This window comes from Tamandua tetradactyla, chromosome 1 (genome assembly GCF_023851605.1).
Source record: "Tamandua tetradactyla isolate mTamTet1 chromosome 1, mTamTet1.pri, whole genome shotgun sequence".
Taxonomy (NCBI): domain Eukaryota; kingdom Metazoa; phylum Chordata; class Mammalia; order Pilosa; family Myrmecophagidae; genus Tamandua; species Tamandua tetradactyla.
This window is the reverse complement of record NC_135327.1, coordinates 155,598,716-155,742,894: the sequence shown is the minus strand read 5'-3', so window position 1 is coordinate 155,742,894 and position 144,179 is coordinate 155,598,716. Positions and strand designations below refer to the sequence as shown.

The window sequence follows — 144,179 nt, the reverse complement described above, 5'->3', positions numbered from 1 at the left end:
AACGAAAGAAAACAAAAGGTTTGTAACAAGGGGTACTGCTTTAACAAGCAATATAAAGTCTTGGATTGTCTCCTGGTTATTCTCCTATCTGTACTTTGTCCACATGCCTAAGGAAAGTGGTGCAATTTTGTAATCCAGCTAGCAGTCAAGTTAAAATAAGTAAATTAAATGTATTAACAAATAAATCAATTGAAAAATAGGCATTGAACTATAATACAATGCTTCAATAATGGGTTCTTTCATGTCACATGACTTTCTTAAAAAATATCCTTTTTCCCAACCACTTGCACTTTTTCATTTCTAACCTCCTGGTCTTCTCTTAAACCCAGAACACTCCTTTTCCTTTTTCTCATTTCTTTCTTCCCACATTTTCCTCTTTAACCATAAAAATTAATGAATAATTTAGATCATTGAATTATACTGATTCTGGGTTATCAGTGAACAATCCATAGGTAATATTTTAATTAATTAAGACCTAAATATTACCTATGGATTTTTCACTGATAATCCAGAATCAGTATGATTCAATGATCTAAATTACTTTGATTCCCAAATTGCATTTACAGTGTTATAGTACCTAGATTTTAAGTTATAGGCTTTATGGGTACTTTTTGCTCAGTGGCATAATCCCTTGGTATATCACTTTCATTTTAGATCAGAGCAATGTTTTTCTATCCCAATAAATATTTCTAAAGATTTAGAATGAAGTATCAAAAAGAAAAGAGAGGAATTTTACAATTTATTCTGCTCTTTTAAAATTTATTGAAGTAAAAATACACATATAAAAGTAATAAAAACCCTCCCAAGAAATAAAAATCCAGGGACCAAATGACTTCACAGGTGAATTATACCAAACATTCTAAGAAGAATTAATATCAATCCTGCTCAAACTCTTCCAAAAAATAGTAAAAGAAGTAATACCTCCTAATTCATTCTATGAGGTCAGTATCCCCTAATACCAAAGCCAGATGAAGATACCACAAGAAAAGAAAATTACAGACTAACATCCCTTATGAATATAGATGCAAAAATTCTCAATAAAATACCTGCAAACTGAATCCAATAGCACGTTAAAAGCATTATGCAGCACAGTCAAATGGAATTTATCCCAGGTATGCAAGGGTGGTCAATGTAAGAAATTAATATATTTCTTACACTAATTAACAAAACATACTACATTGACAGAAAGAAGGGGGAAACCACCCACATGATTATCTCAATTGATACAGAAAAGGCATTTTACTAAACCCAGCACCCTTTCTTGATAAAAACTTTTAGAAATCTAGGAGTAGAAGGTCACCTCCTCAACATGCGAAATAGCATATAGGCAAATTCCACAACTAACATCATACTCAATAATAAAAGATCTGGAACAAGATAAGGGTGCGCTGTGACCACTGTTATTCAACAATTTAATGGAGGTTCTAGTCAGAACAATTAAACAAGAAAAAGAAATAAATGGTATCCAAATAGGAAAAGCAGAAGTAAAACTTCCTATTTACAGATGACAGGATCCTATATTGAGAAAATTCAGAAAAACTCACAACATAGCTACTAGAGTTAATACATAAATTAAGCAAAGTGGAAGAGAATAACATCAACATACAACACTCAGTAGTTTTGTTCTAATACTAAAGAAGAAGTTAATTTAAAAATCCATTTATAATAGCAACTAAAAAAATCAGATATGTAGGAATAAATTTAATCAAGGATGTAAAGGACTTATACATGGAAACTACAAAACATTGTTTAAAGAGCCAAAGAAGAAATAAATAAATTAAAGGACTTTCTGTATTCTTGGATTGGAAGACTAAATATTGTTAAGATATAAATTCTATGTAAAGCAATTTACATATTCCACACAATTTCCCCCAAATTCCAACAACTGACTGTGTAGAAATGGAAAAACAGATCATCAGATTTTTATAAGGAAGGTGTGCTGGTTTGAAAGGATGTATGTTCCCTAGAAAAGCTATGTTTTAATCTAAATCCCATTTCATGAAGACAGAATAATCCCTATTCAATACTGTATGTTTGAAACTGTAATGAGATCATCTTTCTGGAGATGTGATTTAATCAAGAGTGGTTGTTAAACTGGATTAGGTGATGACATGTCTCCACCCATTTGGGTTGGTCTTAATTGGTTTACTGGAGTCCTATAAAAGAGGAAACATGTCAGGGGGTCAAGATGACAGCTTAGTAAGGTGCGCACGTCTTAGTTCCTCCTCCAGAACAAGTACTAAATAACCAGAAACAGTACAGAACAGCTCCAAGAGCCACAACAGAGGCCGGACACACAGCGTACCCCAGTCTGGACTGGCTGGACAGACTGTGAGACTCCGCTGTGGTGAGATCCCCCCGAGTGGGGTGCGCTTCCCCGGGCCGCAGCAGCTGGCGACCGGCACGCCTCCCTCCCTCCTTCCCGGGCTGGCTGAGAGTCTCGGAGAGGCAAGTTCCCCAAGCCGCAGCGGCCGGCACCCCTCCCTCACGGGTGGCTTTCTGGACCAGCTACGACTCTCGGATCAGCGAGATCCCCAAGCCATGGCGGCCGGTGGCCGGTGCCCCTCCCCCACAGGCAGCTACCCAGAGGGAAAGGAAAGAGTCTCCAACAGTAGCAGGGACTGAGTCCAACCAAACACCAATAGTGGCATTAGTAAACAAATTCTGACTACTAAAAATAGGCCCCCAGCTCAGGTGAAACTGATCAAGGGGGAAGTCGCCTATTGGGCTAACTGAAAAAGAGGAAAGGGGGTGAAACAGAGCCTTCTGCGGCTGTTTCTATGGAGACTTGGTGCCTCTGGGCTCAGCACCGGGATTACACAGGTTGCAACTGCCCCAAACGCAGAAACAGACTGCTTTCAGGGCTCTCTACCACCTGAACCTTCCCCACGGGAGGGGTGAAACGCATCTCAGGTGGAATCCCTCTCTCAAGGAATTCAGATCCCAGGACTTCGCAATTTTAAGCCATTAAAACCAGCCTACAACCTTTCCTCTGTCTCCACCATGCACACAGCAGGGAGAACCTTCCAAATTTAAAGGAGCCACAACATCTTTTGCTGCTGGGACCTGCACACAGACAACCACCATATACTGGGCAGGATAAGAAAAACAGAGCCCAGAGACTTCACAGGAAAGTCTTTCAATCTGTTGGGTCTCACACTCAGGGAAATCTGATTAAATGTTCAGATGCCAGCAAAAAATAACAAATCACACCAGGAAAATTGAAGATATGGCCCAGTCAAAGGAACAAACCAATAGTTCAAATGAGATACAGGAGCTGAGACAACTAATTCTGAATATACAAACAGAAATGGAAAACCTCTTCAAACACCAAATCAGTAAATTGAGGGAGGACATGAAGAAGGCAAGGGATGAACAAAAGGAAGAAATGGAAAGTCTGAGAAAACAAATCACAGAACTTATGGGAATGAAAGATACAGTAGAAGAGATGAAAAAAACAATGGAAACCTACAATGGTAGATTTCAAGAGACAGAGGTTACAATTAGTGAACTGGAGGATGGACCATCTGAAATCCAAAATGAAACAGAAACTATAGGGAAAAAATGGAAAAATTTGAGCAGGGGCTCAGGGAATTGAATGATAATATGAAGCACACAAATATACATGTTGTGGGTGTCCCAGAAGGAGAAGAGAAGGGAAAAGGAGGAGAAAAACTAATGGAAGAAATTATCACTGAAAATTTACCAACTCTTATGAAAGACCTAAAATTACAGATCCAAGAAGTGCAGCTCACCCCAAAGAGAATAGATCCAAATAGGCATTCTCCAAGACACTTACTAGTTAGAATGTCAGAGGTCAAAGAGAAAGAGACGATCTTGAAAGCAGCAAGAGAAAAACAATCCATCACATACAAGGGAAACCCAATAAGACTATGAGTAGATTTCTCAGCAGAAACCATGGAGGCGAGAAGACAGTGGGATGATATATTTAAATTGCTAAAAGAGAAAAACTGCCAACCAAGAATTCAATATCCAGCAAAATTGTCCTTCAAAAATGAGGGAGAAATTAAAATATTTTCAGACAAAAAGCCACTGAGAGAATTTGTGACCAAGAGACCAGCTCTGCAAGAAATACTAAAGGGAGCACTAGAGTCAGATACGAAAAGACAAAAGACAGAGGTGTGGAGAAGAGTGTAGAAAGAAGGAAAATTAGATCTGATATATACAATACAAAAGGCAAAATGGTAGTGAAAGTACTACCCAAACAGTAATAACACTAAATGTTAATGGACTGAACCCCCAATCAAAAGACATAGACTGGCAGAATGGATTAAAAAACAGGATCCTTCTATATGTTTATCTCAGACCCAAAGATAAACATAGGTTGAAAGTGAAAGGTTGGGAAAAGATATTTATTTCATGCAAATAACAACCAGAGAACAGCAGGAGTAGCTATACTAATATCCAACAAATTAGACTTCAAATGTAAAACAGTTAAAAGAGACACTATATACTAATAAAAGGAACAATTAAACAAGAAGACCTAACAATCATAAATATTTACGCACCAAATCAGAATGCCCCAAAATACATAAGGAATACACTGCAAATACTGAAAAGGGAAATAGATACATCTGCCATAATAGTTGGAGACTTCAATTCCCCACTCTCATCAATGGACAGAACATCTAGACAGAGGATCAATAAAGAAACAGAGAATTTGAATATTACAATAAATGAGCTAGACTTAACAGACATTTATAGGACATTACACCCCACAACAGCAGGATACACCTTTTTCTCAAGTGCTCATGGATCATTCTGAAACATAGACCATATGCTGGGTCACAAAGCAAGTCCCAACAAATTTAAAAACATTGAAATCATACACAACACTTTCTCGGATCATAAAGAAATGAAGTTGGAAATCAATAATAGGCAGAGTGCCAGAAAATTCACAAATACGTGGAGGCTCAACAACACACTCTTAAACAACGAGTGGGTCAAGGAAGAAATTACAAGAGAAATTAGTAAATATCTCGAGGCAAATGAAAATGAAAACACAACATATCAAAACCTATGGGATGCAGCAAAGGCAGTGCTAAGAGGGAAATTTATTGCCCTAAATGTCTATATCAAAAAAGAAGAAAGGGCAAGATTCGGGAATTAACTGTCCACTTGGAAGAACTGGTGAAAGAACAGCAAACTAACCCCAAAGCAAGCAAAAGGAAAGAAATAACAAAGATTAGAGCAGAAATAAACAAAATTGAGAACATGAAAACAACAGAGAAAATCAATAAGACCAGAAGTTGGTTCTATGAGAAAATCAACAAGATTGATGGGCCCTTAGCAAGACTGACAAAAAGAAGAGAGAGGATGCAAATAAATAAGATCAGAAATGGAAGAGGAGACATAACCACTGACCTCACAGAAATAAAGGAGGTAATAACAGGATACTATGAACAACTTTATGCTAATAAATACAACAATGTAGATGAAATGGACAAGTTCCTAGAAAGGCATGAACAACCAACTTTGACTCAAGAAGAAATAGATGACCTCAACAAACCAATCACAAGTAAAGAAATTGAATCAGTCATTCAAAAGCTTCCGAAAAAGAAAAGTCCAGGACCAGACGGCTTCACATGTGAATTCTACCAAACATTCCAGAAAGAATTAGTACCAATCCTGCTCAAACTCTTCAAAAAAATTGAAGTGGAGGGAAAGCTACCTAATTCATTCTATGAAGCCAACATCACCCTCATACCAAAACCAGGCAAAGATATTACAAAAAAAGAAAACTACAGACCAATGTCTCTAATGAATATAGATGCAAAAATCCTCAACAAAATTCTAGCAAATTGAATCCAGCAACACATTAAAAGAATTATACATCATGACCAAGAGGGGTTCATCCCAGGTATGCAAGGATGGTTCAACATAAGAAAATCAATTAATGCAATGCACCACATCAACAAATCAAAGCAGAAAAATCACATGATCATCTCAATTGATGCAGAGAAGGCATTTGACAAAATTCAACATCCTTTCCTGTTGAAAACACTTCAAAGGATAGGAATACAAGGGAATCTCCTTAAAATGATAGAGGGAATATATGAAAAACCCACAGCTAATATCATCCTCAATGGGGAAAAATGGAAAACTTTCCCCCTAAGATCAGGAACAAGACAAGGATGTCCATTATCACCACTGTTATTCAACATCATGTTGGAGGTTCTAGCCAGAGCAATTAAACAAGAAAAAGAAATACAAGGCATCAAAATTGGAAAGGAAGAAGTAAAACTATCACTGTTTGCAGATGATATGATACTATACATCAAAAACCCTGAAAAATCCACAGCAAAACTACTAGAGCTAATAAATGAGTACAGCAAAGTACCAGGTTACAAAATCAACATTCAAAAATCTGTAGTGTTTTTATACACTAGCAATGAACAAGCTGAAGGGGAAATCAAGAAACGAATTCCATTTACAATTGCAACTAAAAGAATAAAATACCTAGGAATAAATTTAACTAAAGAGACAAAAGACCTATACAAAGAAAACTACAAAAAACTGTTGAAAGAAATCACAGAAGACCTAAATAGATGGAAGGGCATACCGTGTTCATGGATTGGAAGACTAAATATAGTTAAGATGTCAATTCTACGTAAATTGATTTACAGATTCAATGCAATACCAATCAAAATCCCAACAACTTATTTTTCAGAAATAGAAAAACCAATAAGCAAATTTATCTGGAAGGGCAGGGTGTCCCGAATTGCTAAAAATATCTTGAGGGAAAAAAACGAAGCTGGAGGTTTCACGCTGCCAGACTTTAAGGCATATTATGAATCCACAGTGGTCAAAACAGCATGGTATTGCCATAAAGATAGATATATCGACCAATGGAATCGAATAGAGTGCTCAGATATAGACCCTCTCATCTATGGACATTTGATCTTTGATAAGGCAGTCAAGCCAACTCACCTGGGACAGAACAGTCTCTTCAATAAATGGTGCCTAGAGAACTGGATATCCATATGCAAAAGAATGAAAGAGGACCCGTATCTCACACCCTATACAAAAGTTAACTCAAAATGGATCAAAGATCTAAACATTAGGTCTAAGACCATAAAACAGTTAGAGGAAAATGTTGGGAGATATCTTATGAAACTTACAATTGGAGGCAGTTTTATGGACCTTAAACCTAAAGCAAGAGCACTGAAGAAAGAAAGAAAGAAATGGGAGCTCCTCAAAATCAGACACTTTTGTGCATCAAAGAACTTCATCAAGAAAGTAGAAAGACAGCCTACACAATGGGAGACAATATTTGGAAACGACATATCAGATAAAGGTCTAGTATCCAGAATTTATTAATAGATTGTTCAACTCAACAACAAAAAGACAGCCAATCCAATTACAAAATGGGAAAAAGACTTGAACAGACACTTCTCAGAAGAGGAAATACAAATGGCCAAAAGGCACATGAAGAGATGTTCAACGTCCCTGGCCATTAGAGAAATGCAAATCAAAACCACAATGAGATATCATCTCACACCCACCAGAATGGCCATTATCAACAAAACAGAAAATGACAAGTGGTGGAGAGGATGTGGAGAAAGAGGCACACTTATCCACTGTTGGTGGGAATGTCAAATGGTGCAACCACTGCAGAAGGCAGTTTGGTGGTTCCTCAAAAAGCTGAATATATAATTGCCATATGACCCAGCAATACCATTGCTAGGTAGAGGTAATGGTATGCAGAGGACTTAAGGGCAAAGACACAAATGGACATTTGCACACCAATGTTTATAGCAGCGTATTTACAATTGCAAAGAGATGGAAACAGCCAAAATGTCTATCAACAGAAAAGTGGCTAAACAAACTGTGGTATATACATACAATGGAATATTATGCATCTTTAAGACAGAATAAACTTATGAAGCATGTAATAACATGGATGGACCTAGAGAACATCATGCTGAGTGAGACTAGCCAAAAACTAAAGGACAAATACTGTATGGTCCCACTGATGTGAACTGACATTAGAGAATAATCTTGGAATATGTCATTGGTAACAGAGACCATCAGGAGATAGAAATAGGGTAAGATAATGGGTAATTGGAGCTGAAGGTATACAGACTGTGCAACAGGACTGGATACAAAAACTCAGAAATGGACAGCACAATACTACCTAATTTTAATGTAATTATGTTAAAACACTGAATGAAGCTGCATCTGAGGTATAGTTTTTATTTTATTTTATTTTATTTTTTTATTTTTTATTTATTTTTATTTTTTATTTTTTTCTCTCTATTATCATTTTATTTCTTTTTCTGTTATCTTTCTATTTTTTTCTGAATCAATGCAAATGTACTCAGAAATGATGAATATGCATCTATGTGATGATATTAAGAATTATTGATTGTATATGTAGAATGGAATGATTTCTAAATGTTGTGTTAGTTAATTTTTTTAATTAATAAAAAAAAAAAGAGGAAACATTTTGGAGAATAAGAGATTCCGAGAGAGCAGAGAATGGGGCAGCACCATGAAGCAGAGAGTCCATGAGCCAGAGACCTTTGGAGATGAAGAAGGAAAATGCCTCCCGGGGAGCTTCATGAAACCGGAAGCCAGGAGAGAAGAAGCTAGCAGTTGACATCGTGTTCCCCATGTGTCCTTCCAGATGAGAGAGGAACACTGACTATGTTCACCATGTGCCTTTCCAGATGAGAGAGAAACTCTGACAGTGCCGCCATGTGCGCTTCCACTTAAGAGAGAAACAGTTGAACTTCATTCGCCTTCTTGAACCAAGGTATCTTTCCCTGGATGCCTTTGATTGGACATTTCTATAGACTTGTTTTAATTGGGACATTTTCTCAGCATTAGAACTGTAAACTAGCAACTTATTAAATTCCCCTTTTTAAAAGCCATTCTGTTTCTGGTATATTGCATTCCAGCAGCTAGCAAACTAGAACTGAAGGGTAAAGGGCCTTGAATAGCCAAAACCATCTTGAAAAAGAAGAATGAAGTTGGAAGATTCACACTTCCCATTTTAAAACTTATTACAAAGCTACAACAATCAAAATAGCATGCTAGTAGCACAAGGACAGAAATAGAGACCATGGAATCAAATTGAGAGCTCAGAAATCAATCCTTTTATCTATGTCCAACTGATTTTTGACAAGAGTGCCAAGTCCACTTAAAGAAGAAAGAGAGGTCTTCAACAAATGTTGCTGGGTAAACTGAATATACATATGCAAAAAGATGATGGTAGACCTCTACTTCACACCATATACAAAAATTAACTCAAAATAGGTGAAAGACCTAAATATAAGAATCAATGCTATAAAAATCTCAGAAGAAAACATAGGGAAACATCTTCTGGACCTTATATTAGGCACGGATTTCTTAGACTTAATGCCAAAAGCACAGGAAACAAAAAAACAAATAGATGGGACATCATCAAAATTAAAAATTTGATGCAAAAGACTTAATCATGAAAATAAGAGACAACCTACTAAATGGGAGAAGATATTTGGAAACCACACATTCAATAATTGCTTAAAATGCAGAATATATAAAGAAATTCTACAACTCAACAACAAAAGACAAAGAACCCAATTAAAAATGGGGCAAAATAATTGAATAAACATTATCCAGAGAAAATACATAAATGGTCAAGAGCACATGAAAAGATGTTGAACATCATTAGCCATTTCACACCAACTAGAATGACTATTTTTAAAAAATGGAAACTGAGTGTAGGAGAGAATGTGGAGAAGTAGAAACACTCATTAATTGTTGGTGGATGTGCCAGTTTGAAACTGTTGTGTACCCTATAAAAGCCATGCTCTTTAATCCTGATTTAATATTATAGGTGGGGTCTTTTTTATTAAGTTGTTTCCATGGAGATGTGACCTACCCAATTGGGATGGGACCTTTTGATTATGTGGTTTCCATGGAAATGTGTCTCTACCCATTCAAGGTGGGTCTAAATCTGCTTACTGGAGACCTTTAAGAGGGAGCCATTTAGGAAAAAGCTCTGAGCTGACAGAGACAGAGATGTTTGGAGATGCAGAAAGAAAATGCCTCTGGGGAAGCTGCTTGAAACCAGAAGCCAAAGGACCAGCAGTACCCGCCATGTGTCTTCCCAGCTGACAGAAGTATTCTGGATGCCATTGGCCTTTCTTGTGTCAAGGTATCTTTCTCTGGATGCCTTAGTTTGCACATTTTTATGGGCTTAGAAATGTAAACTTGTAACTTAATAAATTCCCTTTATAAAAGCCAATCCATTTCTTGTATATTGCATTCTGGCAGCTTTGTCAAACTAAAACAGTAGGAATATAAAATTGTGCAGTTGCTATGGAAAACACATTGGCGGTTCTTCAGAAAGTTAGGTATAGAATGACTATATGACCTAGAAATCCCATTTTTAGGTATATGCCTGAAAGAATTGAAAGCAGGCACTTGAACAGATATTTTCACACTGAAGCTTATAATGGCATTATTCACAATTGTGAAATTTGAAGCAACCCAAGTGTCTATCAGCTGATGAAACAAAATATGGTAGAAGCATATAATGGGATATTATTCAGCTATAAAAAGGAACAAAGTTCTGATGACATGTCAATACAGATGAATCTTGAAGATATCATGTTGAGTGAAATAAGCCAGACGCGGAGGACAAATGTTGTATGATCTCACTGATATAAAATAATTAGAATAAACAAATTCATAGAACAAAAACTAGAATATGGATTGCTGGGGGCCAGGGTAGGCATGAAAATTGGAACTTAATGCTTAATTGGTACAGAGCTTCTGTTTGGGGTGATGGAAATGTTTTGGTAATGGATGGTGGTGATGGTAATATGACATTGTGACTTTAATTAACAGGGCTGAATTATATATTTTTTAATGTGGCTAAAGGTCCTTTATAAGAGGAGAGTCTCGGAGAGGCAAGTTTCCCAAGCCGAGGCGGCCGGTGCCCCTCTTTTGCGGGCAGCTTCGAGTCTCGGCTTCGAGTCCGCGGCTACGAGTCTCGGATCAGAGGGCTATCCAAGCCACGGTGGCAGTGCCCCCCCCCCCCGTGGGAGGCTTCCTGGTCCGGTGGGGAAATCCCCAGGCCCGCTGCGGCCAGCGACCAGCCACAGGGTCCCCTCAAGCCGCGGCAGCTGACGCCCCCACCACGCGCGGCCCCTGAACCAACGGAGAGAATTGGATCGGAAATCCCCAGGCCGCGGAGATCGGTGACCGGGGGGGACCTATTCCAAACACTTGAGACAAACGTGTGCCACGTGCGCCACCTACTGGGCAAGATAAGAAAAACAGATCCCAGAGATTTCACAGAAAAATCTTACAACCTTGCTGGGTCCGACAACCAGAGAAATCTGAATAAATGCCCAGACGCCAGCAGCAGAAGATAACTGTCCACACTCAGAAGATTGAGAATATGGCCCAGTCAAAGGAACAAACCAATAGTTCAAATGAGATACAAGAGCTGAGACAACTAATGCTGAATATACGAACGGAAATGGAAAACCTCTTCAAAAATGAAATCGATAAATTGAGGGAGGACATGAAGAGGACATGGGCTGAACATAAAGAAGAAATAGAAAAACTGAAAAAACAAATCACAGAACTTATGGAAGTGAAGGATAAAGTAGCAAAGATGGAAAAAATAATGGATACCTACAATGATAGATTTAAAGAGACAGAAGACAGAATTAGTGATTTGGAGGATGGAACATCTGAATCCCAAAAAGAAACAGAAACTATCGGGAAAAGAATGGAAAAATTTGAACAGGGTATCAGGGAACTCAAGGACAATATGAACCACACAAATATACATGTTGTGGGTGTCCCAGAAGGAGAAGAGAAGGGAAAAGGAGGAGAAAAACTAATGGAAGAAATTATCACTGAAAATTTCCCAACTCTTATGAAAGACCTAAAATTACAGATCCAAGAAGTGCAGTGCACCCCAAAGAGATTAGACCCAAATAGGTGTTCTCCAAGACACTTACTAGTTAGAATGTCAGAGGTCAAAGAGAAAGAGACGATCTTGAAAGCAGCAAGAGAAAAACAATCCATCACATACAAGGGAAACCCAATAAGACTATGTGTAGATTTCTCAGCAGAAACCATGGAAGCTAGAAGACAGTGGGATGATATATTTAAATTACTAAAAGAGAAAAACTGCCAACCAAGACTCCTATATCCAGCAAAATTATCCTTCAAAAATGAGGGAGAAATTAAAACATTCTCAGACAAAAAGTCACTGAGAGAATTTGTGACCAAGAGACCAGCTCTGCAAGAAATACTAAAGGGAGCACTAGAGTCAGATACAAAAAGACAGAAGAGAGAGGTATGGAGAAGAGTGTAGAAAGAAGGAAAATCAGATATGATATATATAATACAAAAGGCAAAATGTTAGAGGAAAATATTATCCAAACAGTAATAACACTAAATGTCAATGGACTGAATTCCCCAATCAAAAGACATAGATTGGCAGAATGGATTAAAAAACAGGATCCTTCTATATGCTGTCTACAGGAAACACATCTTAGACCCAAAGATAAACATAGGTTGAAAGTGAAAGGTTGGGAAAAGATATTTCATGCAAATAACAACCAGAAAAGAGCAGGAGTGGCTATACTAATATCCAACAAATTAGACTTCAAATGTAAAGCAGTTAAAAGAGACAAAGAAGGACACTATATACTAATAAAAGGAACAATTCAACAAGAAGACATAACAATCATAAATATTTACGCACCGAACCAGAATGCCCCAAAATACGTGAGGAATACATTGCAAACACTGAAAAGGGAAATAGACTCATATACCATAATAGTTGGAGACTTCAATTCACCACTCTCATCAATGGACAGAACATCTAGACAGAAGATCAATAAAGAAACAGAGAATTTGAATATTACAATAAATGAGTTAGACTTAACAGACATTTATAGGACATTACATCCCACAACAGCAGGATACACCTTTTTCTCAAGTGCTCATGGATCATTCTCAAAGATAGACCATATGCTGGGTCACAAAGCAAGTCTTAACAAATTTAAAAAGATTGAAATCATACACAACACTTTCTCGGATCATAAAGGAATGAAGTTGGAAATCAATAATAGGCAGAGTGCCAGAAAATTCACAAATACGTGGAGGCTCAACAACACACTCCTAAACAACGACTGGGTCAAAGAAGAAATTGCTAGAGAAATTAGCAAATACCTCGAGGCGAATGAAAATGAAAACACAACATATCAAAACTTATGGGACGCAGCAAAGGCAGTGCTAAGAGGGAAATTTATTGCTCTAAAGGTCCTTTATAAGAGAATGAAATTCAGAGAGAGAGAAAGCCCAGGAAGCAAGAAGCTAAAATGGAAGCCAGAAGAGAAGGTAGAAACCAGGAGATGCTGCCGTATGCCTTGCCATGTGAGTGAGCAAATAAATTCCCATTAAGACAAACCATTTTATGGTATTTGCTTAAACAGTCCAGGAAACTAAAACTGGGATTATTGGGAGCTTTGTGTTTTCTGCATGATTTTTCTGTAAACCTGCAATCTCTGTAGTAAAAAATAGTAAAAATAAAAATAAATTGACACTAACAAAGTTGAATGAAGTAAAATGTACATATAGAAATGTGTGCATAAGTGTGCAGCTCAGTGAATTTTCACAAACTGACCACCTCTGTGTATTCAGCCCCTTGGATAAAGAAATAGAACCCCATCTAGTCAATAACCCCCATCTAGAAGTAACACTGCTGTCTGGCCTACTAATACCATGGGTCAGTGCAAACTTGATATGAATGGATCATGCAGTATGTATTTTTTTGTGTCAGACTTCTTCCACACAACATTATATTGCCTTACATCATTTGTTATGCTGTTAGGTTGTTCACTTTTATTACTATAGAATTCCATTTGCAAATATAAAATCAGACTTGGTGTCACTGTGGGTTACCTGCTGTATAATCATGGAGATTATGGAGATGGGTTTCCATAATCTAGAGGCCAGACATACTTAATATTTGTAAAATGCTCTGGGTGGTGAACCTCCAAATCTTTAGTATTAGTACTTGGTCACTTATTTTCTAATAATAAATCAAACCACAATATTTAGAGATAAAATGGCTCCTGCTGAAGTCAGCATTAAGTACCATGTTCCCAAGGGCTCAGCCTCCCTCTGGCCCCTCACTGTGGAAACTTCTGCCCTGGCTGCAGGTGACTTCAGGAGAATCATGGCCAAAATAACAAAAAGCTGTAGGGAAGAATAAGCAATATTATGGTTTGATCTATACTGCCTGCTTAAACCCCATTTTCTGGCATGAAACTTTAATAGAACTGCAGTGGATTTTGGTGTACTGTTGACCTTATAGTAAATATAAAAATGAGTGTGGAATTGATAAGGACATGTTTGACCTTGAGCCAGTGTGGCCAAAATTTAGCATCATTCTGAGAGCTTCTCTGCAAGTTGGAAGTCTTATAAATCAAACCAGTTTCTCTTTCCTCTAATTCTCTATGTCCAAACAGCTCAAGAATAAAGCAAATTCAGAAATATGTTTACTTTTGACCTTATCTCAAAGATCCTCTTAAAGTCTAACTGAAAAGCAGGGATGGAAATAGAAGTTGTACTTTCTGAGAATCTTGCCTATAGTAATTTGTTATGCAATCTCTGCTTTCAAACCATGTACCTATGGACTTCTATCCTTATTTCTTTCAATGTTTTTGTATTTAAGAGTGTAGTAGTTAGGATTCTCTAGAGAAACAGAATCAACAGGAAATATTCATAAATATAAAATTTATAAAATTGTCTCATGTAACTGTGGGAACGTAGAGTCCACAATCTGTAGGCAAGCTGTGAAACTGAAGATTCCAATGGAGGGTCTGGGTGAACACTGAAGGAGAGGCTCGCCAGCTGAAGCAGGAAGAGGGCCTGTCTCTTTTGAATTTCCTTACAAGGCTTACAGTGATTAGATTAAGCATTACTCATTCAATAAGACACTCCCCTTGGATGATTACAAATGGAATCAGCTGTGGATGTAGCCAACATGATCACGATTTAATTGTATGAAATGTCCTCATAGCAACAGACAGGTCAGCACTTGCCCAACCAGACAAATAGGTACTACAATTTGGCCAGGTTGACACATGAACCTTACCATGAAGTATACCCCTTGTCAGCTTGGCAGCTATACTCATCATCTTAAACCATACCTAATTTCTAAATAGAAAACAGTAAAAGACACATTTTTTTTCACCTAACAATACTCAACTATTCTGCATATAATCAGAAACACATTAAATCTCTCCAGAATAGGGTGCAAGTCCTTGGGTAATATTAATTCTTAAACTCGATCTCTTACAACTTAAATAGTATAACATGAACAAAACAGCATTACAGTTCTCATTTCTGTAACTGATCATGTGATCATAGTTCATATTTATCACTACTTTCTTACACTACCCATTCCAAGTTCCCTTTACCCTTAGCAAGCACTTCAGCTGGCCATGGTTCTTTGCCTGGTGGGGTGACCCAAACCTTCATTCCTGAAGTTTCAGAGCCATTGGTAGCCCTGGCTGGATTGTGTTGTTGCAGTCTTCCATTGATTTTTATCACAGGGCACGGTAGTACTAAAAGAAGCCCTAGGGGATCTCCTATATTCTAGGAAAAATCTTCTGTATCTCCATTGTGTAGTTGCAGTCTTATTTCCCCCGATAGTCAGGGTCAATCACACCAGCCAGTAATGTAGTCCCCTTCTTGGCTTGTTGATTCAGGGGCATGAGTAGCCCAAAGTGACCAGGTGGCAGTCCTAGATTCCAGTTCGATGGAATCATTTTTGTTTCTCCTGGTGGAAGCACTCCCCCTTTTGGGACTAAAACTTGTAGACCAGCAGAGCTCAGGGTCACAGGCACAGGAAGCAAAAAATTTCCTAGTGGATCACTAGGGATAATAGTCAGTGATGCCACTCCCATTTCTACCCATTGGTTCCTGGACCCATAGATCCTGGCTATGGGAGAAACAGCACCATACAGTGGATGCTGATTCAGAGCATATACAGCTTCCTGGAGAACATTACCTCAGGCCTTCAAGGTATTGCCACCTAGTTGGCACCATAGTTGAGTTTTCAAAAGGCCATTCCACCATTCAATCAATCCAGCTGCTTCTGGATGATGGGGAACATGGTAAGACCAGAGAATTCCATGAGCATGTGCCCATTCCCGCACTTCATTTGCTGTGAAGTACGTTCCTTGATCAGAAGCAATGCTATGTGGAATACCATGACAATGGATAAGGTATTCTGTAAGCCCACAGATGGTAGTTTTGGCAGAAGTATTGCATGCAGAGAAAGCAAACCCATATCCAGAGTATGTGTCTATTCCAGTTAGAACAAATCACTGCCCCTTCCATGAAAGGAGTGGTCCAATGTAATCAACCTGCCACCATGTATCCAGATGGTCACATTGGGCAATAGTGCCATATCAGGGATTGAGTGTGGGTCTCTGCTGCTGGCAGATTGAGCACCCAACAGTGGCTGTAGCTAGGTCAGCCTTGGTGAGTGAAAGTCCATGTTGCTGAGTCCATGCATAACTTCCATCCGTATCACTATGACCACTTTGTTCATGAGCCCATTGGGCAATGATGGGAGCTGCTGGGGAAAGAGACTGACTGGTATCCACAGAACAGGTCATCTTATCCACTTGATTATTAAATTCTTCTTCTGCTGAAGTCACCCTTTGGTGCACATCCACATGGGACACAAATATCTTCATGTTTTCAGTCCACTCAGAAAGGTCTATCCACATACCTCATCCCCAGACCTCTTTGTCACCAATTTTCTAATTGTGTTCTTTCTAAGTCTCTGACCATCCAGCCAAACCATTAGCAACATGCCTTAGCAACAGCCAATGAGTCAGTAAACAAATGCCCTCTGGCAAGTTGGCAAGTTCTCCTTCCAAGCAAAATGAATAATCAGGTACACTGCTTGAAGTTCTGCCCACTGAGAGGATTTTCCCTCACCACTGTCCTTCAAGGACACCTCAGGAAGGGGTTTGAGTGCTGCAGCTGTCCACTTTTGGGTGGTACCTGCATATTGTGCTGAACCATCTGTAAACCAGGCTCGAGTTTTCTCTTCCTCAGTCAATTCACTGTAAGGAACTCCCCAAGGTGCCATAGCTCAGGTCTGTGAAAGAGAAGGTACATGGCAGGAGTGGAGAACATGGGTATTTGGGTCACTTCCTCATGTAACTTACTTGTGCCTTCAGGATCTGCTCTGGCTCTATCTCGTATATACCATTTCCATTTTACAATAGAGTGCTGCTGTGTATGACCAACTTTATGGCTTGGTGGGTCAGACAACACCCAACTCATGATAGGCAACTCAGTTCTCATGGTAACTTGGTGGCCCATGGTTAAGCATTCAGTCTCTACTAAGGCCCAGTAGCAGGCAAAAGCTGTTTCTCAACAAGAGACTAGTTATCTACAGCAGATGGTAAGGCTTTACTCCAAAATCCTAAGGGTCTGCATTGTGATTCTCCTATAGGGGCCTGCCAAAGGCTCCAAACAGCATCTCTATTGGATCTGCTGGATCATATGGTTCAAGTGGCAGAGCAGTTTGTACAGCAGCCTGGACCCATTGCGGAGACTTCTCTTGTTCAGGACCCCACTCAAAATTAGCAGTTTTTCTGGTCACTCAGTAAATGGGCCGGAATAGCACACCAAATGAGGAATATTTTGTCATCAAAATCCAAAGAGACCAACTAGGTGTTGTGGCTTTTTTTTTGGTTGTAGGATGGGCCAGATGCAGCAATTTATCCTTCACCTTAGAAGGGCTATCTCAACATGCTCCACACCACTGGGCACCTAGAAGTTTCTCTGAGGTGGCAGACCCCTGTATTTTTGTTGGATTTATCTCCCATCCTCTGACACACAAATGCGTTACCAATAAGTCTTGAGTAGTTGCTACTTCTTGCTCACTAGGTCCAATCAACATGATATCATCAACATAATGGACCAGTGTGATGTCTTATGGGAGGGAGAAACAATCAAGGTCCCTACGGACAAGATTATGACATAGGCCTGGAGAATTCATATACCCCTGAGGGTATTTGAGGACAGTGAAAGTATATTGCTGATCTTGCCTTGCCAGCTGAAAGTAAACTCTTTCTGGTGGTCCTTACTAACAGCTATTGAGAAAAAAGTGTTTGCCAGATCAATAGCTGCATACCAGGTACCAGGGAATGTATTGATTTGCTCAAGCAATGATACCGCATCTGGAACAGCAGCTGCAATTGGAGTTACTACCTGGTTGAACTTAAGATAATCCACTGCCATACTCCAAGACCGATTTGTTTTCTGCAAAGGCCAAATAGGAAAGTTGAGTGGGGATGTGGTGGGAATCATCACCCCTGCTTCCTTCAAATCCTTAAGAGTGGCAATAATCTCTGAAATCCCTCCAGGAATCTGGTATTGCTTCTGATTTACCATTTTGCTATGTAAGGGTGGTTCTAGTGGCTTCTACTTGGCCTTTCCCACCATAATAGCCCTCACTGCATGAGTCAGAGAGCCAATGTGGGGATTCTGCCAGTTGCTCAGTATTTCCATTCCAATTATGCATTCTGGAACTGGGGAAATAACTACAGAATGGGCCCCTGGACCCACTGTGAGACAGATCTGAGCTAAAACTCCATCAATCACCTGACCTCCATAAGTCACCACTCTGACTGGTGGACAAGTGACATTTTGGGTCCCCTGGAATTAATGTCACTTCTGAATCAGTGTCTAATAATCTCCCAAATACCTGATCATTTCCTTTTCCTCAATGCACAGTTACCCTGGTAAAAGGCTGTCAGTCTCCTTGGGGAAGGCTTGGAGGAAGATTAACAGTATAAATTTGTGGTAGTGTAACAGGGTTCTTCCCCAAAGGGACCTGGCCTCCCCTTCATTCAAGGAGTTCTGGGTCTGTAAACTGTTTCAAGTCTGAAGACTGATTAAGGGGCTGTGACTCCATGATTTTGTAATTCAAGTTAGACTTCTGTTCACTTGACCTAGAACTCTTTTGTTTATACAGCTCAAACAAGAATTTATATTCTAAACTAATAGAATAACTAATAGACCTTGATTGTTTCTCCCTCCCACAAGACTTCACACTGGCCCATTATATTGATGATATCATGTTGATTGTATCTAGTGAGCAAGAAGTAGAACTACTCTAGACTTATTGGTAAGGCATTTGTGTGTCAGAGGATGGGAGATAAATCCAACTAAAATACAGGGGTCTTCCACCTCAGTGAAATTTCTGCCAATCTATTGTATTTCTAGGTACTCCATGATTTACTAGCCAGCACCACAAATCTCTGTGAGTCAAATAATTTGACTCCTGCTTTGAGATTGCTGTCTATTATAATAGCCACGTCCACCCTGTTGTTGGTGATTAAGTGCTGCCACCTGGCTTGTGCCAATTATGGATCCAGTTATCCCCATTGTGTTTAAGGATTCCAACTCAGTGACAGGAGTTCCCATAGTAATATCTGACCTACAGAGAAGTACAACTACAGAGCTCTTCATGGATGATGGTGCTGGTCTCACAAATTTATTTCTCATTATTCTTGTAAAAGGTGCATCCTCTGGACATTCCTGGTGTGTAAGAGGAGGCTTTCCATGATAAATCCACTCTAACATTCCAGTCTGTCTAAGCGTCTGGAGCCCCTCATCTATATAATACCAAGGCAGTTCTGACATTTCAACCTCATGTAATGTCGGCCACCTTTTGATCCATGTTTCAGCCAAGCATCCAAACAAACTGTTAACGCCTTTTCTAATCTCTTGAGCTATAACATTGAATGCAGAATCTCAGCTTAGTGGACCCATATCAATAAATTCATCCTGATCCAGTCTTATATTCCTCCCACCATTATCCCACACCCTTAAAATCCATTACCACACATATTCCTCAGATTTCTATCTATATAAACTGGAAAACTCACTCAGTTCTTTTGGAATATTACATACCTCCTCATGTGTGATACTTTGTACCTCACCTTTAGGGACCTTTAGTCTAGTTATAGGTCTGGAAGAAATGAGGAGTGGTGGGCATGGGTCATGAAAAGAATTGGAAGTATCTTCCAAGCCATTTGCTTCAGGACATTCACTTGCAGTTTCATCTGGTGAAACAGGATTAATCACTCTAGGTCTAATCCTTTCAGGAGGAGGTTGGGTGGCCAACTCCTCAAGGCAGGCTGGAGGTGGGGTGGCTATGTTCTCAGGGAAGACTACTGCAGGGTTATCTAGAGAAGACTCAGCATGACCTAGGGTTTCAACCTCACCACTGACATCATTATCAATCCATATGTCGCCATCCCATTTTTCAGGATCCCACTCCTTTCCAATCAATGCTCCCACTTTAATGGCAGACACCATGCAAGATTGAGATTTCAGTTTACATTGTAAAGTTGCTGTTCTAACAGTAAGATTTCGAGTCTGACTTTTGGAGATCTCAAGTCTACGGCTACAGGAAATAAGATTTTCCTTCAGGACACTCATAGAAGCATTTACATCTGTCAGACGGCACGTAAGCTTCTCATTTGAAGACTTAAGCTCATCACTTTCACTCACTAATGTATACAGTGTATCTAACAACAACCAGCCAACATCTCTATACCTCCTATTTCCACAAAACTCCTTAAAGGTGTCAAAAATATTATCCCCGAGAGCCTGGCTTTGTACAAGTGAAGAATTAGAAGAATCGAATGGTGATATTTTGACCATCTCTTTTGCCAACTCACCCCATGGATTGGCAATATCATTCTGATTATAGGAATCAGAGCCCTTAGTTCCTCTGAGTCCAGTCAGAGTAGAAAACGAATAGTAAAAACCCATTTTTAAGATTCTGTTTCTTAAGAACTACTCCTGGTACCAAGTTGTATTGGTTAGAGCGCTCTAGAGAAACAGAATCAATAGGAAATATTCATAAATATAAAATTTATAAAATTGCCTCACACAACTGTGGGAATGTAGAGTCCACAATCTGTAGGTGGGCTGTGAAACTGACAATTCTGATGGAGGGTTTGGACAAACTCTACAGGAGAAGCTCACTGGCTGAAGCAGGAAGGGAGCCTGTCTCTTCTGAGTCCTCCTTAAAAGATGTCCAGTGATTAGATTAAGCATCACTCATTAAAGAAGACACTCTTCTTGGCTGATTACAAATGGAATCAGCTGTGGATATAGCTGACACGATCATGATTTAATTCTATGAAATGTTCTCATAGCAACAGACAGGTTAGCACTTTCTCACCAGAGAAACAGGTACCACCACCTGGCCAGGTTGGCACATGAGACCTGACCATGACAAAGAGGAATTCCCAAAAGTTCTTATTTTGTCTAGCTCATACATCTTGTTTATACTATTGTTCATATCCAATTTTGTTCTTATAAAAGGTATACATTTTTTCATAAAAATGATTTCACTATATCCAATACTGATTAAATCTTAGAAACTTTTTTGGCATCTGTAATTTTTTCCCCAGTGAAATGTAGTCCATATTGCTGGATAATGGTCATACTGCATTGGCGCTATTTGAATTTACACCTTATCTGACACATTTTTAGCTAGAGGAAAACAAATCCTATCTTTTGCATGATTTGTGGGATTCTATTTGGAGTTTGATTTTCAATTCAATATATATTTATTAAGGATATACTCTTGCATAACCCTGAATCCTTTTCCATTATTATCTGAAACATTCTTCTTGTTTATAAATATCTTCTGGGGGTCACATCTTATTTATCTGCTGACCCTGGCTTTATGGCTGTCTCCATTCATGGCACCAGCTGTGCTATATCCTCTGCTTCACCTTGCTAACAGTTGTCCTATCAAGGATAGTCTATCTTGAATAGCAATGATCCCATGATCAGGGTGGGAGTATCCCATCATATTCACATATTTCTACTCCATGCAAGTGTTTGGATAAAGACATGTATTAGGAATTGAATTAGAGTTAAAATTCAATCAGAGCGGCTGACTGAGCAAAAAGCTGCTGGAAAAAAAAGACACTGAATAATACACAGTATTGTTGCAAGAGCTTAAGAACCAGACTTGAGAGCTGTACTTGCTAGAAACAATGCTTTGAAACATACCAAAGGAGAAGTTGGCAAGGAAAATACAGTTGCAGCTGTCCTTTGGGCTCTAGAGAAACCTGGTGGTGAAGCCATGGATGCAGCTGTTGCATCATTAACCTCAGCTTGCAGTCAATATAAAGGCCTCTCTCCTGACATCTCCTGTGGCAAAATGGATCTACACAAACTTTCTGTGAAGTCAGTTGTTATACAGTACATTACGGGAAAACAGATTTAGGCATAAGCAAAACTCCCAGAAAATAACTGCTTTATTACTTACACAGCATGAAGGGTCCAAGAAAGCAAGGGAAAAGTTCCCATTAGGGTAGGCTTCCAAGGAAACCAACTGCTCAGGTTAAGGACAGTGGATGGCAGCTCCACATCCTTGCTTCACATTAGAGATGAAGGACCAATTGTATCTGGGCCCCTGGGAGGCAAACTACTTGACCACTGTGCATGTTCACGTCACATCAGAGATGAGGGACTCCTGCACTACCCTAGAGATGGGCTTTGATACACTCCAGGGGTGGGGGTAGAGTGGGGAGGGGAAAGGCTTTGACAAAAGACAACATTTGTGCCCTGACAAGCAGCTGGGGCTGGTTAAGATTAAATGTTTCCCCCAGCTGCCCGTTGGTCTCTTGAAAAATAGAATCATACCAAACAACTGCATGCAAACAAGTACAAAAGGGAACATACCCAACACCTCCACATGAACTAAAAAGAATGTAAACATGACAAACACCTGCATGCAAACAAGCAAGATGGGAAAAGGAGGGGATAGACAATAGCTAGGAGATAGCCACTAAGTGTATCCATGACTTTCCCAGCAGGCATCTCTCAACGTGTTCATTTCTGAACAGAAGTGTCGTGTGGTGAGTCTGATTGGTGGAGGATGTTTGCTGAGTTCTAACCTGGGTGGATAGGGCACAGACAAGAAATTCCTCTAACATAGTAAAAGTGTTCAGGAAGTACTTGCTATAAGAAGTCACTAATTATTGGAACTTAAGTATAGGTCTCCTTTGACAATAGAACTATTCCTTTTTTTGTTTTGCTTTTTTAAATATATGTTATTTTTCACAATAAAAAAATTAAGTAAATTGCAAAAAGAAAGACAAATTACTAATATCAAGAAAGAGAAGGGATCTATCACTACAGATTATATAGTCAATATAGCATAATAAGGAGTATCAAGAATAGCTATTTGCTGACAAATACAATTTAGATGAAATGGACAAATTCTTAGGAAGACATAAAGTGGGTACAAGAAGAAATAGATTTTCACAATCACACAGTCACATTGCGAAAGCTATATTATCATACAATCATGTTCAAGAAACATGGCTACTGGAACACAGCTCTACAGTTTCAGGTATTTCCCTCCAGCCTCTCTAATACACCACATACTATAAAGGGGATAGCTATATAATGCATCTGAATAACCTCCAGGATAACCTCTAGACTCTGTCTGGAATCTCTCAGGCACTGACACTCTATTTTGTCTCATTTCACTCTTCCCCCTTTTGGTCAAGAAGGCTTCCTCAATCCCTTGATGCTGTGTCCCAGCTATCCCAGAATTTCTGTCCCACGTTGCCAGGAGGTTTACACCCCTGGGAGTCATGTCCCACGTAGAGAGGGGGAGGGTGGTGAGTTCACCTGCCATGTTGGCTGAGAGAGAGAGAGGCCACATCTGAGCAACAAAAGAGATTCTCTGGGGGGTGACTCTTAGGCTTAATTTTAAGTAGGCTTAGCCTGTCCTTTGCAGAGATAAGTTGCATAGGGGCGAACCCCAAGACTGAGGGCTCGGCCTATTGATTTGGTTGTCCCCACTGCTTGTGAGCATATCAGGGATTCTGAAACATGGATATTTTTGATAAGCTCTTGAAACTTCCCTCAAAGTATCATTTTTACCAGAAGACTTTCTTGATTTCCCAGTTGAATTTAGGTGCCTGCAGTCTTTGCTCTTGTAACAGAGTTTATCATCATAACATTTATCTGCTATATTCCAATTATTGATTCTTCTATTAGTCTCTCTCATTTCACCCTAAGTTACCAGGTTGTTATGGATTGAATCTACCAAGACATGTTTAAATCCTAACCCATGATTCTTTGGATGTGAACGTCTTTGTAAATAGGATCATCAAAGATCCTGTAAGATGAGGCCAAACTGAATAAGTTTGGGCCTTATTCTGTTAGGACTGGAGTCCTTATCAGTAGAGGAAATGTGGACACAGTAACAGTAGGAGACAGAAAGAGACAGATGGCCAGGTGACGGAGGTACTGACTGATTTATGGATTGAGGATAAGCCCCCACCATGACACTACAGAATTCAGAGTAAATGTGGTCTTACTGACAGCTTGACTTTGGACATCTAGTATCCAAACCTGTGAGACTATAAATTTCTGTGGTAATTTATTACAAAAGTTCTGCCAACTAAGACATATGTCATATGGAACTAGGTTTCCCCAGTACCTGGCCCATAGTAGGTACTTTAAAAATGTTGGAAGAATTCTCACCTACCATGCAGGAAAACCTGGAGAACTATTACATTTTGAAGGGAACATTAATATTGTAATAGGTTTGGATTTTTTTTTATTAATTAAAAAAAATTAACTAACACAACATTTAGAAATAATTCCATTCTACATATGCAATCAGTAATTCTTAATATCATCACATAGATGTATGATCATCATTTCTTAGTACATATGCATCAATTTAGAAAAAGAAATAGCAAGACAACAGAAAAAGAAATAAAATGATAATATAGAGAAAAAATAAAAATAAAAATAAAAAATACAAAAATATATAAGAAAAAAAACTATAGCTCAGATGCAGCTTCATTCAGTGTTTTAACATAATTACATTACAATTAGGTAGTATTGTGCTGTCCATTTTTTTTTTTTTTTTAGAAATCATACCATTCTACATATGCAATCTGTAATTCTTAACATCATCACATAGATGCATGATCATCGTTTCTTAGTACATTTGCATCGGTTTAGAAGAACTAGCAATATAACCAAAAAAGATATAGAATGTTGATATAGAGAAAAAAAATAAAAGTAATAATAGTAAGAACAAAACAAAACAAAACAAAAACCTATAGCTCGGATGCAGCTTCATTCAGTGTTTTAACATGATTACTTTACAATTAGGTATTATTGTGCTGTCCATTTTTGAGTTTTTGTATCTAGTCCTATTGCACAGTCTGTATCCCATCAGCTCCAATTACCCATTATCTTACCCTGTTTCTAACTCCTGCTGACCTCTGTTACCAATGACATATTCCAAGTTTATTCTGGAGTGTCGATTCACATCAGTGGGACCATACAGTATTTGTCCTTTAGTTTTTGGCTAGACTCACTCAGCATAATGTTCTCTAGGTCCATCCATGTTATTACATGCTTCATAAGTTTATCCTGCCTTAAAGCTGCATGATATTCCATCATATGTATATACCACAGTTTGTTTAGCCACTTTTCTGTTGATGGACATTTTGGCTGTTTCCATCTCTTTGCAATTGTAAATAACGCTGCTATAAACATTGGTGTGCAAATGTCTGTTTGAGTTTTTGCCCTTAATTCCTTTGAGTAGATTCCCAGCAATGGTATTGCTGGATCGTATGGCAATTCTATATTCAGCTTTTTGAGGAACCGCCAAACTGCCTTCCACAGTGGTTGCACCATTTGACATTCCCACCAACAGTGGATAAGTGTGCCTCTTTCACCACATCCTCTCCACCACTTGTCATTTTCTGTTTTGTTGATAATGGCCATTCTGGTGGGTGTGAGATGATATCTCATTGTGGTTTTGATTTGCATTTCTCTAATGGCCAGGGACATTGAGCATCTCTTCATGTGCCTTTTGGCCATTTGTATTTCCTCTTCTGAGAGGTGTCTGTACAAGTCTTTTTCCCATTTTGTAATTGGGTTGGCTTTTTGTTGTTGAGTTGAACAATCTATTAATAAATTCTGGATACTAGACCTTTATCTGATATGTCGTTTCCAAATATTGTCTCCCATTGTGTAGGCTGTCTTTCTACTTTCTTGATGAAGTTCTTTGATGCACAAAAGTGTCTGATTTTGAGGAGCTCCCATTTATTTATTTCCTTCTTCAGTGCTCTTGCTTTAGGTTTAAGGTCCATAAAACCGTCTCCAATTGTAAGTTTCATAAGATATCTCCCAACATTTTCCTCTAACTGTTTTATGCTCTTAGACCTAATGTTTAGATCTTTGATCCATTTTGAGTTAACTTTTGTATAGGGTGTGAGATACGGGTCCTCTTTCATTCTTTTGCATATGGATATCCAGTTCTCTAGGCACCATTTATTGAAGAGACTGTTCTGTCCCAGGTGAGTTGGCTTGACTGCCTTATCAAAGATCAAATGTCCATAGATGAGAGGGTCTATATCTGAGCACTCTATTCGATTCCATTGGTCGATATATCTATCTTTATGGCAATACCATGCTGTTTTGACCACTGTGGATTCATAATATGCCTTAAAGTCCGGCAGCGTGAGACCTCCAGCTTCGTTTATTTCCTCGAGATACTTTTAGCAATTCGGGACACACTGCCCTTCCAGATAAATTTGCTTATTGGTTTTTCTATTTCTGAAAAATAAGTTGTTGGGATTTTGATTGGTATTGCATTGAATCTGTAAATCAATTTAGGTAAGATTGACATCTTAACTATATTTAGTCTTCCAATCCATGAACACGGTATGCCCTTCCATCTATTTAGGTCTTCTGTGATTTCTTTTAACAGTTCTTTGCAGTTTTCTTTATATAGGTTTTTTGTCTCTTTAGTTAAATTTATTCCTAGGTATTTTATTCTTTTAGTTGCAATTGTAAATGGGATTCGTTTCTTGATTTCCGCCTCAACTTATTCATTACTAGTGTATAGAAATGCTACAGATTTTTGAATGCTGATCTTGTAACCTGCTACTTTGCTGTACTCATTTATTAGCTCTAGTAGTTTTGTTGTGGATTTTTCAGGGTTTTTGACGCATAGTATCATATCATCTGCAAACAGTGATAGTTTTACTTCTTCCTTTCCAATTTTGATGCCTTGTATTTCTTTTTCTTGTTTAATTGCTCTGGCTAGAACCTCCAACATGATGTTGAATAACAGTGGTGATAATGGACATCCTTGTCTTGTTCCTGATCTTAGGGGGAAAGTTTTCCATTTTTCCCCATTGAGGATGATATTAGCTGTGGGTTTTTCATATATTCCCTTTATCATTTTAAGGAAATTCCCTTGTATTCCTATCTTTTGAAGTGTTTTCAACAGGAAAGGATGTTGAATCTTGTCAAATGCCTTCTCTACATCAATTGAGATGATCATGTGATTTTTCTGCTTTGATTTGTTGATATGGTGTATTACATTAATTGATTTTCTTATGTTGAACCATCCTTGCATACCTGGGATGAATCCTACTTGGTCATGATGTATAATTCTTTTCATGTGTTACTGGATTCGGTTTGCTAGAATTTTGTTGAGGATTTTTGCATCTATATTCATTAGAGAGATTGGTCTGTAGTTTTCTTTTTTTTGTAATATCTTTGCCTGATTTTGGTATGAGGGTGATGTTGGCTTCATAGAATGAATTAGGTAGTTTTCCCTCCACTTCAATTTTTTTGAAGAGTTTGAGGAGAGTTGGTACTAATTCTTTCTGGAATGTTTGATAGAATTCACATGTGAAGCCGTCTGGTCCTGGATTTTTCTTTTTAGGAAGCTTTTGAATGACTAATTCAATTTCTTTACTTGTGATTTGTTTGTTGAGGTCATCTATTTCTTCTTGAGTCAAAGTTGGTTGTTCATGTCTTTCCAGGAACCTGTCCATTTCATCTACAGTGTTGTATTTATTAGCATAAAGTTGTTCATAGTATCCTGTTATTACCTCCTTTATTTCTGTGAGGTCAGTGGTTATGTCTCCTCTTCCATTTCTGATCTTATTTATTTGCATCCTCTCTCTTCTTTTTGTCAATCTTGCCAAGGGCCCATCAATCTTATTGATTTTCTCATAGAACCAACTTCTGGTCTTATTGATTTTCTCTGATGTTTTCATGTTATCAATTTCACTTATTTCTGCTCTAATCTTTGTTATTTCTTTCCTTTTGCTTGCTTTGGGATTAGTTTGCTGTTCTTTCTCCAGTTCTTCCAAGTGGACAGTTAACTCCAGAATTTTTGCCCTTTCTTCTTTTTTGATATAGACATTTAGGGCAATAAATTTCCATCTTAGCACTGCCTTTGCTGCGTCCCATAAGTTTTGATATGTTGTGTTTTCATTTTCATTCGCCTCGAGGTATTTACTAATTTCTCTTGCAATTTCTTCTTTGACCCACTCGTTGTTTAAGAGTGTGTTGTTGAGCCTCCACGTATTTGTGGGTTTTCTGGCACTCTGCCTATTATTGATTTCCAACTTCATTCCTTTATGATCCGAGAAAGTGTTGTGTATGATTTCAATCTTTTTAAATCTGTTGAGACTTGCTTTGTGACCCAGCATATGATCTATCTTTGAGAATGATCCATGAGCACTTGAGAAAAAGGTATATCCTGCTGTTGTGGGATGTAATGTCCTATAAATGTCTGTTAAGTCTAGCTCATTTATAGTAATATTCAGATTCTCTATTTCTTTGTTGATCCTCTGTCTAGATGTTCTGTCCATTGATGAGAGTGGTGAATTGAAGTCTCCAACTATTATGGTATATGAGTCCATTTCCCTTTTCAGTGTTTGCAGTGTATTCCTCACGTATTTTGCGGCATTCTGGTTCGGTGCGTAAATATTTATGATTGTTATGTCTTCTTGTTTAATTGTTCCTTTTATTAGTATATAGTGTCCTTTGTCTCTTTTAACTGCTTTACATTTGAAGTCTAATTTGTTGGATATTAGTGTAGCCACTCCTGCTCTTTTCTGGTTGTTATTTGCATGAAATATCTTTTCCCAACCTTTCACTTTCAACCTATGTTTATCTTTGGGTCTAAGATGTGTTTCCTGTAGACAGCATATAGAAGGATCCTGTTTTTTAATCCATTCTGCCAATCTATGTCTTTTGATTGGGGAATTCAGTCCATTGACATTTAGTGTTATTACTGTTTGGATAATATTTTCCTCTAACATTTTGCCTTTTGTATTATATGTATCATATCTGATTTTCCTTCTTTCTACACTCTTCTCCATACCTCTCTCTTCTGTCTTTTTGTATCTGACTCTAGTGCTCCCTTTAGTATTTCTTGCAGAGCTGGTCTCTTGGTCACAAATTCTCTCAGTGACTTTTTGTCTGAGAATGTTTTAATTTCTCCCTCATTTTTGAAGGACAATTTTGCTGGATATAGGAGTCTTGGTTGGCAGTTTTTCTCTTTTAGTAATTTAAATATATCATATCACTGTCTTCTAGCTTCCATGGTTTCTGCTGAGAAATCTACACATAGTCTTATTGGGTTTCCCTTGTATGTGATGGATTGTTTTTCTCTTGCTGCTTTCAAGATCCTCTCTTTCTCTTTGACCTCTGACATTCTAACTAGTAAGTGTCTTGGAGAACGCCTATTTGGGTCTAATCTCTTTGGGGTGCACTGCACTTCTTGGATCTGTAAATTTAGGTCTTTCATAAGAGTTGGGAAATTTTCAGTGATAATTTCTTCCATTAGTTTTTCTCCTCCTTTTCCCTTCTCTTCTCCTTCTGGGACACCCACAACACATATATTTGTGCGGTTCATATTGTCCTTGAGTTCCCTGATACCCTGTTCAAATTTTTCCATTCTTTTCCTGATAGTTTCTGTTCTTTTTGGGATTCATATGTTCCATCCTCCAAATCACTAATTCTATGTTCTGTCTCTTTAAATCTATCATTGTAGTTATCCATTGTTTTTTCCATCTTTGCTACTTTATCCTTCACTTCCATAAGTTCTGTGATTTGTTTTTTCAGTTTTACTATTTCTTCTTTATGTTCAGCCCATGTCCTCTTCATGTCCTCCCTCAATTTATCGATTTCATTTTTGAAGAGGTTTTCCATTTCCGTTCGTATATTCAGCATTAGTTGTCTCAGCTCTTGTATCTCATTTGAACTATTGGTTTGTTCCTTTGACTGGGCCATATTCTCAATCTTCTGAGTGTGGACAGTTATCTTCTGCTGCTGGCGTCTGGGCATTTAGTCAGATTTCCCTGGGTGTCGGACCCAACAAGGTTGTAAGATTTTTCTGTGAAATCTCTGGGATCTGTTTTTCTTATCCTTCCCAGTAGGTGGCACTCGTGGCACACGTTTTTCTGCGGGTCCCACCAGGAAAAGGTTCTGTCGGTCCGTTAACTTTGGAAAACTCTCACCATCCGGGAGGTTCACTAGCTGAAGCGGCTTGGAAGAGTGCCAGCCGGCCCGGGGTCCGAACGTGGGGAGGGTCGCTGGCTGCCGCAGCCCGGGAAAGCGCCCGTCCAAATTTCCTAGTCGGCCTGGTGGCGGGAGGGTGCCAGTCGCAGCGGCCCACCCGGGAGAGTGCACATTCCCGGGGAGTCACGGGTTTGGAAGGGCCCCCCCCCCGTCACCGTTCTCCGCGGCTGGGGATTTCCGATCCAATTCTCTCAGTTGGTCCGGGGGGCTGTGCGTGGTGTGGGCGCCAGCCGCTGCAGTTTGAGGGGACCACCTGTCCAATTCTCCCAGCCGGCCCGGGAAGGGGGAAGGGAGTAACTCCGGCCACTTGCTGCCCCGCCCGGTGAAGCCCGTACCCCAGGAGATCTCACCAGAGCAGGTTTTCTCAGCCAGCCAGCCATTCCAGGATGGGGTACGCTGTCTTTTTTATCTCTGTCGTGGCTTTGGGAGCTGTTCTGTATCGTTTCTACTCCCCTAGTAGCTGTCCTGGAGGAGAAACTAAGATCCGCGTGTCTTACTAAGCCGCCATCTTCTCCGGAAGTCTCCAGGTTGTCTGGATTTGTTTTGGATGACCAATCCCTATTGGCAAGAGTTTGGAAAATATTTTCATATTTGATCAATATCCTCCTTCTCTTCACTAGCCTTCTTCTAGATCTTTTTCTCACCCCTTATATTTGCTTCTGTGTCTTTTTTTACAGCTTGCAGTCATTAACATTTCCATGAGAGCCTTGCTAGCTCAGAGGCAGGTCCTTTCTTCTTGCTTTCCTTGCTTATTCTTTCCTGAATTCTTCTGCTATTGCTATCCTTATCTCATATGGTGGCTCTTCCAGATTTTTCATATCAAGGCACACTGAAGTAAACTAGAGGTAATTTGGAGACATCTGCACAGGGTTTAAGAAAAACTCATTATGTATTCTTTGCTTACACAGTTATGATAAAAACACAAAGTATGAGAGATGAAATGGAATTTGTGTAAGCGTAATCTTATAAGGAAGAATTCTTTGCAGATGTGACTAAGTTAAGGATCTTGAGATGAAGAGATCCTGGATTATCTGGTGGACATGAAATCCAATGTTAAGAAGGACAGACAGAAAAACAGAGGGTGATTGGGACCATGCAGACAGAGATTGGAATGATGAGGCCACAGGTCAAGGAATGCTGACTAGTAAAGACAAAGAATGAATTTCCCCCTAGAGCCTCTGGAGGGAGTATAGTCTAGCTGACACTTTGTTTTTGGACTTCCGACATCCAGAACCGTGGTAGTTAGGTTCAGGTGTCAACTTGGCCAGGTGAATGTGCCTGGTTCTGTTACTGTGGACATGAGCCAATGGTACATGAATCTCATCTGTTGCTCATTACATCTGCAGTTGGCTAGGCTAAGAGGTGTGCCTGCTGTAATGAATGATGTTTGCTTTAATTGGCTGGTGCTTAAATGAGAGAGCTCAACGTAGCACAGCCCAAGCAGCTCAGCATATCTCATCTCAGCACTTGCAGCTCAGCCCAGGCCTTGGGAGGTACAAAAAGGAATCACCCTGGGGAAAGATGTTGGAACCCAGAGGTCTGGAGAGAAGGCCAACAGAGATCGCCCTGTGCCATACCATCTAAGAAAGAACCTCAGTTAAAAGTAAGTGCCTTTCCTCCGAAGAACTATACGTCAACTAAATAAATCCCTTTTAATTGAAAGCCAATCTGTTTCTGATGTGTTGCATTCCAGCAGCTAGCAAACTAGAACAAGAAATGTGAGAGAATAAATTTCCATCATTTAAAATCACCAACTTTTGATAATTTGTTACAATGGTTCTAGGAAACTAACACAGGCCCCATTTCCAGAATGGACAGAGGGCCGTGGAGGGCTGGCTGCTGAAGTAGGCATGCAGGCATGTTCACTGGCTGCACACATCCCATCTGAGCATGGACTCAGGGGTGCCTGTTACTGGGATCCCTGAGTATATCGACCACAGCGTGACTCAGGTTGCCTTCTGAGGAGCCCCAGGTCAGCTCTGTACCCTGGCCCTGAGCTGCCTAGCGCTGATGGGACAGGATATCACTGGACACCCTTTTACTTCACCCTGGCACACTGCCCTGAGGGCAGTCAGATAGGGGAGGTATTAACATTAAGCTAATCCTTTAGTCCTGATATAATGTCTTCTCTCGAGGGCTCCTGTTCTATGTTGGTAAAGGCAAATTATTTCCTTAAAAAAATTCCCAGAGTTTTGGTAAGAAAAATTCAGGCTTATGGTGACTAGGAAAATCACTCCATCAGAAAATACAGCCAACTTCTATTTCGATTTTTATTCAAGTTATTTCTTAAGCATAATAAGAAAGCACCTTAAGAGGTTGTAGAAGGTGGTAAAAATGCTTTGCTGTCTTCTATATTTGGGTTGAGAATTATTCTAAGTTCATGGGTTAGTCTATTTGAGCTCTTCATTTTTATTAAATTCCTGAATGTTACTTTTTGAGAAGAAACAAAAGTTTTGAATAATTTTCTTAACCCCACTTCAGGTCACAGTTTGCTCTTCACAGTTTTTTTTCTTTCTTTCCTTTGAAGTACTTCTGTTCAGTTAAGGCTTTTGGGCTTCTTCTAAGAGCCCATGTGCCAGCTTTCCTGAACATTATCTCCTAGTTACTCTTTTCTATAAGCATACTGAAGAAAAAAAAAACAACTACAACAACTGGACATGTAAAAGAGAAATAATGTATTTGGTTCAGAGAGATCACGTTGACCACCCAAGTGGTGATTTCCATGAACATACAGTTGTCTGGGTTATTAGGGTATGGGCTTAAATTATTATTAATTTTCTTATAACAGCTGCTTCTTAAGTTTCCTCTGTTTTGTCATGACTGTTTGGAGATGGTCCAGGCTGCACAACAATATCCCCTCAAAGCATCTTGTCAGTCTGCTATGCATTGAACTGTATATTGCATAAGGCAAAATTATCCTGCCCAGTGAAGTTTAAATTGAGCCCTGTGGTGAGGTTTTACTATTTGCAAGCTATGCCATACTTGTCACTGCCGTGGCTATTCCTAACCTCAGATTATAATGCCAAGGAAGTGGAATAAGAAGATTTTCCCTGAATGGCCTCTGCTCATATTTCTTGAAGAATTTTACAAAGAAAATACCAAAATAGGCCACTTGATCATATAAAATTAGTGATTGGTAGCTTTGGGAATTCTTGAGTCATGGTGGTGACTTACAGACACCAGAGTTCTTGGGCAGAGATGGAGAGAGGAGAGATGATCCCCTTCTCCTCCGCCAGAGCATGTAACGTCAAACAGAACATTGACTTACAGAAAATTTCAGACTTACAGAAAAATGGGCAAAGCCAGAACAGTAGCCACACTCACTGTTGCTTCCTGGGGTGATGCCAAAGGGACATGATCACATGAGCAATACAGAGGGCATTGTTTCTTGAGCTGCCAACATATGAACAGAGCTGTGGAGCCCTCTCATCCCACGAAGTACTGTCTGAATTGTAGTCGAGAATGACTAGGATGTAAGTAAGAACAATTTTAGCTTCTTGCTATACCAGGAATGGGTCCCTGGAGGAAAATGGAACCTCTCTTAATCTAAATACATGGGATTACTTTGGCAGACTGAGGTGGTATATACTGAGCCACCTCTGTATAAAGCTCTGAATACTATCATTACTCCATTTTATGGATGGGAAAACAAGGCAGAGAAAGATTGAAGACCTTGCCCCAAGGTCCCAGATGATAAGTGGCACAGTCAGAATGCAAACCTAGGCAGACTTTCTAGACATTGTGTTTGATATGACGATTTGTATCTAAATCCAGTATGGAAAATGGAAAGATTGCTTTGCTTTTATTCAAATAATAAATATGCATGAGGCATTTACATGTTAGGGTGAGTTGGTGCCACAGGTTAACAGGAGGGCATTGTTGGCATTTTAGTACAGGCAGGAGTCATACAAGAAATATCTTTACTTCATCATTGGAAAAGTTGAAAGTCTTATGTAAACAAGTTTGAAATAATATTTATTTCAGCAAAATATTTTGAGTTTGTCCATTTTTAAATGCCCCAAGGTTTGGAAAATCTGACATTTGATTAGACAAGCTAGTGGAGTCTATTTTAGCATGAGTGTTCTCCATTTTATAATGAAATTAGAGCTTTAGGTTAAAAGGAGTATTAAAACAAGTATTACTTTCACTGTAATATGTTTTTTGGTATGCTTTTTTTAAGGCAGTTTTATTAACATATTATATAATCCATCCAAGATGTATAAAAATGATTTATAAAGTTTAGAAGAAAAATTCAGATATATTAAATAATTGACTCTCAATGAATTTTATGGATCAATGGCCATTACCTAATTTCCTAAACTTTATGATCTACATGGCTTGCTTTCCAGTAGTCTCCTTGGATACTGGCTTGATTAAGTTAAAAAACATTATAGTGTACAAATCATTGATCATGAAGTTTAGGGAATTTAGAAATTTGTGACTGGTATATTGAGGAATCTTAAACCTTCAACTAATATTCTAGCATTTTCAATTAGTTTTTGAGAAAATATACAAGATTCTCTTCGTTACCATTTGTCTAGGAAGCCAAGTAGTGAGCACTGATCTATACTATTCATTGAGGCTCAATTATTTAATTTAATATATGAATTTTTCTTCTAACCATAATTACAAGTCATTTGTGTCAGTATCCCTTGTAGGAGACTCTACTTATAAAAATGAAGTTAACATTTCAGATATTATACTTAGAAATTAAAGATTAAATCCAAGCTTAAATTGTTGAGTTAGCTGTGGCTCAACCTAAAGTATTTTAATAAAGAGAGAAAATGTCAGTTAATTCCATAAACCAGAAGTTGAGAATACCTAACATAAAAATGTCTCCAATCTCAGACTCCAGTGCTTCCTCTTTCCAGAATTTCAGTCCTACATATTCAATGTCTTACAGACATGTCCTTCAGGATATGCCATTGTAATTTTAAAGAAATGTGCCTGAAACAGAACTTACTTTCTTCCTCCATCAAACCTGCTCCTCCCCAGCCTGTCCTCCATTTCTCCACCTGTCACTGAAGCCTGAAGCTGCAGAATCATTGTTGACTTGTGTTCTGCACCTGTTGGAGTCGCTTCTGAAGATAAATTCCTGCAAGTGGAATTGCTAAGTTATTCTTTAACTTTTTAGTTTTAAACAATTTCAAACCTACAGAAAAGTTATGAAAAAGTGCTAAGATTTTCTGTATACATTTCATCCAGGTTCAGCACAAACATTTGCTCACATTTGCTTTATCCTGCATTCTTTTTCTCTCTTTGTGTGTGTGTGCGGGTGAGTGTATATGTGTGTGTGTGTGTGTGTGTTTATAAGTAAATTTTTTTCTGGACCAATTGTACGTTACACACCTCATGCTCCTTTCTCCTAAATATTTCAGTGTTGTTTTATAAGAGTAGTAACATTCTCTTACATAATTACAGTATGAAAGTTTTCAGAATCATAAAAATTAACAGTATAATACCATTATTTAATCAATAAGATTTATTAAAATTATTCCAGTTGTCTTTTTAATGTCCATCATAGCATCTTTTTTTGGTGGTGGTGGTGCAGGATGCAATTAAGAATCATACTGTGCACTTAGTTTTCATATCTCTTTAGTCTTCCATTATCTGGAGTGGTTTTCAGCCTTTCTTTGTCTCTTATAACACTGATATTTTTGATGAGTACAGGCCATTGATTTTGTAGAATGTATGCCAATTTGGCTTTGTCTGATGTTTTTTCAGGATTAGTTTCAGGTTTTGCATTGTTGTCAGGAATGTAACATAGGTAAAGTTATATCCTTCTCAGTGTAACCTATCTGAAGGCAAATCATGTCAGTTTGTCCCATTATTGATGATATTACCTTCAATCACTTGGTGTATTAGTTAGGGTTCTCTGGAGAAACAGAATCAACAGGTAACACTCGCAAATATAAAATTTATAAAAGTGTCTCACGTGACCGCAGGAACGCAGGGTCCAAAATCCGCAGGGCAGGCTGTGAAGTGACGATTCTGATGGAGGGTCTGGACGAACTCCACAGGAGAGGCTCACCAGCCGAGACAGAAAGAAGCTGTCTCTTTTGAATCCTCCTTAAAATTCATTAAGCATCACTCATTGCAGAAGACACTCCCCTTGGCTGATTACAAATGGAATCAGCTGTGGATGCAGCTGACGTGATCATGATCTTATTCTATCATGTCTGGTCCTCATCGCAACAGACAGGCCAGCACTTGCCCAACCAGACAACTAGGTACCACCACTTTGCCAAGTTGACACATGAACCTGACCATGACACTTGGTTAAGTCATTGATTACATTTTCCTTTTTCACTCTCCTCCCCATATCCAATTAGTCCGTTAGTACTGCCAACTCTCCTGAAAATCTCCCAATTCAGTTTTCTTCTCCATTCCTATGTCCTTTGCCTAAAGTCTTGCGTTAGCTTCCTGACTCATCTCCCAATATTGCCTATGTCACTTCCAACCCCTCTTCCACAGTCTTGTCAAAGCTGTACTTATGAAATGCAAATTTGGCCATCAATCTTATTGACCTTAAAACAATTAAGATCTTCAGTCTTACTCAATTGCTTATAGCAGCATTTCTAACTATTTTTTACAGAACACTTGTTCTGCAAAACATCCTGTACAGTAAGTGTTCTTTGGTTAAATCTGTGTGGGATATTTTATCTACCTTGTAAAGTCATCATGTATATTAGCATATCGAAGACTGCCTTCTGCAGAAAAGCAAGCCAGCATTTCCCAAACTTACTTGAACATAAGAATCTTTTGTTCTCCACACTTCACCATAAATAGTGCAAGAACACGTTATCTACTGAATTAATATTTCATAGGACACCTTTGGGAAAATGCTACCACATGGTCTACACTCCTTAGCACCCTACAAGGTTATTCTCACCCTGCCTCTCTTCTTCCCCAGTCCACAATCTATCACTCTCCCTCCCAATATTACCCCTTTTTTCACCAAGCAAATCTGTTGCTAGTCCCTGATCGTACCGAATACTCAACATGCCTTATTGTCACTGCACAAACTGTGCCTTTTATCAGGAATGCCTGTTACTCCACCTGCTCCTGCCCTTTCTCCTCCTGGGTCACTAACCCTCCTGTTAAGGATGCAGTTCCAATGTGGTCCCAGAAGCCTGCTCTGCTCTCCTCTCTACTCCCTTTGCACCTCCCTCTGTTGCAGGCTTACCACGCTGTTTGATGAGTACTTGTTTTTACATCTGCCTCTCCCCTCACATGTGAACTTCATGAGCTCATAGGTGTCTTGTACACCTGGCAATGTCACAGAGTTTGATACATAGTAAACCCTGAGGGATTGATGAATAAATGAATGAACACAGGCTCAATGCTTTCTCCATGGTGTTGAGACTATCATTTGGTGAATTTTCTATGCGACCATATCATATCACCGGTACTGAAGGGACTTGTGTTCAAAGTCGAAATGATGAATGCCTAAAAATATATTATTTGTGATTCCTTCCCCTTCTCTCACATCACTCACCCATATTTGGAAATATGTATTACAAGTTATATGGGCTGAATAATTTGACCTTTTTCTTTGAATATTAGCTAAAAACAACAGGCATCAGACATTTTATTCTCAATTACTTCAAAGGTTTGTGAATTAAGAAAGTATGATTATTTTCTTGCCTGGTAACTAGAGAAAACTTTGTGGTACATGTGCATTCTATATTCCTGAAACATAATTAATGTTCTATAATTTGGGGCAATATGTAAGTTTTATACATTTAATTTTTAGGGCAAATTATAAACCTATATCCAAAATTTCCAGGTTCTCTCTGAATTCACAAAGTTCTCACCAGCCTGTTTTTATTTCAGGTACTTGAGTGTTCCGTGAAATTGAAGGAGAAGGAAAAGAAAGATTCGGTTAGTGCAGTGTATCTATTATCTTGAAATGAAATTTAGTACTTGACAGCTAAGCATAGTTTGTTTCATTGGATAGGTGCATATTACTGATAAGTAAACCCATTTTCTTCAATTTACTGTAAATAGGTGAAGATACATAGTGGGAAACATCATTCTGACATCAATTCTAGTGTGTCTATAAATATGTCTTATCTTGTAACATTCTTAAGCCTTCCTGTTGTGATCTGTGAGATGTTTACGTTTGTTCAATTGATGAAAGCCTTTGTGTATGGCTAGTGAGTATTCACAACTGCACATCTTTTCACTTCAGTTTACAAAAGGTCAGACTGCTTTTATTACCTGAAAAAGGAAAGCTGGGTCATCTAAAATGGTAGAGATATTGACCCTTCCCTAATCAGACACCTCAGAGGATGACTGTGTGAAGCTTTGTTCCTGTCCAGTTGGAGATAATTTTATAGGGGTGTACTTTCCCACAGTAGGAGAAACACGGTGACATTTATCCATATTGCACTCCAATTCTCTTGAGAATGTTCTGGAAGTCAGATGTTGGACTCAATAAACTCTAGGTTTCTGCCTTCTATTTCGAATGCATGCCCTACAGATTATGGCACAAGTGTAGGGTAAATCACTCAGCCTCCCTACAAACTGTGATTCATAAGGAAAGCCCTTTTATTAGCTACCAACAAATCAAGAGCTTGGGATACCAGGGAATGAGGGAGATGGATTCAGAGTCAACCTGGGCATGCTAGAACACAGCATGAATAACAGGTTGGCAAAAGTGTACAATACACAATTTCAAAGCAAAGTGGGCCCCTGATGCTAAATAACAAGTCAAGAGGGCAGCAGGTCAAAAAGCACATGGTCCTCTCTCTCCATCTCTCTAATGTGTTTTCGAAGTTAAGAAGGCGACGGTAAATTTTCCAAATTCTCTTATTCATTGTTAACATGCAAGATACTAGCATTACACTTAAATAGCTCTGCAGCTACATAGAACTGATCCATCCCTCAAATCAAAGCTAAACTTGTAATGATGAAGTATGTGCTGGTTTGAATCGACATTACCATACAAGGAAACTTTGAATTCCTCACAGTAACCTTTTATTGCCATTTTTAAGTTTCCAGACACTGCCAAACATCTTGAACTTTGTGGAATGGTTGTAAACTTTATGAACATAAACCTTTGATTCCACTCTAAAATTCTGTTAAGAAATGCCAAAATTATATTAACAAAGCATATATTTTAAAATCAAAGACCTGAAATACCATTTTGATTATTTCAACCCTAGAAAGGATGTGTTGGCATCACTGGGAAATTGATAAATTGGGCATTGCAACAGCTGCACTGGTTTTCAGAAAGATTATACAGCCCCCAAACAATGTTTGAGCTGCAAAGCTGGCTTGCACTTCTGGGTTGTTTGCAGATGCCTTAGATATTTAGAAAGCTGTCGCTTTAAAACCTCCCAAACATTTGTTAGAAACACTTCATAACGTAAGTATGTTTTCCTTGGCACCTCAGCCGGGCAGTTCTTGTTTTCAGCTCAGAATATTAGGGGTTTCTTTGAGAAACAGAAAGGGTTTTGTCCTTAGCAGCCTGACATGCTGCTGCTGGCTGCATGACCCTGAGTCCATCCCACTTGGAGCGGCTCCTTTAAGAGATGGGAACTTTCTCTTGAGGCGTTAAAGCTTCGTGGGAGATGAAAAGGTACATAGAATAAATCTCTGTGGAAGATCAAATAAGCAAAAGAAAACTTTTTATATATGGACCTGACATAATGACCTAACATCTTTTATATAAAAGGAGAGAAGATGTATACTCAGCATGGCAGTAGGTGGTGGCAAATAAGAATTCAGGCTTTGGGGCCAGATTGCCAGGGTGCAAATGCCGGTTCTTCTGCTTCCTAGTTTTGTGATTTTGGCCAAATTACATAATCCCCTCTCTTTTGTTTCCTTATCTATAAAATGATTTAATAAAATTACCTCCCTTGGAGGTCTGTTGTGAAGATTAATTGAGCATTCTTGTACAAAGCATTTAGAACAGTGACTGGCACTACAGAACAAAAGAGCATATATCAGAAAAAAAAAGGGTCATTTTAAAGTTATTAACTCTTCCTTTGCTAAATTCTAATCAAGTACTCTGAAAAAGGCTCATTGTCCTGCAAAGATATTTAGGATGGAAACAAGTGATGAGAATTCCTATGTTCCCTTTATACGTAAAGGCCTATGTTCATTTTACAGGTAATAGGTAAAGCCAAAATCATTTGTAGCAGCACCACTATGGAAAATCCCAGCGTGGGGGGGAGGTGCTTCTGACTCCTTCCTCTGGGGTGCAACTCCCTGGAGACAGAGGATTCGCCTGCTGTCTTGCTCTGGTTTATGATGTCCATAGGAGAGGGCTGAGGGGAATGCTTGGCAAACATTAAGTGCTGATGTTGATGTCACCATCATTCCTTGCAATTATCAAACAGAATTTGCAAAGTGGTGCCCGATATTTCCTAATATTGGAAAATCCTGGTGCAGTGTCACTCAGTGGAAAATCAATTCAGAATTAAAGTGCCATATGTCACCATGATCCTATGTTGTCCTCCAGCTCCTTTTCCCAACCTCACCCCCATTTCACACCCATTAGCTTCTAGAATTTTGTTTGAAACAAGGAAAGAGAGAGAACATGTGGATGAAGAGAAAAGGATGTGCTCTATTCCTTTGTTAAACAAAGTTGCTAGTGCTTTTACATATTCACTCATAATATGCTTAAATACTTTAAAGGTTATGATATCTAGGTTAAGAAGTTTATTAATTAAAGTGAAGCAATTCATTTTTAAATTTGAGAGAAAATTTTAAGAAATCAGGTACATCACTGATTATGAATAGTACCACATGGCATTATTCTTTGGAAAACAGCAAGTATTGACAAACTTTAGGGCTAATCTAGATTTTGCCTCTATTTTTCCATTTTTCACAATGGATTGCAGTAGTTTAAATATCTGTCTCTTGATGAGAGTGTAAACTTCTTGAGGGCAAAGTCCATGTTGCTTACAGCTTTACACCCACAGTAACTAGGAGCTTGTGGGTAATTAACAAATCCCACCCCCATCCCACCCTGAACTGCCCTAAACAAATGATGATGGCTGTGTAGGTTTTGGAGAATAAACAAAGCTCTATATTCTAAGTTCTTTCCCACTGATTCTTTAGCAACTATGAGGATGCTTCTCTCCTTGGCAGCTGCAGTGCTGTGGATTTTATTTTCCAGGGTAGGAAGTCAAGTGCTCCAGGACCAGGGTCCCAAGCCCAGAATGCATTGTCCTGAAAACAGTGCTCAGCAGGTTTTCTGCATCTAGATTATTACAAATATTCCAGAAGTCTATAAACTCCATAAATAGTTTGCCAATCTGTTTTTTAAGATTACACATCTATAGAAATCCTAAAGCAAAGGGAGAAGAAAGGCGGATGAGAGGGTTAATGTAATAAATCATACATTTGTATAAACAACGTTTTGTAGCTTACAGAGTATGTTTACATGTTTTGCAGAAATTCTCATTTGTGTATCCAAGGATTCAGTTCCATAGGTGTTACAAATACCATGGACACATAACAAATTACCCCAAAACTTACTGACGTAAAACAAGCACTCATTATGCTCCTGGATTCTGTGGTTTAGGCATTTGGGCACAGGGCACCATGAACTCAGCCTGTCTCTGCTCCGCAGTGTCTGGGGCTTCAGCTGGAAGACTTGCAGGCTGAGGACTGGACTTGTTCGAAGCAGTGTCCACTGTGTCCTGCAGCGGATGCTGACATTGGGCTGGGAGCTTCAATTTGTCCCCACGTGGATTTCTGAAAGGGTTACTTCGGGCCTCCTCACAGCATTAGGAATGGGTCCCAGTGGCAAGATCCCTTGAGAGATCCTGAGAGGACATACCATCTTTCATGATCTAGCCACAGAAGTCATGCCTTCCACAGTTTACTCATCAAAGAAGTCACAAAATCCCACTCAGGTTCAAGGAGAAAGGAAGCAGACTGCAGATGGCGAGTGGCGAGGTTCTGAAAGTGTGGGACTGGAAATATCCTGATGGCCACTTTTAAAAATGCAACCTGCCAAATAGGGTTCAATCTTCCCACCTTTATAAGTGAGGACTAGACACAGAGAGGTTAAGTGGTTGGCCATGGTCTCACAGCTGGTGAATAGTGGAGTCTCTTCGAGTGAAGAGAGTTTGCTCCCATACCGCAAGCACGCAGAGCCTTCCGCTCATGTAAACACTCCATTTATATTAAAAATATGACTTTCAGCTACATATTTTTTTCTTTCTTCAAATATAATTGACATTTAAAAGATAACTGTGGGACCTTTTGCCAAATGCTGAACTATGAGCTGGGCATTTTGTAACTTTTTATTATAAATTGAGTTCAGCCTTACAGAAAACTTGCAAAAAAATATTATAAAGAATTTCTGTTTACTCCTCCCCCAGATTCCTTAACTGTTAACATTTTACCATATTTGCCTTATCATTCTTTCTCTCTATATAGTATTTTTTCTAAAATATTTGTATTCAAGTTGCAGGAATGGTATCATTTATCCCAAATGCTTCCGAGTATATTTCCTAAAAACAAAGATGTTCTCTTGCAAAACTAAGGCAGGAAATTAACACAGATACAAAACTATGATCTAATAGTGGACTTTATTATGAGCTGGAATTTAAATAGACACTAGAATGGAATAAAACCGTCTTCAGAAAAAGCAGCAATTAATATATTTCTTTTTATCTTCTTACAAAATGGAAAATGCTGGTGTTCAAAAGATTAACTGCCATGCTGGAGATGTTCAGGCTACCTTAAGATAGAAAGATACAGGTTTAAAAAATGAACAATATTGATTTACTTAGGAATTTTTACCCCCTATATGTATATTTTCACTAATGGTCCTTTTCTGTATCAACAAGATGGAATATAAAACTTGTACTTCATCAGGCAGAGTACAGAGGTCTTTGTGGATGTAACTTCATTGTGTGCCTGTGTTATATTGTGTTCCTGAATCCTAAAGTAGTTTGAGTAAAGGTAATTATCTTCTGAAGGTCATCTGAACATACTTCCATTTGAGGGAAGTAAGTAAGGAGAAAAGACTCATGCTCTGTCACTGTCTCACAGTGCAAATAAAGGAACCCCAAGCCCTTTTTAGGGGTCCAAGTGAAAGCTGCTGGTGGGAATAACTAACAACGAGAATCCCTCTAATTGAAAGTTGTTAGGCAGATTCAATTTTTTTTATACCATTGTAAATGCTTAAGTGCCCTTTAATGAATTTGGTTAATAAATGAACGAAGCTATAAATAAAAAATTGGGCCATATTTCAGATAGTTCATACAGAGATGGGAGAGAGTAGATCAGGGATGAAGGTTGGGGAAAAATATAAACTATATAAGAGAGAAGAACTTAGAAGAAAAATTCAGGAAGTAAAAAGAATGGAGAAAAAGGAATGGAATAAAGAAGAGAGGAATGAGGGAAATGCTGTGGTCTATCCCACGGCTTGGTTATGTGTAGCTGTAGTTGATGGCTGCAGCAATTTGAGTCCATTTTGAAGGCAAGGGTGTGAAAGAGACACAGAAATGTTTCTTCTTCATGACCCATCATGAACAAACACCAGATAAAAGCCTGGAACCTGGAACCTGAGATCTCAGAGGCTTACTTATTGCCATAGGTGAAAGGGGAAAGTAACATTCAGGTATAATAAATGTTATGGGTTGAATTGTATGCCCCAAAAGTCTCGCTCAAGTCCGAAGACCTGGTCCTGTGAAGGGGACCCTATTTGAAAATAAGGTCTTTGAAAATGTGATTAGTTAAGATGAAGTGAAACTGGAATAGGGTGAGCCCTATTCCAATGTCACTAATGTTCTTACAAGAAGAGAAATTAGGGGCATACAGAGACACAGACATGAGAGAAGAGGGAAGCAGAGACTGAAGTTATGCTGCCATAATCCAAGGAATGCCTGGGACAACCAGAAGCCAGAAGAGATGCATGGAACAGATTCCTTCCTAGAGACAGCAGAAGGAACATAGCTTTCCTGACCTTGACTTTGGGCTTCTAGACTCCAGAACTGTGAGAAGACATTTTTTGTTGTTTTAAGCCACCTAATTTGTGACACTTTGTTATGGTAGGTCTGGGAAACTGAGACACTAACCATCCATATTCTCTCTTTCTCTTTCTCTTCTCTCTTCTCCCCTTTCTCTCTTTATGCACACACACACACAACGTATGATATATGCATTAAATTGGCCCAAACATTTAATAGCACGGCCTGTAGCGAGTTGCCAGATAGATTGATACTTGGCACCCTTTGCAGTGCAGTGTGCTCAGATGGCATGAATGAAATGAGTATTGTAGGCAAATTTGGTCTAGAAGTCCTTAGGGATCTCAGGCCTTTCCTGTGGAAGTACTAAAATGGCTGATTTGGCTTCTCTTCCTTCAGTAAAGAGAAAATACACTAAATTTGTCTTCATTAAGAACTAGAGAAAATTAGAGTAAAATGAAAATCATTTCAAAAGTATCTTTGACATAGAGTCAAATTTCTTAAGGGGATTAGAAATCTTTTTGTAAGCTAATATTAGATGCTAATGTATCATCTTTGACTTTTTCATCTGCAAGTCCAGTTAGGTTTTTCTTGATCATTAGATTTCAGTTTCCAAACTGCCTGCTGTTTTTCTTTGCGTGTATGATCTAACTATGCTTCAGTTCAACATATTCCAAAGCAAATTCAATCTTTTTGTCTCAACCTAGCTCCTCCACAAATGAATTTCTCCATTGCTGTCGAAGCAACCACCAGTTGGCAGAGCTGGGATTTCAGAATTGTCCTTGACTGCTCTCTGTTCTTCAGTTGCTCTGTGACCTGGTCTTGAAAACACTGGAAATAGCCTGTTATTAGAGAAGATAATCAGTATCACAAATGTTCACATCAGGGTCATTTCCATTGTCTATTTCAGAGACAGGTCTTAATTAACTTTCTGTTTACCTGTCTGCCTCTTCCACAAGACTATGAAGTATTGAAAGCAGAGGCCTTGCCTTACCCACCTTTGGGTCTCTGGACCTTTAGCATCCCAATATAACACATGACCTAGTCAAGAGATGTTTATAGAATGGATAAATAGTCTGTTTTACTTTATTTATCTGTACTAGTGAGGGAAGGCTAACCTTGACAAGAAACTAATCTCAGTGGCTGAATCCAGTAAATGCCTATTTCTTCTTCATATATGCTCCAATATGTTACAGTGTAAAGGAAGTGGTCTTTCTCTCTTGGCTCTACCATCTTCTAGGGGCTCTTGAGTTGTAATGGCCAGGCCTTGAAGGGAGCTACCTTACTTCTACTTGTATTCTATTGGCCAGAATTTAATTTCAAAACCCCACACAACTACAATGGATGCTGGGAATATAGTCACTGGAAACAAGTTTGACTTGTGATTATCTAATGTCTGGCATAGTAGCCTTCTAATTATCTCCTTATTTGTAATTACAATGGTCACATTGCAAAGTATCTTTCTGCTCACAGTAACCCCTTATCCTTCTGACACCACTATTCTTACCTCTACTCTCCCCCTAACTGATTTGTCCACATGTTTGAACCAATAGGGGCCAATCAAATTTTCTTTGTAGGAAATTTGGAATCAGAAACCAGAGGCTATCCATCAATCCCTCAATGTGACATGTGAACTTATAAACTTTAGGGCATTCATCTCCCACTGAGGATGTGGACTGAATCTGTCCACAGAGAAAGAAAAATGGATCAGATATGCAGGGAGAAACTTGGATGAGAGCAAGGTGGTGAAAGAGATCTGATGGCTGTCCTACCCCAGTTTTCTGTTCTTTCCTTAGGCTGACTACATCCTATATGTATTCTTTCAGTAAACTTTCCTTTTTATTATTCGGGAGAAAAAAATCCTAAAATGATGCCCTACCTAAGTTCACAAGAATTTAAAGTAGGCTGAAATGAGAACTGACAATAAAGTTGTCAGGAAAAATAAGAGATTTTCAAATTAAACTTGCTGTTTGAGTGGAGGGTTAGATTTTGCTCAGAGTTACTAGAAATCAAAGTGAAAAAAAAAAAGATCTAGCTATTTATGCTACTCTCAATTTCAGAGAGGAAATGCACTTCTTCCTTAGAAGATGAAACTCTGTTAGCACTAAGATCTAATAATAATTTCTTAGGCAGTGAAGTATAACTGATCCATGTAGGGGAGTTCACAGCCTTTCCTCAAACCAGACTATCAAAGAGGATCCCAATTCTCACTTGTAAAGATGAAAGCTGTATTAGCCGGCATTCTCTAGGGAAACAGAACTGACAGGAGATATCTGTAAATATTATGAGATTTTTATAAAAATTGTCTCATGCAACTGTGGAGATGCACAAGTCCAAATTCCATACGGCAGGCCACCAGCTGGGAACTCTGGTGAAGGTTTTTGATGATTTCCTGAGGAGAAGCTGGCTGACTGAAGTAGAGATGAAAATTCTCTCTTCTGACTGCTGCAAACATCATTTCTCCTTTTAAACCTTTAACTGATCTCTTATTGTGGAAGGCAATCTCTGCAGTTGATTGTAGATGTAATTAACCATAGACACAATTGACTTACTGATGATTTGAGGCCAAAGAATGTCCTCACAGTAACAATCAGGGCAGTGCTTGCTTAATCAAACAACTACACACCATAGTGTGGCAAACTTGGCTAGGCAGAGGCTAATGCCAGGAATCTTAAAATACATTTGAATCTCCATCATGGCTACAATGAAGATCCTTACGAGCTGATATTTTTAATGACCTTGACCTTCCGCTGTTATTTATATATTCTGTACTCTTGAGTCTTTCCGCTCCTCTTTGACCATCATTTCATTTTCTTTGGAGACGAAGAAGGAATACATCCCAAGGGAGCTTCATAAAACAAGAAGCCTGGAGAGAAAGCTAGCAGATGCCTTGTTTGCCATGTGCATTTCCAATTGAGAGAGAAACTCTGAACTTCCTCGGTCTTTCTTGAATTAAGGTAAACTCTTTTTGGTGCCTTAATTTGGACACTTTTAAAGACTTGCTTTAATTGGGACATTTTCAAGGCCTTAGAACTGTAAACTAGCAACTTATTAAATTCCCCTTTTTAAAAGCCATTCCGTTTCTGATATACTGTATTCCGAAAGTTAGCAAACTAGAACAGATCCCAACATCAGACTGCTTCTCCTCCTTTGGAGAATGCCTACACTAATCTTCCTCCCAGCATATACTTTCATTATGCATTGAAGTTTTGAGCTGTTCACACTTACTAGTCCTTGAGCTCTTTCCTGAGGCTGAGTGAAGAACTCTTATGGCATCAGCCTCAAGTCGGGGTCTAGACTTCTCCAAGAATTTCTGCAGTTCTCTGGCATCCAGCAGAGAATTCCAGGCTTCTACAGTGTTAAGCTTATTAAATTATTTGACTGTATACATTGACTAGTCCTTGAATTCTTTCCTGTGATTGAGCCAAGAACCCTCATGGTGACAGCCTTTGGTTGAGGTCTCTATTACTCCAAAAATTTCCAGGGCTGTCTGGCTTCAAGTTTCTTAGAGGTAACTATGCTTGCAAAATCATGGAAGTGTGAAAGAAGCTACTGGCTTCAGAAAACCACAAATTTGGGGGTATGACTAGATGACAATATGGTGTATGGGATGATCAGGAAATGGGGTTGAATCGTAGTTAGGCTTTTAGGTTGGAGAGTGCACATTCCATCTTTGTATTGCACTCCAGCAGAAGAATAGAGAGTGGATCAGAAAAATGTATCCCTAAGTGTGGACGCACATCATCAGCATCAGCATCACTTGGGGTTTTTGTTTCCTTGACTGCTCAAGCAAATATAACACAATATGGGTTGATTTAAACAATGGGAATTTATTAGCTCACAGTTTAGGGAAAAAGTCATCAAGGCAAGAAGGTGCTTTCTTCTCAAAGACTAGCATTCTGGGGCTGGCTGCTGGTGACCCTTGGTCCTGGGCTCATCATTCACAGGGAAATGCACACGGTGACCTCTCTTGGCCTCTCCCTTCTCTTCTGGGTTCTGTTGATGTTCGATTTCTGGCTGCTCACTCTGTGGCTTTCTCTTTCTCATTCTGTATGTCATTTCGCTTATAAAGGACTCCAGTACTAGGGTTAAGACCCATCCTGATTGAGGGGATGACACTTGAACTGAAGTAACCTCATCAAAATGCCCTACTTATAATGGGTTCAAACTCACAGGAATGGATTAAATTTAAGAATATGTTTTTCTAGGCTATATACCACCACACCCAGGAATTTATTAGAAATGCAAATTCTCAGGCCCTACTTCAGACTACCGAATCAGAAAGACTGGGGGGTGGGAGTAGGTAGTAATATGGTTTAACAAGATCTCCAGGTGATTTTGAGAAGTAGTAATGTTTGGGAACCATTGATTTAGAAGGAAGGTGAAACTACCAAAAGGAAGAATTGATAGGAACTTAAAATAAATCAGTGAGAAACTATGTGGCTATCAACTAAAGTGATGGTCATGATAATGAAGACACAGTTATTGTTGGAGACTAACTCCTGTTCTCCACAAAAGACAAGCGCAAGTCCTAATGCCCATTCCTGTGAGAATGATCCCATTTGTAAATAGTATCTTTGAATCTGTCAAGGTGGGTCATGGTGTGGATGTGGACCTATTTGTGAATAGGTAAAGAATAAGAAGGCAAAGAATGAGTCAGATCACCATGAAATGGAGGCAGAGATGCAAGCCAAAGAATCCCAAGGATTATTGACAAGTTACCATCAGAATGTGGTGGGATGAAACATGGCCTGCCCATACTTTGATGTTGGCCTGCCCAAAATGTGAGCAATAAAGGCCTGTGGTGTAAGTCAACCAATGTGTGCTATTTGTCATAGTATCCCTGGGAACCCAAGACAGACATATTCAATATTTCAGATAGCAGGTGAATCAGCATGGCAGGGGTACCAAGGAATAAGTTATCAGTTCCTCAAGAGACAGATGGATAGGGAAGGCTTGATAGAGGAAGCATGACAGATATAGATTATGATTGGAAAAGTCAACCGTGCAGCTCTTTTTCCCTTTACCTCTGGTGGGGAAGAGCATGTGACTTTTGCCTCTAATGGGGATGATGCATGTGACCTAATTCTAACCAATGAAACAGAATCTGACGAATGAAACAGAAAGGTAGGTAAGCCTTCTGGAGACTCCTGGAGAGGATTTTTCTTCTTGATAAAAGAGTAAAAGAACACTTTGCCCCTTTTCTATGATTATTTTGGATGCTACCATGTCAGGGAATGATACTTGAATGAAGGGACAAACATGAGAATGGAAGGCAACATATCAAGATGGCAGAGCAGAGAGATTGAAAAAAGCCTTGGCTAACCAAACTTGAGTTAGCCTACCTCATGTCTGTTAGGTTGTAGTCATTCTTGGCTGTGTTTTAGTTATCTATGGCCCAAAGCACCCCTAAATTGATTACCCACCTTTCTCTAGGAATCTTCTAGGACTAACCTCAGTATGCCTCTCAGCCTGGCTTGTTTCAGGACTCCAGATTTTTCAGCCTTACTTTGAAACCTGATCTCCATTATGCTCTTTAAATCCCAATCGGACCCTATATCACACTCACCCCTTTCTGTATTTCTTTACCTCAGCACTGTACCCTAGCAACCCAACTTTGTGAACTGCAAACTCCCTCTAGTATCGACCTCTTGTCTTCTACCTTCTTACTCCAACTATCACCTGGATATCCCCCGCCTATTTCCTCTGTAGCACACTCAAGTAGAACTGATCAATTTTTTCTCCTGCATGGTATCCCACAATGCCTCATGCCCTATTGTGTTATTCTCCACTTATTCCTTTTTGTTCCCTAAAATCACAACTGTTTGAAGTATAGTGCTTGGCCTCAGACTTTCCCACCTATTTCTACTGCTGTCTTCTTTCTGTTTCTCTCTTCTATCAAATTCCAGGATACTCCCCAACCTTCTTTGATAACTTTAGTCCCTGGCTTACTGTTCTCTCCACCATTTCTCCTGTTGATATTCAGCATATTCAAAGATATCCATCTAACACTTGGGCCTATTTCCTAGACTCCTCAAATCCAACAATCTTGCCTCTACTGCCACCTCACATGTTTAGGGAGGGAGAATCGATAGGATTTGGCCAAAAGGCCTCCAGACTCCTAGCCTCAGCAATCCTTTAAACTATATCATGTTGCCTTCACAGTCAATCAATATTTATGGGGAAATCAACATTAATGTCTCTGCATTTGAATAATGGCTTACTATGGTAAAGACAACTGTGTACAAGTTTTCATTATTGTCTGAAGGTCAAGTTATCCTGGGAGAAGTATCTCTGAAGAAAAATCAATAGCAGCCTTCATGAATATCAACATAAAATGTCATTCAAAACAAGTGTAAAAGGTTAATGACATCTTGTTTTGAGTGTTTCAAAATACATTACCAGATTAAATAGAAACTGCATTGACATGTTATTCCTCATGAAAGGACAAAATAATTAGCACAAGCTATTTAAACAGCTAGTACATGTATGAAAAAGAGAGTCTAGTAATCAAGCAACAAGGTGTCTCAGGTTGTGTGTACGAAACACACTGCATAACCCACCCAGCACAAGGGGTCCTTTTTGTAAATGTGAGAATTCAGTATAATCATTAAAGTTGCCATTGAGCATTTAAATCAGAGTAGGAAGGGGCAGAGATTATCTGGTAAGAAATTGGGGCAACATGCTTTTTTGTGCAGACAATGATGTAGTCATAAGTTTTCCCAGGAATTAAATGAATGCCCAGAAGACAAGTTCAGATATGCAAGGGCATCTTTAGACAAAGGCTTAATACTGATGTTGGGTGGTGGTTTCTCTTTGGTAACCATGGTGAAGTTGGATGAGCTTAAACACTACATGTTGAAAATTCCTGAAGAATGAGTCAACAAATCTCCTGCCTTTGTTGAAACTAGACTAAAATATCTCAAAGTCAGATTTGGAAATCTATGCTTGAAGATTTCAGAGTCACAGAAGTTTCAGCTAGAGTTGATTAGAGAAGAAACAATACTCAGCCCCTCATTAAAAAAAATAATTATGAAGGCTAATGACATGCTCAGATGCAAGAGATTTCTTAATGGGATTGCATAACTTAAATCCACTGATTTCTCAAAATTATAACTGGTGATGAGCAAAATTCTTCTGCTTAGAAATGAAGAGGATTGAAAAGCCTTAGAAATTGAATCTATTCCATCATTCATTACCCAAGATACGATTTGCCTTTACATCGTTTCTTAGAAGAATAAACTAGGAGATACAGAACCACTAGGTTTGACTCTTAACCCTGACTTATGTGCAAATTCCATGAACGAGTTCATAATTAATCATTTTAATATGCCCTGATTCTTCCAATAAGGAGGTAACGGTTGTATTACCTAAGTAACCTTTGGCAAGGAATGATGTGTTTTGAACTTCCTGGGTTTCAGGAAAGAAATAGCTCCCTCCTTTTTCCTTGTTGAACCCATCTGGTCTTAATTACCCTTTGCTGATAGGAGATGGGAAAAGCAGATGTCATCATTATCCCTTTTAATATCCAAGATGGTGACTTACACAGAAAGGAAGAGGACATTTCTTTCCTTACTGTCCGTGGTGTCTTTATCAGTGGCTTTATTTTCAATAAATGGAAACCTCTTCAATCAAAATCCCATTTAAATTCTGTTTTTCAGAGATGTGGCTTATACTCTGTATCCAGCACATTCCTTTGAACATAGCAGGCATTTAGTAACTGTATCTAGGCAGTTAGAAAAGAACCTCTTCTCACTCTGGAAGGAGTTAACTTCATTGACCCATAGGAAAAATGGCTGAATCTTGATAAAGATCTTTATTTCATCTGTACCTTTTCCCTATAACAAGGTAAGAATTTAACTTTGGTCTATGTAACAAATAAAAAATTATTTAGAATCAGGATGATGTAGAATAAAAATGATGGAGGTAAGGAGATGAGCATTCCCTAAATGCTATAGGAAAAATAAATCTTATAGAATCTAATAACTATCTTACTCTTTTGTAAATATTTAGAGGGCAAAATATTTGAAGAGCAATTTTCAATCTATAATTAACAATAAAAATGGCAGGGAACCTTGAGGAACCTCTCAAATAGTTTATCTTCTTGTAATCAGAACTTAGTGGTTCTGAGTCTGAGATAGGGCAGTGTAATTAGGAAATGGTCTAATATAAATTACTATCTTAGGGCATGAGTGATAGGTCTGGTCGTATTTCTTGGGCCACTACAACCCTGAAACTAGTTTAATTTTACCTGAGTCCCAGAAGAATGGGGTTTAGAGGGACAACTGAAGAGTGGATGTTAGTATCGGTGGCGGGGGTGGGGGTAGATGATGGGAGACAGTTTCAGTTTATCTCCACTTGGAACTGATTTCAGAGAGCTAGAGTTTGATCACATCATCTTTTTTTTGGTTCAGAGGCTCAAGGGTGGGAGATGGGTTGAGAAGGTGGGTAATAAGGCAGACAATATTCTTTAAGATGAGAAACAGTTTGGAAAGGTAAGTTATTCAACTTTGCAGACAAATGTGTAAAGTAAATTCACTGCTAGTTTGATATAAAGGTAAAAAGATGGGCAAGCAAAAAATTTCAAGATGATACTCAAGTTATCAGCATTTAAAATTGTATGCAGAATAAAATTACCTTTAAAAAATGCCACTGTGGTAGTGAGGTTCAGGTGTCAGCTTGGCCAGGTGACGATGCCTGGGTGTTCTGTTTCTGTGGATTTAAATCATATGTGAAATTCATCTACGGCTGATTACATTAGTGGTTGGCCAAGTGGAGTGCCATCCATAATGAGTGAGGTTTAATTTCATTAACTGGAGGCTTAAAAGAGAGAGATCAGAAGAGAGGTCAGCAGCTTAGCTGGGACATTTGGAGATGCAAAAAGGAATTGCTCCAGTGAAAGCCATTTGAACCCAGAAGTTGGGAGAAGGCCAGTAGACGTCATCTGTGCCTTCCCGTGTAACCTAGGGCCTTAGATGAAAGCTAGTTGCCTTTCCTCTGAAGAGCTATAATTTTTTAATTAAATAAATCCCCTTATTAAAAGACAATCCAGAACACACCATGGTGGCTCGGCAGGCAGAATTCTCTCCTGCCATTCCGGAGACCTGGGTTCGATTCCCAGTGCCTGCCCATGTAAAAAGAAAAAAGAAGAAAAGGAAGCCGATTCATCCCTGATGTGTTGCATTCTGGCAGAGATAGCAAACTAAAACAGCAACACTTGTCAAGTTCCATAAGACACTTTGCCATGGCTGGGGAACACATGGTGCAGGGGTATAAGTGTGAATATCTGTATGTTTAGTGAGTGTGAAGGGTGCAATTGAAGAGGAAGCTGAACAAACATGAGCTGGAAAAAAAAATCAAATTATTCTGGGCATGTGTCAGAAGAGACTGAAACTTATGCCATAATAGAAATACTTCAGGCAGAGAAAAAAAACAGCAGCAAAGGGTGCCATGAAAAAATTCTTAGAAAACAAAACAGACTTGCAATTCAAGTGTAAGTGTGATACTTGTTAGATTCACCTGAAGAGAAACTAGAATTTTTCCAAACTTCAATTAAAATAGTATCCCCTCCCCTTTAGAAAGAAAACAAACTCCTGCATGACCTGAAAACTAACAACTGAAATATATACTGATTTATTTTAAAGCTTCATAAAACTTATCCCTTCCCCATCAGGAAAAGCCTAATTCTGTCCTGTCCAGTCTTTCTTTTTGTTACAGTAGTTTTTAGCCTTGGAGACATTGCCCTCTGCTGTAATATATGCTTAACTGCAGAATGATTTTTTGCTCTCAGATGAAAAGGACATGAAAAAAAAAAGATAGAATTATTAAAGTGAAAAAAAACTTTATTTTGAATAATAATATACATAGCATTCATACCATTTAATCATCATAGTGCATAGCTATGTATGGAAGTATAAGAGAAAAATAAACATTATAAATGCCTAACGATGGAAGTATACAGATGTAGAGGACATTAGATAAACCCAATCAACAGGCTTAGAAGCATCATAGGACAGTATCCATCAGGAGAGAATAAAGTCATGCAAAAACCACTATTCAAACCATGGCAGGCACATGCAATCAGTTACAGGGTATAGTTTTCTGTGTACAAAAAGTATACATGTTCTTTGGATTGAAAACACAATGTAAGTGAGTGGTGTGACTTATGTCCAAACCAAAATCATCTACAGAAGTAAAAAGTGTGGACACTGTTATGTCACATGTTAATAAAATATTCAAGGCCACAGATGGAGGTTACTAGCTTAGAAGGAGAATACTGAGAGGTAGGGCAAATTACAAAATAAAATAGAGAAATGGCATTTAAAAGATGCCACTTTTGCCTAAATTAGGAAATAGTGATGTATAGGCACTAAAATGGTAACAGCTATACATACACCACCACAGTTTTCTGTGGTGTTTCAAAAGAATCCCCTGTTGATTCTTACAAAATTCAGTGAAAAGATGAGGCAATCAATGTAGCATCTTGGCACAAGGGCAAACTTAATTTCCTTCTCATTTTAAACATGAGGGGAAAAAAGCATAGAAGTAGAAATGCTCAGCTTTCTATTCATTATAATAACTTTTAAGTGCTTTTATATACTGTGTTTGGCACAAGGTGGGTAGGATATGAAGATTATGTAAAACCAAGCTTCCAACTCAAAGGTTGTACATCTGGAGAGCAAAAGAAAGATAACATTCTTAACGTTTCTTTTCAATCAAATGCTTAAAGCAGGTTTTTAAAGTTGAGATGAAAAAAATAAGGAAAAACAGCAAAGGCAGATGCTGAACAAAATCTCCTGGTTTCCCTTAGTTTTTTTTTTTTTTTCCTTTATTATTATTATCTTTTCAAATTGCATTTTACAATAATAAAAAGCAGACCACTTAAGATAGCAATGACTCAATATTGCTTGGAGCTCTTCCCTACAACATCATCTTCTTACATTCCACTGAACAGAAAACCATCCCTTCCACTGGCATAAACTTCTGCCCAATGAGACACTTGCTGCAGCAGGAGCACAGAAAGCACTCTGTGGACGCGTGCCAGCTGAAACTGTTGTAAGTCACCCGCTGCACTTCTGGATCAATGGCATTGTGGCATCCTTGACACATCTGTTAAGTAATAATACAAATGAGAAAAGAGGATGGAGGAGCACATAGGACAGTAACATTTTCATATGAGAACAAACGTAATGTTTCCTCATATGATAAAACTGAGAATGACAACCTCAAAAATATCTATCAGAGAATGCTCTTCTAGTTAACAATTTTGGCCAACGACTGTTTATGAAGTTGATATATTGAGCACTGGGAGAAATGATAGCTGAAGGCTCCTTACGTCTTTCTGAGTTGACGCTTATTAGATATCCCTATGGTGTTCAATGTGGAAAGTCTTGACAGTGAGTTCCAAATTATGCATTTGAGTCTAACATATTAGATTGGATATTAGTAATTATAAAGAAGTTTATAAAATTATTTTTCCTCACTTCTTAAAGCTTTGAAGTGGTAACTTTATCAGTCTTATCTCTGACATACGAAATTATTAACACCACTAATTTCTAGACAGCGATAAATGAAAATCATGTTCAAAGTAGTTAAGGATTCAATTAAAAATACTGACTGAGAATAATTAGTTTCAACTAAAAATATAACTTGTAGCTAACTGGCTTCTGTTCTGAAACAATCAGATCAGTCACAATTTATGTATAATCTAACATTTATATAACATTGATACTTAAAATTTCCTATTCTATTCCCTGTTTATCTGTTAATATGTTATACATAAATGTATACATACATATATACACAAACACACACATATATACGCATTCTTCTTAGCTGAATATATATATTCACATATATATATATATATGAAGAAATTAAATGAATATTCCTTTATATTATAGCAGAAAACAAACCAATTTGAGACCTTCAAAACACTGGAAAGTGCATATGTCTTCTGGCTTGTACATGTTCTGAATGAATGTGACTATCTAAAGTTTTCATTCTTAACCTTCTTTGCATAAGTGAAGAAACCAACCAGATATTAGATGATAGTACATACCCTTCAGCACTGCTCCCCACCCCATCTCTTATTGTATGAATTCCAGGAATTAATGAGATGAGGGATGGGAGTGGCCGCTGAGGAGCTCATTTAGCCTGAGCCTTCTCATTTGGAAAGACCTTAAAAAAAAACTGCTATTCAGACTAAACTGGTTTAAGCAGTAAAGTGAGGCCCTGTTACAAATATCTATTTTAGGCCTGCAATATGCCCTCCAAATTTTCAAAGAGCATATTCTCCTAAGCACAGAGCTTCTAGTGGCATAATCCACAAGTCTCCCCTGGGAAGAGAGGAAGATATTTTCTTTACATGATCACATACACTACTCCTGAATTCAGCAAAAATGAGTGTACTTTTAAAAAACACAAATTTCATTTATAATTTTAAAGAAGAAATTACCGCCCAATGATACATCAAATTAAATAAATTATTTCATTAAAGATAACTATTAAACACACTGAATGGAATAGAGAACTTAGGTTTTATGGTTTCACAGAATTGCTTTATTAACAACATGGTTACCATTCATCCCAAAGCCCAACAGCCGATCCTAGGTGAGAGCTACACATCCTTAATTGTTCCTAAATCTTAGACTTTATGGCCTGGGGGCTGCAGAACTCAGCAGGAAGAGGAGGTGCTTCACTGCTTTCTGTCTGGCATTTGAACTGCCTCCGTTCTTAACCCGCTATTATTTCAAAGAGTTCTTATCTCCATCAACTTCTCTTATTTTATTTGTATACAAAGTATGAAATAGCTAGTAACACTTGCTGTGAAGAGCTCTTTGGCACAAGTGTCCTGTGGAATCTCACAGATGTGCATTCAGGAGGTGGCCATTTGAAACTGGAATTCCAGAGACCATGCAGAGAAAAACTTGGTGCATTTTCCATTATCCTCCTTCCAAGTTAACTTTTTCTCAGAAATGTTCTATTTTGAAATTGAGTTCTTTACTTCAGACCTAAAAATTAACTTGTATTCTCTCTCTTTTCTTTCTTTTAAGAGATTTAAAAAGATCATGCTATGAACAAGATAATATTCAAAAATTTTAATTATTTAAATGCTGCTTGGTAGCTCACTTTGCCATAGCCTGTTTGTGCAGGCAATGGACAGATATACTTGTTTTAATACCAGGCCAAGGCAATAGCATATCCTACTGAGAAAGTAATCCTTCTGAAAGAGATCATACTACATTAAAAAGCTAAATAGTTTGGCTATTCTCTTATTCTCTTAATCATATATGTGGCTATTCCCCTCCACTGATTAGATACAATGCAATGGAGAGGAGCTTATAACAGTTAAATCCAGTAATTTCAACTGTGGTAACCTTTATTCTGTAAATATTTACTGAGTATGTTTTAGTTTGGGGAATTTAGCAGAAAACAAAGCAGACAAAAATCCCAAGCCTCATGGAGTTTGCATTTTAGTCTTTAAGAGGAAAGCCCATACCCTATTATAAAATATCCATTATGATAACCCTGTTCTGTAGAGAAACTGTTCCAAGGATATTCATAGAAGGAATTTTTATCCAAGTAATATATCAGGCCACATGATTATTCAACATCTTGTCCCCAGGTACAAGGAGAGTCCATGTTGACCCCAAAGGAAATGAGAACTATAAGGAGTACAAATGAGCCACTCAAACATTTTCTAGTGCAGGCACTGAGGATATGAAAATAAAAAGGCACGTTCTATCCTCCAGCTGGTTACTGTATAGTGGAAAAGACAGATGAATGATGTTAACAATTACACACACACGGTGCTATGGGAACAGAGAGGCACAGGGTCTAGTCAGAGAGAAGGGGTAGAGTTCTGGGCTAGGATAGCAGAAAAGACATTCTGCAAAAAATTAAGCCTAAATTGAGTCTACAGGAATGTGTAGGCATAGTCAGGTAAATCAGAAAATGTGAGGGCATAGTGGACAAAGGAATTACTGTTAGCAAAGGACAAAGAACAGGGTGTAACTAGAAAATTCAGGTAATTTTTATTGTGGAAATATATGATTTAGGTTGGATAACTGGTACAAACAGCTAGAGGCAAGAAGGGGGCAGATTACAAGTCTTGCATCCTAGGTAGGGAATCTGGACTGTATTTTGAAGATAATGGACTGCAATATATTAAGCATAGGCTTAACGATCCAATTTGTGTCTTAGAAAAATCATTTTCCATCACTATGGAAGATAGCTTTTGAGCAAGATAAAGGATGGAAGTGAGGAAGCCAAATGTGAGTCTATCGCAATAATACAAATGACAAAGAATAAAGTTCTGAAGTAGAGAGGTTGTATCTATCTGTGAAGATCTGATACACATGATGAGGCAGAGTTGAGAGAAAATTACTGATTATATCTAGGGGCAAGGTTGAAAATTGGCAACCAACATCAAAACATGCTACTTTAGTGCCATTATATTTGACTCTCATATTTGTATAAAGACATAAGTTTATTCCTTTGTCAGAAGTCCCCTCAAATTGATAGCTCAGGAGGACCTTGTTTTGTTGCATAAAATGAAACCAAAGTCTATCATTTTAATACCGCTGGCTTATAAGCCTTACCATACATGGTCAACTTTTCTTTTACCTTCCCTTTATCTAAATTGCCTATCTCTTGGCCGGCATGCAAGAGCAGCTCTGTGTAAGCAGGGCAGAACCAAGGAAAAAATCTTCTCTTGTGTTAAGGACTTGAATGTTTGGCCCACTCAAATAAATTTAAATAAGCAGGTCAAATTTTGTTACAATAAATCAATCCAATAAAGGTTAAAGAAATAGGCACTGCACTATCTCCAGGTAGCAAAAGAACAAAGTCCCAGTGAGTAGTCCAGCAGCATGAACAGAAACCATGAAGGCTTAGATAGAGCTAAAGATACGAAGAGCCCCTAGATGCCTTTATTTAAAGGGAATAGAGAATTCTCGCCTGCCATGCCGGAGACACGGATTTGATTCCCAGTGCCTGCCCATGCAAAGTAGAAAAAAAAAAAAATATATATATATATATATATACATATAAAGGGACTATAACCTGTACTCAAGAGAACGAATCAATTAATCTTATTCCCACTACATACATTTTTAAAATTGGGGTTTCATTATCAAAGTCACTTATCTATAGTGTGAACTGCACAGGTAGAAGTCTTGCGGTAGTGCCTAATCATTGCATGTATTGTTTCTGAATTGCCTGGACTTTTAACAACCTATGGCTGGTATCACATGCTTCCTATAAGATAGTGCTGTTTCCCTTCTACAAGATGCCTTAGTAGAGGTATAAACTGAAGTCATGAGATCGAGACAACCGAATCACTGGACAGCTTCTCACCACAGCATGGTTCTTCACATAGCAGGGCTTGCACACGGGCTTGTCAGTGACCATCACGTATATTTCCCCAGCTAGGATGTTGTCACAGTCAAAGCAGCAGAAGTGTTTCAGATGCCAATTTTGGTTTTCGGCCTGGGTGTATTCATTGCTGAATATCAGCTAGGGAGAGGGCAAAAATAAGATGAACCACATTTTTCTTGTAGCTATAATGACAAAACTAGGTGCCACAGGTAATAAAGGGATTTTTATCCATAAATATATCTAATTAATTTTCTTGCATTTTCAAGTTTAAAAATGATAACCTAAGGCTCCAACTTAGGTAATCACTGAATGCAATATAAATCAACCTTTTGTATTCCTGGGCAATTTTTCATTAGTCAACACAATTAACACAGGCACTCAAAATGAATGAAAAGTTACTTTCATTAAATGTCTTTGGACATATATAAGCAACTGATGTTTGGTCAATCATACTTCCTTCTTTCTAAGGGTGGCCTGGTTATGGAGGTAAGGGGACCATATAGGGATAAAGAAGCTTGCACGTGGGTGGCCCCAGAGAACACACCTCATCACAGCCAGCACATCGGGGTTTCTCACTGTCACAGTAATGTCTGCCACAGTATAGCTTCTCATTCTTCCAGAAATAAATCATGTCAACCAGAAGTTCAGAGCAGGTGCTGCAGATGAAACAAGCTGGGTGCCACAGTTTATCGTAGCTGGCCCTCTCGGCATAGACGGCTGGGTCACCTTCCTTCATGCTCAGTTTACAGCCGTAGCAGGACTGAAAGAGGAGTCATCCCAAATATGTCATCACATAACTGGCATTTCTAATCATCAGCTTTAGTAGGAATGCAGGCAAAATATTTTCAAGAGAAATAATTTCTACCAAAATTAGCAATTTGTCTATGAAGACAATACAGTGTTAATATTCCTGCAGAACTGAATCTCGGGACTGTTCAAACCTCATTCACGCACCTGATGTAGAATAAAGAATTGCTTCCTGAATTAATGTCACTTATGGAAAAGGCTAACAGTAATTTTCACCTCATTTTAAAGTATGCCCTCAAAAATGATTACCTATTTTTACAGGACTAGGGCTTATTGGTTGAAATGTTAGTACTACTGGATATATCAGTACTATGTTATAATAAGGTTAGTAGTTATATTTTTTTCATCTTTCACACTTGTCTTATACCTTCAAACCATAGAAAAAAAATTCAACTATATTTCCCTTTCTAGTAGAGACCTTTTTTTAAAAAATGATTGACTACCCATACACATTTATTTGAATTTTAAGCACTTTCTCACAAGCAAAACTGAATTAATGTAATTTATGAGAAGAAATAAACAATTGACAAAATTGTCCTTAACAAATGGAGTCTAGATTAGTGTGCTATATTCCAACATGATGCCAATGCCAACTACTGTGTATACATAAAACTCACAGTCTTGGCAAAAAAATGAGAAAACTTGGCTTAAGAGAAAAATTTCAAATGTGATGATTCCCTAAAACAAGCCTAAGCTGAATTTTTTTTTTTTTTTTTTTTTTTTTTTTAAGAGGGAGGAAGGGAAGGAAAGACAGAGAGAAGGAAGGAAGGAAGGGAGGAAGAAAGGGAAACATCTTTAAACATTTTCTTGTTTTATTGTATTTTGTTTGTTTGTTTGTTTGTTTTTTACATGGGCTGGGGCCGGGAATCGAACCGAGGTCCTCCGGCATGGCAGGCAAGCACTTTGCCCGCTGAGCCACCGCGGCCCGCCCCCTAAGCTGAATTTTAATTAAATTTATCTTCCTCACCCATTCCCTACAGGAAATAGAGTAATGACCCAAAAAAAGGTCCAAAGAAAGGAAAGGAATCTATAAAATACACAGATTAGGCCAAGAATGCAACCCTCTACTTACATACTGAGATTTTTTTGGCTCAGCAGATTTGTCTTCCACGGCCCCCACTGCTGCTGTGGTGCTTCTATCCCCACCAGGGATACAGATTCTGCTGGGGGCTGGAGTATCCATCTCAGAGGGAAGTTTGACATCTCCTACTCCCAAAGCCTCATTCTTGTACTTCTTCACGAACTGCTCCATCTCCTTCACCTCTCTGGGGGACAATTCATGGCACTTCGAAGGGTCCTGATCATGCTCCGGGAGCTGCTTTGCCAGCTGCTTCTTCCGGTACTGAGCACCCTCTGAGCCTGCCACTGGCTGCTTCTCCTTGGGCAGCATCTGCATATACTGCCTGGCCTAGACCACCAGGAGACCAGTGTTAAATCCGGAGATGGCTTGGCCTTCAGACAGTGCAATGTTTTGTAACACACATCAGAACCAAGTTATATAACAAAGAAGTCTGTTTTACCCATTAGTAACAATTAATTTTCGTAATGTATCTTAAGATGTTAAAATTGACACAATAAATGGATCTGATTCAGTAACAATGAATACATTCTTCTTGAAATTAAAGCTTCTTTTCAGTTTTTAAAAAGATTTACTGTTTACTTGTTCTAAATATGCAAATGTACAACTGCAAGAGAACACAAATTTTTAGGTATGCAAGTTTAGAATGACCTTGCAAATGAGCAGCATTTTCAGCATTATAAAAAGCAATGCTAAAAAAAAATACTAAAACATTTGTGATCACAAGATTCAATTTAATAACTTAAAGACCTTGTTAAAAGACTCCCAAATGTCCCATGTAGCTGTTATAACAGTGAGGAGTCCGACACAAAATTGCACTTTTTGCCTGATATTGTAAAAGAAATACGATGCCGAACATTATTATACTTGTAAACAATGGCAGAAATTGTATTCTTTAGACATTCTCCACTTCTTCTCAAGAGAAATTTTCTCTAAAGTAAGCTAGAAGAGTCATCAGATTTATAAAAAACACCTGCTTTTCATCTAATTATCATCAGACCACACCCTCAAAGTGCTTGACTCATCTAGGTAGTTAGAAAAATTCTATGAGCTCCTTACTCTTACTTTCACAGGCTGCAATAGGAGTTGGAAATCAGAGTAATAAGAACCCCAGAAAAAAAATCACAGATCTGGGGTATATGTGAGGGTGGTTAGCTCACTAAAGCAGATGCCCTAAATAGTCTAGGAACTTTAATAAAGGGCCTCCCCTCCCCCTTATTACTTACCAATGCCTGATTCTGCACAGGAGGAGCCCATTCATAGGTAACAGTGTTGATGGAGATATTCTTCTTGGCAGGAACTGGATTGGTCAGTATCATAACATTGCGTTTATACATGGGAATTCCATCTGATTTCAGCTTTGCAATCAGGGTGGTATATTTGGTATCTTCAAAAAGCTTCCCCACTTTACGATCCTCTTCACTGCTCAGGAGGACATCATGCTCTTCTTGGCCACACTTGCAGTTACGACATATTTTTCTATAATTTTGAAGATAAGCAAATGATTTGGAGATGGGTAATGATTAATGCTACCTAAGTAATAATTAAGACTGTTCTTTTTCTTTTAGTTAATAAAATACTTTTATGCATGTTCAACATCACAAACGGTATTAAAGGTTAGTCTTTTGGGGTATACTAAGTAGCTATTCATAAATTTAACCAAAAAAACATAAAAATGTACAGTTTATAAAATTTTGAAAAAGGTAGAGTGTGATTAAAAAGTGCATGATCAAGGAAAATGTCTGAGGGTAATTCAACCTGACCCTCCCTATTCTCCCACCAGAAACCCACAGACAGCAACAAAAACGAAGTATCATAGGGAAGCTTCCATATTTAGTGAAAACTTTTCATAGCTATTACCTGATATTTGTTTTTATAAGTGAGGGATAGGGAGAGGGGTATAAGCTTTTCCCATTAAGGGATATAATCCCAGATTTAGGTTTATAGCCTTTCTCATTTCTTTTTCTGTCCTTTCCTTTTCCCATTTCCCCCTCATTCTCCTTTCCTCTATTCTTTTCTTTCCTCCCTTCCTTTTCTTCTTTCCTTCCTTTCGTTCCCCCTCCCTTACCCTCCTCCTTATATAACAAGGAGGAAGGCTCAATATTATAAACATGCTAATTTACCTTGAACTGACCTATAGATACAATGTTCTGTCAATCAAAATCTCAACAACTTTTCTGAGTCCTTCCTCAAGTGGGCTTTTAAGATATTTATTGAACAAAGAGAAACTCTTGAATAAAAATAGGGGGGAAAATACCTTACTTACCAAGAAACAAAGATAAGAGTTACAGCAGACAACATGGAGAATGAAGTAAAATATTTAAAGGGCTGAAAAAAACCCATCAACCTAAAATTCTATATCCAGCAAAATTAAAGGATAAATAATAGCTTTCCTGGATATGTAACAACTTAGGGAATTCATCTCCAGCAGACCTTCCCTACAGACATGATGAAGCAAATTATTTAGGCAAAAGGAAAATGATATAGCTCAGAAATCTGGATCTACATAAAGAGAGGAATAATATCAGAGAAGGACCAAATAAAGGGCAAATGAAATATTGTTCTCCTTATTCTTAATTGATCTAAAAATAATTACTTGTTTAAAGCAAAAACAGTAACAGCATACAGGACGATTATAATAAACATCAGTGAAACAAATGACACTTGATGACATAAGGGATAGAGGGAAGATTTGGAAACATCCTGTTGTAAGGTACCTACACTAAGTGGGAAGTATATAATGTTATTTGAAGGTGGACTTAAATTAGTTAAAAATGTATATTGTAAAATCTAGGGTAAGGAGTAAGTTTTCTTTAAAAGAAGTATAATTGATATGAAGGAGATTAAAGAAGTCATATGAAATATTCAATTAAAACCAGAGAAGGCAGAAAAGAGTGAGTAAAAAAAGAAGCAGCAAGGAAGAATTGCAACAAATAGAAAACAGTTACAAACATGGTATTATTAGTCCAACTATATCAATAATTACTCTAAATTTAATTCGGCCTAAATATACCAATCAAAGGACAGATTGTCAAAGAGGATAAAAAAAATGAGACCCAACTATATACTGAAGAATAGATCAGGAAGAAATAAACTTTAAATATAAAGACTGAGATAGTTCATAAAAATAAAAAGAGACAGAAAGGTACCATATTAACGCTAATCAAAAGAAAGCTGGAAAAGCTATATTAATCGTAAACAAAGCAGACTTTAGAACAAAGAAAATTAACAGGGACAAAGGGGGCATTACATAATGATAATCGGGTATATTCTCCAAGAAGACATAAAAAAATATCAAACATATATATATCTATATATATGTAGATATATATATACAGATATACATCTATCTATCTATCTATCTATCTATATATATATCTACCTACCAACAAAGTTTCAAAATACCTGAGACTTCAACACACCTCTGTCAGCAATTGAGAGATCCAGTAGGCAGAATATACAGTCAGGCTATAAATGACCTGAATCACATTATCAATCAGCTTGTTCTAATCGATATTTATAGAATACTCTATCCAACAACAGCAAAATACACATTCCTTTCAAACTGTCATCGAATGTTCACCAGGATAGGCAGTATTGTGGGCCATAAAACATATCTTAACAAATTTAAAAGAATAGAAATTTTATAATGCAAGTTCTTAGACCGTGACGGGTTTAAACTAGAAATCAATAAAATAAAGATAGCTGGAAAATCCAAAAATATTTAGAAATTAAACAATATACTACTAAATAATCTATGGGTCAAAAAAGAAGACTGAAGAGAAATTTTTAAAAATATATTTTGAACTAGATATTTATTGAACATCACAGGGCCAAGATTAGAACTGGCACATCTGAAAAACAGCAAAAATGGTAGGACTTGTCCTATACAAATCAACAATTATTACAAAACCACAGTAAAAAGACTCTTTGGAAAAGGTATATCCAGACTACAGGAACAGAGTACAGAAATGGCTATACTCACACATGTATGAAAAGTAAAGGCATGAATGACACTGAAGCCTCTCAATGTTCGCAAAAATCAATTATCTATGGTTTTAAAAATGACCTAAATGTGAAAGGCAAATCTATGTAAGAGAATATCTTAATAACCTTCTAATATTGAAACAGCCTATAAATTAAATATAAAATTCAAAATCAATAAAAGAAAAACAAAAACAAGGCCTTCTACTCATTAACAATCATCATAAAAAAAGTGAAAAGCAAGCCACCAACTTAGAAAATACATCTGCAAAAACATAAAGTATCAAAGAAGTACACAGCATAAAGTATTTAGCAAATATAAAGAAATAATACAGAAATAAACTTAATAGAAAAATAAAGAAAACACACATGGCCAAAATCATAAGAAAAGATCCTTAGTCACAACTGTAGTCAGAGAATAAGAAATTAAAACCACAATGAGATGATATTTAAAACCACCAGAGAGGCAAAGAAACAGACAATATTAAATACTAATATGAAAGTAGAGCAAAAGGAATTCTTTCAAATGGCTGGTCAGAGTGTAAATTAGTTCTACCTCTTAAAAACAACAAAAGCAAAAACTCAAAAATGAATCCCTTTGAGGCTGTGCAACAGTGACTCAGTGGCAGAATTCTTAACTGCCATGCCAGAGACCAGAGATCAATTCCCGGGGCCTGCACATGCCAAAAAAAAAAAAAAGAATCCCTTTGTCAAATAAGAAAGTATTAAAGAAGTAGCAATTTTTATGTTCTGGGTTTTCTTAAGGTAGGGCATGGAAATTGGAAATAGTAGATCTGACCTATATAGCCCTAGGTGAGGGAAGAGGAGCACCAGCCAAACTACTTTTCTTGTGCACAAATTGGTCAGAAATCTTTATTTAGTAAGAATTTGCTGAAGCATCTTCTAGTTCAACTATAAAAGTCTTACAGTTGGTTATCTCGTACCCCCATCTAGTGGAAAGGAGCATATTTTTATTCTTGTTCTTTTTTTTTTTCGCATGGGCAGGCACCAGGAGTCAAATCCAGGTCTCAGGAATGGCAGGTAAGAACTCTGCCACTGAGCCACTGGTGCCTGCACTTTATTCTTGTTCTTAAGTTAACAAAAACAAAATCCCACTATGTACAAAACCATCACCTTGCTGTTAGATCAAGTATATAACGTATTTCCTCTAAGGAGGAAAAAGAGGGTGGGAGTTTAATTCTTAATACAATATCTAAATTATTTTATCCTTATATGCCTGTGAACTATGTCATGCACCCTAGTAATACTTAGCAAAAGGTATGACTAAAGAATGAAGTAATGATATTACAAGGATATGTGATGAATACTGGAATTCCTTTGGAAACGTTTATTATCCAATTCTACATTAGTACAACATGTACACCACACGTTAGGGAGGGTCAAATTTTAGAATTTGAAAAATAAACATTAAAAGATACAGTAAGTGAAATAAAGTTGCTGTTTTCTAAAACATGAACCATGGCAAGCTGTAGCACAGTTATACAGATTATTTCTCTTGGTCATTCTTGGAAAGATGCAGAACTTGAGGAAATTACTGTTTTCTCTACCTACTCCTCCCACCACCCAACATACCTTTATTATTCAATATCCCAATAGCGGCAGTGGTAAGGGAAAAAGAAATAACTGAAGTCATACTACGCTGTATTATCAGTTTTCTAATTTAGGAAAACCTATAATCAATTCATCATACTTTTTAAAATCACAAATATATTATTAGTCTCATCTGCATCTTCGACCCAACATGAATTGTGGTAATCAAGCACTTAGCAAGAATGTGATTCAAGATAGGTAGAATAGCTACAGCTGTCATCACTAAAGCAACTGAAATGACCACATACCTTCCAGATCCCTCAGTGCTGTTTCATTTCTATAATATAAAAGGGACAGCTACATTCCACTATGCAAGGAAGAATCTTACCAAATCAGGACCAGGTGCTAAGAGTTATTCGTTCTGGAGATAGCTGCCATTTATAGAAATCTCTGCTATTTAGCACTTTCCTAATTTTAAAATAAATTTCTAATCCTTCTCTTGGAGTTGTGGTTGAAGTGTTTTATATCTTAATCTCCCATATTTAAATGGGAAACAACTTATTTTTAGAAATGCATTTTAAGGACATTTAAAATAAAGGCATTTGGAAGAAATTTAAAAATGTATATTAAAAGGAAAAACTTGTTGAGGAATTGGGGAAGAAAAGAATACTGTTATCTTGGTATCTAAGAAAGAGCCTGAGAATGCATGGAACATCTAAGGCATATTTCATTTCAGCCTAAAATAACCCAGATTCCAAAAAATGAAGGACTTAAAAATAGAAGTGTCCCTGTATCAACCTAAGAAATAAAAAAACGGGCTGGGTGAGCAGAGTACCCACTGGCTAGGGGCTATATTTGTAGCATGTATATATTAATGTTTCCTCAGATGATTCATAAATAACTTTTTGATATATTAATTATAAATTTATTTGAACCACACTAATTTGATAGCAATATTTAAGAGTATATTGATCAGTTCCCACATTTAACACAATGCCAAATCTCTAAATCTTTTAAACTGACTTAAAGAGCAGTTCTCAAACTCTCCATGGTATGTTAATGAAAGTTATATGGGGTGAAAAGAAGCAGGAAGGGAATCTGGGAATCAAATTAGTTAATTTTATGATTTTTTTAGAAGATGCAAAGGTAGACTGGAAAATGCCAAAGTGTAGGGGGGGAAGGAGGCTAGGTGCTACAGTACAAATAGCTTCCCCAACATTTTATCACTTCTGTATCTCACAAGACTTGAATATGAGAGATTTTCTAAAAGGTTATTTGTACAAAAAACAGTTTATCACTATGAACACATGTACACAAACATGAATACATGACAAAATTGTATTGCAATATTTTACATTATAACTTCACAGTTTGTGGGGGTTCAATCCAAGAAAGAATTGTACCAAAATTTACCAAAAGTATTGCCTCAGTGGAAAAATACTTGGATCTATAGTTTCAAACTGAAAACTCTCAAGCAATGATACTGAGTGCTACCATAAAACAACTTTTTTGTATCACTATTTGTGAAAATTGTTATTTTTCCAAGGCAAGTAGTAGCAACTGGAGAGCTCTGACATGTTGCCAGCATTCATAGTGATTTAAAGGCATGGCCATGGCATTGCTACAAACCATAATTTTAAAGGGTTGTAAGCTGCCCTTTTATAACAGGGATATACATATATGGACTTAAATGTGGGTGTCTGTTATAGAAGTCAACACAAGATTTAATCCATTTATGGTGGGGAATTTTTAGTTTTCAGCCAGTTCCAAACCAATTAAAAATTCTCTGTGAAGATTTAAGTTATATTCAAAGAATACTTTTCTTGTAAAATGCAACTGCCATATTGGAAGTATTTAATAATGATAAGAAAAAGAAATAATTCTATTATTTATATGAATATGATCTGTGGTTCCAGTTGATATTACCCTTTCTTTAATAGGAAATAATTGGTTATAAACTCCTTGAGACTTAGGTGTGTGTTTTGAGTTGCATAATTATTTATCATCCCTAAATATTACTTAAAAGTATGCCCAGTAGGGCAGTGTGATGGTGGCTAAGTGCAGAATTCTCATCTGCCATGCGGAGACCCGGGTTCGATTCCTGGTGTCCACTCATGCTAAAAAAAAAAAAGTATGCTCAGTACAGAGCAGTTCTTATTTTTTAGGTACCAGGCAATGTCAACCTTTTATTTTCCTCTAGCCTTACAATCACTGGCACCTTGAAGAAGGGGACTGCTCCCAATTAGAGGACCCCATTCCCATTGTTCTCAAAAAGTCATCTCTGCCACAAAAACATCATACTTTTTGAGAAGACAGCCTAGTGCAATTCAAAATACTCTGATCATGAGAGTGTAAACATGGATTCTAGCTTCTGTTCTATCACATAGAAAGGTGGTAATAGGGACGGTTTTGGCAAGCTTTGGGTTCAAATTCCAGCCCTGCTATGTATTGTCTACAACTTTGTTAAGTTATTTAACTTTCCTAAGTTACTGATTTCTCATACACAAAATGGTAATATTACTTACCAACTATCTCAAAGGGTATTGTGTAGATTATACAATGCTGCAGTGGGCAGAATTTTAAGATGGCCCCATGACCTTTGTCCCTGAAATCACTCAATGAGTCTCTTTATATGGCAAACAAGACCTCAGTGCTAAAAACTTAATACTACCAACAGTGGGAATGAGTGTGAAAGCAGATTCTTCCCTAGAGTTTCCAGAAAAGAGCCGAGCCCCGTTGATACCTTGATTTTAGGCTTTTGAGACCCTAAGCAGCGAATCCAGTGCACCCAGACTTCTGACCTACAGAGTAAACGGGTATTGAGCGAGCAAACAGATATTGTTTTAAACTGCAGTTTGTGATAATTTGTTATACAATGACAGAAAACTAGTGTAAGTGCTTATTGATGTGTGACACATAGAAAGTATTCGCGAATTATATCTATTAAAAACTCATAATATGGGCTCAAACAAGACATTCTGACTTCCGTAAGTTTCAGTTGATATGTAAAGTGAGGTTTGACTAGCAAACTTACAAGACCTATTCTAAACTTCCATAAGTCTAAGAATTCATGTTTAGCTTTTTACAAGTGTTGTGACACACCTAACAGGCAGTTTTGCCTGCTAGAATTCTTCCACTCACTTCTCCCGATCCACTTTCCACCCTTCAGTGCCCTGCTGTAAACCTGAGGGAGCTGAACCTTAGGGACTGCACCAGTAGGCTCTCTCGTCCCTGGCACTGGGGAACACCAGTGGGTGATCAGAGAGATGATGTAAAGCGAGCTTCAGGTAATTTATTCCCTGACTTCCTCTCTACCAGGTCATCTCCCTCTAATGCATCCTTAGCTTCTTTTAGGCTGCCCTCTCCTAACTGCTTTCTTGTTCCTTCAGATCTAGGGGTGCTAACCTCTTTTCCACATGTCCTCTGGTCCACCACTTGATGTTTTTCCTGAACGCTACCCATGCTTTACCATTCTCCTCAAATTACTTGTTCTGAGTATGCTTTTTACTGATAGGGCCCTGATTGCTAAACCCTGGAAAATGTAGTAACAGGTGTACAAAGTGCTAAGGGGAAAATGATCCTTAACTCCACTTGGGAATGTTCTCAGAGTAATGATCGAGCTAAGGCAGAATTGATAGGACTTTTTGTTTCCTGGTAATGGGATACAGGGCCTTTCCAGGTAAAGGAAACATGCAATCAAACATCGAAATTTCAGAAAAGTCAATTTAGGTTTATCTAGTAGTTGGAAAACAAAGTGCTTAGAAGGGAAGTGGGAGATGAAGCTGGAAAAGATGTTGAAGTCTAACATAATAAGCCAAAGACTTCGCCTAAAGAATTAAGACCAATGGGAAAACTCTGAGGTTCTTAAGCTGTTGGGAAGAATATAATACTTCTCTGTTTTTAAAAACTATTCATTTTTGAAAGACCAATTTTCATGGCTATGTGGAAGGCCAGATTGGTAAAGAGTTGCAGAACAGTTTAGTTCTGGTTTTCCCATTGTGCCCCTTGAATCCCTAAGGGTCCCAGAAATCAAGGGTTGCCATGAAGATGAGGGGAGGCTAAGCGGGTAGGACCCTCTGGCCCATGCCCACTTCAACCAGAGCAGTTCTGTGGTCTAGAATCTTTGTTATAATCAGGACAACTAGTCTGGACTATTCTTCTTCGAAGACTGCACTGAAAAATAGCTTCATCTTGAGGTCAAAGATACCTGCCTCAAGCTTTTCAGTTGGGGTAAAGCAGTCAGGAATGATCAAGAATTCAAAGTAAGTGACAACGTCTAGACTCATGCAGGGAGAAGATAGAACTACTAAGAGATACTACCTGGACAGACTGTAAACCAAATCTAGATTGGAAGCCATGTTCAAAGCCCTCGTCTTTATGGTTCTTAACAGATTCTTATATTATAATGAATTTTTGGCAATGTATACCAAAACGAAAAAGGATTTTACCTTAGAAGTTAAAAATGAAAACTATTCCAGTAGAGGGCAGTGCAGCCCTGTGCAGAGCAGCACCGGCATACAATAGAAAGCAGTATCCACATTAAGAACTGAAATATTCTAATCCATGAAAAGTATTTTGTGTTTAGTAACTTTAACTTTCTAAAACACGACAGACATATTACTAACTGCTATGTCCCTTGAAAAGGTAGCACAAAGGAAGAACTATTAAAGTCGTTTAAATAAACCATTCCCTGGAAAATGTTATCACCCTAAAACCAAATTAAAGTACGTATCATCATTTCTGGGAGGACCAAGGTTTCTGTTGCCTTCACTACTTACAACTGTCTTTGTTTATTAAAACTTATTAAATAAACTACCTTTAAAAAAAAAAGAAAAAAACTACTTTTAAAAGGGTCTAATATCTTAAATTTTCTCCATTTATATTTTCCTTTAACTTTTATTGCACACTTCTGTAAGAACTAATAAATTTTTTTTTATTCTAGACAATTTTCTATGAAAATCAATAATACAGATATGGTTCTCAAATGAGATTCACTCCAAGAATGCAGCCACCGTCCTAACATTGAGTCAATTATTTTTTTCTTCTAATATGCCAATTATAACTCCGAACAGAATTGTGAACTATCATTAAGGATGAGAGCCACCTTGTAAGAACATTTATGTTCTTCATAAGAACAGGTTTCAAATATTTATAAAGTTATAGCCAAAAATTTTAGAGAGACCTAAATTCAACTTCATTTTCTGATAATTAGAACATAGGTGCTCAATTCATCATTCATATTTATTGTTGCAAATATAGAGATGAAAAATTTCCATTTTTTAAGAAAAGAGTAAAATTTAATTAATGAACAGTCTTGGAAGATACCACACATTTATCTGCCACTCAGAAAAGAGGTATATTCAGTATTCTGAATCTGAAGGACAATGAGTAAATTAAACTACTGTTAACCGAGAAATCAGGATTTAAGGGATAATTTTGATTGCTGAATCGTTACATAGATATTCTTTTTTGCTTTCTGGTATAGTGGAGTAGAGGGAAATATCCAAAATTTCTGAATTGTAATCCAGCTGCCTTGATTTCTGATAATCATTGTACAGCTCTTTTTTTCCGCCCCTATGATTGTAAAAACCTTGTGACTCATCATTTGTACCCATTTATCCAGGTTTTCAACTTTAGAGTCCTGTAATCACTAAAGACAGCCCCTAATGTTTATTAATGAAGGGTCTTGGGTCAGCCCAGAACTAATTCACTCCAAGTGAAAAGTCATCTACATAAGGGAGCTGGATCTAACCAAAACAGGCCCAAGTAACACGCGCAGTTGCTTAGACTTTAACCGACAAGTCACCTATACCTCACGCCACCATTTTCTGACACACGTTCTGTGACTACATGTTATCAATCTGCACATGCACAATAATTAGATCACCTCTAATTACCACATCTGGGGCCACTGTCCTAAACCCTGCCCATCTTTTTCTTTAATAAAACTATAAGAATTACTACAGTTGGGGAGACAGATTTTGGGCCGATAGGCTGTCTGCTCTCCTACTTTATGCCTAGTAATGAATTCTTTCTCTCTTTGAAACCCCAGTGTCTCAAGAATTGGTTGTTGAGTGCAACCAGCAAAAGAATTCATGGCCTTTTTCTAGAAACACTATTCTCAACACAGTTATTATGGTCCAATTTGCTCAGTGGAACTTAACGATAGAAAAAATAATATATTTGCAACTTAATGACCAGGACAGAGAACTTGCAAAAGATCTCCACTGTCTGCAGAAACATTGCCAAAGAGTATAAATTACTAATGCGTTTGTAGTTTTCAAAACATTACCTCCAGAAGTGCAGTTCAAATCCTTCACATTTTTCTTTGCATCTTAAACAGGGGGCTCCAAATCCTTGCTCATGACCTAAGCCCATCTGTTAAAGAGAAAACATGTACGTATTATTACATTTTTAAAAACCTAAAATAAAAAAATAATAAATTATAAATTATAAATTCCACTTACCACTCCAGTTGATACAACTTCAAACAAATCTTTTACGAGGTATCACATTGTTTAGTCAATTATGACACCCAAGAATGTAAATGGTAGCTTCAAATACATAAACAAGATACTTTATATTCTTACTACTCTTCGATTTTTAAGAAAAGAAAAGTGTCAGGATACATTTGTGTAGAAAACTACAAATATTGCAAGTCACAAAAGTCATGAATTCATGTCTTTGTCCACAAGTAACCTGGATGGAATAGAGACAGAGCACTCAGAGAGCCAGAGGTTAGAAAGCAAGTCTGGCCCCAAATAACTTAATTTGTAGCAAACAGGAACAATGTGAAATATTTTCAGGACTTATAATTAAAACAATTATCACTTTATATAATGATAAATATAATTGAAATAGTAGCAGCAAACATTTATTGAATGCCAGCCACAGAGGTAAGCACCTTATTTATATTACCTCATTGAAATTTTACAAAACCTCAAACTACCTAAACTACTTATAAAAGTAGACAGTGTTGGGCGGGCCACGGTGGCTCAGCAGGCAGAGTTTTTGCCTACCACGCCGAAGACCTGGGTTTGATTTCCAGTGCCTACCCATGCAAAAAAAAAAAAAAGTTGACAATGTTATTCTCCATTTTAGAGATGACAACAGAAACTCAGAGAGGTCAAGGAACTTGCTTAAGATCAAAGTTCTAGTAAATGGTAGGGAAGAGATTTTAATATAGGTCTACCTGACTCCAAGGCCTGTGCCCTTAAATCTGGGGGCTTTACTGTTACTTGTTACATAAACATTTTTTTTTAACCATATTAATTAAAAATCCTTGGGAACTTGCTGAGACACGACCTAATAAGTAGAAGGGGAAGTGGTGAAAATCGGGAACAACAATGAGGCAATGCAAGCACTTAGACCCCACTATTGATATTATGAGAGCAAAAAATATCAGTCAGTATTTGCAGCAGCACTCAGGCAAATCACTAGTGACAAAATTATTCTATATTTTAAATATCAGATCAGCAACTGCTGACAAATTACCACCTGGTGCTTGGAACTAGTGCTAGGAGATAAATAATAGTTCTTTTTTTAACGGGACCGTTTGTAGCTTTACCAAGCTGTTTGTTACTATGTAATCAAAACCACACTGTAACTTGTTTCTTGAAAGATCAGCCTGACATACCCTGAAGCTCACATGAAGCCCTTCCTTCACCACATCTGTTTATAATAACTTGGGGGATATTCAAAACCAGCTCCTCCACCAAGCAGCTTACAGGAATCCAAATTATTTCTTATCTCAAATATACCTTCTAAAGATGATGAAAAACTGTCCACCATTTTACTAATCTCCATCAACTTTTCCATATCGACATTTGCTATTTTCAAAAAAATTAGACCACTCTAAATTGTATACCTAACGTGAATCCCAAATAAACTTTTTTTTTCTTTGAGGAATCAAATTGTTTCCTTTTCTCTGATGAACACAATTCACACTGCAAAACTAAAGTGGGCTAAAAGAAAAAGAAACGGGTTATTTGAGTTTTCTGGACTTTCGTAAGGAGAGTAATAAAGAGTTTTCTCCATTAAAATATCAAAGCTAAACAACAAACCTACTAGGATTTATTCTGTATTCAATGTCTTTCTAGTTTTCCATTAGGAGAGTTAGTAATACTGAATCAGCCTGGTGTATTATTAAGGCATAATCATATAGCTTAAATTAGCAGCTCTTAAACTCTCATATATAATTCACAGTAAGAAATACAATTCAACTCATGACCCATAACATGCATATACACAATACAAACTTGTGTTTCAGTCTGCATAAAATCTTGAAACAAAGATTTACTAGCTTAGATATATGATTCCATCTCTAAATTAAATGGATTACTGTAAATTCTTGTCTGTCTTTGAATCTGAATTCTTTGGTCTGAGCAACATTGAGCTTCATAAACCACTGGAAACATACTGGAATAACAGCATCTTGTTTCTCTCTATTTCTGAATGCAAACAGGAAGTTCTTCTAATATAGTAAGAATCTCAATTAGTCAGCAGAGCTTTTTTACTCTAAGGCCTAGATATAGCTCATTGCTGATTTACAAAGTCAACCTTGGATAGGGGCAAGTCATTTCCTATCTACTTTTTATCTTCTTTAAATGGTTATCAACTTATTTATTAGAATTAGAGCTGATTGTATTTCACTGAATGTCCTGCTCTTTAAAAGCATACCATAGATTCTGAGTATTGGACAGGACTATGTATCCCCTTCCTGAAAGAGATCTAGAAACTACAATCCAGAGATGTGAGATGATTTGCTCCTATACACGGCTAGTTCTCCGCAAAGCTAGACCTAAACGTCAGTGTCTCACTTCTTCTTTACTGTTCTGCTGGAGCAAACCACTACAGAATCTGAAATAGGAGCTCTCCAGTCTTCAAAGAGAGATCACTGGCACAGTTTTACCTTAAGGAAAAGAACTACAAATCCCAAAACACTCCTGCAACCCCTTTAAATGTAGGTAGATTTTCTGAGAGGTTTTTGTTTTTGCTTTTTGTAATATAAAAGGAGAATTTAAATTAGTTGGGGAGGTTAGGGAAAGCTTTTTTGAGCAAGTAATGCTTGAAATGAGCACTGAAAGGATGAACAGTCTCTAATGCAGCAAAGAGGTAAAGGAAGTGCATTCAAGGCAGAGGAAGCCAACATTTGCCGAAGAGGGCCTGGCAAAAGCCAAGAACATCCCAGAGCAGTTGAAGGGTGTTAGGCTCAGCCCTGTTGTAGGCAAAGTGTTTATTTTGTTTCAGTTTTCCTTTTCTTTTCCTTTTTCAAAGGAAGAAGAAAATAAAACTACTGAAGCATTCTGCACCATGCCTAAGCTACCAGGTTGAACAGACTGGTAAGAAAACATTCCCAGAGAGAGGATGAGACCGGCCCTAGAGAAAAGAGCTTTGTTGTCAACTGAAGAGGATGGGTGAGTGAGTGCACTTGCCAAATCTCAGAAGGGAAGGACCCTCAGGGACAACAGGAAGACACAACTTTGGAAAAAGCAGTAATTTGAGAAAAGGGCTCTGCAATATTTCCTGGAAAACTCCCCCCTTGCTGGCCTGCCTAGAAGACTAACAATCTCCACACAGGTTCTTTCCGGCAAGGTTTATGGGTTTTCTCCTCTCTCCCTTTCCAAACACACTCACTTTCATATTCTCCATATCTCAGACATAGGGAGTAAGCGGATTTTTAAAACACCAGCAAGAGAACAAAAAAATGAAAGAGAGTGGAATGAGGTGGCAGCAATATGATACAGTCTCTGCTGCTAAAACTCAGTTGAAGCAATCCTAATTAAAAACAAAGAAAAACACTGAGTTTTCACCTCCTTGGTTAAATAGTAGTTAAATGATTAAAACCTGAGAGTTTTAGACTGGCAATGAACTTATATTCCTATGGGAGTTTCAACAAGTAAAATTATTTGTGTGGCTTTAAGTGTATAGCTATAAAATTTAAACTTCACTGATGCCCAGTATTGAACAGCTCCTATTTATGACATTATTGGGTGGGATAATATGGGAATTTCATATTCCCATCCTGTTTATCAACCACTATTATGATAAAGCACAATGGTGCTCAAAGATATGTCGCTCATTCTTTGGTGTTTTCCTTCCTTATATGATGTAGCTAGTCCAGATTCAATTGTAATCCAGAGGGCAGTTGTGTTCTCTACTCTTACTAAACCCATTTTATAGTATGAAATTGGACTGTGGCAGAGACACCTTGACCAGTATGAAGCAAACTACTTCTCATTCTGCTCCTACTTCAATTTAGGCATCTAGTTATCTGCTCTTCTCCTTCACTAATTAAATATGCATCAGACGAAGGAAAACATACTAATTCTACTCCGTAGTAAAATAAGTTTCAGAGCCAGAACTGCCCCAGACAGTTTGTTTCTCAAGCAAGGCCTGTCCAGAGGGCTTCTTCTCCAGAGTGTCACCAGAGCTTTGCCTCCTCTCAGCTCCAAGATCTGGAACCCACTCTAAGGACTCAGCCAATTTCTCCTCCTGGTTCCTTTCTTTCTGTTCAGGACTCCCTGAAGTCCAGGATACAGAATTCTTCTCTATCTTCTCTTTCCTTCTTTTCACCCTCAGTACCGACCACACTACCTGGTCAGGGTCCTTCCCCTTTTACTCACTAGCCATGGCTATTACTCTTGGACATCCAAAGCCTGTAGGGCAATTTCTGCCCAGGTGTCAGGGCATAAGAATTCTAGGTGAGAGATAAGAATAGGGAAAGTGTTATTTAAGGATACCCAGAGTGTGTGCAGGGGTATGAGAGGCATGGGGTGATAGAGAGGAAAGAGATACCAGCAACTCTTAGCTCCTCAGCTAAGACAGTTTGGCTGTTTAGAAAGTAAGATTCAAATCCTTGGGCTAATATAAACACCAAGTGTGCTAGAATTTAATACCTATGATGTGAGAATTAAGTCTGCAAGACATATTAAAGGAAGTGATCAAGAATCACATTAGTTATAGATGCCAAGAATTAATAAAATAAACTGAAAATGTAGAAAGATCACTCAAGGAGAGTCAGGAAAATGGCAATCTGGTCCCAGGGTGTCACTGTTCTGTGATCTTGGAAGTCATTTCTACTCTCTGAGTCTCTTCTAAATAATGAGAAAACTGAATTACATCAACTCCAAAGATATCTTTTTAATTCTAAAATTATTACTGTAAGCTACGTAACAGATGAACTTTACCTTAGTTTAGCTGTTTTTCAGCATAGTCATCTGCTCAAAGTTTAAACACTAAACAAAATAACTACCAGAAAAAGCGAATAAATTAGAGGCTCTTGCAAGTCAGGATCATTTGGAGGAGCAGGATATAAAATATACATAGGAAACTAAAGATTTAAATTCTGAGAATAAAACTCGGCTCTGTTGGATGTAATTATTTCAACAGCAAATGTGATATGCAGAGTCAACAACTGGTGCATAAAAACACATGTTTTTCATAAGTGTGCAAGTCCCAAAGCTGTCTAATTCATATAATTTTAGTAACACATTCTGGCCAACATGAGTGCAAAGATGTGACAGATTAATTTTTCTTCTTCAATGTCCAAGAAAACATGGACTGACTATATTCGGAGAAACTACAGTCAGGCTTTGGGAATACCTAGCAAGACTCTTTGAAAAAATAAAAATGACTCTCCAACATTCATTTGGATGACTAGTGAAACACTAGTCACGGAAAAACAGGACTTCTGAGTATCCTTAACTATAGTCTCCAGACACTGAATTTATATTCGCACACATGATCTGTGTCTCCAAACACCTCTTTACTCCCCACTTTTTTCAGAGTAACAAATGGGGATGGATTCAATTTCGCCATATTCATAATTTCAGGCAATCTGATAGCTGGCAATGTTTCAGGTGACCCTTTTGACGGAGAAAAGAGTATTGCATGTCAAATGTTTTAAAGAAAAAGGTAAAGGGGATAAGGAACATCTGGAATTTCAAACATGGTCTGAGTTGATTTGGAGACAATTTGGGTCTGGAAGATATTATGCAGTATGCAGGGTGAGATCATCTGATTCCTGCTGTTTTCATAACCAAATTTCTCTCTGGACTAAAAATCACATGTGGTTGCTAACCAAGTAAGTGTTACCAATATTTCTTTAATCATCTTGGAATGAAGTTCATCAACATAGATTATATGAAATATATATATTTTCTTTCTTACTCTGTGTGTGTGCATGTGTAGTTATCTATTCTATATTTACACTGCATTCTCAAAAACATTTTAGATCTTGTTCACAAAGCCAAATATTCTGGATAAAGGAACTTTCTAAATAAATAACTCCTCACAGCACATAATTTCTTAGAAAGCTGATGTAATCCATAAAGTCTGCCCTCCCCACATCAATATATTCTGATTAATCATTAACACCAGATTTTAAACTGTTTTACATTTTTAGTTCATTGCTTACTTCCCAATCTCTACCAATACTGCACTACCAAAAAAAAAGGGATAATGAGGAGTTATTTCTTAATAGGATCAGCGTTTGTTTAGATGTAATACATGCAATAATAGTGGTGATGTTAGCACAACCTTGTGAATGTAATTAATATTACTAAATTGTATATATACAAGGGCTTAAAATGGGAAATTTTATGTTCTATATTTTCCACAATATTTTTTTAAAGGGTATGTTACACAGAAAGTCAGATTTAAATAAAAAAGAGGCACCCTTCAGTTTTATAGTTTGCCAATTTTCTTGAGTGAGACTATGAAGAAATAATTTATTGTCATTAAGAGCTACTATTAATTGGTCCTAATAAAAGCACTGTATTTCTTTTTCTTTGCTCAAAAAAATATCACTCAGTAAAGACCAGGGACAGTCTTCCAGAAAGAGTCTAAAAATCATATTATGCCTTACGTCTCATTTCTTTTTTCTCCCAATGTATATATATATACATGTATACATACTTCTGTACACACACAGATATACACATAGAACACAGGCACAAACCAGAAACAAAATTTAAGTTTATCAAGAAATTTCCATTTAAGAGAAAATTGTCACAATTTTCTTATGTCATAGCCCTCCTTAATGAACACAGAATAAAATAAAATGTGAAAAGACTTATATACATTTTATTGTATTACATAAACTATTTGGTGATAGACGTAAGTAAAAAGAAAATGAACAGAGTATCTCTTGGTGATGTCAGTTGCAAATTACCTGATTCAAATTAGGTAGCATTTACAGTCAATAGCTCTTATCTACTTCCCAGTATTGCTGATCTACTCAAAACCTAACATATTCTCACAATATTATTAAGAGCAAATAATTTAGGCTTTTGTTTTTTAAGTCCGCATTTCTTTAGGTAAGAAATGTATTCTGTCTAATCATTTTATGCTGGTTACTTATAATATTTTTCAAACATTTTACTATAAACTTATTTTTATAATTTGGTATAAAGAAGGAGTTAACTGAAACATTCACCAATAAAATATCTCCTATGTGAGCTCTACTCAAAACCAGCCTTCTCCTGAAATCTGTTATTTTGAGAAAGACAACGCAGGCTATAAAAGTTATCACAACAGGCTACGTGTCTTGCTGAAATTCTCTCTTAAGATTGACTGTGCCCTCCACTGAAGGACAACTCTGCAACGGCATGTGCTTATACACAACCCTCAACGCCTCTTTATTATTAGCTATAAAAGAGATTTTTAAAACTTGATCCCAAGGCTTATTTAGGAGTTAATGAAAAGAATTTACATCATGGCAAATGCTCCTAATTTGGGCGTGTCATGACCTCCACAGCTGGCTCTCAAGAGCCAATCTCACACATAGTGGTATACTGAGAGGCCTTTATAAAGATTCTTTGTACCCTAAAACTTGACAATTATAAGCATTTCTTTCCAGGCCTTAGGGCTATAGAATCAATTTTTCAGGACTAACCAGTTAGAACACACGGGGGAGGATGTAGGGAAGGTGACTGTACAAGTGATTTACTGTCACTAGTTTCTAACTACCTAATTGGAGCAAATGCAGGAAGACAGTATAGTACAGGTGTGTTTTCACAGGTTGGAGAATGAAGGGAAAGATTTGTGGCACTGGCTAGGGAGAGCCATTTCAGGAGACTGCCTAACAGGGCAGGAGAATCCAAAGGGACTGGAAATTAAAGCTCAATAGAGAGAAATACATAAATGGATCATTGTGACTTTGCCCATAATCGGCATCCAGTACCATTTAGAACAAAAACTAAGTCTCAAAAAACAGATAGGGAAGGGTCTTGGAAACTGGGAAAGGAGGGAATAGATGTACAAACTTGAATACCTTACCCTGGAAATAATGAACTATATTTACACAATAGTACATGGAAGAGCCTTAATTAATTCTTGATCAGTCTTCTGACTTATCTGCTAAGGAGTATTCTGGATTCCCTTGCTCTTTGTTCTATATTTAAACTAGTGGTCTAAGGACTTCCCCACTAAAGAAAATTCACAGACATTTCAGATTTGTCTAATGGTTCAAGGGAAACAGACAACTTTCAGAATGCATAAATCGGCTATTTACAATTGGGATCAAATTCCAATTGTATGTTGATTTCATTTTTGTTGATCTTGATACAAAACAAGCAAAGAACTCAAAATTATATTTGAGTAGATGAAGAAGAAGGTAACTTCTCAAGCAACTAAATAATGTCAGGGAAACTTCAGGCTTGAATTTTATTCCTTCACATGTAGAAAGCTAAGAGCTTAATTCAGAGTAGAGAAAGGCTTATTTAAGATCCCTTCCACAACTTTCATGGTAGTAGGCTGAGAAAACCTATATCACAGCAACAGAGGTGGTGTTCGCTATGATTTTTGGCACAAGACCACCCATAAACATTAATGGCTTAAAACAACAGCCATTTATTCTGTAGTTTCTGCTACTGATACTCTGTTCGCGCTTCTGCAGATGTCTGACAACTTGGACTGGGCTCGCCTGGATGGTTCTTCTGGTATGGGGTGGGCTGACTAAATCTGTGGTCACCTTCTAATCCAGCTAATGGTAGTCAGTCTTGAGGGGCCTCACCTGGAATGCCTCATCTCCATTTCCTTGTCTCATCCTCCACCAGGATGGCCTTGACTTGTTCACATGGTTAACAGCAAGGTAGGTTCCAAAAGAGCAGGTAGTAACAGGTAAGGCCTCTTATGATTTAAGCTTGGAGCTCACATAACATAGTTTTTACCACATTTTATTGGCCCAAGTAAGTCATAAGGCAGCCCAGATTGAAAGGGTAGGGGGAAAAAATTCCTCTTATGGGGGGGGGGGGGCAGGGGTCATTGCAAAGAACTGTGGCAGTTTTGCAATTTATCATAAAAACTCTCATAAAAAAAAAGAATTCATAAAAAAAAAATCTCTGAGCAAAACTATACCAGTTTCCTATAAAGGACAAGAATAGAATTAAGTTAATTACCTCCTTCAGAATACCTAATATACCTTTGAATTCTTCACACAGTGATTTTCATATGGCAGATAATTCAAGCAAGTTCTGGAAATAACTTACAAAATGTTTTCACTACCATCAATGAAAAAAAGAACAACTAAAATCCAAATAATTACCAACTAAAAAGAAGAAAAACTTAAATCCTTTTATTGACCTTTAAATGAATACTTCTTTGTGTCCAACAAAATACCAAATAGCAGTACTTTCCTAAGAACACGTCATAATAAAATTCTTGATGCTGTATTCAGGTATCTTTCATTCTGGTTCTCCAAATGCTTACCTATTGGTACCAAGGTCTAGCTAATGAAACAAAGGTCATCAGAAAACATTAATAATTAACATGATTGAGCAGTTCCTATATGCCACACATTGTTTTAAGTGTTTGTGTTAGCTATTGTGCTGCTCTGAAACCATTATGTACCCCAGAAAAGCCATGTTCTTTTAATCCAATCTTGTCGGGATAGACTTACTGTGGATGGGGCCTTTTGATTAGATCATTTTCTTGGAAATGTGACACTGCCCATTCAAGGTGGGTCTTAATCCGTTTACTGGAGTCCTTAAAAGAACTCAGAAAGAGAGACAGCTCAGATATACAGAGAGCAGATGCCTAGATACAGACACTTGGAGATGCCTGGAGAGCTGACATATAGAAAATCACTGGAATCAGAGCTGACATCAACACAATCCAGGAGCAAAAGACCAGAAGATGCCAGCCACAACTCTACCCAGCTGACAGAGAAACCCCAGACATGACTGGCCTTTCTTGAATGAAGGTATCCTCATGTTTATGCCTTAATTTGGACATTTTTATGGCCTTAGAACTGTAAATGAGTAACTTAATAAATCCCCTTTGTAAAAGTCAATCCATGTCTGGCATACTGCATTTCAGTAGCTTCAGCAAACCAAAATACCCATTTAATCTATGACCCATTAAAGAGGTTTTGTCCATGTTTCACAGAGTAGACCCCTAATACCAAGGGAGCTAAGAAACATGCCCAAATCAGTGGGTAAGTGTAAAAGAAAAGATTCAAGTCTATGTCTAAAGATGCTTCCTTTAAATTCCCTGAGTATTTCAGAGAAGTGAGTAACAAGATAGGACAATCCAATCCACTGACATGATTCCATCTGGCCCATGAGAAAAGTGCTAACAAATAACATCACTATTATTTCACATCTGATATCTTAAAAGAAATGTTGTTCATAAGCCACCAAAATCTGCCTGGTCTCTCTTTCCCTTTAATATCTTCCCATTTCTTTTGGGATAATTTTCTATTCAGCTATGACTTGGCAGAGCCAACTCCAAGCATTATTTGAATATTTGTGTTTTATTTGACTATATTGACTATTTATTGAGATATTTGAATATTTTGATTGCTTTTTGAAGTATCTAAAAGGTCAGATCTTATTACTTCTCTCATTAAAAACCTTTGGTGACTTGCCATTTCCCACAGAATGAGTTCTACATTTCTTCACATGACATGGTAATACCATTACCTGAGTGAATTTGAAAAGGACTGTATCTCAAAGTTATCAGAAGAGTGACTAAATTGAAAAAAAGACCTTCTAAAATTCAAGTAAGGGACACTACAAGGTTAATTTTTCCTTTACAGTTTTTCAGAAGGGCTGAAGACCAATCCAATATTAAGTAGCTATGACACTGTACAGAATATCATCAAAGAATGGACTACTCTTGATACAAGGGAATTTTTCAGAAAGGTATCTTTAAGTCTGCAAATTTAATACTCCCACTATAGCATGTGCTAGATTGGCATAATGGTCCCAAATGAGGAATTGGGACCCATGTAATAGTTGTATACATCCACACCCTTGTTTCGGCCTTTTAATGGCTATCTAATGTATTAGTCAGGATTCTCTAGGGAAACAGAACCAACAGGCGGTATCACATAAATAGATTTTATAAAAGTGTTTCATGCAACTGTGGGGATGCACAAATCCAAATTTCCTAATGGAGGCTGTGAGCTGGCAACTTCAATGAATTCCCCAGGTGAAGCTGGCTGACTGAGTAGTGATGAAAGTTCTCTCTTCTGTGTGTGCTGACATCACCCCTCAAAAGCCTTCAACTGATTGGATTAAATCCAGCTGAGTGGATTCTCTCCTTGTGGAAGATGCTCCCCTAAGTTGATCAAAGACATAATCAGCCATAGATGCAATCAGTTGGCTGATGATTTAACTAACAGCCTTCTGGCTTATTAACCAGCCACAAAATGCTCTTGCAGTAACAGGTCAGTGCTTGCCTGACCAGACAACTGGGCCCCATCATCTGGCCAAGTTGGCACATGAACTTAACCATAACACCAGACTTTTCTTCCCTTTGACTTTGGGCTAGACAATGTCACTTATTTTGGCACCAACAGAGGTTTAAAACATGCTCCTCTGGTTGGGCAAACCCTCTACTGCTCCAACCTTTTGCTTCTGTTTTCCACTAAGGAGGATGAAAGACATTGGAGCTGACATGGTCCCAACCCACAAGCTTAGAGCCAAGCTAGGTCAGCTAGACCCCAGCATGAAAAGTCCTCCTCAAACCCAAGAAGTAAGACTATGTACTAAATAAGAATCAAAGGTAGGGTGAAGCAAAAGATCCTCAGAGTAGGCTAGGCTTATATATACCTCACTGACAAGTTTCCTTAATTCAAATCTATATCTCAAGAAAATTACAAATTACTGCAGATCATGTACCTTGGCTTTATTTTTAAAACAAAGAATAAAAAGTGAAAAAGTTAATTGTATGAATATCAAGTTTCCTTACTTTCACAACCATGTACCTTTGGACAATCATGTACCTTTGGTTCATGCTATTTATTCTTTCCGGAAGGTCTTCTTTGCCTAATGAAGCCTTATTTATCCTATAGCAGTTAGTCTGAATGTTACACAATCCAGGAGCAAAAGACCAGAAGATGCCAGCCACAACTGTACTTCATAAAGTACTCCCATTCGCTCCAATTAAAATTAATTACTTCTGCTTCTGAGACTCCATAATAGTTGTTTGCATTCCTATTTTTACAATGCTACTCAAAGTGTGGCAGTCTGTGAATGGTTGGTTACTAGTCTGTAATAAGATATTTAAAGAAACTGAGAGTAAGAAGTTAGGAACTATTAAGCAATTTGCCAGAGCAATTTTATCCCTGTTGAATTTAATAATTTAAAAAAAAACTGATCTAGTTTTTGTCTTTTTTTTTTTTTAGTAATTCATTATTGTTTTGTTTTTTAAAATATTGGCCCATTATAGATTGGGATTTAAAAAAAATAGTTCTCCATTACAAATACTTTGAGAAACTGACTTATAGCACTTATTTTATTCTATACAGCACTGTAATTTATTTAATATCTGCCTTGTTCATTAGTTTCTTTTTTTAAAATCTATCAAAACTTGGGGAATATAAGTTAATAGTTGATATTGATAGAAAAATGGAATTTAGATCCTATGATCTTAAATTTAAACTGAACTGCTAATATTATTTATGAGAAACAAAGGGTAACTTTCTTTTAATTTGTTTAGCCCCCAATTATTTTTATTGTAAGCCAGTATCCCCATAAAGGAAAAAAAAAGATTCCTTGCCTTTTTGAGTCACTTTGTGACTCATTCTATCAAGCGGTCATATCAGATAAAAACAAGGCTACCTAACCTCTGAATCATCATTTTGCAATTGAACATGATATCCACTTCATTCTCAAACAAAGCAAAAGGAAGTTTACTGTGGCAACAGACTTATTAATGGACTCAGCACTAAAGCATTTTGCATACTAGGCTTTCAGCCCTCGATTTTCTAGGTTTACTGTTCAGAGAAAAAGCTATGCAATGGATACCCTGAAACTATTTTTTACACTTGCAACCAAAATAAACATAGGCTGAATCATTCATGGTCTGAGAATAATTCAACATTTCAACGATTAAATATATTCATACGGTAGTAACTTAGCAGATGAGATCTCAGCAATTCAATCCTCAATAGCTGGTTTCTCACAAAGCTCCCGTTTCAAGGTTTGCTCAGAGAGGGGCAGTCCCCTCCCCCACTCACTTCTTTGAACCACTGAAGATACATTAACAATTCTAAACTATGCAATTCTACTTTTTTAAAAAAAAAAATATATGGACCAAAGAAAAGCAGTGATATTTGGAATCAACTGATATTTATAGTTATATCTTCACTGTGAAATAAACAAAATACTTTCACAGCACTGTTTCCAAATTATAGCTAGTGAATTTCTTGTGGTTCTTTCCTCTATCACCTCTGTCCTTTCCTAACACCTTTGTCACAGGCAATGGAAAGTGATGTAGTAGTTGGTTAAATAGAAAGAAAGAGAAAAATAATTAAGTCATTCTGGGGTAATAGCATGAACTTGCATTAGAAAATTATAGTCATGCATACCCTTATCGGTCCAATTCCTTATTATTTACATAGGGAGTTAGGTAAATAGGGCACTTAGAAAAACAGTTGAAACTACTCTATATTTGACTGCATTTCTTCTACAGAAAAGTCAATGACTGTTAAGCATAACCTCTGAATTTAATCCTCTAATGACAGTGTTTGAGGCAAACTTAAATAAATGGATAATTACTCAAAGAACAGGGGTAAACATCAACTACCAAATTATTTTTCTTTAAAATCATTAACTACTATGAGGTTCTGAAAGCTATTTTTTATTTGGTTTGTCCTTTGTTCATCTATTTTCCTTGCTTCAAAGAAGCTGATTTCATAATTCATAATTTATGACTTTCCCTGAACATCACTTTTTAAAAAACAAAATAGCTTCCTGTATGTACTGTATATTAATGATTTAATACAAATAATATTTTTAAATCATAGTCTCAATTTATCATAGCAGTAGTTACCAAACAAAAGTTAGCAATGACTACAAATAGGAAACACAGCCAAGAATGACTTCTTTGTAAGGCATTTGTAATCAGTAAGAAGACTGAGTCTGTGTACTTTGTAGGTTGAAGGTCGTAATTTATTATAACCTTTATCCATTTATAAGCTTTTCCACATTCTAATATATGAGCTGCTTTCTCATTTCTCTTCCATTCACTATTATTTAAGATAAAAAAATGAAATGACAATCCCTGATGACAAAGTTTGCAAAACCAGGAACCAATATCAGGAATCACCATCAAAACTGCACATTCCCTGTGTAAGAAATCCAGTGTACTGCTGACCTGTAGAGTTCACTGATGGGTATAATCCCAGTTGTGCTTACTTTCTATCATTTACATTATTTGCTTTGTCTTTCCTTGCTAGAAAGTAAGTTCTGTGATACAAAGGACCTTATCTTTTTGTTCACTACTGTACCCCAGAGCCTAGTACAGTGCTTGCAACATTAAAAACAAAAACAAAAAAACCTCACATAGTTTTGAAATGAATAAATGAGTCATCTTATTTTGGTTTTTTTATTGCCTTTAATTTTTTAAAGGCAATAAAAGCTCCATACTTCATATTTTTTCAGTAAATACTGAGTAAAGTAATACATCACTCTGAAGTGTATTTGACCCGGGCTGAAAAAAAGCAGTTTATATGCCTCTGAAGTTCCAACTACAGATTTATATTAATTAATTAAACCTGACATCTCCCCACAAATATTAAGGGGAACAAATTAAGTAAGAACAAGTTGAAAAGTAGCTAAGATTTATGAAAATGCATGCAGTTCTATTTATAGGTTTCCTGATACAATGCACTGATATATTACTAAAATTTGTACACTATGCCTTTTCATTAATATATAGGTATATACACATATTTATATATGTGTGTTTATAGGCAGATATGTATATATGTATACAGACACACATATACCAATTTTGGCAATGCTGCTATGCTTCAAGATTTGAGGCTTCTGTGATTTTAAACACATTACATATTTGGTAGACTACTGATACTTCCCAAGGTCAAAAAGAGTCCCACGATTTAAAAAAAAAACCTGCTGCTTTTCATAAATATCAGAAGCTGAGATCCTAAGTGGACTACATCACACAAACTAGAGTGCACCCAGACCTACCAACTTTCAGCTCCAACTGACTTTAACAATACCATACTGATAAAGAGAAGTGAGACAATCCATACAGTACAGCAGATACTTATTTACTGACCTTCCATAATTTCTGGACACATTGTAGTGACTTGGCTTCTCTAAAAGGCTTACATGCAACTTAATATGGGGCCACCAAATATCCTATTTCTAGCTCTTAGAAATAAAATACAAGAAGTCGCCCTCTTTTCCCAGTTTACTATTCTCTTTGCACCAACGAGGTTTCTGATGGTAACCTCTGGAGCTCATGATGGCCCATGATGTATTATGATGTTAATTCTATAGTCATGGTGCTGGGTCCAATTCTCCTGATGCTCAGTGAGAGCCACGAGAAACGGCTGATCATTTTGGGTTTTCCCACTGTTTCCCAGCAAATTTATTGAGAATGGGAAATATGAAGAATGAAAAATTTAAAAAGCAAAAAACAAAAAACAAAAGCTCTCCTTCTAGAGTTATGAATTTAATTTCTTTCTTTTTTTTCAGTTGTTCTATTCTTAGCCATCTGGTCTGTCATTCCAGGACCCCTCTGAACACTTTGCTCCTACAGGAAAGAGAGGGTTAGCCTACCACATTATGCTGATTTATTAACACACAGCTAAGACTCTTCTATAGACCAACCATGAATACCCTTCTATGGTTCCAGATGTCACTGGTTAAACTCCCCAAATACAGATCCAAGAACAGGGTCAGTATTGCTCAGGACCATTTTAAATGTTAGGAGGCAAAATATTATTGGAACTTATGGAATTTCTTTGCCTATAAAAGTCTCCCAGAAATTTCGTTTGATGCTTTTATTTAATTTCGACTCTCTCCAAATAAGGTCAATGGCAATTTACAATAAAAGGCATACATGCAACATGGCTAAGTATAAATAAAATACAGAAATCAATAGAGAGGTCATTTTATAGGAATAGAAGTCACTTCCTCCAATATAATTCCTTTAAATAAATACATGAAAAGACTGAAATGTATCTTATTTCTCTTTTTATATTGGGGCCATTCACATATATTTATTGAACAAGACGGGATAAAAGAGGATTAAGAGGCTAGGTGACATGGTTGAAGGAACAGATTCTGCAGGCTATAATTCATAATTAGGTCCTGCAAGTTTTAAATTAACCTAGTTAAGCCTCAATTTCTTCATTCTTAAAATGGTGCTAGAGTCTAAGATCGCTTTGAACAGCAAACAAAATCATGTATTTTAATACTTTTTGAACTGAACTATGCAAGTATCATCAGATATGAATTAATCTCTCAATAAGCTTGCAGTCAGATGAGAAGGTGAAACTATAATACAGATGGAAAGAACAAGGCGTCAAGAGTTACAAATAACATGCTTTGGGAATTCAGGAGAAATAGATTATGCGTCTAGCTGGGAACATGGAGAAAAACTTCCTAAAGGAGGTTGCACTGGGGAATGGAGGGGTGAGGGGGTCGTCTTAAAGGATGGGTAAGAATTGGCATTGTAGATGGAGTGGAGTATAAAGCGAAGCTTTGGGGTGAGATGTAAGTACAAGCTAACAGCCAGCAGATATATAAACCTCTAAACCCACTTCATAGGAAAGCATAAGGTAAAAGATCTGTTGAAAATCTACTAGAATTCTATACAAATTAATATCTAGGGCAAGTTAGAGAAAGTAACCATGGGTTAGAAGAGATAAAAGCCCAGCACAGGACTAATTTACTTTCTTCTTCACTTGTTCTGAGATGCGGAGTAACTGCCTCTAAGATAAGGCCAAGCCCTGGATGTACTTTGTCCTTTCTTTACTGCCTGGTTTGACCATGATTTTTGCAGCAAGAATGGCTTAAAGCAGAAAACTCATCTGCTAGATTTGAGCATGCAAGTAATTATCTACTTGCCTTTTCAGCGTCAATCAGGGACCACTACGAGTAAAGGGTCATTCTAATTTCTGATGGAAATCATCTTTGTGGTTCAGTATTTTTTCCAATTGCAGTCACTTGTTTTCACTATGGTTTTCTGGCTAATGACAAGCTTTTTTAAAAAAAAAAGCTTTGGATACAGAGAACGGGGATCTGTAATCCTGAAAACACATTTCATTTTTTTTTAAATAATGAAAAAAGAAAAGAGTCAATAAAAATATGCTGAGACATTTGGATGGATCAAAAAACAGATTAGAAAGTAAGTAAAAAATGAATAAGGTGTAAAGCTAAAAGCCCTGCAGGAATTACAGGGAGTACAGGGAAGTTACAGGACTTCTCTTTCTTTCTGGTATGTCTTTAAAGAAAAAAAGTTCTCATGGGAGAGAAACAGAAAGGAAAGAGGAAAACAGCTGGCTGTGGGCCATGATTTACCATCCACCACAAAATGAGACTTTGTTTCTGCTTCTCAAAGACTATTGTTTTTTCCAAGCAGACATAGGCTCAATTTACACAAAGTCAATTACAATGAAAAGCTAAAGTAAGGAAGAGGTCTAGACAAGTAATTCAGAAGACAGGGCAAGGACATATAAGACAAATTCTACTACAAAATGATATCAAAATAAAACTCTATAACCAAACTCCTGTTTTCCACATCCTAATAACAGCTTCTTTAATTCAAACAAAATAAAATACTGTTAAAATTTAATTATAAAAACTTTATCTTTGTGATAAGGGGTTTTAACTGGTAATTAATCCAAATTTGTTCAAATGACAGAGACACCACGTTCTTTTACAAATCCAGAATTTTATAATAGTATCATCTACCTAGGTCACTGTGTAATAAAGAGAAACTTCTGTCATTCTTTTTACACAAAATGTTAATGGCAAAAAGTAACATTTTTCACATGCCTGGGGAAAATTCCTTATGAAAGCAACAATGTAGGAGTTTTAGAAGAAAAAAATACCACGTATCTTAAAACAGAAGTCAAATTTAGTTTCATTTAAATGGTTGTACCTTTGTTCCAACCTTCCAAATCAGCTTTTCTGAAGGTACATTGAAACTGTTACTTTCCTCCATTCAAAAAGAAAAGAGACTTGAAAACTAGCTGGGTTCCAAAACAGGGTAAGAAGGTTCTATTGGTAGATCAAAAATAATCTTGCAATGTTTCCTTTTTCAGTTGTGTTATAAAACAATTTCTACATACAAGTTTCTTTTGGAAATTACAGCCAGGACTGTGAAATGTATTTCTGGGTCTAGAATACAGACTCCCAACTCCTTTGTGCCAGGAAACTTTCTGTCCAAAACACAGAACACAATTTTTGTCAAGGTACAAGGACACAGAGAGGGTATGGTTGGCAGTCAAACTGGGGATTCTTTAGGGTCTTTTAAGTAGTTCCCAATTTACCGGTTAAGGACTCTACCCTATGAATCACCAGAAAGACAAAGCAGTGAAACAGGGATTTGTTAATGTCATGGGATTATCTGTAAAAGCTTTAAATTATGGACTCCTTTTTCTTGGGGTGGAGGGGGAGAGTAATTAAAGAGGCAGATAAGATTTTGGTTAAAAAGTTAACCTTTAAAGTAAGGATGAAGGAGAAAAATTACACTATTTGCAGCATCATTATTTATCAAAACCCACATTTTCAAACTCTGAGGAAACGGTTGATCAATAGGTCTGGTTTTTTTTCCTTGCAAGCACATTTGGACTTTCCCCCTCAGAATTACTTGTTCTTACCTCAAATACTTTCAAAATCACGTTTGAATGTTGAGTTTTAAAAAGTAGTTTTCTAACCAATACTTATAAGCATAGACAAAACTCCACCCATCCCCATTCCCAAATTTTAGACAAGTACTAAATTAATTAGCTCATACCCACTTGAAAAACAGAATGAGAGCAGTATTCAACAGAAAGCTAAGCGGCAAATAAATGCTTTTCTTAGTGCCAAATAAGAGTCACAAATAAAAAATTATTAGTGCAATTTAAAGGTAAATAAGAACATTAAACCAAACGGGAAAATAAAAGAATGCAGTCAATCACACTACTCTTAGAATGCACTTTTGTTTTCTTTTCTTGGATTCCCTCTGAATGTTGGTTTTAGTCCTAAGAGATAAACTGTTTTCCCATTGCAAATTTTCATTGCTAAACAGCAAAGGTTGCAATTACAACCATTTTCAAAAATCTAATTTGGGGCATGAAATAGCATTAACGCCTAAGTCAGAAACTTTATTTTTAGAAGATAAAATAATAACATCGATATCCATAAGTGTGCAAGGGAAGAAAATTTATATTTTCCCTTTTCTGTCTTTGCAAAACTTCTTTACCTATTTGACAAGGGCAGTTAGCTTAAATTTACTGCAACCTCACTAAGTGCAATTCCGTGGAAGGGGACCTTTCACGAGGAACGTTACACTGGAACGTGACATCAGCACTCCTTCTGAGTCACAGTCCAGTGCCCGCCCCGTTCCCCCAGGCGACCTGAGGCTCCCCACATCCAGCGGGCGGGTCGGGCTGGGCTGTCGGTCGGTCCTGAGGCCGGGGAACAGACAGGCTGGCAACGCTCTGGGCGCTAAAGCACTCGCGATAGTCGCCGTCTGAAGCTAGTTGCCACACAAGGAGAACGGTTTCTTTGAGAGATTAACTCCCTAAAGAGGGAGGCAGTGCCTTGGAACTCAAGAAATGAATGGGTGCCGGCGGTGGGGGTGGCAATCATCACCTTTCAATTTATCAGCCAGCCGCGGGTGCGAAGGAAGTGCATTAAATCAGCACTCACTTAGGAGAGCCTTGGGCAGCCACGCTGCAAGGGGAGGAGGGCAGAGCTGTCAAAGTCAGACCAGCGCCCTAAACCACAAGGCTTAATAAAGCTGAATTTCCTGAGACAGGAAGACGTGTCACGGTCTCGGCCGGCCTCTCCTTAGCCTTACCCTTTTCTTTTAGGAAGGCACCAGCTAAACTGAAACATGAAAGAAACTTTTAAACACCTCCAACCGTTGGGACGAGGCTGGGTGGGAGAGCCGTGTTCCGCGCCCTCTCCTCGCGCCGCCGCCGCTCGGTAGCTCGGGATGGAAGAAGTGGCGGGGCCGCCAGGCGCCCCCTGTGCGGGGAGGGGCGGTACCTGGACGCCGCGCACCAGCCCCCGGGGCCCGACCCGCGCAGGTGAAGCGGCCGCGGTCCGCTGCCAGCGCTCCCCTACCTTCTTCACTCTGGCCTCCAGGTCCATGTTGTGCGTCAGAGGGTTTCACTCCTTGTGTCCGAAGCCCCACGCCCAGGCGCGCTAGCCTCCGGCCCTACCGCGGGTGCTCGGGACTCCGAGGGAAGCCCAGCGCCGTCAAACTTCCGCCGCCCAGTCAGCCGCAGCCGGCCTGCGGCGGGGGACCCGGGAACAAAGGGGACGCGGCAGCCAATGGCAGCCGAGCCGCGCCGGGCCGCAGCCAATCACCGAGCGCCGCACGCACCTTCGCCGCCGGTCTGCTGCGCAGGCAAGGTGAGGGGCGGGGCAGCGCCCGGCGGAGCTCTCTCCCGCGGCAGGATTTCCAGGCTGTCTGCCGACCTGGTCGTAACGGATTCGGGTCTAGCTTTCTTCCAGCTGAAGATGGGAGAGTCCTTTTCACGCTGTGAGCTAGTACCTATGTTTGTTCGGGACCTTTGATTTACCAAGGGAAGTACTTATGCCAAAACTAGCTTTCTGGTTGACTTTCAGGGCAAAGAAAAGGACAAGAGATTGCAGAATTTGTTAGGGATCTCTGGGATGAACTTTGGACCCTAATTTCACCTTTTTATTGTGATGGTGGCTTTTTCTCAAATGCTTTTCGCCGTACACCGGGGCACCGGCAAGGCACTTTATCTCGCAGCCTGAAGAGAAATGAAGGTTGATATATTAATATATTTTCTGAGCATTCAGTTGTTCAAAAGCGAAGATAATATGAATCGCTTCAGAGACACACGTGGTCTCAGTTCTTTGGAAGTGAAGGTTCCTTCACCTTTTGTCCCTGCAATGTGAGGTGGTGTGAGGCCTGTCGTGTGTCATGTGCTTTGCTGAAGCAGAGTGTCACTGTTATCACGACAGCGGTGCAGAACCGGAGTTTGATCCATTTCGTGGCTCATTCTAGAGCAATTAAAATAAATACCATCAGATCTTTGGATCTGAGAAGGATCCTAGGGATTATTGAGTCTAACTGCTTCGTTTTGCAGTTACTAAAACGAAGGACGACTGAGGACTTGAGAGTGCAGGGGCCCGCTCCATGTCTCACAATTTGTGGACGGCGGAGCTTAGCGGTAGGTCTTTAAGCAATGTCTTCAGCATGACTGAGACCAGATACACAGCATTTTTACAAAATAAAAGAGAATGAGTCAATTTTCTTCAGAGTGCAGGAATGAAGAACAGAAAATGATAATGGCCAGCCAACAGGTTGACTTCCTGATCTGTGTCTCCTTTTAATTTTTTTTGTTTGTTTGTTTTTAATCCAAAATAATACACATGTTTGGGTCCAGCTGTCTCTCCTCTGCCTCTGGAAATTCGGTAATTTAAAACATCAAAATTCATTTCAATCAACACTTTCAACCCTTTGCTTACCACTTGGCTATTAACATTTTTCAAGAGAACATTGATTTATAATGTGTATTTTTCCTTATCCCATTCATAAACTAAAAATGGAATGATAAAAATGGATCATGAGTTTTTCTTCTCAGTTAAAATATAACTTCCAACCTCATTTCCCCAAAGATTCCTAAGAGGGTTGGGCTGTTACAGAGATTGTCCTGTGTAAGCATACAGGAACCTAACGTCCAGCAATGACAAGTCAATTCGGCCTTTTTCAGGGGGGTTAACAGATAGAAAATGCCCAGTAAAACAGTTTAAGTCATCAAACAAATATTGTAACATAAGTTTGTGGGCCCTTATTTTGTAGAGCAACAGAGATGACACTAAGTAAAAGACCTGGAAATAGTTCTTACCATCAAATACTGTCCTTCTCCCTCTTTTCCTCCCAGCATTCCTTAATATCTGTATCAATGGCAAAAGATGGGAGTTGAAATTCCATGTTTTCTATCTGGAATCATTATTATGCCAAATACATAGAAAATAAAATTGATGTGGATAACTGCTAAGTTAGGAAGATAAGATTTGAGTCCTTATTCAGTTTTTCAAGGGTTAAACTAGAGTTTTAAGGAGATAGACTGGCATAGTTTGATGGCTAGATGTATGTAATTCATGGCAAAGGGATGAATCAAAACTGGCACGTGGTTTTCTGGCTTGAATACCTATATGGATGGTTTGGAAAGAGTATAGAATAAGAAGCAGGGTTTTGTTTAGTTGTACTTTTTAGTTGTTGTTGGGGGTGGGGTAGGTGGAGATAAAGGTTACAATTTTAGACCAACTGTTTCAGTGGTATAGATGGGATATTGAAATGAAGTATCCAAGTATAAACATCAGAGGTAAGACCTAGCCTAGAGAGAATTACGTAGAAGTCAACTTTCTACATAGATAAATAATTGAAAGCCATGGATAGAAATGAGATCTGGCTGGAAGACAGCAAAATAAAAGAACATCAAAGTAACAGCTGAGCAAGGCTGAGCAAGAGCAACCCAAAAAGGAGATGAGGCCTACGCAGAAGGGTAAGAAAAAAATTAGGAATGGAATCCCAGCAACCAAGAGAAGAAATTCAAGAAGGAAGTCAACAATGTCAAACTGTAGAGGAGGGTCAAATATATTGGATTTAACAAGAAGATCATTGTTAACCTTGAGAAGGGCATTTTGACTGGAATTATGGGGACAAACGTTTCCTTATAATTGTATCTTTCCTTGTGCATACCAGGGTATTTCAATAAATATTTGACTTTGCTTCTCCACAAAACTGATAGAAATGTCAGTCAAATGAGTGATTAACTCTGTTTTCACCAAGCAATAGAGAGGAAACTAATATTTGGGATAAAAGTTGGGGATATTTTTAAAGATATTTTTCAATTAAAAATAAATAAAAAGACTAGGTTTTACAGACATATGCACACACTCACAATCCTCTATGTAGGCCAAACAAAATATCCATTCAGACAAACTAGGCTATCAAATTGAAATCTCTGATGAAGGTAATGTGTTAAACATTTATTATGTACCTAATACTGCAACGGTCATTGGAGGAATATAAATATACATAGGGCATTTCCTCTGTCCTTAAGTAATTTCCAGATTTTATGGTGTGGCAGGCACATAAAAACAATGAAGTATTTATTCCAGAATGAGTAAAGCACACAGGAAGCAGGGAGAGGATGGTGCTAGGGTTCGGGAAGTTTTTAAAGAGAAGTAATCCTTGACTGAGTCTTGGAAGATGAATTGCAATTAGGTCTTCGGATTGCAAGTAATAGTCACCCTCTTGACCTTGTTTAATTGAAGAGGTTGCATTTACTATGAGGTCAGAGGTGAGATGCTGACATAGCTAATATTGCTCAGTAGCAGCTTATATATAATTACAAGTTATTCTAAAGGGATAGTTTTATTAAAAAACAGTTACAAGAGCAAACTATTACCTGAAAATTTTTTTCAAATGACCAGTCATTGGAGATTGGCTAAGTAAATAATGGATAATCCACATGATTGATCAGAGCATAGACAGTGAACAATAATTCTTGGTCATTTTTGAAGTATAATGTTACTGGAACACAGTAGAACACAGAATTGTATATACGTTATATTCAAAACTATATATGTAAAAATATCATACATAGAAAAGAAACATGAGGGAAATAACACAAAATGTCTGCGAGGGTTTGTCTTTGGTATCTCTATGGGAATTCCTTCATTCTTTTAAAAACTATTCCATGATAAGCATGAAAGATTTCGTAATAGAACATCCTTATTTTAAAACATATTATTCGACGGCTTCTCAGAACATAGCAGCAGGCACAACATACTTTTTCAATCTCTTTGAGAACCCACATTAACAGATAGAACAAACTAAATAAAAAGAGCAACTAGGGAGCAAAACCAAAACCTACATACAAACTTTACAATTAAACTAGGTGACAAGATGTTTCCATAAACCCCAAAATATAAAAGAATGAGGAAAAGGCACAAATAGCCACAAGGCATGTATGTATTAAGGATTTGAGGTACGGGAAACTGGAGATTTTCTCCACATATTCATTGTAAAGAACAACAGGCTAATTTTAAAGCAGGAAAGAAAAGAACAAGAAGGATTGAGGTGTTGGAGCAATCTAGAAAGCTGCTGTCACATCTCAAAAGTGACCTTCTAGGAGTCTTTTCTAGGAAACGGTCCTACAATGAGAAAACGATTCAAGGTAAATCAAAATTGAACAGAACATAGGCATTTAAAAAAAACATTTTTTATTGTGAAATATAACATGTATGCAAAAAAGCAATACATTTCAAAGTACACTTAATAAGTTGTTATGAAACAGAGATTCGTTATAGTTCCATAATTTCAGGTTTTTCATTCTAGCTGCTCCAGGATACTGGAGACTAAAAAGAAATATCAATGTAATGATTCAGCTGTCATACTCATACATTAAATCCTATCTTCTAATTCCTCTTTCTCCTTTGATCCTTCTCTCAGACTTTAGGGGTCATTGGGTTATACCATTCTAACTTTTTTCATGTTGAAAAGGTGTGCTGACAATATGGGATAAGGGGATGGAATCAGTTGATGTTCTTGGAGAGACTGGCACCTCGTTTCAGGACTTATCTGAGCTAGGAACCATCAGAAGGTTTTAGGCTTCTGAAAAGTAACCTAATGCATGCAAACTTCTGTAGGGTCTCATAGATCTCTGGCTGTTCTTTAGGGTTAACAGGAATGATGTTGGTTAAGGTTTGAGAAATTGTGGCAATTAACAACATCTAGCTGAAGCTTCCTTAACAGTAGCTTCCAAAATAGCCTCTCAACTTTATTCGAACTCTCTTAGCCACTGATACCTTATTTTGTTACATTTCTTTTCCCCCATTTGATCAGGAAGGCATTGTTGATCCCATGGTCCCAGGGACAAGGTCATCCCTGGGAGTAATGTCCCATGTTGCCAGGGAAAACTCACACACCTAGATGTCATGTCCCAAATAGTGGGGACAGTTATGACTTTACTTGCAGAATTGGGCTTAGAGAGAGAGAAAGAGAGAGAGGCCATATCTGGAGAACAAAAGAGGTTCTTAGGAGGTAACTCTTAGGCATAATTGTAGTTAGGCTTACCTTGTCTGCTACTTAAGTAATTTCATAATTACTTGAGCAAGCCTCAAGCTCAAGGCCTTGGTCTACAAACTTGGAAGTCCCCAGTATTTAAGAGAATATCCAGGGTTTCCCAGATGGGAAAGTTTAATAATTGAATATTTTTTCTCCCCCCTAGGAACTTTGTCAATACTTTTAATTATCTCCCAATATACTCTGGGATGTATCTGGGAATTACATTAAGCCATACAGAATTACAGGCCCTCATTCCCATTGTGGGCTCCATGTTTGGGTTGTGTAAATGAATTATCCAGACAGTTTGAGGTAGATGGTGTGCTGCAGAATATTTAGGTTTTGGACAAAATAAAACTCTCTTCCTTTGGTCTTTTCTAGTTTGCTAGCTGCTGGAATGCAATATACCAGAAACGGAATGGCTTTTAAAAAGGGGAATTTAATAAGTTTCTAATTTACAGTTCTAAGGCTGAGAAAATGTCCCAATTAAAACAACTCTATAGAAATGTCCAATCAAAGGCATCCAGGGAAAGATACCTTGGTTCAAGAAGGCTGATGAAGTTCAGGGTTTCTCTCTCAAGTGAGAAGGCACATGGCAAACACAATCAGGGCTTCTCTCTCAGCTGGAAGGGCACATGACGAACATGGCGCCGTCATCTGCTAGTTCTCTCTCCTGGCTTCTGGTTTCATGAAGTTCCCTGGGAGGCATTTTCCTTCTTCATCTCCAAAGGTTGCTGGCTCATGGACTCTCTGCATCTCATGGCTACATCGTTCTGCTTTCCCTGAATCTCTTTCTCCAAAATGTTTCCTCTTTTATAGGACTCCAGTAAATCAATCAAGACCCACTCAAATGGGTGGAGACATGTCATCCCCTAATCTAGTTTAACAACCATTCTTGACTAAATCACATCATCCAGGGAGACGATCCAATCACAGTTTCAAACATATAGTATTGAACAGGGATTATTCTACCTTTGTGAAATGGGATTTATATTAAAGCATGGCTTTTCTTAGGGGGCCCTCTTCCTTTCAAACCAGCACAGGTCTCATACAGTAGGTGAAGTTCTAAATACAGATCCTGTCATCCTTTACCTTGTCTTCTGATTTACCTTAGTCCCAACCAGATCAGTGTTGTTCTTATCTCTAATTGAAGTCTGTTCTCTTTTTCAGGTTTTTTTTTTTTAACAGTTGCTGTATGTAGAATGCTGATTTTCAGAGCTGCAGAACTCCAACTCTGAGTCCTAAGTGTCACACAGGTATCCAAAGTTCCAGTGAAATACCAAGTTATGCACATATAGCACAGCCTCTTAGAATCTAGAAACACTCAAAGCCCAGGAATAAGTGTGACTGCTATAGAAGCTTATAATCTAGGCGCCAATCTTCTTATAAGTATTTTCTAAAAGAAACCATACAATATTTGTCCTTTTGTTTCTGGCTTATTTTGTGCAACATAATGTTTTCAAGGTTCATTCACCTCATTGCATTCCTTTCTGTAGCTGTGCCATAGTCCATCATATGGATATGCTACAGTTCACCTTTCTGCTTCTCAGTCATTGTGCCCTTTGGCCACCTCCATCCATTAGGCCTCATGGATAATATTAAATTTAACTTTTAATTAATTAAAACTGAAGTTTAAATAACAGTTCTTCACTTGCAGTAGCCACATTTCAAGTGTTCAATAGACAAAGAGAGGACTAGAGTTAGGAAATCCCCAAAGCAAGCTGCTATTTTTTTTATACTTCATCAAAACAAGACATGAAAGAGTTCTAAGTGGGCAAGTTTTCCTGAACCCTGCCTCATTATAAAAGTTCAGGCAAACTAATCTCACATAAAATGAGCAACAATAAATTATCAAGGTCAAATCCCATACAAAGTTATCATAAGAAAAAAGAGAAAAGGAAACAGAACAGCATCTCTATAGACAATGAAAGAACACCAGAAAGATGTATCCACAAAACAGAACAAACTGTAAGCTTTTATTTTAAAACAATCAAAAAGACATTAAAAACTTAATTCAAGTCATGAAATAATCACATAAGTCAAATTAGAAAATTTTGGAAGTGAAAAGACAGAATTCAAGAAAGAATTAAAGAAAAGTATTATGTAAATGATGATTAAACTAAAAAGAGTACAAGGACAAAATTTTGATAATGCCTTAAGAAAGAAGCAAAAAAAATTAAAGTCTAAAAGAAAAGAGAGAAATATAAAGTATTTGAGAGAAAGTTATTAATATGAAAATAGGCTAGAAGATTGACAAGTGGATAACAGGAGTCCCTGAAGAAGAAAACTAATCCAAGGGAAAAACAAATACTATGATTCAAGAAAACTTTTCTGAATTAAAAAAAAATTATTTGAAGCTACATACTGAAAGATCATCCTGCATATCTGGAATATCAACTTAGAATAATCAACACCAAGACATATTGAACTAAAATTACTGGACTTTGAAGAAAAGGAAAAATAAATATTCTGGGTATCTGGAGAAAAAAAGCATATGATTTACAAGTGAAAGAAAATTATATTGGCAACAGACTTTTTAAAACAGAAATTCTCTGTATCATGAGAAAATGGAGTAACATACTTAAGAAAATCAAGAAAGTGTGAGCCAAGGATTTTATATCCAACAAAAGTGACTCTCAAGTACAAAGAGCACAGACAAATTTTTATTAACATGTAAGAAATCAGCAAATATTGTGACCACAAACCCTTCCTGAGGAATCTTGTAGAGAATGAGCTTCACATAACCAAAATAATTGGAGAGACATTAAGGAGGTAAACAATAGATACATAGATTCCTACAGAATTAACACTGAATAGCAACAAGGAGAGAGTGCAATATGTAGTAACTGTACGTTCTGACAATATAGATAGAATTAAAAGAAAATGGAGAGAAAGTGGGGTGAGCATATAAAAAAAACCTTTAACATGCTTTAGTATTCATATTGGTGGTACTATTAGATTATTAATGCGCTCTTATATGTGTAAAATAAAGCAAAACAATGAATAATTAGTTTTATATTATTATAATGCTGTCATCACCTGTGCCCTTGAGAACCAGGATTCTAGATGTGGAAGAGAGTAGAAGCAGCTGAAATAGCAAAGAGGTTGAAAATATCTCTGTAATCTTCAATTTGATTATCTATCTATTCAATCTATCTGTAACATATTAGTGCTGTACATAGAAAAGGCTTAAAAAACAAAACCAATCTGATAACAATGAATAGCACTAGTGCTAAGAATGAAATCTCTAAATGAAACTTGTCACTAAAGGAAACCTGGGACTTCATGAGAAATTATTCCAGGTCTGAAGCAGGAACGTACACATTAGCCTAGCACATGATGTTACACTAGATAGCAAGGAAACTATTAGAACTATCCGGTCATGTCAAAAGAAGTCAGAAGCCAGCTTAAAAACTCTCCCAATAGCCAAAGATGGATCGATTGGTGCTTTGGTGATGGTAACAATTACAGAATGGATTGAAACTCATCAAATATGTTAAGATCCATCAGTTCATAGTGACATAATAAAAAGAACTAGCCACATTTGAAGGATGATAGGAAACCCATTAATCGAAGAATTAGTAAATTAAGAGAAAGAATCAAACATTTATCCTTCCTTTTTAATATCAATTGTACCACTGGGTAACCAAATATTAGATAAAATGCCTCTTTATAGTATTCCAACTAATAAATGGTCAATTGGTAGAATTTTATAACACTCCATACTCAACATTCAATGAACAACGGGCATCAATGAAAAATCAATATCAATGACTGCTAACAACATGAAAAGAGACAAAACCAGACATAATATGCCAAACACCACCTATAGGGCTATCAAAGGGATTAATCCTGAACCTGATCCATCTGCAAAATTGGCAGGAAATATTGAGAGCGGAAGAACGTGCTGAATTGCACCAAGAATACAAAATCAGCAAAAACAAAACTGGTAAATTCTACAATTCAAATGACCCAATTTCAGTGGATAACCTGGAAAGAGAGGGAGAAAATGTAGATTAAGATACTCAATTTTTACAAAACTTAGCAAGATTAAATCATTGTATTTAGAGATGCACATTTAAATGATAAAACCCTCAAAAGGTATATGAAGTTGCCATAATAGTAATTATGGGGGCAAGTTTATGGTTACTTCTGGGGACAACAGAGGGTTATAATTGGCATGGAGCACTAGGACAGGACTCTTACTCAAGAGTAACTGGCAAACTTCTATTTCCTGACATGGTGGTGGTTACAAGGAAGCTCATGTTAGAAAAACCTATGAAGCCATACATTTGTTTTTTATGGTTTTCTATATCTATGTGTTTTATATTACAATAAAAGATACAATATGTTGCTTGGGGCTTCCGTGAATTCGATATGTATTTACCTACTTCTTGCTCACATTTTAATAATGTCCAGCTTAATATAAAACTACCTGGAGGTAGCCTCACAGGTTTTTGCTTCATTTTTATTCTTACTTGAAAGTGACATAGCTTCATTTTTTCATTAGGATTCATTTAATTTCATTTTATATTCTCGCTTTTCTAAGATATTTCCAATGCCAACATGAAATACAGATTGAAAATAAAAACACATCATTTATGGGCAATGAAAAATGTTGCCTTTAATTCTATAGGTTTTACTTAATTTGTATATTGCCAGCAAGGGAAAAATTGAAGACTTTCTTAAGTCCTCCTGATGGATTTAGAGACAGTTTTGGCCACAATATTTGCACAGCATGGAAACCTCTCTGATCTATTAATACGGTATGTACTAGTTCCATTGTGTACTCCTAGCCCCAGTCCACTGTTCTCCACTATTAGCTATTGAAAAAACATTTATCTTGTGATAATCCTCTTTGAACTATATGGTTTAAAGCCCTGTTACCCAAAATAAGATCAGGGAAGCTAGTGAGAGACTCTGTCCCAGACATAAAATAAAAAATAGTAATTGCCATCTATTCTTTGGCTGCCCTGTATACTCATACCATTTTTTTTCTATATAGATATTTCTAAAATGTCACACACACCCTTTGCTAAAACACAAGTATCTTATAAACACAAATGCATATCACTTCCCAGGTCAAATATAGCTACTGGGTCTAGCTCCAAATCCAGTATACACAGATGATGCAAATTCATCCCAATCAGACTCATCTAGATATGGCTCATCATGATTCTGCTCAAATGAGCTAAATTATAAATATAACCAACAGCCAGCTTAGCCGTACAAAGTGGGGAGCAAAAGCAAGGAAGCCACAATGAAACTCCTACTTGGAAAAATGGGAGGCAATCAATGGTCACTGATCCACAGCAAATACTATATCCTGCAGGATTGGAAATCTGAGCTAATTTTACTGTCAATGGAGTTAGATCTTTGGTTTTCTGTTTTGCATGCACTAGGTTTTTACTTCTCGGAGGCTCTTTTTTTATTCATTGTGGTAATTTCCCAGAGATTGGTGCTCTACTTCTGGAGAGCTGTTCTACCATGACAGTACCTTTTTGGAGCATTGGGGATTTGGGACTGTGTTAAAAGAATGAGCCACAAACAACTTTTTTCAGGCTTCAGATTTAAAATAACTATCAACCTGTCATTTTTATGTTAGGGAAAACTGTAAGCAGAAATTTCTCATCTTTGGCACTATTGACATTTTGGACAGATAATTCTTTGTTGTGAGGGATTGTGCAGTACATTGTAGCATGCTTAGCAGCATCTCTGGATTTTGTCTATTTGATGCCAGTAGCACCACCCCCCAGGTCATTATACCTAAAACTGTCTCCAGACATTGCTGTACGTCCTTTGTGGAGCAACGTTGCCCCCATTTGGGAACTAGTGCTTTAAATGATCCCAGAAATCTATTATCTATTGTTTTGTAACCAACCACTCCAAAAGTAGTGGGTTCAAACAACAACCCCCATTTATTTTGGTCACAAATCTTCCGTTTGGGTAGGATTGGCAGAGATAGCTTGTCTCTGCTGCATATAACAGCTGAGGTGGCTTAGTGTGGGGACTGGAAGATCCACTTTCAAGATGGCTTATTCACGTGACTGGTCAGTTGGTGCTGGCTGTCAGCTGGGACCTCAGCAACATCTATGGGTGGGAGGCTCAGTTCCTTAGACCTTACCATGAGCTGTCTGGGCTTATTCACAGCAAAGTTGAATAGTGTCACTTCCATCATGATGTACTATTTGAGGCAGTCACAAAGATCTGCCCGATTTTTAAGGGAGGAGATACAGACTCTACCACTCAATGTGAAGTGCATCAAAGTCACAATTTAAGAAGAGTGTGTGGGATGGGAGATAGTGTTGGAGTTCTTTTTGGAGAATACAATATTCTACCATTTGCCCTATTGACATGCTAAATACTTCATCCTCTAAAATCTTCAAGTATCTTTAACTCAATGTTTAGCATCCGTTATCTAAAACATATATAGGTTTGGATGCTGGTCCTCATGTGTGGTTACTTAGGTACACCTCTTTAGGTACTATTCCTCTTGATATGAAAAACTCTAAGCCGAAAATACAAGGTATCTGTCCCTCAAACACAGCCAAAATATGGTGGGACAATCATAGAATACCTGCTATAGACAATCCTATTCAAAAGTGGTTAAGCAACAACAAAAGAAAAACAACTCAATTTAAAAATGGACAAAAGATTTGAATAGACATTTCTCCAAAGAAGATAAAAATGGCCAATAGGCATATGAAAAGATGTTCGACATTATTTAGTCATTAGAAAATGCAAATAAAAATCACAATGAGATATCACATCACATCCACTATAATGGCCATAACAATTTTTTTTTAATAATGAGAAATAACAGTACTATTTACAATAACTAAAAGATGGAAACAGCCCAAAAGTCTATCAACAGAGAAGAATGAATGAATAAAATGAGATATATGGATACAATGGAATATTATTCAGCCATAAGAAGGAAAGTAGTACTCATACATGCTATGAAGTAGATGAGCCTCAAAAACATTAAGCTAAATGAAAGAAGCCACATACGAAAGGTCACATTCCATACAATTCCATTTATATTAAATGCCCAAAAAAGCCAAATCCATAGAGACAAAAAGGAGATTAGTGGTTGTCAGGGGTTTGGAGAGAAGGGGATAATGAGGAGTGACTGCTTAATAAGTATGGTATTTTTCACTTGGGATGAGGAAAATGTTTTTGACCTTGATATAGATGGTAGTTGTACAGTGTTCTAGTTTGCTAGCTGCTGGAATGCAATATACTAGAAACAGAATGGCTTTTAAAAAGGAGAATTTAATAAGTTGCTAGTTTACAGTTCTAAGGCTGAGGTGTCCCAATTAAAACAAGTCTATAGAAATATTCAATCAAAGGCATCCAGGGAAAGATACCTTGATTCAGTGAAGTTCAGGGTTTCTCTCTCAAGTGGAAGGACACATGGTGAACACGGTCAGAGTTCCTCTCTCATCTGGAAAGGCACATAGTGAACACAGTCAGGGTTCCTCTCTCATCTGGAAGGGCACATGGCAAACACAGCATCATCTGCTAACTTCTTCTCCTGGCTTCCTGTTTCATGAAGCTCCCCGGGAAGCATTTTCCTTCTTCATCTCCAAAGGTCACTGGCTGATGGACTCTGCTTCTCGTGGCTATATCATTCTGCTCTGCTCTCTCTGAATCTCTTTCATTCTCCAAAATGTTTCCTTTTTTACAGGACTCCAATAAACCAATCAAGCCCCACCCAAATGGGTGGAGACATGTCACCACCTAATCCAGTTTAGCAACCACTCTTGATTAAATCACATCTCTAGGGAGATGATCTGATTACAGTTTCAAACATACAGTATTGAATAAGGATTACTCCACCTCCATGAAATGGGATTTTGAGTAAAACATGGCTTTTCTAGGGTACATACATACTTTCAAACCAGCATTATGGATGAACTAAATACCTTTAAAATGTTCACTTTGAATGATTAATTTTATATTATATGACTCTTACCTCAATAAGAAAATAAATGGATAAAACAGGAAGGACATAAGAGACACTGGTCCAGAAAACTTCTGAAATCTAGCCAGGACATGTTGCTTCCTTGATTAGGTTTCATTCCTATTCTGTGGTTTGAACATTATTCTTCGAGAATCTTGGCTCCATCCTCTGCGCTCTTGGTTCTGCTATCTGAGTCACTCTTCCTTTACCATAAAAGTAGTCCATGTTTGAATCTTAGTCATTCTCTCAGCCCACTTCCTACCTGCAAATTTGGGGATCCAAAGGCCTCTTTGCATTTTGTACTGACTCTGTTGCCTTCATTCCAGACTATTATAACTATTAAAAACCTAATGGGTTTCTCATGCACCAGTTTATAATCTACTCTATTAGGTAAAAGCCACACCCATAAATTTCTTTGAGATAGTTCCCTTTGTACCTTTTGCTCCCAGTGTGAGAATTCCATGTGACAAACTTTTCGGATTCTGTAAATGCAGAGGACCTATTAGGCACGCTCTTAAGAGCCTCAGGGGGACTTCTGTCTGTCTGGAAGGCTATACGAATCACTGTGTTAGATCTTTCTGAAGTCTTTATAATGGCTCTTTCACACTACACTGGATGTGATCTTTTCCCCAGAGCTATTTATTAATTCTTAAATTAAGAATAATTTTCTGTCTGGAGATGCTGAACATGAGAACATTTTATTTTTGAACCCAGAAATTATCAATTCCTTTACATTTAATTGTTTATTCCTTAATTCATCTCTTTGCTCTCACATTTTCACATAGGCAGTGAGAAGAAGTCAGGTGGCACTTTCAATATTCTGAAATCAAGTTCTAGCTATAGTTCCTACCTTCTACATTACTACAAACAGCCTTGGCAAACTTCCTGCCACTACATCATACTTGTTTCCTTTTTTCCAGGTTCTAATAAAATTTTCCATACTTTCTTTAATCCCACGCTAACAGACTCCTCAAGGGTCTTTTAGCTTCTGTTAACCCACTTTTAGATGCCTTTTGGGCTTTCAAATAGTATCCTCAAGGCTTTTTGAGCTTCTGCTCCCTTCTGCCCACAGCCAATGACACAAGCTTTAGATTTTTTATTTTTGTCAGGAAGTATACCCTACTTCCAGGACCCAAAATCTGTGGTAGTATTTATTGCTTTGTGACACACAACCCCAAATTTACATTTAGTAAGTTTAGAAATTCTGCGGGCCAAGAATTTGGAAAGGGTATAAATGGGAAAGGCTTGTATCTGTTCTATGATTTCTGGTCTTCCTTTGGAAAAAAAGAAGGCTGGAAGTGAGTCATTGGTTGGATGCTAGAATCATCTGGAGGTGTCTTCATGTGTCTGACTGAAGTTGGTTGTTGACAAGGACTATCAGAAAGAACATCTACATATGGCCTCTCCTTGAGTTCTCACTGTAAGTAGTAATTTGAGCTTCTTCACAGTATGGTAGCTGGGTTCCAAGAATGAATGTCCCAGGAGAGAAAAAAGAAAATGCTTGGCATTTTTCTGAACTAGCCTTGTAAGTCACACAGCACTACCTGCACTCAATTTAGTTTATATCAAGGTGGTTGCTAAGGTCTACCCAGATCAAGGGAATATAGATCTCACTATGCAAGGGTAGGAATATCAATATCTCATAGCAAGAATGTGGTATGGGAGTTATTTTTGTGGCCATCTTTGGAAAATGCAATCTGCCACTTGTTAACTAAAATCTTGTTATTTTTAGCCAATATTGCTAGTTTTTATCTCTTAGCAACAGGTTCCAGTTTCTGTATATCCTCTCTAGCCTCCATGTAATGACATTCTAGGCTACCATCTTAGAATAGCCAGAGAAAATACATAACTTCACCCTGCCCCTAGGCTGATCTTTGGTGATTGCATTTTGAAATGAGGGCTTTTGAGAAGAAGGAAATTTCATGGCTTTGTCGGGTACAAAGTACACAAGAAATAATTTGGTGATTTATAGTAGTTAAACCTTCTTATTTCTCTTGACTCCTCCCTGAAAGTGCCACTCGAAGACAACACACTATATTCAATATAAGACAAAGGATTCAGCCTTTGTAATTAGGCAGTAGACATGATTTTGTTTTTGACTTTGTACTAATGAGGGCTCTGGACACAGGGAGAAAGAACTGCTTTTAACAAAGTTGTTGATCCACCCTGCTGGGCTCTTTCTTCTTCCTCAAGTGCCAGTTTGGAACCAAGCTTGTCTCCGTCTGGTGGTAACTTATTGAAGGCTTCAATAAATTACCAATACCCTCCAATACACAGATATTTGCTGCAAAATCCTCTTAAGTTCCGGGTCAGTATACATGGCCTGTGCCCTAACAGAAATGTGGAGGAGACATAATCAACTACTTCCATATCATTTTCCAAGGATTACTATTTTATCATTGCCTTCCACACCAAAAGAAACACCTTTTAAGATCTTTCCTTTGTAGCTCGCACTTTCGGGTAATAACTTCTGAATGTCTTGCCATTCTCTAATTGCATATGGTAGAATCACAATGTAAAGTAGTTTAAGCTGTGAGGTTGATGTTGGCTTCATTAACAGTGAGGGAAGTGTAGTTGGCCCTGGATTTGCAGATGACTAAAGAGAAATATGAATATTAGAATTCATTCTCTCTCACTCTGTTCTCTCTCTCTCTCCTCACACCCTCCCCCTGCATCCCCCCTGCTCCATTTTCTCTCTGCAACACTCCAGATTCATCCTCTTAGACCAGCTTCTCCATGTTAGGGAGGATCTGGATACAGAGAGCTTCAGAACATATTTCCTATGACCAGATAAAACAGGACTTTTCTTTACAAGCTCAAATTTGAAAACTCCTGGGGAAAATCTATAATCAACCCAATTTTCTTTTCTCATTAAACTAAGACTCAAGAAGTGTTATTATTCACTGTGCCCTTTATAATCTTAAGGCAATTTCTAGCACAAAATATTCACTTTTATACTCTAGGAAAAAAACATATTTTTGGTACTGACTGAGAAAAGTCCATATGATGACACCAACATTGTTGTAGTTTGCTAGCTGCTGGAATGTAATATACCAGGAGAGGAATGGCTTTTTAAAAAGAGAATTTAAGAAGTTACTAATTTACAGTTTTAAGGCTGAGAAAATATCCCAATTGAAACTAGTCTATAGAAATGTGCAATCAAAGGCATCCAGGGAAAGATACCTTGGTTCAAGAAGGCTAATGAAGTTCAGGGTTTCTCTCTCAAGTGGAAATGCACGTGGCAAACACAGTCAGAGTTTCTCTCTCAGCTGGAAGGGCACATGGTGAACATGGTGTCATGTGCTAGCTTTCTTTCCTGGCTTCCTGTTTCATGAAGCTCCCCAGGAGGCGTTTTCCTTCTTCATCTACAAAGGTCGCTGGTTGGTGGACTCTCTGCTTCGTGATGCTGCAGCATTCTCTGCATCTCTCTCATTCTCCAAAATGTCTTCTCTTTTATAGGATTCCAGTAAACTAGTCAAGACCCACCCGAATGGGTGGAGATATGTTTCCACCTAATCCAGTTTAACAACCACTCTTGATTGAGTCACATCTCCAGGGAGATGATCTAATTACAGTTTCAAACAGACAGTATTGAATAGGGATTAGAAGAAATGGCTGCTTTTACAAAATGGGATTAGGATTAAAAATGTCTTTTTTAGGGTACATAAATCATTTCAAACCAGCACAAACATGTCATAATATTTATTTTTAATCTAAATCAGAACACTGAGTAATCCCTGATGAATTGTTGGGTAAATTTAGAAATGAAGTTAAAAGCAGAAAATAAAGATATTATCTGTTTCTCTCACAAGTGAATGTTAAATGTAAATAATGATGCTAAATATATACTCACTGCTTTCCTAGACAAGCATAGAACATGTGATGTAAAAGACAGGATTATGAAAAGATGTATGAGACACTGTGATACTGGAATTTATTGGGATAATTGACTTGGGATCTTTGTACATCTTGGAAAGAATAATTTTACAAATAAATATTTCTTTGTGGATGAATGCAATGAGTATTGAATACTATTTGTGCAATGACTCTCTATGGCAGCATGTTCCCTGGGTAGATAAAACCTTTTAGGAATAAGCAATGAAGGTTCTTTTAGCTTTACTCAATCATGAAAACAGTTATGGAAAAGTTCTGTGAATACTAAGAGAACTGTGAGCACCATGTAAATTTAAATAAATGTCATCAGCTCTCACAATCTTTTAACTATTGTAGCAATTTATTTCTAAATGATGCAACTATGGTTTTTCCAGTATGTTATGAGGTGTTGTCTGGACCATGCTTTCTTTGAAATCTTTGGGCTCTGGTACTGATTTGGTGGCAGTCCATAATTCAGTCTCTGCCTCTGTCACATAGCTGTCTTTTTACTCATTTATCTCCTGTAACCTTGTGCCCAAATTTCCTTGACTTACAAGTACTCTTGTCATAGCAGATTAAAGCCCCCTGATTAGCAATGAAGGTTTTTAGTTTTACTCAATCATGAAAATAGTTATGGAAAAGTTCTGTGAATACTTAGAGAACCATGAGTACCATGTAAATTTAAATAAATGTCATCAACTCTCACAATCTTTTAACTATTGTAGCAATTTATTTTCTAAATGATGCAACTATGGTTTTTCCAGTATATTATTATTTGAATCATATCTCTTACAAAGACAAATTGAAGTCCTAACCGTAGCCTTGTTGATGTGAATTTATATGTGAATGGGACCTTCAGAGATCCTATTAAGATAAGGCCAAACTAATCAGGGGGCTTTAATCTGCTATGACAAGAGTACTTATAAGTCAAGGAAATTTGGGCATAAGATTACAGGAGACAAATGAGTAAAACGACAGCTATGTGACAGAGGCAGAGACTGAGTTATGGACTGCCACCAAGTCACTACCAGAGCCCAAAGATTTCAAAGAAAGCATGGTCTAGACAACACTTTGATTTGAACTCCTAGCCTGTGAAACTGAGATAATAAATTCTTGTTGTTTAAGTCAACCAGTCAGCGGTATTTGTTATAGCAACCCTGGCAAGCTGAGACACAGTAGGGAGCCAGTTGTGTTTCAGCATATGAGAAGAGATTGAATTGTGTGTGAGACAGAGTACCATGCATGGTGCCTACAAAGTTAGTTGCTCACAGACCTTTTTATGCCACTTAATTATATAACACAGCACCTTGTCTTAATGAGCTATTACCACTTAATAGTAAAATAGTAACATGTACTTAACAGTAAAAACAGTTTTTATCTATTAAATTGCCATTTAATAACTTTTAAATACTTTAAAATTTTACACAACTCAGTTTTTAAATAATTTTTCATTGGGTACACCATTTCGTGAGATCTCAATATGTTCTGGCTGATGGAAGTGTTGTACTTTTAAGATTGCCTCTTAAGTATAACATAAATATGAGTCTCTGGTAAGCTTCAGTGTGAACTGAAGTTAATTTACTTTTCATAAGTTAACTCAGTCCTAAAAAGGGATGGCACTGGCCTATTGGTGACTATTTTAGTGTAGCAATTGCTGCAATAGTTGGGTAAGCAGGAAAATCTATTATAGTTCTGAAAGACATGTAGATTTTGTTCACTTAAAACTCAGGCTTTTAATCCCTGGATAGAAAGCTAGCCTGGAATGCATTCTGAAAGCATAACATTTGCTTCTACCATAAGAGGATGGAATGACTCCTAGACGCCTATCATTTATACAAATGGATTAGCCAAAATAATGATGTGAGAGTTATGCCAAATAAGGCCAACAAGTTCTGTCTCGGTCTGTGAAAGTAGATTGCGCAATAAAATTTCCATCATATTTCATCTGTTTTTTTATGTCACAGAAGCTGTATTCACAGGCACACGGGAATCTCAGAGTATCAAAAGGTAAATGAAAAACTAATTGACTTGTATTTCTTATTAAGATATAATTTCTCAGTAATCTTAAGAATGAAGACTTATCCATATTGTCAACATATGTATACAATTAATTTCATCCTGTTGCTATTGCTGTTGGTGAATTAACAGGAAATAAAATGTTAAGTTCATGTTACATTTCACTGACCCCAGCAGGCTGCTGATCCTAGTCAATTTAATCCCAACAATTCAATTCAGTTCCTACCGAGAGCTCATTCAGCTCCTAGTCAATGGCATATAGCCCATAGATGTAAGATTATCTTCTTTCTAGCAAGTCCTACTGGGAAAAGAGTGGGTAAGTATCAGGAAATAGTTAAATAGCAAGTCAGTTATTCATTAATGCAAGGTATAAAAGTGATCGTAAGTGTCATAAAGTTTAAAAATAAGACATGCATTAGCATGTTTATAATACCTCTCTTCATAATAGCAAAACACTAGAAACAGGCCAAATGTCCATTATCAGTGGAGTAGATAAATATTTTATATTCATACAACTTCATTCGTAATAATATAGTTGCAAAGTAAGCTACAATGAAATGCCATTTTTCATTTATTAGATTGTCAAGAATCTAAGTTTAGTGAGACTGAGGGAAACAAGCCCTCTTATCTATCACTAGTAATAAAACAAAATGGCAATTTTTAAGACGGGTAATTTGGTAATGTCTTTCAAAATTACAAAATCCATTTCCTTTTTCACCTAGCAGTTCTTCTCGTAGGACTTTATGACATAAAAATACATGCACATATAAGAAATTCCCTGTGTTATTATTTATAACATATTAGTAAGTTACTAGAGACTATCCAAGTGTCTATTGATAGAGGACTAGTTTTAAAAATAATGTTTAATTTGTGGACCACAGTGCCTCAGTAGGCAGAGTTTTCACCTGCCATGCCAGAGACCTGGGTTTGATTCCTGGTGCCTGCCCATGTAAAAAAAAAAAATAGAGGTATTCATTTTGAATTATAGATGTGCACCATGGAATGTTATACAACTATATAAAAAGAGAGTGGGCCACGGTGGCTCAACAGGCAGAGTTCTCGCCTGCCATGCCAGAGACCTGGATTTCATTCCCGGTGCCTGCCCATGCAAAAAATAATAGTAATAATAAATAAAAAAAGTAAGAAAGAGCTCTGTGTATAGCTATGGAAAGATTTATATGTGAGATGTACTTTTTTAATAAAAAAGAAGAAAAATAAGAATACACTTACTTTTGCTTGTATTGAAAGGATTCTAAAGAAATTTTTAAGTTCCCATTAACAGATGAATGGGTTAACAAAATGTAGTATATATGATGGAATGTTATGCAGCAGTAAGACAAAATAACATCCTGAAGCACATGAAAAGATGGATGAACCTTGAGGACATAATGCTGAGTGAAATAAACCAGACACAAAAGGACAGATACCTCATGATTCCACTTTTATGACCATGGTAAAGGTAAAATCAGAGGCTTATAATACAGAATATAGGGGACCTAGAGATACACAGAAGCTTCAGATGGGTGAAGCCTTTCTGTTGAGGTTGAACTTAATTGTAAGGGAAAAGACAAAAGTGAAGACGTTTCACTAGTAGGTCTATAAGTAATATTACCATATTGAAGGTGAACGTGATTAAAAGGAGTTGTATAGACTCATGTGTTCCACAATTAACATGACAAATATAAGTAAGTTCTTGCATGAACTACTGAAAAGGTATAGGGGGAAAAGGATATTGCATGCTCTGGGCTATGTTTAACAGGAAAACATCAACAGTACTGCAGCAATACCAGGGGCACATAATGGGGGGAGGGACAACAGTAAGGGGTAGGTTTGGATTTTCTATTTGGTGAAGGTATGTTTATTGGTCATCTTTCTCTTGGGAACAATAAAATTACCTAAAATTGAGAGTGTTGATGGATTGTTGACTTTGGACATGATACATCAAGGCCCAGTAGATGGAAGTGGCTGAAAGATGCATTGACTGAGAAGCAGATTAGTGAACGATGGTGTAAACATATGATCAAACACAGTGCTACTACAAAAGGGAACGAAGTTGTGAAGCATGCAATGATGGGAATGAAACTGTGGGACATCTGGTGAGGCAAAATAATCCTGAAACAAAAGAGCAAATATTGTATGATCTCATTTAGAAAATACTTATAAGAAAACTGGGCCCTAGATTGTGAGGTCTTAATTGTTATTTGTGGATTTTTGAAGGGCTGTTTGATATATGTATAACCTGGTATTTAGAGATAAGAATGAAGCTGAACTGGTTGGGATTAAGGTAATTCAGAATAACTTCACTTTACTCTTCGAGACCAAAGGAAGAAAGTTTATTATGTCCAGAACCTAAATTTTCTATAGCACATAATCTAACTCAGCCTGTTTGGATAGATCATTTAAACAAACCAAATGTAGGGAGCCCAGAATAAGAATGAGAATCTTTAATGCTGTATAACTTAATGTAATGCTGGGATACATCCCGGAGTATATTAAGCAGTTTAATAAAAAAGTATTAGCAAAGTCTCTTAAGGAATGGGAGAGAAGTTATGGAGCTATTGAACTTTAAAACTGGGGAACCCCTGGATACTGTGCAAAACATTAGGGACACTTGAGGCTTGCTGTTGTGAAGCTTATGTATGTAGAGGAGAAGCTTATCCTACCTAAGAGTCACCTCTGGAGGACCGTTTTTGTTGCTCAAATGTGGCCTCTCTCTCTCTTAGCCCAATACTGCAAGTGAAACCTTTGTTTTCCCTGCTAGATAGGATATGACATCCAGGGATGAAAGTCTCCCTGGCAGCATGGGAGATGACTCTCAGGGATGAGCCTGGCTCTGGCATTGTGGGGTCAACAATCCATCCTAACAAAATGGGGAAAAGAAGTGTAACAAGTAAGGCATCAGTGAATGAGAGAATTCAAATAGAGTCGAGAGTCTATACTGGAGGTCACTTATGCAAGCTTTGATTAGACATTGTTACCTATCATGACTTACCAAACCCCAACCCAAATAATTCTTGCCAATCCTAAAGAACTAGGGCATTATATATATAAAGATTCTACAAAGTTTTCATGCACTAGAGTAACTTTCCAAAACTTACAACCTCCAGATGGGTCCCTGGACTAGATAAGTCCTGAAATGCAGAGGGGCCAGCCCTTCCAGAACATCAGGTTCCATCCCTCTATCCCATATTATTAACAGCCCTTTCCAACATGAAAAAGCTAGAAGGGGCATAGCCGAAATACCCTTAAAGAATGGGAGAAAGATCAAAGGTGATGATAGAGTTTATACAGAGAACATCCTATTTAACAAATTACTATACGGGCTGAATCATTATATTGATATTTCATTTAGCCTCCAGTACCTTAGAACAACTAGAAATAAACACCTAAAATTGTGGAATTGTAACCCATACCAAACTCTGAAAATCTGTTCTACAACTGATTGTTGCGATGTACTTTGAAATTTGTTGATTTTATGTGTATATGTTCTTTAAAGAAAAGGAGGAGTATAATAGAGAAGATAGGATTTAACAAATGAATATGACTGTTGAATCATTCTATTGAAATTTCTGTTGGTCTCCAGTGTCTTGGAGTAGCTAGAAGAAAGAAACAAAAAATCATGGAAACATAATCCATACCAAACTTTAAAATCTGTTTTATAACTACTTGTTAAAATGTTCTTGGAAATATTTTATATGCATGCTTGTGCTGCTTTGAAAGGATGTATGTCCCCTAGAAAAACTATGTTTTAATCTAAATCCCATTTTGTAAAGGCAGAATAATCCTTATTCAATACTGTATGTTTGAAACTGTAATCAGATCATTTCCCTAGAGATGTGATTAAATCAAGAGTTGTTGTTAAACTGGATTAGGTGACAACATGTCTCCACCCATTTGGGTGGGTCTTGATAAGTTTCCGGAGTCCTATAAAAGAGGAAACATTTTGGAGAAAGGAGATTCTGAGAGAACAGAGAACAATGTAGCCATGAGAAGCAGAGTCCACCAACCAGTGAACTTTGGAAATGAAGACGGAAAATGCCTCCTGAGGAGCTTTATGAAACAAGAAGCCAGGAGAAGAAGCTAGCAGATGATGCCATGTTCACCATGTGCCTTTCCAGATGAGAGAGAAACTCTGACTGTGTTCGCCATGTGCCCTTCCACTTGAGAGAGAAACCCTGGAACTTCATTGGCCTTCTTGAACCAAGGTATCTTTCCCTGGATGCCTTTGATTGGACATTTCTACAGACTTGTTTTAATTGGGACATTCTCTCAGCCTTAGAACTGTAAACTAGCAACTTATTAAATTCCCCTTTTAAAAAACCATTCCATTTCTGGTATATTGCAATCCGGCAGCTAGCAAACTAGAACAATGTTATATTTCACAATAAAAAAATTAAAAAGAGAAATTATTAAGTGATTTCCTATGGGGAGGAGGTAGAGGAAGACATAGGGTGATTGAAACTGATGAGGAAACAAGAATTTTCAGTGGTTATATATTATTTTGACTTTTGAAACATTGATATAACATCTGTTTAAATGAACAAACAGAGCCCTAATGATATGAAAAATAAGCAAACTATGGAAGAATAAATACAGCATGATTGTTTCTATGTGAGGTTAAAAAATAAGAACAGGCAAAATGAAACAGGATATTATTAGGGATATGTAATTGATGGTAAACACTGTGTAGCAAACCATGGACTGATTAACATACAATTCAGAATAAGGCTTATAGGTATTTGGGATGGGGAAATGGGGTCGTAGAGCAAGAAAGATGTAATTTTTCATGGAAATGAGAAAGTAGAAGCAAACAAACAGGATGAAAGGAAAGAAATAAAGGAATGGGAAGAAAGAAAAGAGGGAGGAAGAGAGAAAGGGAAAGAGAGAGCATGGGAGAGGGAGGGAGAGATGAAAGAAGGAAGCAAGGGAGGAAGATAGGAAGGAATAAAAGAAGAAAATGAAAAGAAAAGAGTAAAATCAGTGAGGACTTAGAGGGGTGGGGTCACACTTACTGGAAGGAGGGGGACTTAAACTCATTCTTGAAGGATGTGAATTTCAGTAAATATAGTTCACTCTTATGTATTGTTTTATAATTTACAAAATGTTACATCTACATGATCTCATGTTGAGTCTGGATAAGCATAGAAAGATGAGAACAGGCATTCAAACATGAGATAAATAGTATAGCCAAGGCACAGGGAGTGAGAAGCACATTCTGTGTTACAAGACCTTGAGGGATCTTCCAGGATGGAGAAGACTGTGGATTTGGCAATAATGAGTAACAGAGATGCCCATAGACTCATGAGGTTTGATTAGAATTATAACAGGATTGGGAGGTTTTCTGGGAAGCCACTGCATGTTTATTTACAGACAAGGACAGGTCCAAGACATAATTTGAGAATTAAATACAGCAGGACTTCATAAGTCCTGCCTAACAGTAAGCCCACTCTCATGTCATGACTAACAATCATCCAAATGACTAACATGGGCCAGAAGTAGCAAGATTTGAAGAGTTAACTCCTAGTTCTCTAACCTCACCAAGAAGCATGACTCTGATACTTGGCCTTGGCTCTTGAAACTGAACTGTTGCCTTGTCTTCCTGAGCTGGTGAACCTTATACCAGCTGGTATCTTTCTTGGCTGTACTTGTAGGTTCCTTTCAGGAATTGTCAGTTTTTGGCCCTCTCTTCCCTTCCTCCCCTAAACCCCAACCCTGTGACTGGAGTCTTGATCCTGAGGTCCTATAGCTCTTTGTCTTTTATAAAAGGTGTTGGCTTACTCAAGATGCCCACTACATACCTGACATGTTCCCTGATGCCTATTTGACAACTGCATCAGCCTGATTGCAGAGACTGGCCATATGCTAACATAAAAATCTCCACTGTATAGTTACTGTTATCTTTTTTGACAGATGAAGAACTAAGATTAAGAATGTTTAAGTGATGGGACTTCCTGGAAGATGGCGGCTTAGTAAGACGCGCGGATCTTAGTTTCTTCTCCAGGACACCTACTAGGGGAGTAGAAACGATACAGAAAGCGCCCAAAGCCACAACAGAGATAAAAAAGACAGCGTACCCCATCCTGGAACGGTTGGCTGGCTGAGAGAAGCAGCTCGGGTGAGATCGCCCAGGCGCGCGGGCCTTACCAGGCGGGGTGGCAAGCGGCCGGAGTTACTCCCTTCCCCCTTCCCGGGCCGGCTGGGAGAATCGGAGAGGCGGTCCCCTGAAACCAAGGCGACTGGCGCCCACACCACGCGCAGCCCCCGGACCAACTGAGAGAATTGGATCGGAAATCCCCAGCCCGCGGAGAACGGTGACAGGTGGGGGAGGCCCCTTCCAAACCCGTGACTCCCGGGGAACGTGCAATCTCTCGGGCGGGCCGCTGCCGCTGGCGCCCTCCCGCCACGCTTGTTGCCCAGGGCCGACTAGGAAATTCGGACGGGCTCTTTCCCTGGCTGCGGCGACCAGCAACCCTCCCTGCGTTCAGACCGAGGGCCGCCTCAAGCCGCTTCGGCTAGCGAACCCCCAGGATGGCGAGAGTTTTCCAAAGTTTAAGGTCCCACAGCACCTTTTACTGGTGGGACCCGCAGACAAACGTGTGCCACGAGCACCACCTACTGGGCAGGATAAGAAAAACAGAACCCAGAGATTTCACAGAAAAATATTACAACCTTGCTGGGTCCAACACCAAGAGAAATCTGAATAAATGCCCAGACGCCAGCAGCAGAAGATAACTGTCCACGCTCAAAAGATTGAGAATATGGCCCAGTCAAAGGAACAAACCAATAGCTCAAATGAGACACAAGAGCTGAGACAACTAATCCTGAATATACGAACAGAAATGGAAAACCTCTTCAAAAATGAAATCGATAAATTGAGGGAGGACATGAAGAGGACATGGGCTGAACATAAAGAAGAAATAGAAAAACTGAAAAAACAAATCGCAGAACTTATGGAAGTGAAGGATAAAGTAGCAAACATAGAAAAAATAATGGATAGCTACAATGATAGATTTAAAGAGACAGAAGATAGAATTAGTGATTTGGAGGATGGAACATCTGAATTCCAAAAAGAAACAGAAACTATCGGGAAAAGAATGGAAAAATTTGAACAGGGTATCAGGGAACTCAAGGACAATATGAACCGCACAAATATACGTGTTGTGGGTGTCCCAGAAGGAGAAGAGAAGGGAAAAGGAGGAGAAAAACTAATGGAAGAAATTTTCACTGAAAATTTCCCAACTCTTATGAAAGACCTAAAATTACAGATCCAAGAAGTGCAGCGCACCCCAAAGAGATTAGACCCAAATAGGCGTTCTCCAAGACACTTACTAGTTAGAATGTCAGAGGTCAAAGAGAAAGAGAAGATCTTGAAAGCAGCAAGAGAAAAACAATCCATTACATACAAGGGAAACCCAATAAGACTTTGTGTAGATTTCTCAGCAGAAACCATGGAAGCTAGAAGACAGTGGGATGATATATTTAAAATACTAAAAGAGAAAAACTGCCAACCAAGACTCCTATATCCAGCAAAATTATCCTTCAAAAATGAGGGAGAAATTAAAACATTCTCAGACAAAAAGTCACTGAGAGAATTTGTGACCAAGAGACCAGCTCTGCAAGAAATACTAAAGGGAGCACTAGAGTCAGATACAAAAAGACAGAAGAGAGAGATATGAAAAAGAGTGTAGAAAGAAGGAAAATCAGATATGATATATATAATACAAAAGGCAAAATGTTAGAGGAAAATATTATCCAAACAGTAATAACACTAAATGTCAATGGACTGAATTCCCCAGTCAAAAGACATAGATTGGCAGAATGGATTAAAAAACAGGATCCTTCTATATGCTGTCTACAGGAAACACATCTTAGACCCAAAGATAAACATAGGTTGAAAGTGAAAGGTTGGGAAAAGTTATTTCATGCAAATAACAACCAGAAAAGAGCAGGAGTGGCTATACTAATATCCAACAAATTAGACTTCAAATGTAAAACAGTTAAAAGAGACAAAGAAGGACACTATATACTAATAAAAGGAACAATTAAACAAGAAGACATAACAATCATAAATATTTACGCACCGAATCAGAATGCCCCAAAATACGTGAGGAATATACTGCAAACACTGAAAAGGGAAATAGACTCATATACCATAATAGTTGGAGACTTCAACTCACCACTCTCATCAAGGGACAGAACATCTAGACAGAGGATCAACAAAGAAATAGAGAATCTGAATATTACTATAAATGAACTAGACTTAATAGACATTTATAGGACATTACATCCCACAACAGCAGGATACACCTTTTTCTCAAGTGCTCATGGATCATTCTCAAAGATAGACCATATGCTGGGTCACAAAGCAAGTCTTAACAAATTTAAAAAGATTGAAATCTTACACAACACTTTCTCAGACCATAAAGGAATGATGTTGGAGATCAATAATAGGCAGAGTGCCAGAAAATTCACAAATACGTGGAGGCTCAACAACACACTCCTAAACAACGACTGGGTCAAAGAAGAAATTGCAAGAGAAATTAGCAAATACCTCGAGGCGAATGAAAATGAAAACACAACATATCAAAACTTATGGGACGCAGCAAAGGCTGTGTTAAGAGGGAAATTTATTGCTCTAAATGCCTATATCAGAAAAGAAGAAAAGGCAAAAATTCAGGAATTAACTATCCATTTGGAAGAACTGGAGAAAGAACAGCAAGCTAACCCCAAAGCAAGCAAAAGGAAAGAAATAACAAAGATTAGAGCACAAATAAATGAAATTGAAAACATGAAAACAATAGAGAAAATCAATAAGGCCAGAAGTTGGTTCTATGAGAAAATCAATAAGATTGATGGGCCCTTAGCAAGATTGACAAAAAGAAGAAGAGAGAGGATGCAAATAAATAAGATCAGAAATGGAAGAGGAGACATAACTACTGACCTCACAGAAATAAAGGAGGTAATAACAGGATACTATGAACAACTTTATGCTAATAAATACAACAATTTAGATGAAATGGACGGGTTCCTGGAAAGACATGAACAACCAACTTTGACTCAAGAAGACATAGATGACCTCAACAAACCAATCACAAGTAAAGAAATTGAATTAGTCATTCAAAAGCTTCCTAAAAAGAAAAGTCCAGGACCAGATGGCTTCACATGTGAATTCTACCAAACGTTCCAGAAAGAATTAGTACCAATTCTCTTCAAACTCTTCAAAAAAATCGAAGTGGAGGGAAAACTACCTAATTCATTCTATGAAGCCAACATCACCCTCATACCAAAACCAGGCAAAGATATTACAAAAAAAGAAAACTACAGACCAATCTCTCTAATGAATACAGATGCAAAAATCCTCAATAAAATTCTAGCAAATCGTATCCAACAACACATTAAAAGAATTATACATCATGACCAAGTAGGATTCATCCCAGGTATGCAAGGATGGTTCAACATAAGAAAATCAATTAATGTAATACACCATATCAACAAATCAAAGCAGAAAAATCACATGATCATCTCAATTGATGCAGAGAAGGCATTCGACAAGATTCAACATCCTTTCCTGTTGAAAACACTTCAAAAGATAGGAATACAAGGGAACTTCCTTAAAATGATAGAGGGAATATATGAAAAACCCACAGCTAATATCATCCTCAATGGGGAAAAATTGAAAACTTTCCCCCTAAGATCAGGAACAAGACAGGATGTCCACTATCACCACTATTATTCAACATTGTGTTGGAGGTTCTAGCCAGAGCAATTAGACAAGAAAAAGAAATACAAGGCATCAAAATTGGAAAGGAAGAAGTAAAACTATCACTGTTTGCAGACGATATGATACTATACGTCGAAAACCCGGAAAAATCCACAACAAAACTACTAGAGCTAATAAATGAGTACAGCAAAGTAGCAGGTTACAAGATCAACATTCAAAAATCTGTAGCATTTCTATACACTAGTAATGAACAAGCTGAGGGGGAAATCAAGAAACGAATCCCATTCACAATTGCAACTAAAAGAATAAAATACCTAGGAATAAATTCAACTAAAGAGACAAAAAACCTATATAAAGAAAACTACAAAAAACTGCTAAAAGAAATCACAGAAGACCTAAATAGATGGAAGGGCATACCGTGTTCATGGATTGGAAGACTAAATATAGTTAAGATGTCAATCCTACCTAAATTGATTTACAGATTCAATGCAATACCAATCAAAATCCCAACAACTTATTTTTCAGAAATAGAAAAACCAATAAGCAAATTTATCTGGAAGGGCAGGGTGCCCCGAATTGCTAAAAACATCTTGAGGAAAAAAAACGAAGCTGGAGGTCTCGCGCTGCCTGACTTTAAGGCATATTATGAAGCCACAGTGGTCAAAACAGCATGGTATTGGCATAAAGATAGATATATCGACCAATGGAATCGAATAGAGTGCTCAGATATAGACCCTCTCATCTATGGACATTTGATCTTTGATAAGGCAGTCAAGCCAACTCACCTGGGACAGAGCAGTCTCTTCAATAAATGGTGCCTAGAGAACTGGATATCCATATGCAAAAGAATGAAAGAAGACCCATCTCTCACACCCTATACAAAAGTTAACTCAAAATGGATCAAAGATCTAAACATTAGGTCTAAGACCATAAAACAGTTAGAGGAAAATGTAGGGAGATATCTTATGGATCTTACAACTGGAGGCGGTTTTATGGACCTTAAACCTAAAGCAAGAGCACTGAAGAAGGAAATAAATAAATGGGAACTCCTCAAAATTAAACACTTTTGTGCATCAAAGAACTTCATCAAGAAAGTAGAAAGACAGCCTTCACAATGGGAGACAATATTTGGAAATGATATATCAGATAAAGGTCTAGTATCCAGAATTTATAAAGAGATTGTTCATCTCAACAACAAAAAGACAGCCAACCCAATTACAAAATGGGAAAAAGACTTGAACAGACACCTATCAGAAGAGGAAATACGGATGGCCAAGAGGCACATGAAGAGATGCTCAATGTCCCTGGCCATTAGAGAAATGCAAATCAAAACCACAATGAGATATCATCTCACACCCACCAGAATGGCCATTATCAACAAAACAGAAAATGACAAGTGCTGGAGAGGATGCGGAGAAAGAGGCACACTTATCCACTGTTGGTGGGAATGTCAAAGGGTGCAACCACTGTGGAAGGCAGTTTGGCGGTTCCTCAAAAAGCTGAATATAGAATTGCCATACGACCCAGCAATACCATTGCTAGGTATCTACTCAAAGGACTTAAGGGCAAAGACACAAACGGACATTTGCACACCAATGTTTATAGCAGCATTATTTACAATTGCAAAGAGATGGAAACAGCCAAAATCTCCATCAACAGAAGAGTGGCTAAACAAACTGTGGTATATACATACGATGGAATATTATGCAGCTTTAAGACAAGATAAACTTATGAACCATGTAATAACATGGATGGACCTAGAGAATATTATGCTGAGTGAATCCAGCCAAAAACTAAAGGACAAATACTGTATGGTCCCACTGATGTGAACGGACATTCGAGAATAAACTTGAAATATGTCATTGGTAACAGAGTTCAGCAGGAGTTAGAAACAGGGTAAGATAATGGGTAATTGGAGCTGAAGGGATACAGACTGTGCAACAGGACTAGATACAAAATCTCAAAAATGGACAGCACAATAATACCTAATTGTAAAGTAATCATGTTAAAACACTGAATGAAACTGCATCTGAGCTATAGGTTTTTGTTTTGTTTTGTGTTGTTTTGTTTTGATTTTACCATTATTACTTTTATTTTTTTCTCTATATTAACATTCTATATCTTTTTCGGTTGTGTTGCTAGTTCTTCTAAACCAATGCAAATGTACTAAGAAATGATGATCATGCAGCTATGTGATGATGTTAAGAATTAATGATTGCATGTGTAGAATGGTATGATCTCTAAATGTTGGGTTAATTTCTTTTTTTCCGTTAATTAAAAAAAAAAAAAAAAAAAGAGAAGGGATAATTGGAGATGAAGGGATACAGACTGTACAACGGGACTGGATATAAAAACTCAGAAATGGACAGCACAATACTACCCAATTGTAATACAATTATGTTAAAACACTGAATGAAGCTGCATGTGAGGTATAGGTTTTTTGTTTTTGTTTTTTTTGTTTTTTTTTCTTTCTATTATTGTTTTAATTCTTATTCTGTTGTCTTTTTATTTCTTTTTCTAAATCGATGCAAATGTACTAAGAAATGATGAATATGCAACTATGTGATGTTATTAAGAATTACTGATTGTACATGTAGATTGAAATGATTTCTAATTGTTTTGTTAATTCTTTTTTTAATTAATAAAAAAAAAAGAATAAAAAAAAAAAAAGAATGTTTAAGTATCTTGTTCAAGGTCACATAGTCAATGAGAAAGCTAAAATGTAAATTTCTGACTCAGTCTAGTGTCACTAATTAACTGTATTACTTGTCCCTATACCCAAACTTCATGTCTTATAAGTCTTTTATACATTATAATATATATTTAATATATATAAGAATATATTGAAAGCATCAAAGCCTATATGACTGCAAGGGTGGAATTAGAATTAGAGGAAATATAAACAACTACAGCTTGACATTGAAATTTATACTCCATGTAGGAAAGCTGATGTTCTCTGGTCAATGTTTTTCTTTTCATTATACGGTACTACAAAGTTAAGTAGAGAGTACCAATCTATTTTATGAGAAATGAGTAGATAAATTTCCTTTCACCAATTTATTTTACTAAAGGAATCTGAATATGTTATACATCACTGTATACTCAGGATCAGGTTCAATGCCAGGCATATAGTAGACACTCATTAAATACTGGATTGATTGTAAAAATGAGTATATGGGTAAAGCCATAATTATCACAGTGAAGCATGAATAAACCACTGATTCTCAGCAAAAAAATAGTATCACTGCCTGCTATTCCCAAACATAATGAGCCTAATAGAAGGAAAACTCATCACAACAAATTATTTATTAGGCTACTTTGATTTAAGAACATTCTTCTTTTTCTTAAATATAGGTCTTTACAACCACAAATTTCCCTCTAAGCATTGCTTCAGCATCATCCTGTAAGTTTTGGCATGTGGTGTTTTGGTTTTCATTCATCTCAAAGTATTTTCTAATTTCCCTTGTGATTTTTTTCTTTGAACCACTGAATATTTAGGAGTGTGTAATTTCATTTCACATATTTGTCAATCTCTAAATTTCTTGTTGTTATTGATTTCTAATTTTATTCCATTGTTAAACTATGGTGTTTTGGAACTGTATGTACCCCAGAAAATCATGTTCTTAAAGCTAATCCATTCCTGTGGGTGCAAATCAATAATAAGCAGGGCCTTTTGACGAGGTGACTTCAGTTAAGGGTGAGTCTTAATCCTCTTACTGGAATCCTTTACACATGGGATGAATACAGAGCCAGCAAGCCAGGGAAGCAAGAAACCGAAGACAAGGAAACTCAGAAAAGAAGGGAGAGACCAGCAGATGCTCCCATGTGCCTTGCCATGTGGGAGGATTCGAGGATCACTGGCAGCTGGTCTTTGGGAAGGAAAGCACCGCCTCAGGATACCTTGATTTGGGCATTTTTATGGCCGCAAACAATAGGCTAATAAATTCCCATTGTTTAAAGCCAACCCATTTCATGGTTTCTTCTTTGACCATCCTAGGAAACTAAATCATACTTTGTTTTCATCCTTTTAAATTGAGCCTTGCTTTATGACTTAATATATGGTTTATCTTGGAGAACATTCTATATGGATTTCAGATGAATGCATATTCTTAGGTTGTTGGGTAGTGTTCTATAGATATGTTTAGTTGGTTTATAGTTGTTATGGCCTTAAGTTGTGCCTCTCAGAAAGATATTTTGATGGGCTCACCCCCAGTACCAGGGGTGTATAGGTGATTCAGTGGTAGAATACTTGCCCTCCATGTGGGAGACCTGGGTTCAATTCCTGGACCATGCATCAAAAAACAAACAACAAACAAAACCCCAGCAACCCCAGTACCTAAGGATTGACATTACTTGGAAACAAGGTTATTACAGATGGAATTAGTTAAATTAATATGAGGTCATACTGGAGTATGGTGGGAACGTTATCTATCATGACTGGTGCCCATATAAGAATGGGAGAACAGTCACAGACACAGAAAGAAGATGGCAATATGATGATGAAGTGCTTGCAGCTGCAAGCCAAAGAACAATAAGGATTGCCAGCAAACCACCCAAAGCTAGAAGGAGGCAAGGATGAAGTCTCCTCTACAAGATTTAGTGGGAAGAAGGTTCTGTAGACCCCCTTTTTTTTGGATTTCTATCCTCCAGAACTGTGAGACAATCCATTTCTGTTGCTTTAAGCCGTACATTTTGTGATACTTTATTATGGCAGCCCTAGGAATCTAATACAAGAGCACTATTAAAGTTTTCTATTTCCTTATTGATCTTCTGTCTACTTCTATCCCTTATCAAATATGAAATATTGAAGTCTCCAGCTATTATTGTTGAATTGTATATTTCTCCCCTTAAAGCTATGAAGTTTTGCTTCATGTATTTTGGAGCTCTGTTATCAAGTGCATCTATGTCTATTATTGTGATTTCTTGATGAATTGACCCTTTTATCATTATAAAATGTCCCTTATTTGTCTTTAAGAGCAATTTTTGCCTTATCGTTCTTTGGCTTGCAGCTGCAAGCACTTCATCACCACATTGCCATCTTCTTTATTTGTCTGTGACTCTTCTCCCATTCTTATATGGGCACCAGTCATGATGGATAAAGTTCCCACCCTACTCCAGTATGACGTCATATTAATTTAACTAATTCCATAAAATAAAGGGGTCTACAGACTATTTTGTCTGACATTAGTGCAGTTATTCCAGCATTCTTTTTGTTACTGTTTCCATGTTATATTTTTTCCATACTTTGACTTTCAACTTATTTGTGTCTTTGAATCTATAATGTATTCCTTTTAGACAGTATATAGTTCCATCATTTATTTAAAATCCATACTGCCAATCTCTGTCTTTTATTTGTAGTGTCTAATCCATTTCCATTTAATGTAGCTATTGACAAAGTTGAAGTTATGTCTTCTATTTTGCTATTTTATTTTTATATTTCATGTCTATTCCTCCATTACTGCCTTCTTTGATGTTTTGTATATACATACATATATTCATACATACATATATGCACATACATATACATTAGTGTACCATTTAAATTTCATTGTTATTTCTTTCAATATAGTTTCTTTGGTTATTTTCTTAGCTCTGGAAATTATAGTTAATATCTTAATTTATAACAGTCTAGTGCAGATTAAGATCATCTTAGTTGCAATGCTATATTTGCTTTTATACAGCTCCATTCTCTCCCCTTTCCTTTGTGCTGTTATAATAAATTACATCTTAATACATTATATGTCTATCACAACATTTATAATTATTGTTTTATGTGGTTGTCTTTTGAATCAGTTGGGAGGTAAGAAAAAAGAGTTCCATACAATTAATGTATTTATACTGCCTTCTATATTTACCTATATAGTTACCTTTACTCATGCTCTTTTTTTCTTCATTTGTATTCAGGTTAGTAACTAGTGTCCTTTCATTTCAGCTTGAATACTTCTTGTAGAGCAGGTCTGCTCAGTACAGATTCTCTCAGTTTTGCTTATCTGTAGATATCTTGATTTTTCCTTCAGTTTTATAAGATGGATTTGTTGGATATAGAATTTTTGTTTGACAGTCTTTTTCTTTTGGCACTTGTGTTACTAGACAAAAGTGATGGATTCTTTTGACCATGTACTCAAATGACCAATTTCTGGGATATCTGGGTTTCAAAGAGAGAAAAAGTGTATTACTAGGTGTGAAGCAGGAGATCATAAGGCTTATCAGCCTAAAATCTGTCTCTCTGAGTTTATAGATCGAACAATGGGAAATGAAGTCAGTACAATTTCAAATAGCAAGTTCTAAGCAGAAAGGAAGGCAGAGTTATCATTTCAAAAGTGCAAATGGACAGGAAAGGAGACAGAGTTACTTCAACAGAAAAAAAGCAAGCTGAAAGGAGGGGAGGCAGGGCTATCATTTCAATGGCAGTGTCTACCTGATACAATTTGCAGATGTAAATGCTGGAACTAGTTAATGGCTGACTCTAGTTCTTTATTAGAACTAGGGTCTTTGCCCTACTTAAAAAAAAAAAAAAAGACCAGATAAAGGGAGTAACAGCTTTTACAATCACAAGGTATAAGATAAGGGGCTTTTACAATGATTATCAGATATCAGGGCACCTGAATCATTGTTCAGAGATTTCAAGTATTTTTCTCTTTTTACTTTAATATAACAGAAAGAGGAAATAAAAGGAATATTTATGTCATAATTTAGTAGTCATAATCATCCATTAAATCCTAATTTCTCTGTTATAACTCTTCCCTTTCATTTGATAATTTTATCTTAATCTTGAGGGATATCAGGGTAATGACTCTTCTAACTTCTTCATTGCTGAACAGGGGCATTGTCATTAAGGGGCAGAGGGATGAAACTTGTGGTTGTTTTCAGAGAGTCATGTATTTCTGGATTTCAGAGCTTATTTGGCATTGGAACAATCCAGAGGCTTTATCTCTGAAAAACAAAATAAGTAAAACTTTCATAGAGCCCAGGGTATCCCTGAAGATTTCCAGGACACTGTTGATTGGAGTTTGCATATTGTGGCAGTTTGTGATATCTGGCTGAAACTTGCATAAGAGTAACCTCCAGGATGACCTCTCAACTCAGTTTAATGTCTCTTAGTAATTGAAGCTCTATTTCTTTTCACCCTTTCAGTCAACTGATCCCATGGTGACAGGACTAGGCTCATCCCTTGATGGTGGTCCCATGATAGCAGGGGCATGGCTTATCCCTCAGAGTCATGTCCCAGGTTGCCAGGGAGACTTACATCCATGGAAGTTATGTCCCATATAGGAGGGTGTATTAGTTAGGGTTCTCTAGAGAAACAGAATCAACAGGGAACACTCGCAAATATAAAATTTATAAAAGTGTCTCATGTGCATGTGACCATGCAGAGTCCAAAATCCACAGGACAGGCTGTGCAGCTGATGATTCCGAAGCAGGGTCTGGATGAACTCCACAGGAGATGCTTGCCAGCTGAAGCAGGAAGAGAGCCTGTCTCTTCTGAATCCTCCTTAAAAGGCTTCCAGTGATTAGACTGAGGATCACTCACTGCAGAAGACACTCTCTGTTCTAGTTTGCTAGCTGCTGGAATACAACACACCAGAGACAGATTGGCTTTTAACAAAAGGGGATTTATTTCATTAGTTCTTCAGAGAAAAGGCGCATAACTTTCAACTGAGGTTTTTTCTTATGTGGGAAGACACAGGGTGATCTCTGCTGGCCTTCTCTCCAGGCCTTGGGTTCCAACAACTTTCACTGGGGTGATTTCTTTCTGCATTGCCAAAGGCCTGGGCTGAGCTCCGAGTGCTGAGATGAGGTATGCTGAGCTGCTTCGGCTGTGCTACATTGAGCTCTCCCATTTAAGCACCAGCCAATTAAATCACACATCATTCATTGCAGCAGGCACACCTCCTGGCCGACTACAGATGTAATCAACAACAGATGAGGTTCACATGCCATTGGCTTATGTCCACAGCAATAGATCTAGGCACCTTCACCTGGCCAAGTTGACAACTGAATCTAACTACCACATACCCCTTGGCTGATTACAAATGGAATCAGCTGTGGATGTGCTGATGCAATCATGATTTAATTCTATGAAATGTCCTCATTGCAACAGACAGGCCAGCACTTGCCCAACCAGACAAACAGATACCATTACTTGGCCAAGTTGACACATGAACCTGACCATGACAGTCCATCCCTTGTCAACTTGGCAGCTGTATATCACCTTAAACCATACCTAATTTCTAAATAAAAAACATTAAAACACATTTTTTTTCTTTCACCTAACAATACTCAACTGCCCTGCATATAACTGGAAACACATTAACTCTCTCCAGAATAGGGTGCAAATCCTTAGGTAATATTCATTCTTAAACTTGATATCTTACAACTTGAATAGTATAACAGGAACAAAACAGCATCGCAGTCCTCATTTCTGTAACTTATCATGTGGTCATAGTTCATATTTATCACTACCTTCTTCCACTAGCCATTCCATGTTCCCTTTACCCTCAGCAAGCACATCAGATGGCTGTGGTTCTTTGCCTGGTGGGGTGACCCAAACCTTCATTCCTGAAGTTTCAGACTCCTTGGTAGTCCTGCCTGGATTGAACTGTTGCAGTTTTCCATTGATTTTAATCACAGGACATGGTAGTACTAAAAGATGCCCTAGGGGATCTCTTATATTCCAAGAAAACTCTTCTTTACCTCGATTGTGTAGTTGCAGTCCTATTTCCCCCTGATATTCAGGGTCAGTTACCCCAGACAATAATGCAATTCCCTTCTTGGCTTGTTGGTCCAGGGGTATGAGTAGCCCAAAGTGACCAGGTGGCAGTCTTAGATTCCAGTTCAATGGAATCATTGTTGTTTTTCCTGGTGGAAGTGCTCCCCCTTTTGGAACTAAAACCTGTAGACCAGCAGAGCTCAAGAGACAGGGACAGGAAGCAAAACTTTTCCTAGTGGGTCACTAGGGGTAATAGTGAGTGGTGCCACTACCATTTCCACCCCTTCGTTCCTGGACCATGGATCCTGGCTATGGGAGAAACAGCTCTGTACAGTGGATGCTGATTCAGAACATATACAGCTTCCTGGAGAACATTACCTCTGCCCTTCAAGGTATTGCCACCATAATTGAGTTTTCAAAGTCCATTCCACTGTTCTATCAATCCAGCTGCTTCTGGATGATGGGGAACATGGTAAGACCAGAAAACTCCATAAGCATGTGCCTATTTCTGCACTTTTTGCTGTGAAGTGTGTTTCTTGATCAGAAGCAATGCTATGTGGAACACTGTGACAATGGGTAAGGCATTCTGTAAGCCCACGGATAGTAGTTTTGGCATAAGCATTGCATGCAGGGAAAGCAAAACCACATCCAGAGTATGTGTCTATTCCAGTCAGAACAAATCACTGCCCTTTCCCTGAAGGGAATGGTCCAATGTAATCAACCTGCTACCATATAATTGGCTGGTCACCTAGGGCAATGGTGCCATATCAGGGGCTGAGTATGGGTCTCTGCTGCTGGCAGATTGAGCACTCAAGCAGTAGCTGTAGCCAGGTCAGCCTTGGTGAGTGGAAGTCCATGTTGCTGAGATCATGCATATCCTCCATCCCTACCATCATGACCACTTTGTTCATGAGCCGATTGGGCAATGACAGGAGTTGCTGGGGAAAGAGACTGACTGGTATCACAGAACAGGTCATCTTATCCACTTGATTATTAAAACCTTCCTCTGCTGAAGTCACCCTCTGATGTGCATTCACATAGGACACAAATATGTTCATGTTTTTAGCCCACTCAGAAAAGTCTATCCATATACTTCTTCCCCACCAATTTGTCACCAATTTTCCAATTATGGTCTTTCCAAGTCCCTGACTATCCAGCCAAATCATTAGCAACAACCCATGAGTCAGTATACAAATGCACCTCTGGCCAGTTTTCCTTCCAAGCAAAATGAACAACCAGATGCACTGCTTGAAGTTCTGCCCACTGGGAGGATTTCCCCTCACGACTGTCCTTCAAGGACACCCCAGAAAGGGGTTGGAGTGCTGCAGCGGTCCACTTTCGGGTGGTACCTGCATATCGTACTGAACCATCTGTAAACCAGGCCAGAATTTTCTCTTTCTCAGTCAATTCACTGTAAGGAACTCCCCAAGAGGCCAGAGCTCTGGTCTGGGAAAAAGAAGGTAATGTGGCAGGAGTGGAAACCATGGGCATTTGGGCCACTTCCTTATGTAACTTACTTGTGCCTTCAGGACCTGCTCTGGCCCTATCTCATATATACCATTTCCGTTTTACAATAGAGTAGTGCTCCGCATGCCCAACTTTATAGCTTGGTGGGTCAGACAACATCCAACTGGATAGGCAACTCAGGTCTCATGGTAACTTGGTGGCCCATGGTTAAGCATTCAGTCTCTTCTAAGGCCTAGTAGCAGGCCAAAAGATGTTTCTTAAAAGGAGAGTAGTTATCTGCAGCAGATGGTAAGGCTTTTCTCCAAAATCCTAAGGGTCTGCATTGTGATTCTCCTATAGGGGCCTGCCAGAGGCTCCAGACAGCATCTCTATTTGCCACTGACACTTCCAGCACCATTGGATCTGCTGGACCATACAGCCCAAGTGGCAGAGCAGCTTGTACAGCAGCCTGGACCTGTTGCAGAGCCTCCTCTTGTTCAGGTTCCCACTCAAAATTAGCAGCTTTTCTGGTCACTCCATAAATGGGCCGGAGTAGCACACCCAAATGAGGAATATGTTGTCGCCAAAATCCAAAGAGACCAACTAGGTGTTGTGCCTCTTTTTTGGTTGTAGGATGGGCCAGATGCAGCAACTTCTCCTTCATCTTAGAAGGGATATCTCCACATGCCCCACACCACTGGACACACAGAAATTTCACTGAGGTGGAAGGCCCCTGTATTTTTGATGGATTTATCTCCCATACCCTGACACACAAATGTCTTACCAGTAAGTATAGAGTAGTTGCTACTTCTTGCTCACTAGGTCCAATCAACATGATAACATCAATATAATGGACCAGTGTGATGTCTTGTAGGAGGGAGAAATGATCAAGTTCCCTGCGGACAAGATTATGACATAGGGTTGGAGAGTTGATATACCCCTGAGGTAGGACAGTGAAAGTATACTGCTGAACTTGCCAGCTGAAACAAACTCTTTCTGGTGGTCCTTACTAATAGCTATTAAGGAAAAAGTATTTGCCAGATCAATAGCTGCATACCAGGTACCAGGGGATGTATTGATTTGCTCAAGTAATGATAGCACATCTGGAACAACAGCTGCAATTGAAGTTACCATCTGGTTGAGCTTACAATAATCTACTGTCATCCTCCAAGACCCATCTGTTTTCTGCACAGGCCAAATAGGAGAGTTGAACGGGGATGTGGTGGGAATCACCACCCCTGCGTCCTTCAAGTCTTTAAGAGTGGCAGTAATCTCTGCAATCCCTTCAGAAATCCAGCATTGCTTCTGATTTACTCTTTTGCTAGGTAGGGGCAATTCTAGTGGCTTCCACTTGGCCTTTCCCACCATAATATCCCTCACTGCATGAGTCAGAGAGTCAATGCGGGGATTCTGCCAGTTGCTCAGTATGTCTATTCCAATTATACATTCTGGAACTGGGGAAATAACTATAGAATGGGTCCAGGAGCCCACTGGACCCACTTTGAGACAGACCTGAGCTAAAAACTCCATTGATCACCTGGCCTCCATAATCCTCACTCTGACTGGTAGACCAGAGTGATGTGTTGGGTCCCCTGGAAGTAACGTCACTTCTGAACCAGTGTCTAATAATCCCTGAAATATCTGATCATTTCCTTTTCCCCAGTGCACAGTTCCCTTTGTAAAAGGCCATCAGTCTCCTTGGGGAAGGCTTGGAAGAAGATTAACAATATAAATTTGTGGCAGTGTAACAGGGTTCTCCCCCAAAAGGGACCTGGCCTCCCCTTCATTCAAGGAGCTCTGGGTCTGTAAACTCTCTCAAGTCTGGAAATTGATTTAAGGGGCTATGACTCTGTGTTTTTTGTAATTCAGGTTAGACTCTGTTCACTTGACTTAGAACTCTTTTGTTTATACAGCTCAAACAAGAATTTAGTGGACTGCCCTTCTATTATATTTCTAGGTACCCCATGATTTACTAGCCAATGCCACAAATCTCTGCGAGTCATATAATTTTGACTCCTGCTTTGAGTTTGCTCTCTATTATAATTGCCACATCTACTCTATCTTTGGCAATTAAGTGCTGCCACCTGGCTTCTGCCAACTCAGGATCCCATCAGCCCCATTGTGATTAAGGATTCCAGCTCAGTGACAGCAGTTCCTACAGTAATATCTGACCTAGAGAGAAGTGCAATTACAGAGCTCTTCAGGGATGATGGTGCTAGTCTCAGATTTATTTCTCACTGTTCTTGTAAAAGGTGCATCCTCTGAACATTCCTTGGGTGTAAGAGCAGGCTTTGCATGATAAATCCACTCTAACATTCCAATCTCTCTAAGCTTCTGGATCCCCTCATCCACATTATACCAGGGCAGTTCTGGCATTTCAACCTCAGGTAATGTCGGCCACCTTTTGATCCATGTTTCAACCAACCATCCAAATAAACTGTTAATACCTTTTCTAACCCCTCAAGCTATATCATTGAATGCAGAATCTCTGCTTAGTGGACCCATATCAATAAATTCAGGCTGATCCAGCCGTATATTTCTCCCACCATTATCCCACACCCTTAAAATCCATTGCTACACATATTCCCCTGATTTCTGTCTATATACATTGGAAAACTCACACAGTTATTTTGGGTTATAATGTACCTCCTCATGTGTGATACTTTGTACCTCACCTTTAGGGGCCTGTTGAGACTTTAATCTAGTTATAGGTCTGGAAGAAATAAGGGGTCGTGGAGTTGGGTCATGAAAAGAATTAGAAATATCTTCCAAGCCATTTGCTTCAGGACATTCATTTGCAGTTTCATCTGGTGAAACAGGATTAATCACTCTAGGGCTAATCACTTCAAGTGGAAGTTGGGTGGCCAACTCCTCAAGGCAAGCTGGAGGTGGGGCAGCTCTGTCCTCAGGGCAGACATTACAGGGTTATCTAGAGAAGACTCAGCATGACTTAGGGTTTCAACCTCACTCCTGACACCACTATCAATCCATATATTACCATCTCATATTTCAGGGTTCCACTCCTTTCCAATCAATGCCTTCACTTTAATGGCAGACACCATGTAACATTGAGATTTTAGTTTATGTTGTAAAGTTGCTACTCTAACAATAATATTCTAAGTCTGATTTTCAGAGATCTCAAGTCTACAGCTACAGGAAATAATAGTTTTCTTCAGGATACTCATAGAAACTTCTACATCTGTCAGACAGTGCTTAAGCTTCTCATTTGAAGCCTTAAGCCCATCCCTTTCACTCCTTAATGTAGCCAGTGTGTCTAAAAACAACCAGCCAACATATCTCTTATTTCCACAAAACTCTGTAAAGGTGTCAAAAACATTATCCCCCAGAGCCTGGCTTTGTACAAGCAAAGCATTAGGAGAATTGAATGGTGATATTTTGACTGTCTATTTTGCCAACTCTCTCCATGGATTGGGAGTGACATTCTGATTATGGGAATCAGACTCTTTAGTGCCTTTGAGTCCAGTCAGAGTAGAAAACCATTCATAAAAACCCATTTTTAAGATTCTGTTTCTTACGAACCACTCGTGGTACCAAGATGTATTAGTTAGGGATGTATTAGTTCTCTCTAGAGAAACAGAATCAACAGGGAACGTTCACAAATGTAAAATTTGTAAAAGTGTCTCACATGACCATGGAAACACAGAGTCCAAAATCCACAGGGCAGGCTATGAAGCCAGTGATTCCGATGGGGGGTCTGGACAAACTCCACAGGAGAGGCATGCCAGCCAAAACAGGAGTAGAACTTGTCTCTTCTGAATCCTCCTTAAAAGGCTTCCCGCGATTAGATTAAGCATCACTCATTGCAGATGACACTCCTCTTTGGCTGATTACAAATGGAATCAGCTGTGGATGCAGCTGACGTGATCATGATCTAATTCTATGAAATGTCCTGATTGCAACAGACAGGCCAGCACTTGCCCAACCAGACAAACAGGTACCACCACCTAGCCAAGTTGACACATGAACCTGACCATGACAGAAGGAGAAGTCAGAGTTTGGTTTAGAGAGAGACCACATTTGTGTAACCAAAACGTTCTCTTTGGATGACTTTTAGGCACTAGTTATAAGTAGACTCAGCTTTTCCATTTCAGAAATATATTTCCTAAGGGCAATCCTTAAGAGTGAGGCCTTGGCTTATTAATTTGGAGACCCTATTGTTTACGAGAATATCAGGAATTTCTCAGGTGGGGAAGGCTAGTAGTTACACATTTTCTCCATCCCTCAAGAGACTTTGCAAATATTTTCTCACTTTCTCCACAGAATACTCTGAAATGCATCAGGGTATAACATTAACTTGTACAGAAAATTAAGATTTTATTCCTTATTCTAGGTTTTCTATCAAATAGAGCTGAATCAGGTTGTTTAAATAAACTGGTCAGACATGTTATATTAGATAGTGTGCTACAGAAAATTTAAGGTTTGGACAAAATAAATATTTTTTTTTTTTGGTTTCACACAAAAGTTAAAGTTTTAAAATGCAGACAATATTAACTTTTTTACTTGTATTTCAATTTACCATAGTTTTAACCAAAAGAGCTTAAGTCACCTCTTTAATGAGAGCCTGATTTTTTTTCCCACTTATTAACAGTTACTGTATGGAATGATGCTGACTTTCAGAGCTAAAGAAATAACTCTGAGTATCAGGAACATGCAGATAAAGTTCCAAGGAACTACCAGGTTATACAAAGAGCAAACCATTTCAGAATTTAGAAACAACAGTCAAAGCTTACAATCTAAGCCCTAATTTTCCTATGAGCATTTTTAAATGAAGCTATTCTCAGAAATAAAAACATTTGACAATTGTTTTATATTGACACACCATTGCAAAGGTTTTTTTCTGTGTCACCTTTGCACATTTGCCAGAGTTATGTTAGTTAACAAATAAAATATAGTTTATATATTTGTCCTGCCTCTCTTTTAAAGTCTCTCCTTGTTGAAGATGGAGCTCTGACTTATAGCTGACTACATATACTTTTACAGAAGTATTAGAGCAAAGCAATGCAACTGACAAGTAAATCTGACTGTTTCTATGATCTGTAGCCTTTTTTCTAAGAATAACTAAAACCATGACTAACAACACTGTTTGTCACTGTTTAATATCATATAGATTAGTGTCAGGATATAACATAGAGGGAAGAACACTATCAAATCTTTTGAAACTTTATATGCTCTTGAAATATATATGAATAACATTTCCCTGTACAAATTTAGCTAACAAAATGATAGAAAACTCTTTTTAATTATTTGTAATACTTCCCAACACCTTCTCTTTAATATGCTAAACTATTTTAAGGTGAAAGAACAAATCCTTTGTTAGTTTTTCCCTTAAATGTGGGAATTGTTTTCTGAAATAAAGGATGGTAAGGCAAACACAAGCATTAACAAGGATATTACTTTGATGTAAAATTTCTGTCTTCTAGTCAGAGTACTCAGATGATTAAAAAAAACTTTAAAAACTTTTCTTAAAAGCAAACCAACAATCTACATTATTTAATATTTCAGCAGAGAGAAAACTAAACTTTAATTGTGTTTGAACACATGGTATGACATAAAAGCCTTTTAAAAAATATATTACAAACAGGTTTATTAAATTTTGGTCAGCAATGACTGCAACAGGCAGAATTCACTTTTATAAACCTTCTATAACTTTCTATATTCATTCAGGGCTTATGGTCAGTGTACAAATAAAATTCACTTTAGTCAGAGAATATGGTGATCCTACTAAAGGAAATAATAAAAATACTATCTGTCCCACACATAATTTTTCAGCATCAATTGAGATGGTAATGATTTTATCCTGTTTGATTTGTTAATGTGCTGTATTACATTAATTGATTTTCTTGTGTTGAACCATCCTTGCATTCACAGTACAAACCCCACTTGGTCATGGTGTATAATTCTTTTAATGTGCTGTTGGATTTGATTTGCTAATATTTTGTTGAGAATTTTTGCATCTATGTTCATTACAAAGATTGATCTGTAATTTTCCTTTCTTGTAGCATCTTTAACCAGTTTTGCTATTAAAGTGATGTTAGCTTCATAAAATGAGTTAGGTAGTGTTCCTTTTTCCTCATTTTTTCAGAAAAGTTTGAGCAGGATTGGTGTCAGTTCTTTCTGGAATGTTTGATAAAATTTCCCTGTGAAGCCATCTGGTCCTGGGCTTTTTTTTGGTAGGAAGATTTTTGATGATTTTTGTTTCAATCTCTTTACTTGTGATTGGTTTGTTGAGATCTTCTATTTCTTCTTGAGTCAGTGTAGTTTGTTTGTGTGTGTGTTTCCAGGAAAGTTGTCTAGCTTGTTGGCACATAGTTGTTCATAGTTTCCTCTTATGATTTTTTTTTTATTTCTTCAGGATCTGTGATAATTGTCCCCTCCCCCAGTTATAGGTTTTATTTATCTAGACTGTATATAATCAAAACTAAATTTGATAACAAATCCACAAAGCTTCTTGAACATGCATACTTCCTTCCAATAACAATATTCATGAAGGGGAGAAGAGACAGAGATAGTATAAAGAAAATAAAAAAGGAAGAAATTTATTCTTGGATTTGGAACACAGCCAGACTTTTGTATACTTTATACTAACAATACACAAATTATTGTTAATTATTAATCTGCTCAATTAAGCACTGCCTTCAAATCTCTCAGCGCAATCAGCACTATCTTCAAAAGTCAGAAGAGCCCCAAGTTTGAAATGTAATCAGCTTTTCAATACTTAAGGGATTTATATCCAGAAAAAACCTCAAATTATTCCCAAGTGCTAAATAATATGTTAGTTCACAAAATTAGGCTATGGTTTAAAAAAAAATAGTTCAGAGCTCTTTGTATTCAATGATACTTCCTTATTTTAGGTCTTACAAGTGTCATCTCTTTTATGAGGTCTTTTTAGGTCATTTTTAACTTATCTGCTTTTTAAAATTCTTCCAGCATTTCTACTCTTTATTACTACTACCTTATACTATATCTTGGCACAAGTATATTTTAACTAGAATATAAACTCTTTGAAGCTAAGAATTAGGTCTTCCCTATTAGTGACAGCACTACCTAACCTGATTATATAAAATACTCACAAAACATTCTGCCTGACATTAACAAAGCTACTACAAATCCAAATTTTTCCACATACTGGGGTAACAAATCGCAAAGTAATTAAAAATCTAGATTCTATGAAGTCAGGTAATCAAAGTTACACAGCATTTCATTTATATACTTTCCTAAACTCAACTGATTTCTTAAATAAGATGTATTTAAAGCATCAGCATATCTTTATTTTTACTATATTTGATATGTGTCATTATTACTAGGTACATTGCTTATTTATGTAAACTAACCTGTCTAGTTAGACTATTTTTATGAGGAATTTTGAGAATGTACTTATAGCACTAGCTTATTTTATCAGTAAACTTCTATGAATGTAGGTAGAACAAACCAAAACAGATAAAATTGCATTTATTTAATTCAAGAATTCATCATAAACTTCCTTCTATTGGAGGTTAAAAAACTCTTTGTTTTCATGACATTTTAAAATTACAAATAATTTTAAAAGTACATTGACTATAAAGTTCTGGAAAATATACTGCAGTTGTTTAATTTGTCCCAAGTCTTTCCAGGAAGACTTTTCCAGATCTCTCAAAGACCTTTCATTTTACTTAATGAAATCTGGTAATTAGATTTTATTCAGTTACTCCCATCTCAAGGCTACTTATATTTAAAAATGATCTGATTACTATGGTTAGTATTGCAAAGTTATTACTGAAAAAAATAATTTTAACAAATATGGCCTATTCTACAATATTTTCTATGCTTACTATTTCTAATCTCCAAGCCAGTAAAAAAGAATTCTAACCACACCTCCCTCTCTTTCTGCACCTAACCTTCCCCCATAACTGCTTTAGGAAGTTAGGAATTATGGGCTGGGATATGTGAAGCGAAGAATGAAGTCTGGCTTGTTGAATCTGAATTTAAAAGTTTTAGGTGAGGATGGGGTGGGATTTGAGAGGGCCTACCCTCTTCTTTTAATTATTTCCAATTATTAGATTTATCTCACTAAAAGTTGTGACTAGAACAATTGGAAAGGTCTTTGTCTTTCCCAGAGACGACCCTCTGGCAGCCTTTTGCAGCTTTAGAGATATTACGGGGGAGTTTCTATTTAATATCCAGGTTTGTTTTGCAGTAATTACAAAACTAAGGTTTGAATTCTGCTGCCCAGAGGTTCTCCTCCTGAGACTTTATATATGTAGCAACTTACTTAATTTTAAGCAATTAGATTAGGACTTTATAAGAATTTTTTATTAATTTGCTATTACCTTCCAGAGGTATGAGACTATACATTGAACAGGCAAATAGCCACAAGTAGAAAGTTACACAAGAAAAAGAAGCAGAAACACTTTTGAAAGGGGCAAATAAAGGATTGAATATGCATTATTTCATTCCCATTTCTGCCCTTTTGCAGAACAATTTTAGAGCCATTCTCAGGCTATTTCTCCCCTGATTTCACAACATATTGAGGCCAGATTGTGTTACAGAAATAAATCTTTTTCTCATAGACTCATAATTAGAATCTTTCCAATTTTTGATACAGCTAAAAGCTTCCCTTTTTAAAGAATCTCCTTAATCAGTAACCAATTAAGAACACTTGACCAATACAAATGCACTAGAACACCGGCTAACATTTAAATACACTTAACATTTACTGTATGTTTAAGTAATACACCAATTAATAACCAGATTGAACACATCAACTAACAATTAAACAGGCATTAAATGTTTACACAGATTAACAATTAAACAAACATTGACACTTATTATACCTAGGTATTACACCAGCTAGCAGTTAAACAGGCCTACTTAACTTCATTGAACACCAATTAATTGCTGGATTACTTATTTTCTGGGAGTATACTTGTTTTAGTTTGCTAGTTGCCAGACTGCAATATACTAGAAACAGAATGGCTTTTAACAAGGGAAATTTAATAAGTTGCTAGTTTAAAGTTCTAAGGCTGAGAAAATGTCCCAATTAAAACAAGTTTATAGAAATATCCCATCAAAGGCATCCATCCAGGGAAAGATACCTTGGTTCAAGAAGGCCAGTGAAGTTCAGGGTTTCCCTCTCAAGTGAGAAGGCACATGGCGAACACAGTCAGGGCTTCTCTCTCAGCTGGAAGGGCACATGGTGAACACGGCTTCATCTGCTAGCTTTCTGTCCTGGCTTCTGTTTCATGAAGCTCTCCAGGAGGCATTTTCCTTCTTCATCTCCAAAGGTCACTGGCTGGTGGACTTCTGCTTCTCATGGTTATGTGGTTCTGCTCTGCTCGCTCTGAATCTCCTCATTCTCCGAAATGTTTCCTCTTTTATAGGACTCCAGAAACTTATCAAGACCCACCCAAATGGGTGGAGACATGTCATCACCTAACCCAGTTTAACAACCACTCTTGATTAAATCACATCTCCAGGGAGATGATCTGATTACAGTGTCAAACATACAGTATTTTAGGGATTATTCTGCCTTTATGAAAAGGGACTTAGATTAAAACATGGCTTTTCTAGGGGACAGACATCCTTTCAAACCAACACAGTACTCAACAAACTCAGGTTAGGGTCTCACACTCCATACAGAACAGTACGAAGCAGGATCCAGAAAGCAAAAGGGGTAGAGGTCAGAGCAAGGGAGATCATTCTAGGAGCAAGACCTAGGTCTTCAGGCCTGTACATCTAGGGGACTTGAATCTCTGAACTGACTTCTCAATCCACCTCTATCTTAATGACACACTCACCCAATCTGATGTCCAGACTTGGAAGTGGAAACGGTTTCTCTCTTTGAAATTTCTTAAGGTGCCAAAAGCGTGTGGAGTGTTGGCAGAACAGAGAAAACTTGGTTACTGAGCCTCTAGACTAAGGAATGTCTAGCAGCCACAAATGGCTCAGTTTCCATGCTTACCCGATCTACCAGGGCCCCATAACCTTGGGGAGATGGCTTCCTTACTTCTGAGGATCTTTTGGTCCAACCAGAGTCACCAAAATGTTACTGAACAAAGGTGATGGATTCTTTTGCCCATGTGCTCAAATGACCAATTCTTGAGATACTGGGGTTTCAAAGAGAGACAAAGTTTGTCGCTAGATGTGAAGCAGGAGATCAGGTGGCCTATCAGTCCAAAACCTGTCTTCCAAAGTTTAGGGGGTTCAAGGTTATTATGGATTCTAACAAGGGAAGATGAAGCCATTATAATTTGAAATAGCAAGTTCTAAGAAGAAAGGGAGATGGAGTTACTTCAATAGAAAAAAAAGCAAGCAGAAGTTAGGGGAGACAGAGTTATCATTTCTGGCAAAGTCTAGCTGATACAACTTACAGATGTAAAGGGCCGAACTAGTTAATGGCTGTCTCCAGTTCTTCATTAGCATTAGGGCCCTTGCCCTTACAAGTTACTTAAAAAAAATAGACTGGATAAAGGGATTAACAGCTCTTAGTCACAAAGGTACAAGATAAGGGGCTTTTACAATCACTATCAGATTATCAGGGCAGCTGAATCATAGTCTGGAGATGTCAGATATTTTCCCTCTTTCTACTTTTATATACCAGAAAGAGAAAAAAAAGAGGAATATTTATATAATGATTTGGTAGTCATAATCATTCCTTAAATCCTAACTTCTCATTTGTCATTTTACTGCTTCTTATCTCCATGATTTTTGATGAGAAATCAGCTGTTAATTATATTGAGGATCACTTCTTTGTGAAGAGTTGTTTTTCTCTCTCTTTTTTTTTTGTATGGTCAGGCACCCGGGATCGAACCCAGGTCTCCAGCATGGTAGGCAAGAACTCTGCCTGCTGAGCCACCGTGGCCCACTCTGTTTTTTTCTTTTGCTGCTTTCAAGAGTCTCTCTTGGTCTTTATCTTTCAACTATATGATAATAATGTGTCTAGGTGTGTGTATCTTTTAATTTATCACACTTGTAGTTCATTGCCCTTCTTGACCATGTAAACTGATGTTTTTCATCAAATTTAGGTAGTTTTCAGCCACTGTTTCTTCAAATATTCTTTTTGTTCTCCTTTCTCCCTATTCTTCTTCTGGGATTTCCATTAGGCACATGTTGGTATACTTGATGTTGTCCCAAATGCCTCTTCAGCAGTCTTCATTTTTTTTCTGTTTTCCAGACTTGATCATTTCAATTGACCCATTTTCAAGGTCATTGATTTTCTGACGCCTCAAATCTGCTGTTGTGCTGCTTTGGTGAACTTTTCATTTTGGTTTTTGCAGTTTCAAATTCCATAATTTCTACTTGGCTTTTTTTTTTTTTTTAAGAACTTCTTTATCTTTTTTGATATTTTCAACTTCATAAGACATTGTTCTCATTATTTTTTCCATTTTTTAGACATGGTTTCCTTTAATTTCCTGGATATACTCAAAATAGCTGATTTGAAGTCTTTTCTAGTAAGTTCAATATCTGGGCTTCCTCAGGACGGTTTCTACTGACTGATTTTTTTCTTGTGTATGGGCCAGCCTTCTCATTTCTTTGCACGTCTCATAATTTTTCATTGAAAACTGGACATTTTAAATAATAAAATGTGGCAGGTTTTGAAATCAGATTCAACCACCCAGACTTAGCCTGGGTATTTGTTGTTATTGTTTCTTGTTTTGTTTTTGTCTGCTTGGTGACTTTCTGAAATAATTCTGTAAAGCCTGTAT

At 37.7% G+C, this 144,179-nt stretch overlaps 1 protein-coding gene across 3 annotated transcripts; it reads right to left on the bottom strand.

Moving 5' to 3' along the window:
* Positions 1–55,245: 55,245 nt before the first annotated feature.
* Positions 55,246–141,811, bottom strand: TES (testin LIM domain protein). 3 transcript variants are annotated; one of them, XM_077114785.1, is made up of 7 exons: positions 141,570–141,811; positions 73,505–73,590; positions 62,904–63,156; positions 61,672–62,007; positions 60,337–60,552; positions 59,772–59,930; positions 55,246–55,520 (listed from the first exon to the last, which is right to left on the bottom strand). In XM_077114785.1, exons 2-7 carry the CDS (start codon positions 73,588–73,590, stop codon positions 55,332–55,334), a joined length of 1,239 nt encoding a protein of 412 aa, XP_076970900.1. In that variant the 5' UTR covers positions 141,570–141,811; the 3' UTR covers positions 55,246–55,331. The 3 variants fall into 3 exon arrangements, with proteins under 3 accessions (XP_076970900.1, XP_076970882.1, XP_076970923.1); XM_077114767.1 differs by lacking the exon at positions 141,570–141,811 and adding an exon at positions 93,759–93,938; XM_077114808.1 differs by lacking the exon at positions 141,570–141,811 and adding an exon at positions 93,547–93,637.
* Between the last annotated feature and the right edge of the window lie 2,368 nt (positions 141,812–144,179).

Excerpts from the sequence above, each read along its gene's own strand:
- TES (XM_077114767.1), bottom strand. The coding sequence starts at position 93,785 with ATGGACCTGGAGGCCAGAGTGAAGAAG. Across the intron at positions 62,008-62,903 it reads CTGTGCAGAATCAGGCATTG|GCCAGGCAGTATATGCAGAT; the intron begins GTAAGTAATAAG and ends CTGGTGGTCTAG. Across the intron at positions 60,553-61,671 it reads AGCCAAAAAAATCTCAGTAT|TCCTGCTACGGCTGTAAACT; the intron begins GTAAGTAGAGGG and ends CTCCTCTTTCAG.